The 142,338-nt window shown below is 44.2% G+C and overlaps 4 protein-coding genes and 1 pseudogene across 5 annotated transcripts; 1 reads left to right on the forward strand and 4 right to left on the reverse strand.

Annotated features, from left to right (window-relative positions):
- The first annotated feature begins 2,906 nt into the window (after window positions 1-2,906).
- Window positions 2,907-4,404, forward strand: BSX (brain specific homeobox). Its single transcript, XM_065652211.1, has 3 exons — window positions 2,907-3,171; window positions 3,827-4,023; window positions 4,165-4,404. Exons 1-3 carry the CDS (start codon window positions 2,907-2,909, stop codon window positions 4,402-4,404), a joined length of 702 nt encoding a protein of 233 aa, XP_065508283.1.
- A 6,400-nt stretch (window positions 4,405-10,804) lies between these two features.
- JHY (junctional cadherin complex regulator) lies at window positions 10,805-25,152 on the reverse strand. The gene is made up of 8 exons (XM_065652188.1): window positions 25,131-25,152; window positions 23,955-24,381; window positions 21,420-21,927; window positions 14,801-15,453; window positions 13,739-14,000; window positions 11,780-11,860; window positions 11,536-11,661; window positions 10,805-11,008 (listed from the first exon to the last, which is right to left on the reverse strand). The coding sequence occupies exons 1-8, from the start codon at window positions 25,150-25,152 to the stop codon at window positions 10,805-10,807; spliced, it is 2,283 nt and encodes a 760-aa protein (XP_065508260.1).
- A 1,273-nt stretch (window positions 25,153-26,425) lies between these two features.
- CRTAM (cytotoxic and regulatory T cell molecule) lies at window positions 26,426-37,751 on the reverse strand. The gene is made up of 12 exons (XM_065652192.1): window positions 37,703-37,751; window positions 34,820-34,966; window positions 33,319-33,471; window positions 32,977-33,108; window positions 30,056-30,226; window positions 29,422-29,493; window positions 29,174-29,239; window positions 28,831-28,938; window positions 28,228-28,329; window positions 27,707-27,853; window positions 27,259-27,342; window positions 26,426-26,556 (listed from the first exon to the last, which is right to left on the reverse strand). Exons 1-12 carry the CDS (start codon window positions 37,749-37,751, stop codon window positions 26,426-26,428), a joined length of 1,362 nt encoding a protein of 453 aa, XP_065508264.1.
- A 3,316-nt stretch (window positions 37,752-41,067) lies between these two features.
- Window positions 41,068-100,726, reverse strand: UBASH3B (ubiquitin associated and SH3 domain containing B). Of its 2 annotated transcripts, none has more exons than XM_065651973.1 (14): window positions 100,492-100,726; window positions 62,912-62,965; window positions 62,157-62,343; window positions 61,453-61,651; window positions 59,198-59,367; window positions 56,891-57,099; window positions 51,660-51,795; window positions 51,139-51,259; window positions 50,116-50,238; window positions 48,444-48,536; window positions 48,024-48,168; window positions 45,670-45,776; window positions 45,007-45,116; window positions 41,068-44,460 (listed from the first exon to the last, which is right to left on the reverse strand). In XM_065651973.1, the coding sequence occupies exons 1-14, from the start codon at window positions 100,650-100,652 to the stop codon at window positions 44,323-44,325; spliced, it is 1,953 nt and encodes a 650-aa protein (XP_065508045.1). In that variant the 5' UTR covers window positions 100,653-100,726; the 3' UTR covers window positions 41,068-44,322. The 2 variants fall into 2 exon arrangements, with proteins under 2 accessions (XP_065508045.1, XP_065508046.1); XM_065651974.1 differs by having other exon boundaries at window positions 62,908-62,965; window positions 100,492-100,626.
- Window positions 100,727-101,608: 882 nt separating this feature from the next.
- On the reverse strand, window positions 101,609-101,727 carry LOC135998912 (5S ribosomal RNA; annotated as a pseudogene).
- Window positions 101,728-142,338: the final 40,611 nt, after the last annotated feature.

Raw genomic sequence — 142,338 nt, forward strand, 5'->3', positions numbered from 1 at the left:
CACTCAGGGGGAGGCAAACACACAGTGAGTAAATCAGCCAAACCTGCTGCCTCTCTCTACCTTGCACTGACCTCACTCCATCTCATTTTCTCTCCCAGGTGTATCCCTAAGCCTGACAAGACCTCAGCTTCTCCCCAGGTTTGGGGCAATTTCTGCCAAATCTGGGGAAAAGCTGTGGGACCACCTCAACGGGACACCCCGCTCCATCGAGAGGAGGCCACAGAGGATCTCTGTGGAGACCTGACTCAGCTGTGAATTTAACAGTAAATAGAACTATGTGCTTATGCAAAAATACATAAGAATATCTGCTTGTGCGCATATGTCTAGCCAGAAAGAAAAAAAGTTTAATGTGTGATCTGGGGACTGGTCTTTGGGGAGAGTGAGGGTACAGCTGGGACTGGGTGTCTTTGGGGTGTCCCAGAGTGAGATTCATGCTGATGGGTCCCAAAACTGGAAAAAATAGGTAAGAGGTTTGTAGGGAAAAGAGACCACCCTGCCAACGCTGCCTGCCAAAGGCGGGAAGCACCTGGCACCCCTTCCTGTCACAAAAAGCCATGAACTGTTAAATTTAAAAAATCCCTGGGTGTGAGGACTGCGGTGCAGAGGTCCCCCTGGGGTCTACCTTCCTTCCAGGGGACCTCCACAAATAGGGGGTTACCACTTCTGGCTGTTGTTGCCCTTGAATTAGCACCAGGGAGAGGCTACTGTGCCTGAAGTGCCGCTGCCTGGTTCGGGGCCGAGTTTTGCTGCTGTTGCTGCCAGTTGACACCAAGACAGCAGCCCCATTCCCCCCTGTACCCTAAATAAAGAGGGACTCGGAAAAACAGCTGCCTTCGATAGGGCTGTCAGGCAAGCAAGCTCTCGCCTGAGTCCTAAAGCTGTGACCCAATCTGGCTGGAGTAACACGTCTTTAATCTTTCAAATCTGCTTTAAATACATATATCTACACACCCCACCGGTGAGTAAAACCCCAGCCCTCCCTGAGAAGCAATCTCAGCTGATGAAATGGCCAGTCAAGCGGCTTACACGCCCCTGGCTGCGCTCTCTCCTGTAACAAGTCGGGAATTAGACCCGTTTCATCACTGTTAATTCATTTGCTTACTCATTTGCTCCTCAGAGAAAGTTATTAGCCTGTTGTATTTTTAAACCCCCGGCCAAAATCCCGGGCTGATGCTGAAACGGGCGTTTCAGGAGGGGACGCTACGACAGATTTTTTTTTTTTTTTTTTTTTTTCTGGAGAAAAAGAGGCAGTTTTGCCGGCAGCGCCGCACCCCCCGGAGCGCTCCTGCCTCCAGCGCACCCGCATCCATACTGTCACATACATACATATGGATGGATGTCGCCGAAGTCCCACGCGTGAGCACTACACGTGTAAACCGGAGCGTGTGCGTGGCTGCAACACGCGCTGCCTGTACGTGGAGAGAAAGATGCTCCCGTGGGTTTTCCCGGCGAGACGGGGAGCTCGCTGGTCCCTCCCTGAGTTCTGGCCAAGCAGAACTGATGAAGGAGCCATATATTTATTTTAAAAGCTACCAGGCGTTATAATTGGGGGGGGTGGGGATGCCCGTTCCCTCGCCCACGCATGATCGTGCCCGGTGGCGAATAGACGGGACCTCTGGAAAACTCGGCTGCGCCGAGTTCCAGATTCATTAAAACCGGACGATTGCCATTTCTATTCTTTCAAAGGCTTTTCCTCGTCTATTTACCATTTACCAGCTCATCCATATGGAAGACATGGCTTACACTTCCCTGAGAACTGTACTTTTAGGACTAATTGATTCTGGTAATTAATTTGTTCTACCTGCTGGATCAGATGGAAATGCTGTCCGTGTGCCCAAGGATTAGCACTTGCCTTTCTAACATCTTTCTTAATTATCTAATAGCATGGGTTCTGCGAATTCTGGCTCTATTAGAACACTTTTACTATTAACGGTAGTGATTGGAATTGTGATGACAACTCGATTTCAACAAATTAGAGCTTAAAATCAGGAGATGAAGGAGAAGTGCCTTCTTTTAATTTCCCTGAGTTTAACGTCAATAATTAGAGCAATTTTCTGAGATGCGAACCGAAATTATCTCGGCTATGATGTGGTATATCACCCTCATTTTAGCAAATTGACTCCGGGGAAATGAATGTTACAGATTAGGGGAAGAAAAAAACAAAAAAGACAAACAGAGGAAAGACCAAAAAAAAAAAAAAAAGAGAAGAGTTAGCACAACACTGAGCGGGGAATGGATGGGAACAAAACCCCAACGGGGTGATAACCTGAGTGGAAAGGCACAAGTTGGGAGCGGAGCGTGGGACAGGTCGGGAAAGCGCCGCTAGTTTTTTTTTTCCCCTCAAGTTCTTCCCTTTTTTAAAAAAGAAAAGGAAAAACCGCTCATGTTTGGGAAAACGCCCCAACCCCAGCGCTGGGAGCGGGGCTGAGGCGTCCGCGCTGCGCGGGGGCGGCTGCGCGGCACCGGAGCCCCCCCAGCGCCCCCCCAGCGCCCCTCCGCAGCCTCTCCGCGCCCCCTCCGCACCGCGGCGGTGGTTTGGGGGGCCCGGCGGGCCCGTCCCCCCGCCCGCACGATCGCTATTGGCTCGCTGGAGAACCCCCTTCCCACCGCGCCTCAAAGGCGCGCATCTCCCCGCGCAGCTCAAGCCCACCCGCCTCGCATCCCCCCGGCTCCTTCAGTTTATTTCTTGCCTGGGGGAAATGTTTGTTTAATTATTATTGTTATTTATTTTTGCTCCGGAGATTGTTGGGGTTTTTTAGATTGTTATATATTTATTTATTATCATAATTATTTTTATTTATTACCTCCCGCCCCGGGAGGTGCAACGGGCCACCCTCTCTCCTCCATCAGCCAGCGCTCAGCCCGGCTCGCTGCTTTCCCCGCTGCCCGAGGTGGGGACAACAGAAATGAACCTCAACTTCACCTCGCCTGTGCACCCTGTCTCCGCACCCAGGCCCACCTCCTTCTTCATCGAGGATATTCTGCTGCACAAACCCAAGCCCTTGCGGGAGGTGCCCCCCGAGCACTTTCCCGGCTCCTTGGCCTCCCGCGTCCCCCTCTTGGACTATGGGTACCCCCTGATGCCAACGCCGACCCTCCTGGCGCCCCACCCGCACCCTGCCCTGCACAAGCCGGAGCATCACCACCATCCCTACTTTCTCACCACCTCGGGTAAGTGCAGCCCTTCGCAGGAGGAACCTGCGGAGTTTGTGGCCAGGTGACACCGAGGTGGGGACTCGGGTGGGGACAAGAGCCCGCAGCCGCGGACGGGACGTGCTGCGGAGGTGAAAGACAAGCCCTCCTGGAGCAGCGGGGCAGCTTTCCGCATCTTCCACCGGAATGGGGGCTGCACCCCTCGGCAGCCGCTCCCGGAGCTCCCTTCACCGCGGGGCTTCGTTCTCGGGAACAGGAGCCCACCGCGCTGCAGCTTGTCGTTCACTCCGTTGCATCTCGAGGGTTCCCCTCTCTTTGCGTTTATTTTTTTTCTTATTATTATTTTTGGCTTTGGACCGATAACATTTCTTGTTCCTTGCGTTGTCCCTCCAAACGGTGTCCTGTCTTTTTCCGCGTCCTTTTCGTTGTGGTTTAATTGCCAGGAGGGTGAAAGTTTTCCTGCCAGCCTCGGCGGCGGCGGAAAGGCTGCGGGCACTGCCCGGGCTGCCTTTGCCTCGCTGGGGCGGGTTCAGCTTTGCAAGCCCCGTGTTTCCGGAACAGCAAGACCCCCCCCTCCCAACCCCAAACCAATTAGAGTACCTCAAAAGCGAAATAAACGAAAAAAACAATAATAAAACCAAAAGAGCCGGGGTCTCTGCCTGTGTCCCCCCAGGAGTGCCGGTGCCAGCCCTGTTCCAGCACCACGCTCACGCCGAGCTGCCCGGGAAGCATTGTCGCCGCCGCAAAGCCCGCACCGTTTTCTCCGACTCGCAGCTCTCCGGCCTGGAGAAGAGGTTTGAGATCCAGCGCTACCTCTCCACGCCCGAACGGGTGGAGCTGGCCACGGCCCTCAGCCTCTCCGAGACACAGGTACCGGGGCGGCGGGGACCGGGACCGGCCCGCCTGGAAGGGGGGCTGGCACCTGTCCCCTCCCCTTATCCCGTGCAGCATCCCCACCTTCGCTTTTTAAATTTTTTATTATTTTTCTTTTTCCTTCCCTGCTCTCCCCAGGTGAAAACCTGGTTCCAGAACCGGCGGATGAAGCACAAAAAGCAGCTGCGGAAAACCCAGGACGACCCTAAGCACCCGGGCGGCGAGGAGAGCCGGGAGCAGAGCTCCCCCGAGCCCGAACTGGCCGAGGCGGCCGGTACCGAGCCCCGCAAGGGCCCCCCCGGCCCCTTCCTGCTCCAGGACCCCGAGGACGAGGTGGACATCCTGGAGGAGGGGGATCTCTGCCCCCACCGCCTCTAGAAGCACCGGGGCCCGCCCCGGCTCGCCTGCCCCTCCGGGGCGGCTTTGCCCCGGCCCCGCAAGTCGCCCCTACACCCCAGCCTTGAGTAACACCGGAGGCCAGAGGGAAGGGGGGCACGGTTTTGGAAGGAGTTGTTGATGTGGGGAGAGCCCCCTCCCCGGCGGCCGGGCCCAGGGCGAAGGCAGCGACGGGGTTTTCCCCCCAGCATCACCCCAAGCCTGAGCTTTGCCTGCAAATCTGATGAGGGAGAGCAAAACAAGGCGGGTTTCCTTTAAGTTTCCCCTTCCCTTCGAAATATCGGACTTCTCTCATTCCCCCGAACTTTCCTCGATTTTAAAATAAATGTTCGCCGGGTGCCAGCGTGTTGTGGTTACTGAGAGCGACGGGCAGGGCGCGCCGAGCCCCGCTAAACTCGCTGTTAAACTCGCTATCTCCCTCCGTAGTGCGGTAGGTCGGGTTTGATCCCGGGCTGAGCTTCCAGGACGCGCAGAAACGAAAAAAAAAAAATTGTAGAAACGCCCTCCAAAGAAACAGGTAAGAGCAAAGGTACCGTTTATTTAATTCCGTTATGGTGAAGGGAAGGGAGAGCATCATGAACAATTCGATCCTGCTCAGAGCAAAGGCAATCCCAGCTAGCAAAGAGATTTTCTACAGCGTGGAGAACCACCTGCGTCGGCAGCGTGATTCCTTCACGGCTTCCAGGTGTGAATCACCTTCCGGATACTTTTCTTTTCAAAGAACCCCAGAGCTGGTCCCACGTTTGTCTCCTGTTCCCCTCCGCCTGCATCTGCCCCAACGCCTCTCTGAGCTCCGTATTGCAGCCAGACGAGCAGTCACCGTCCGTGCTCGCTTTGCCTTTATCCTCCTGCCAGCGAAATGCTTTTAATTTCCAGGTAAACTGAGATTTAAAAAAAGATTTTTTTTTGTTTTTGCAAATGCACCGGGAGCGTGGCAGAGGCTCCGTATCTCCAGGGGAGGGCTGAGTTTTTCTCGGTACGAACCTGGAGGAGAGGCTGTGCTTGCTCAGCTGTTGCTTGTGCAGCCCCCGCTGCACCAGCAACCCACTGGCATGTCGGTGTTTCGTTACGTTATTTATGGGGTTTTTAATTTCTTTTTTTTTCTTTTTTAACAGAAAGTTCATTTGGTTGTCCAGCGTCGTTAGCACTTTCAGTGCATTTTGGATTATGGGACGTGATTTTGTGAGGGAAAATGTGTCCCCTGGTTAATATGTAAAATACAGATGATTGAAATGTGTGTTTGCTTCCTTTTTTGCGAATTTCTCTTTATGCTTTTTACACATAAAATAATAAAGATCACATGTCAGAGGGGGAAAACACCCAACACCCAACCATCTGTCGACAAAATGTCTAGTCTTTTACATAGTGTTTATAAATACTTCCAGGACAATCATTTTCATCAATAAATTGTGCTACAATGCCCCTCACCTCCCTAAAGATTGTAATTCAGAAGGTAAACTCAACCGGTGGTCTCCTGAAGCCTGGGTGTGATTTGAGGCACCAGCCGGTCATTTTTCGTTGCCACGTCGCTGGCTGGAAATGCTTCTCCCAGCCCCGTGACTCTTCCTTGCTCTCAACACCTCCTCAGCTGTAGGCAGGGAGGTGACGGAAACTGTCTTGAGAAACCTTTCAGTTCGATGCTGCCATTCGTCTGAAACACAAGAAAAATCCCTTTAGTTTAGTAAGAGAGTATATTAGTACCAACTATAAAGGTGTAATAAAAAAATTGGACCTGAATGAGAAGGGCTATTAAAAATCCTGTTTCTTTACATTTATGAGTGATTCCTTTTACTTGTGCAAAGCGTTATACGTTCTCTCTTATTACTGAAGACAAAGGTGTGTGAAAATACTTAAGGCTGGAAAGAACACAAAGAGGCAGGAGAAAGTAAAAGTAGAAGATTAAGATGTACAAGTGACGGAAGTTTTTGGGCACACGCATGCAAAAGCAACTTTTTCCTCCTCTGTGCGAGAAAATGGTGGTGTCAGCTCTCCCAGTGCAGACTGAGGGGTGCGATCGGATGCTGCGTAACCAAGTACATTCCCACTGCACCAAACACCCCAAAAGTTGGTGCTTGTCTCTGTTGCAGTGGCAGGGCCTGGGGCATTTGCACACCCGTGGGCTGGGGATATTTATAGTCTGATGGTGGTTCTGGAGGAAGGAAGGATCCTGGGGTTCCGGCGCAGGCTCTGCAGCGCAGCATCTTTGCTGTGCCACAACCCAGACAGTGCTGCAGGTGATGGCAAGTGGGTTGGGGGCAGCTCAAACCCACAGGTATCCTCACTCAGGATATGCCACGTCCATGAGGAAGGGTCAGAATATGAATCAAATAACACTTGAGTCTCTGCTGCCCCTCCCCTGCCACTACAGGAACTGTATTCTTCATGAAGTATTTATGCCAATCAATAAAATAAAACCCACAAACACCCACCTACCTTCACCTCTGTGCGGTGCCAGGCACCTTGGCTAACATTTAAAATGGCAATCATGTTTAAAACCAAAGGCACTGCTCATTAGCAGTCTCAGTACCAAGTACACACAGAGTGCGAAGCCCCCACCCCAGCCCTGACACTGCAGGGCTGCGCACCCAGGCTTGGCTAACAGGAGGAGGCTTTGGGAACAGGCTGCCTATCCCAGAAAATTTGGGGCAAACAAGGGCAAAAACGCCTGAGATTGAGACAGAGGAAGGAAATAATCACTGCCTGAGACATCCCCTCCTCCACCAGCCAGCTCCTTCCCGGCTGGATGCTTCTTCAGCATCTGCTCTATCCCGGTTTTTGGCTCGGTATCACTCCTGTTCGAAGCGGGCTGCTTTAACTCACCCTTGCCAGCTGTCACCAGTGGAGATTCACCACCTTTACCTGTCACCCTTTGTGCATCCAGAGCTCTTTCTCACTCCACAGAGGTGGTCACCAGCGCTGGCCCTTTCTTCACGCGCCTCCTTATTCCCCTGCAGAGAGCGTTTAGCTTTGGGCAACACCCAAAATAATTTTAAAAAGGCGTATTCTTTGTACGGTTATAATTTACTGTAGAATGGTAATGATCAAATGCTTGGCTGTTTGGACATTATAGCTTGTGACTGCAGGAGTTAGACATAATCTCGTCTGGTTTACAATCCTCATCTTTGACAGTTTGTCTTTAGAGATGTATTGATGGAACATGGCTTTTAAGCTTTGCCTTATTTCTTGTTTTCAAGTGATAAACCAGTGTGTTTTTGTCAGTCAGCAGCGTATGAGCCAGCTGTTCATACCTTTTGTGAGACAGTGGTGTGAAGCTGACTTCAGTTATCTTTGAGAGAAGTGTGACGGTGACGTTATTGCAGCAACATTGCTCTTCAGTAGAACTGACCCCTGGTCTTTGACCACTGAAGGTGGTCTCAGGTTCTACATCTCCTCAATCTAAAATATTAAGAAATGGTGGCACTAGAAGGGGCCTGCCGTGTAAATGTTGAGAAGTTCTGCTGGGTGGTGTGCACATTTCTGCCCCCGCAAAGGCAGCCTGTGCTCTGGGACAGCTGTGCGGGAGCCGTGGGACTGCAGCAGGCAGGTTCTACTCCAGCTCAATCTCCCCCTGAATACTTAATGCAAAATTCAAGGCCTACTTATTTAAATTCCTTGCCTTCCTAATTTGAAATACATTAAGTTTTGGCCTTTGCTTTTAAGCAGATGGATGCTCATCATTTAGTTGTATGGTCCCTTTTTGTGCCACCATATCTGTTAGGTACAGGAAAAATTTGCATTAGTATTGAGGTAGATCAAAAGATTTTCTTTCCACATATGCTGCGAAAAATGTCTTTTTTTTTCTGTGAGGAAAAAAAACCCCAAATGGTCCATTCCAAATGGTTTGTGAGATGATCATGATCAGTGCTTTAAAAAAAAAAAACCCACCCCCCTCCCAGATGCAGCATCATATAAGTATACATGGCTTTTAATTTAGCATGGGTTTAGTACTTGAATGTTTCCTAAAAGTTCATTGTTCTATTAAAAAAAGCCCAAACGCAACACACCACCCACCCAAAAAGATCACCTTAATTTATGGGAGCTCTAAAAGGTAGTAGGATGGCAGATAGGGAGGAAGGTGATCAATTAAGACATTAAGCATTTTGCACCACATGGACGCATCTGCATGTCAGCCAAATAATAAGGCCATCAGCTCATTTTCAGGGGGCTGTTGCCTACTTCAACTCAATCCTCAGATCAAAGAGAAAATGTCTGCTTGCATTTTCTAATCAGAAAAGGGATGCTAATTTAGGTTCCTTAATGTGTGGCGGTAAGAGACTTCTTCAATTAACTGAATTCTATAGCTCAAAAAATAAAAAAAGAGGGATACAAAGGGAGTCAGACTGGAAAGGCAGAAGTTCTCATTAAATCAAAGGTCCAATATTCATTACCTCCAGCATCTGGGGCTAAACACTGAACATGGAGATCATCAAAGGGGGTTTAATGGGTTAAATTGAGAATATAATCTAATTAAAATATTAGATACGAGTAAATACCTCTTTGATATTCATCTGAAGGTTTCATTAAAATAGGTACTTGAGGTTTGTATTAAGGGGGGATTATCACTTTTAAGCAGAAACAACAAGTTGAGGTTCCCTAATCAGAGATGCTTCAAAGTGTTACCATTCCATTTAAAAATGAAAGTAGAAAAGCAGTGACTGGCAGAGCATGGAAACACGTACCCAGCTGGATCATAGCACAGGCATGAACGTTCTGCAGCGGGGCCAAAGGCAGCCCCCAAAGGTGAGGAGAAGGGAGGCTGAGGCAGAGGACGGTCCCGTTCCAGAAGCTGCGGTGGACATTGCAAGATGTCCAGTGCTGCACTTTGACACGCAAAACATTTCCCCTGCAGCCTGACCCACATTCCCCACACTGGAAGGCACTTTTCTCACCAAGTTTCTCCCAAAGATCATGTACGTCACAAACTCCCGCCTGGGATGTCTAACAGTCTAATTCGTCCTTTCTCCACGAGGGAGGGATGCAGTACGGTGGTCAGTTTTTCTCTTATGAGGTTTGGAGCCTGACTGGAGATCCTGCAGGGTGTATGTCAGCAACTGACCTGCTTTCGGAAGCACTGAGGCATCCTGTGAACTGTAGGATCTGGGCCAAACTCACCCAGGATTCTGTAAAATGAAAGGTATAGGACTTTTCCAGCAATATATGTCATACCTTCTCTGCGCTGACTTCACTGTACAACTACTGGAAAATTATCTTTCCTGTGAGACATCAAGCCAATGGAATGTTACCCCAGAAATGTGTTAAGTCTTACACATCGCTAGCTTTACTTTTAACAAAAGGTGCATCTAGAAAAAGAGAAGGTCATTTCAAAGATACTCTGTTTTATTCCCCACCGTACCTGCCCACTGTTAGCCTCCTTCGAGGAGACTCAAACCCTTTCTTTTGCCCGAAGACCACTTGTCTCTCTCCACCCATACAAAAGGCGACCTAATAAATTGCATAAAGCAATTACACATAACCACAAACTAGTTTTATTTTTTCCTTGTAAGTAGCCTATTTTCTAAGATATTTTAGTGTGTTTTCTTCAAAATGCCCTTGCTGTGTGTTCTAATCACATTTCATATGTTGACTTAATTAATGATTTACTAAGTTAAAGAAATGGAACCATCATAAGAAACCCATCTGTTTGTTGTTATTTTTATAGATCTAATCTGTTAAAAGCTGTTTCCTCTCAAACATGTAGCCCTCAATTATCATTAGTTACTCAATAAGTTTTGCAACTGCTTCTGGCTAATAACAGATTGTCAGCATGATCAGCAAGTATTTGTTTGGAATTTTCTTGTCCCAGATGAAACTCCAAAACTTTGGTCTTGATGTGGCAACTATTCACTAACAGATAACAGAGTAACAGTTAAATAATTAGTATCGTATCATTACCAACTGCTATGTTTGGTGCACAGTTTTGTTCTTTTTCTTACCAGTAATGGATTATTTTTGGCTTTATTTCTGGACAGGCTGCCCAAGTCTCCTCTGCACTTCAAAAAGAGAAACATCGCTGGTATTAAGATCTTCCAATGAAACCGATGGGGTTTTTTTTAATGTTTTGTGTATGTGTCCATATGTTTGACATGTCTAAAAAAGGTCCAGCTGTGACAAGCCAACAGCTGATTAGTCTGAAAGATGCACCTGCTTGATCAGTTGATTTCACAGAAAAATAAAAACAGAGATGACTCTCTATTTAAAATGCTGTATATGCAACTGTTCACATTAAAAAAAATCAGGTATAGTAGAACTGATTCTAAAATTTAACAAACCTAACTCACTTCAATTTGAATGGAATGGCAAATCAAGATGTGATGGTCATAGCTCATAATTAAATAGTTCAGATATTTTTGCCTTGACGATATCCCTAATAATTTCAAAATACTTATAAGATATGAAGGGTTCTGAAAGCAGCTACAACTTGCTTCTCCTGCTCGTGTCTATTATGCAAAGTTTCCAAGGATGCAATTTGAGGTAAACTGTCTCCATTTAAAGTCTGTGGCAGAACTCTTTCCTCTTTCACCTCTTCATCTGATTGTCTTGCCGTGAAAGTCTTTGGTCTAGGAATCTTCTTAGCATATTCCAGTGCCTAAAACCATGAAAATCGGGGGAACTGATTAAGAGAAAGCTGACCAATATTTCCAAGATAATTTAAGTGTTTCTACGTGGAGTCAAATTAATAGTTCTCCTAAGTCCTGATCTTGTTTCTGACAGTGTTCAGTACTAGATGCTTCAGTGGTGACTGCGAGAAACCTCCGGCAGTGGGCTACATAACCCACCGCAAGACGATTTGCTTTCTGACACTTACTACTGGAGGCCGTGTTAGATAATGAAGCAATGTTTTTTCTTTAAAAAAGAAAAAGTAACACGCGGCTATTAAGTTTATAAACACTTTTTCCCTCAGTCTCATTAAGCTCTTGTCCTCAGTCGTAGCTTGTAGCAGGGAGTTTTGCAGGTTAATACTATAAGGATGTAAACTGTAGTCAGTTATTAAAAGGAAGATCAAAATAGAGAAACTATTTTAACCTACTGTGAGTTAAATTTACGCTTTTCCTTTTCTTTGTACAAAGTCCAGAATCTCTCCCTGAATGCATTGTAAAGGGACTCTGTTCTTACCTTCTGTCTTGACACTGAAGATATGACCTGGGGTTTTGTAGGTAAACTCTGAACTGAAGCAATGCTTTTCTTATTGTGTTCCTTAATTTGCTTTGCATATTCCTTTTGTTGCTTTAACTTCTCTTTCTGACAAAAGGAAAAGAGGATACACTTAATTAAATGTCTCAGCGGATCCACCTGTTCTCCTCTGCCCAAATTCACTTTGCACAACTGAAAAGCAGATCATATAAAAGGGACCACTTACTTTCTCTTTGATTGCTTCATAGTCAGGTCCAAGGCCTCCAAGCTTCACGTTTAGATTTATGTAGGCTTTCGAGCTACACGGCTGAAAAACAAACAGCAGTGATAGATTTTCCTTTATGTGATTTCACAGAGAGCGTAACTAAAGCAAGTCTTGTAGCGGACACCCAAGAGAAGAGCAGGATTCAACTTGCAGTCTCAGTCTCACCTCTGGAATGTCTCATTTTGAGGATGGTGACCAAAAAGATTGAGTTAATTGCACAAATCAAATTGCATTATATTTCCTTTGAATCTAAGCAGGTAATTGCCAATCATCCAAATCACAAAGCAATACTTTCTCAGTCAAAAATGATCTTTTGTGAGCTTTATTTTTAAACAGCTTAGAGTGAGCCATTTGAGTGCTATGACTCCAAAGAAACTGGTAAAGAGAAGCAGATAAAAGTACCTGAGTTTGGTGGTAAAAATATGAGGCAAACGTTATTAGCAATAGTAACCTTTCTTTGTTCTCAAAATTGCAATGGAAAATTGTTCACAGCCAGTTGAAGAATACATGCAAAGGCTTTGCAAGTGCATAGGGAAGACAGAAGATGAGTGACGGGTGATGCCACTGCAATACTTCATGACATTACTACAAAGACCCCAATACTTCCAGAATATTTGTAATCTCTTTCAAGAATATTAGATTAATTTTTACAAATGGACTATATTTTAAATACCTGTAAGTGGAAACTCATTATGATCAGCTCTATATTCATTTCAATCACAGAGTAACGCAGAAACACCAAGACATTTCTATATGCAAACCCCCCCTACATTTCTGCAAAGGACATGTTCAAGTTAAACTCAACTGCAAAGAAACTAGTTTGATACACTGAATTTTCCATTTGATGTTTCTTTGTGTCAGTTATCCCTTTCTTTTGTGAAATATTTACACTCAACTTTTAATTTAAGGTACTCTGAAGAGTTAACAATTTAGCCGTCTAAAACAGAATTAGTTGTATGACTGCATTTGTTTATTAGGAAAAGCTGGATTTTGCTGTGAAACATGAACAGTCTTATTCTCTGTGGCATTCCTCACATGAAGTGTGAGTAAGCTACTGAAAATACAGGATAGAAACAGCAGTTTGAACTCGGGGGAACGAAAGGGAAGGAAATCTGCCCTTCAGTTACTATCATAATCCAGCTAATTCTTCTTAGAGGCATTCAAGCAGCAACACACAAACTGCCTCCTAGATGAAACACATCAGTAATTATTCCAGCTTAGTTTGTCTGCCCTGAGACTCAGAGCTAACTTCTTAAACATTTAATTTGTCATGGACACACAGGGATATCTCTGTGCTGTTCCACTGCATCTGTGTTAACTGGTTACAGTATGAAACTGGACACACAGAAAAGACAAAAAGAACCAAGTTTTAATTAGGACCAAAATGGGATCATCAGGAGACTTGTAATAATGTTTATGCTGTTAGCTTTACAAATCCTCTAAGTTTGTCGTTGTTCAGTTCGATTCCCTTGGAAACCAAGAGATTTGAGTTGGATAGCAAATGAGCGTGACCAGGATAATGGTTTGCTCAGATCTGAGGCCTGGCTACCTGCTGCTTTCTACAAATAGCTTTATTCTAAATCATTTTATCACTGGATAACTTAAAGGACAAACACTGCTCTGTGTGTTCTTAGAGCTAATCAAGACTGGAAGTGACACAGGTGGTGGTGAACCGCCTTGCTCTTTAGACTAAAATGATTTTAGTGTCCATGTCCACTTTTGTTCCTTGGTTTTTAATACTCTGGGCAAGTCAGTGTGTATCAGTGCGCCCTCTGGAACAATGAAATATTCCCATTCTGTGTTGTGTTTTGCGTGTGTTTGTGTGTGTCTGAAGATCTTTGGATTATTAAGAAAAAGAAAATATTAATCAGAGGGGGAAATAGAAACGTAAAAACATGCAATCCACATCTATTTGCCTACCTTCGTGCTGACTTTAGGCTGGTTTTGCTTTTCCATTTGCATGATATATCCTTCTGAGTTGCTTCGGCTTATTTTCACTTGATTTCCTTCACCGCTTTCTGGAGCTACCTCTAAACCACTTTCGACCTGTGGGATTACAGGTGGAAGTAGGCTGAACAAGTGCCTGTCAGCTAGACGAGCTTCCGTCAAACGAGTGATTTCTTGGTGATGTCGCTCCATCGTTTGTGTAAACCGGGAGGTTGCACCAGGGGCTGTTGGTGAACTGTGAACAGAAGATTGAGAAAGCCTCAAAAAAGAAAGAGGGGGTAAAAAAAATATCATTTGTATACAGCAGAGAGCTCAACAAGCAATTTGTATGTGGCATGGTCCCTGCTCACAGAATATACGGGGAACTTGAAGATGGAAAGACGGGTATTTCACAATGACTGACTTTGCTCGCACCCAAGTGTGCGGAAACTGTTTAAATTAAATGGAAAAATTATATATGTGGAAACTTTCAGCCTGATTCAAAGCCAGCTTAAGATAACAAAAACTGCCTTTAAATGGCTTTGGATCAGGCTTGCTGAGGACTGAAAGAATTAATTGTCTATGTGAAATAAAACCTTCATTTTTAATAAGGCAGGTGAGATCCTACATAACTAAGGATTTTCATGCCTTTGCTCTGTGTAGTGAGCCCGAATTGGCACTGGAATGACTCTGGATGCTCAGCCTGCAAGGCAAGTTTTGATATAACTCTATGAAGCTCGCAGTAGATTTAGTTTATGTACAGTGGTCTTTGCCATCTATTTTTTAAACTTCACCTTTTAGCCTTTCAGAAGAAAACCTTCAGTTGTGGAAAATTCTATGTGCAGGAGAGCCTGGAGTTCAGAACTGTCCTTTTCCAATACCATATTTAAAAATCAATAGTTCTGATGAATCTTAAGTTAGTAGTAATCTCTAGTGGCAGGTTGGTAGCAAAATATTTTTATACTTAGGACTTTAAAACATTTTCTTGTCTTTTTCTATTTTTTTTCTGGGCATCATAGTGTTGTGATAATACCGTTTCAACACTTCTATCCTTACCATAAACTACTGATAGCGTAGTTTTGATATCTTTTATCCGCGTAAATTTGTCTTTTGCGGTCCTGAAGCGGTACTTGATTCTTCACCAATTCTTGAAAATTCGCATTAAAAGTAGATGAGATATTCCTCTGATTTGGATATGCTTGACCATTGGTACTGTCATCTCTTGCAAAAAGCTGCACAGGGGAAGGGCTGTATAAATGTCGCTGGTCATGTGGAAATCCATTTGGAGAATCACGCTGATATTTCTTGTTCTCCTTGCTGGTATATGCTGGATATATAACTTCTATGGGGTTAAATGTATGTAATGTTGGATGGAAAGGATAGGTAGATGTGGTGAAATCCCGATTAACAAAATGTCTTGAATTTGGGAAATTATTTAAGCAAGTATCTAAATCTGCTGCTGTATCAGTGTCAGGGCAAAGAGAAGGACTCGGACGCAGCCATTTCTGCAGTGCGCTGCTGTTGTCTTGCTCCATTCCCTGCATGGGACCAGGCCGAAATTCTGAGATATGGTGGTGACCGTGGTGCCGAGACTTAGGTTCTGCTGGTCTTCCTGGCGTTTTTTGGCTATCATTCCTTGGGAAAACTCTCCCTTTGAGACTCTGCTTGGATTTTATTTTATTTCTCTGGGACGACTTATTTTGCTGATCCTAAAACAAGTTATCAAAAGTGGGGTGAATTTCAGTAGTTGCTATTTTATATGTACATTAAAATCAACAATATACAAGTGTATGGGTAAGTTTGCACGTCACAATGTCTTTCATGTAGCTATTTCTTAGAATTCTACAAATTAACTGGTTAGCTGGTGTTTTAACTAGATTACGTTCTATGATTTTAATTCAGGACAACATTCTTATTTTAGACAGCCCTTAAATAGCTGTGCAGGTGACAGTGAAGTTGACTTCTGAGCATGTACTGAATTTTGAACAAGTGTTGATGTGGTGCCTTCAACAGGCCTGAACAGGTTGGCGTGCATAGTCATAGTCTCTTTAAAAATCAGGGACGTACGGAGCCAGCCACCCCTGCTTAATGTACACTCACGCCTAGAAGAGGTTTATACCAATGTTTTATTGGGCTGAATGAGTATTGCGATGGAAATCAGTTTTAAAAATGAGCTCTTAGCAGAGAGCGAAGTGTAAAAGGAAAAGCATCCATGTCCTGAAGTCTAAGAAATGACACTGTGGTAAATATGGAATGAGGTGCAAAAGTATGTGCCCTTAAATGACTACTTGTTTCTAATCCTGCAGACAAGTGGTAGCTCACTGTCAACCATCTGGGGAAAATGTTTCAACAATCAAATAGGCTCTTGGTTTTTATCTTCTCATGAAAGTAAACTGTACTAAATTTCAGGAAAAGATGGCTATGTACACTCAGTTAGATTGGTCCACAGTAGAAACAGTCTTATGTCAATGATTAAATGATTTAATTTCTAAACCAAGCATTCCTCTCTGTCGTATGTCCTGCAAAATATTATCCAAATGATAAGAAGCAATTTGAGAATTTAAGCACACCAGGACTACTGTCTTGAGCTAAATGACATACTCTAGAACTGGAGTTTATTTAAGATTTATTCCTTTCCAATTACAGCATCAGGTGCTGCCTGTTTTGAGGAAGGACATGGCTTTCCTTCTAGGGAATATACAAATCCATTCTCAGTCCATTTAATCTTTGTCAGTGCTAAAATCCTCCATTTCATCCTCCTGTCTCTCTAGGGTTCTTTTGTTAGCAACACTTGCAATCACTACGTAGCATATGCACTCAGAATAAATACTTAATGGTAGGTATTAAATCCACATATAGAGCAGAATGTTTTGGCAAAAGCTTTAGCATTGGGGAACCCTGACTCCTGGTGCCAAGAAGATGATTTGTTAGCTCGACCTCCGCTGTAACGATTAATGTTCTGGCACACTGTGCCACTGGTGGAAAGCACAAACTGCTGCCAAACTGGGACCAGGCCAATGTTTTCCCATTTAAATGGAATGAGCAGCCCTGTAAAGTACCTCCTTCATTGTGAAATTCTGTATATAAAGCACATCTCTCATAATGAATGGCAGCATAAAATCTTCTTTGTGTTTTACACAAGTGTACCTTCCAGTCTTAAGTGAACAGCGGGGAATTTAAACCGTATTCCTGAATTACTTCAAATACTTGTACTACAAAGATAGTAACTAAGTTTGCCAACAATAAATCCAGTAGGCTTGAAGTTCTGGTTCTGAAGTTCTTGGTTTTGCATCAGTGATGATAACCTGGTCTCTTTTATTGCTGCAAAGACTATCCCAGGTTTGACAGGCCAGCATAAAAGACATCTATAGTTTTACGTGTACAGAGAAGGTCAGTGCAACTTTTTCTAGTTTATGGTAACCCCTTGATGTTCATGGGGAATGCAGCAGTAGTTAAGTTCTAGCTCAGAATCCTCATGAACCATCAAACACGACCATGTACTAGTCTGTGCTTTTACATCAACCAAATCATGTTCTAAATAGATAAGATTCTTTGAGCTCAGAATTTCTTGAGATTTGGGATCTATTTTGACTTAAAATAATTCAGTATATAAAGCAGCATATGTGTTAAATTTTGGAGATTATCTACTGATATATATCTAAGGATTTATTGTCAGTAATTGATACTTTAAAAGTAAGGAGATTACAGCTTTAAATATTCTAACTTCAACGCTTTTACATATATTTCAATTATCATGTTATACTGAAAAAGAACCTTGAGCTGCTGTGATTTCAGGTACCATTTGTCTTCAGGCTCCATTTTCACAGTCTGGAATGGCAGGACACTCTGAACTGGTTCCTCATCAACAGTCTTAGGATCTGCAACCTAAAACCCAAGAATGTTTACGGTCACAGTCCAAACAGATGGAAGGATTTTAAAGTCTTGGGGAAAGACTGAGAAATAATTTGCCTCCTCTTAAAGCTAAAACACTAAAGTTAGGCATTGTATACTAGATAATAAGAAAATGAACGGCTAAAAGAGAAAATCAAAAAGGAAGCAAAAATGCAGTTAAGAGTGGTATGGTAGTATGGAGTATTCCTTCTACTTCTAAGAAGAAGAGAGGACAAGAAAATTGCAGGAAGTATGCAGCACAGAAATGTACTTGTAACTCTTCAATGTCTGACTTTCTCCATTTATATGAGAGCCAGTGGGTGCATCTAATGACAGAAAAGCAACTAGAGAATCATAATTGTCCAAGCAATCAGCCAGTGTACCAAGATATTGATAGATGACATACACCATAGCAAGGTTTTGAACAATAGAGTCATGCGGAAAAAGATGGCAAAATGCAGTAATGTTGGTAGAAAAGTACAAGGAGTAGTTGCAGAAATAAAACATCTAATACACACAGCCTGGGAACAATATCAAACAGCTTGTGCAAAATAGCAAGCCTGCAAACAAGAGGAACATCCTCATATGGCCACAGTTACGGTAGCATGATGGCTGGAAATCAAATTTGAGCAATTTTTTGAGAGTGGCTGCTGGCACTACAGATTTCAAAGCCAAGAGATACCCTTGTAAATATGGCAATAATGAAAATCTTTCTTGAAAGTGTGTATTTTTTTCCCAAGCTATAAAACTCCACAAAAAACAATGATGCTTTATTTATAGTAGTGTTGTCCCAAATTATCCTGCTAAGTACTATAGCAGGCGTGACACTGGCTAACTCAGGAGAACTTGCACTGAGAAGGTATTTGTGACCAGGAGAATTATTAACTGAAAATGGTGAAATCAGCATGAAGGAAGTGTTAAATCCTTCCGCAGAGCTGAGCCTCTCATCTTTGGGGGTGAGAGATTAGGGCAACTAGGGAAAGGTAGGCTTTCTGGTGATCTTATTGCTTCAAATGGCAATGCAGATGCTATTCGTTGTGAGTAGAAATGTTCCCAAATTAAAAGTTAGCACAGAGGTTTCCTGAACTGTGAATCGATACAGCTTTGCAGTCAGTAAGACGTTTTTGGTGGAGCCAACTGACTCACTGTATTGATAGTTTACTGGGCAGGTAAAGCATACTTCTACATTATCTCTTTGAAAGAGGAACAGGACACAACCTCTGCCAGCATTTTTTGTGAACTATTCTATTAATACCAATCAAATTGAGAAAATGATCAAATGAAATTGCATTTTGAGAATCATAAGCTGTGTAATGCCTATTCTGTTAAATTGAGGCCCATAATTGCTTCTCTACTGAAAAGATACAACAAAGACAGCAATCATGGCATGTCATTATCCCAGACTAGAAAACCGGCCTTTGCAGTGAGGACTTCAAAGGCTTGTGGTTCTCGAATTGCATTTGGCTGCTATTGTTGAAGCGCAGGCAATCTTGATTAGGTGTTTACACTGAGGTAAGGCGCAGTGCACAGAGAGTCTGAGTGCCTTGGTCTAGAGCCATTAAAAAATTGTACATTATGTTCCTTGCTTTGAAGTAAGGGGCTTGTAGGTAGGAAAGTAACTCATATTGAGTACAGCTGAGCTAGATTGGGCCACTACTCCTCTCTCTTCCTCTCTGTCTCTCTCTCTCAAAGAAACTCATCATCAGGTTCTTAAAGAATCAGGCAACACTGCAAAGAACTTTATGCTTTATAAAATGCTATATAAATTAGTAAATACACAGATCAACACACATTTGTGGTATGTTTTGGTACATCTAGCCTGCTGCCTGTATGCACACAGATAGCTGTAAATCTTGCAAGAATGAGGCTACAAATACTTTACCTAATGTTATGTCAGTTGAAAACAAGCTGTATGCAAAGTACTTCAATGTAAACGCTAGTTCATTACCACAGCACCTGTCAGCCAACAGCGATCATACTAATAAAAGCAGCTTCAACATCCTGCAAAGCTCAAAATCATCCCGTTTAGGAAGAACCAGCATTCAGAATGTGTTTGAGCACTCCAGCAGAAGACATGTGGCTTGTTTGCTTCTTCTCATACTTGGTGGTTTTGCACTTTTGATACAGTTTTCCAGGCGAGGTGACCAAAGCTGGCTCATGGACTGACTCTGGTCATCAAGATGTTTCCATTGGGCCATCTTTCACGCCCCTCCAACAAGATGGAGCAATGGATGTCTCAGTTAAGAACAAGAGAGGTAAGTACTTCTTCCTACACCTATTTGCAGAAAATACAAAGGTAGCTGACAGTGATGCTGCTGCAGCTGTGTCAACTTGTCGAGGAAAGAAACACACCTTTCTACATGCATGCTGCCTGGCTCCTGCTATCTCACAGCTCTGCTCTCCCCATGGCTACTTTAGCAATGTAATCTTAGTCCTGATTTTAACACATTTTTTAATTACATATCTTCGAATAGTGTCTACACAATGAAGTCCTGATCCCTGGCTCCAATACTTACATATGAAACATTTTCAGAATTCCCCAAATAGTAAACATAATCATATCAACACAGCTTTCATTAGCATCAATCTACACTAATTATTTTTACCATCAACCGAATTATAGCTGAAAAAAAATAAGTGCTCTTAATAGCTCTGCTAGAAAAAAGCTTGTCCACCGCCACACTCATTGTAATGTAGTCAGCAGATGCCCTCTAGTGTTGTGTCAACTGTTCATTAGCCTTGGAAAATGTGTCACTTGAAGCAGAAAGTCTCTGTAGTTTTGCAAGTTAAGAATTTTCTATGCTACAGCTCGTGGAATGATTCAATGACTCCCACCTTCCCATTATGCATAATAAGTAGCAAGTAAAAGCAACAAACTCATGTATAATCGTTCATTAGGAACTGTAATTACATTTCCACTTAATCCTTAATACAAGTTGGCTGACATTTTGCAGTCAATCACAAGAAAGCTGGGCCCTTCAAATCCGAGTACTCCGCATGACTGCTGCCTGCTGACTGATTTCAAATAAATCTTTGGGCTGGCTGTGAAAGCAAGCAGGGGGAAAGGGTTGTCTGACCACCCAAATCTAACACGTATTTCTTGGATATGCCTACATGTGTGACCCTAAATAACAGAGATAAGGAAGAGTGCGCATGGCCCTTGCAGGCAGCATGACCACAATGTGTTTTCTGGTTTTTAATCATACCTTCTGATGCACTTTTTTATTATGACTAATGTGAGTGGAAGAACACTAATACAGCTTTTTAAGCCAAACGGTGGCATCAAGGTTTCCTACTGCAGTTAAAAAAATGGTGAGTGTTCTGCTATTAGAAGCAATTTGCATTTGCTGCCTTGAACAAAACTTGGAATATGGTATTAGCAGAGATAATCATGTTGGCCAAGCAGAGAAAAACCAGAGGCAGCAAAAAAAGAACCACCGATACGGTGCAATGTAGATCCCATAGGAAGGGAGACAGTATTTGTTTAGCATAAAGATCAAAAACTAGTGAGAGAGTACATCTTTGACATGCTTCATGGCCAAAAATACAGGTAGCTTAACTAGGCTTGTGACAAGGCCATCACCAGGGTTGTGAGTAACCGAGCACTTGTCAATTATTCCATAAAGGGTGAACAAGATTCTCACTGGAAATCGTAAGTTATCAGTTGTGTGATAGACTGTGAATCTACTTACCTTCTCTGCAAACCTGACCATGCAGCTATTTAGTTTTAACACTAGACGGTCCTCAGTTTATATCAATTAGGAAACATGTAAAAATTACCTACCTGCTCTTGAAGAACAACTTCTTGCTTTTTAGCGTGTAATTGAAGATAGGAATTTGTCTTCCCTGAACGTAATCCTAAAGTCCGTTTATTCTGTTCCACAAAGTCTTTTTTTTGTCTTCCAGGTCGATCTTCTCGAATCTGAAGAGAAAACGCGCTGCCATATGTACTGGGACTATGTTTGAAATGACAGCCATCTGCAGATTCCTTCCCTTTGGTATGTAGCCTAAGAGATTCACTGCTGATCACAGCATTTAGTTCATGAAAGCTTCGTAATTCTGTACCTGTACCAAAATCTGAGAAGGAATCTCGTGACCTTGCCTCCTGTTGATACATTTCTTCTGGGGAGCCATTGGAATGGAGGTAAAATGAATCTTGTGAGAAGTCCACACTGCTTCCTCCAGCAACTTGACATGATTTTTCTGCCTCCGAAAATTCTGCTGCCTTTTTTATGTTCTTCCAGTTAGGATTGTATCTCAGGCTGAGATATTTGTCCACAGACTGTTGTTTCCTATTTAAGAAAGAAACACAAAATTATTTATGTAAAAAATCAGTTATTCCAGTGTGCAATTTCAGCCAACAAATGTCCTGCAAATATGGTCAACGGAATTATTTCAGTGCATAAAGTATGGCAATTTGTGGGATTGGGATCAGAGAACAGTTTTATCAAACATTTTTTAGCAGAAAATTTAGGCAGGACCTCATCTTCATTTTTAAATGTAATTACCTCCAACAGGAGAAAACCAACTGCAGGAAGGAGCCAAATACATACAAATTGGCTTCCAGGAGATATGTGGGCAGTGGCAGGAGTAAGGACAGTGGGAGGAAAAGCTTTTCACACTGTTTTTTCTTAACTGGACCTGCAGTATGGTTCTGGTTTCTTGGGCACTGACAAATGGTCAAGCCTTTCAGAGTGACATTTATAGGCACTGAAACCCGGTTGACTCTTCAGCCCCTACTAGAAGAAATGTACTGATCCGCTGGACTCTCCAAACTGTGGCATAGTGCATGATGTTAACATTTCCATAAATCATGTATTCTTCCTTTCTAAATTAGTTACATGCCTATGCCTATATTTTAAGTGGCTCCTAATAAGAAAAATAATGTGTTTCTCTGGCAATGCTTTTCATTTCAGGTAAGCATTGGTGCCACAGTATTCTGTACACCAGAGATCAGATGATTTACACTGGTGAAAACATTATTATTCCTAGTTGCCATACACCACAGGTAAACAGAAATAGGTGACCATATTTTGAAGTGAGTACAGAAATATGTGATATAATTGCAATGATTCAAACGATGGAGTATAATGCTAAAGAGTTCTATTGTGCGGAAACGTGTGCACAGCAGCCCGATTGTATTATGCAGGCCAGGTCACCGCACAGGAACAAAATGAGTGTGAAGAGCCCCTTCACCTCTAATCATCTGCAGACAAAAAGTGCATCTTTTATTCCTCCCCCCGACTTGATATAAAGGTTAGATGGACTCCGTACTCATCAACAAAAGTGTTGTATGCAGACAACAGATGCAGCGTTTCCTCTTCAAATTCCGAGGTTAGTAATGGATGTAGAGAGGGGGTTTCATATGTATATGCTGTGATATTTGCTCTGGTTAATGGACTGTGTTTGAGTACTTACTAGGCTAAGTTCAAACAAAATAAAATCAAATTTCCATTTAATGAAGAGCCTCACATTCAACACAGTATTCAGTCAAAAAAATTACTAAAAATTAGAGCATGTTTCTAGTACAATTAACATCATTTGCACTCACAATAAAATATTCAATAACTGGCCATTTTGCCTGTTGAGGAGGTGAATAAAAGCATGCTATTAATCATTTAGCCTTCATTTGTTTGTAATTTTATTTTAAGTAGACAATTAAATTGAAACTGCACATTATTATTACTTCAGCTTTAATTTAATCCCTTTAAACTTGAGAATTATTCCCAATTTATACAGTGTTAAACCTTTTACGCATATGACAGCAAATCAGATTTCGTTTTACGTACCAAGTGAACACTTTCTAAAGAATGTTTAAAGGTGACAGTAACCCTGAAATTTTTAATTTTAGTTTTATACAGCTATAAGGACAAAACTGCATTTATTCAACCCACCAATTTTTGCCTCTAAAGAAGTGGCCTTGTTTGTTCAGCACAGGTCTTTCTGTTAGGAATGAAAAGAGGATGTGTTGGCACTGGTTCTGCTTTTCTTTCTGGTCCTTTCTCATAGCCCAGCTCCAGAAACCCTCTAGTCCATGATCTTAGTGCTGCTGCACCACCCCAAGGTCTGACAGTTCCATCTCATCCTCCTACACTGGTGGTTTAGCCAGTAAAACAGTTGCGGCAGTGTTGGAGAAATGCGTGTAATGAGTGTGGCTAAGATGAAACAGCACATCTTTGTGTGTAACTAAGTCCGTAGGTGCTCTTAATAGCACTTTGGCAATATAAACTGGTCTTGAATATGTCATATATATTCTGAGGAGCATAAAATTTGAAGTGTCAGAACCATTCTACTCATCTACTAAAATCCTATGCCTTACCTTCCACTGCCAACATTCTTTTGTGTTTCATTTGTATATTGATTTGTGTCACACTCAGCCCCTTCTTGTTCTTTTAAACTCTCTTCCTCCAAACTGTCTTCTTCTAAGCTGTCATTCTCTAGCTCATCGGAACACAGTCCTACCAGCTCTTCATTTTCACGAATCCGCTGCTGGAGTTCTATCTGATACTGTCTCTCCTGCACAAGGCTTTCGAAATCAGAGTCTTGGGAGTCACGCAGGCTGGAGGTGAAGCCCCCTTTGCTTGCAGATGGCCTTTTCCGATTTGCAGGGTGGAAATCTGGTTGCGTGAGTATGCCCTGAGGAAAATCTTTTTTACTCATGTTGCAAGTGTGTGGAGAAGAAACTGAAGTATACTTCGTATCTGAAGAATTAACTCCATGTTTTGCACCAATGGTGTACACCAGCCCTGTATTTGGAAAACATCAGAGTAAAAATAAAAAGGTTGTTCACTCTATGATAATGATTATTTTTGTTAAAAGCTGGAATAGTGGGTAGTATCAATGGCTTAGGTTTGGAATTTGATCTTTTATATTAAAACAATTATTTTTCTCATCAGTTACACTGATTTTCCTTTAAGCAGTTAATATCAAGGTCCCGATGCAGCAAATACATGACTTATTACTATGAAGAGTATCTAGTACTAGTATCTAGTACTATCTAACTACAATTTGAGTAGTAACAAAGCTAATAATATATAAACAGCTTATGAAAAAGAAAATTAAGCTAAGACAAAGCAACAAAACTTTATCTGTTAATTTTTGAGACGTAAAAGAAATCTTATGCGTTCTTTTCATTCAACTTTATATCATCTTGACATGTAAGCTATCAGCAAGAAAGTGTGTGACAGAACACCGTGAAAAGAACTGGAACACTTAAATTAGAGAAAGAGTTTCTTTTCATTTGATTGCATTTAAATGTTCATAAGTCATTTGCACCACCAGATACTTCCAAGAGGAATTGTCTGGAAGGACAGAGGCAGCAGAAATGCACATTAGTCAGTCACATCCCGACCCAGCCCTTTAAGGGTACTTGGTGAGTTTCACTTTAGCACGCGGGCAACTGTTGAGATACGGAAATGCAAAATATAACTTCTAATTTTTCAGGGTTGCCACTGCTTGTCGCACGCGAGTTTACCCTCTGGGAGGCCTTTGTCACTTGGGCGGCCGCCGGTGTCCATCGCTCCGGTCACATCACCCCACCGAGGCGTGGTCCGTGGCCCGGGAGCCCCTCAACCCGCCTGAGGGAAGCCTCGCCCCCAAATCCCCTCGCCCTGTCCCCTCGCCCCCCCAAATCCCCTCGCCCTGTCCCCTCACTGGTCCCAGTTCTGCCCCAAGGCCTCCTCCCCAGCCCCCGTTGCCATGGCTACAGCGGCGGACGCCGCGCCGCACCTACCAAGGGTGAGGGCGGCGGGGGGAGCGCGTCCCCCCCCGCCCGCGGGGAGCGTGGTAGCGCCCGGGCTGGGCGGAGCCACTTTCCACCTGAAAATGGAATTATTTCCAGGAGTCGCCTCACGGGCTTTTGTTTAATTCGGTATTCGAAACCAGTTTTGAGCATTTTTCTTAATTCTGGTGGGAAATGATAATCTCCAATGAGGAAAATAAATACAGCTTTCTATTGTGTATTTCCTTTATTTTAGGAATTCAGTTTTATCTTTCTGCAACAGCAAAGGTTCCTGGTGATAGCATCGCGGGGCTCTGCAGATGTAATGCTTTGGTGACTCTCCTAGCGAGCAGGTGACTTTGTCCCTGTATTTGGGGAGTCCCATGGGTAACACTGCCCTTCCTCTTGATCTCTGGCAGCCCCTTGCCTGAAGACTCCCATCTTCTCAGCGACCCCCCTGGAAGCCCATGCGATGTGGGAGACTGTGCAATTGTAGCACCCAAATGTTTTGGTTCCAGAGCCCCTTGCAGACTGGTGCTGATGCAGAGAGCGATGTTATCGTGCGGGTGAGAAACACAGGCTGAAGCCCTAGCAAGGGGGACAACCTTTGTTTTTAACACCTTGGACATCAGGGTGTTTTCCTGCTTTGTTAAATCCAGGTTTGCTCGTCAGAATGAGGTCCCAGTTGCTCTGCAGCTCCCAGGGCTTCCTGCTCAGTCCCACCCTCTATTACAGAGGAGGTGGCCGAAGCATCACACAAATATTTTCATGTCCTGCAGCTCTTGGGGCTAATTGCATCTTCCTCTGCTGGTAGGACCTGAGTTGGGGTCGATGAGCTCTGTTTCTGGCAGCGGCTAATTAAATCCTCTGAGGATTACAGGTAAACCAGTGTGTTCATTGCTAAGAGGTTTGGAGGAGCGCTGGTCCCACTGTTTGAGGAAAAGCAGCCCAAGCTGTGCTTTGGATTGAGGGCAGCTGTTTGTACTTGTGCTCCTTGCAATCATATTGATGTCTGAATGCTGTAATACAAATATCAGGAAACAGTGGTGTTTCTGCACATCTTGCCATCGCTATACATTTGTTTCCCTTCCACATCCAAACAGTTTCTCACTTATTGCAATGTTTGTGTCTCTTGGATTCTTCTGCATTGTTTCTGCATATCCATCTGTTACATATTGCATGTTGGACTTCTGACTGGCAACTGAAAGATAAACACACATTTATTACTGGTTTTGTAAAGGGAGGGGTACCTGCATGGTTTAAATATTTTTTATTTTAAAATATTTGAAAAACAAGGAAAGTTTTTAAAATATTTTTACATTAATTACAAGCCCCTTTCTCTTTTAATGCAGTTTAGGTGCTGCAATAAACTGATGTTGAGATATGTTGGCAAAGTTCCCTCATTTTTTGCCATTCGGGCTTATTCACTTGCCAAAAGCTGCCTTTGTTTGGACAAAAGTCCAGGTTTGGAGCAGAAATACCCCAGCTGAGGAGGCTGACAGTCCTGCCTCTGTCTGTAATTGCTGGCTGAGGACAGAGCTGATGAAGCACTGTTGGTGGTAAAATGGGACAAGAGCCATTCAGGACAGTTTAACAATAGTAGCATTCCTGGTATATACCATGCATACTGTTTTTAATAATGTTTCAGCAGATTATATTTAGAAACTAGATAAACCCATTGTGATTATCCAGTCTAACCTATCAAATAAAAAGCTATAATATCTGAAGCTATAATATCTATGGTGGACCTTTGGTTATGAAAGGTTTGGGTTTAGAATATTCAGGTTTAAAACATGCAATTTGCAAATATCTCTGCAGCGTAAGATTGACTGCAATCTGCTCTGGCTGTGCTCAGCAGCGATGGTCTAACAGGAGTCAGTTTATGTTGGTTAAAGCTTTTTACCGTGTCCATTCTTCTCGTTGCCTGGACTGTCTTCATTAGATTTGGATTTATAACTCTCCACTGTCTGGTCTGAAACTTCATTTTCTGCGCAGAAAACAAATGTAATTAAGATGATGAGATTTTGCCATGACTCTGCCCCATAAAAGTCCTGAGAGACCAGTCATAAAATGGGGGTTCAATCATCCTCATAATCCAAGAGGGTTGCTTAAGATAATAATTTTATTGGCTTTCGTGGCACCTCGTGTCAGCTGAAGCGTGACCCAAGGCTCAGTTACAGGGACTCTGCACCAGTTGTTTGCAACAAGTCACAGCTACTTGTCTATGGGAGAAGGACATTTAATCGGTGGTTGCAGGAGCCGTGTCTTGTCTCCGCTCAACAGGCTCCTCACTTCTCCAGCCCCTCCGAATAAAGCAGCATCAGCAGTTGCTGGACGCGGCCACCACTCACCTCTCTTCCACACTCCGTGAGCTTTCTTCAGCTTCCTCATAAAAAGCAGGACAATGACGAGCAGCACGAAAATCAGAGCAGCCACCAGGATCGGCAGCAGGAGATTATTCTCCTTCTTTTCGATGCCTTCAGGCTGCTCATTTTGCTCTGTAAAAAAGGCAGGTGTATGTTTGTGGTGTTAAATAGCTTCCTGTGTGTCTCTGGTAATTAGGACAAAATGACAGATCCTGGACCAGGCCAGATGAACATGGTGGGAGTGCAGAAGTCACCTTATTGGACTTAATTTTAGGATGAGGTAAAATTTCTTCTACTCATATGAACAAGAAAAGGTGTTGGAAATTGGTAGACTTGTGCCACAAACATCTAGCATTTTTTTTCTAGATGCTAAAAATGGTCTCTCACCAAGATTGCAAGCATTACCCACGTAATTACCATTACGTGGTCAGAGAGAACCAGCTTGCTGTAAGAAAGCTTGTTGCATGTTTGGAAACTGTCATTGAACAGTACTCATGAGTTCATACCGAAGGTGATGATGGAAATCACAGTTACATTTTCACTTGGTGGTGTGTCTGGCGTGGAAATCTCCTCTTCTGTGACGTTGCCATTGAATGATGTTTCAGCCCCTGGAGGAATGGAAATGAGAATGTAGCACTTCTGAACAAATATAAACAAAGAGCTCCTGTATTTCTGAACCAGCCGATTGATTTTTTTTCCCCGCAGGGCTTGTCACACTAAGCAGGCACCTTTGGCCACCTCGGTAGGTTTTGGCCAACCCATTTGGGCAGCGGAGCTCTTCGTTCTTCTGCTGGAAACAATTCCTCAGCTCAGAACCTGCAGCCTGCTCCACGCACAGATAACTGTTGTTGCACAGTGCCATCTAGTGCAACCGTCCAGAGAAACCTAGCCTGGCACACACCGAGCTGCTGCTGCTATTGCTGATGTTCTTCTGCATCTAACGGGAGGGTTTTGTCTGCTTTCATGGTTGTAAAACTGAAGGCTCCCCGCACAAGAAAGAAGTGCTGTTTCTTATGTTACACGCCGGTTTGTGATGCAGAATGTAATGCTGTTCTTGGTAGCATTCCTGTCCTGGTTTGGTAAATTCATGTAACTAAGACCGAACTTACAAATAGATGTGACATCGGGTTGGAGGTTTTGCTGGGTTGGTGTTGATGCGGAGCTGCTAACTACTGGATCCTCTGGTACTGTAGAAGGGACGGTTAGTTGTTCAGATCCTAAAGGAAAACCCCCCCAAACCCAAGATAAATATCGGAAGAGACACTTTGCCATTGAACTGATCCATGAAAAATGAAACCTGCTCTGGTATGCTCCATGCTCCAGGCTGTTTGGGTTGCTCTACCTGATCTGTGGTTAGACTTACAGTCCCACCCTCCCACCTTCAGCTTTCCTGTCCTCTGAACATATTTAATGCTATAAAAAGAGGAAAAAAAATAAAAGTGAAACCCTTACCAGCATGTTGTGGGTAGCTTGGAGCGGAGGCTGTGCTGCTGTTCAGATCTGACTCTGCTGCAGTCACTGGGGGAAAAAAAACCAAAGCGGTTCTGAAGCCTGAGCAAAATGTCCCTCGGTGTTGATGGCAACTGCTCTTTTGCAGCCCTAGCTCTAGCTAAAGGTGCTGTACGATATTTTCTGTGATAGATACTGTGTTTATCTGCCTTTCGCATTAATTAAGAAAAGGCCAAGCAGTTAATGCCTACCTGGAGACTGCTCATTCTCAGTGACATGTGTATTCACCTCTAGCGCAGCTGGTGCAGGATCTGTATTTGTCGCTGAAAAAAAAAACCAACAACAGTACAACTTTCAGAGCACTTTATATGCATTTCTTGAATCAAGCAATCTAAGAAAGAACAAGGTAAGAAGAATTAGATCAATCCTAAAGATGAGTAGATGGGCAGAAGGCAAACTCTAAGAATTATTAGAAAAGCAGCTTCAGTGTTAATTTACAACATTTACACCCTGCTAGCTTTCCAGGTAGATGTGTCTAATACACAGAAGACGTGGAAAGCTCACAGCTTTTTAAGAACATAAACTCTGAATTATCTTTAAAGCTTTAGGCCAAACATACCTGAATTCTAGCAGCAGCACTGGGGAACTGACCAGCCTGGGCTGCTGTGACTTAGTATTTAATGGATTTTAAGGTAGTTAAGAAGCAGAAAAAAAGCCCCCAAATCTTAGTTTGGAGTTCTTCTTTTGCCCCAGGTAGCCCTCTCATTTAAAAACAGATCCTACACACACAGCAGTAGACTATGGGCTTTGCATGTGTGTCTGCATAACTTCCACCGCTTCAGAGAGGTAAAATGGGATAGTCTCTGCTCAAGGAGCCTGCAGTACCCGTCCTAGGGATGTCCTCAAAGCGGAAAGATGCCATCAGCTTCTCTTCTCTCAGTGCTTGGTGGCGAACGATGCAGCTGGCAGTTGAACTGGGCCCATAGGCGAGGACTGTCAGCGTGCTGGTTGTGGTCCATTTCTTCCCATCAGCTTCTAACTTGTGCTTAGTGTCACCTATACACCCGTTGGAAGAAAACATTTAAGTGCTTTCTAGTCAAGAGCAATTTAATGAAAAACCTTCCAGGCGCTATCTGCATTACTGGGCTCTGCTAAAGCAGCGCATGATTACTGTGCACAAGTGGTTCATTGTGTAAATGGATTACACGGGAGCCCAAAGGCAGCAAGGTCATGTTTTCTTCCTCGGCAGTTGTTTAAGTGCAGACCTCGCCGCACCTCCTGCGCTCACCCTAAAGCCTCCGCTCGGTTTCACGACTCGTGTGGGGAAATTGCCCTGCGGGACTGCAGCGAAATGTCCAAACTCCCCTTGGCACTTTTGGTCCTTACTGAACAGAATCAATTGCTTTGCTGTGTGCCACAGCCATGCAAGGACCTGATGTTTACAGCACGACCGAGATCTAGAAAAGTTCCGATTCTGCTATGCGGTAATCCAAGGGCATTGATTTTGTGTCTTAATAGCTGTGGATTTGTTACCCAGAATGTAAAAAGAAGTTGTTAAATTTGTATTGATGTGCAATATTTATGATTGTAATAAATAAGCATTGGTATAACTCTATTAAATTTTGTACAAGTCAGTGCAGGTTTGACTCTTCCCCTTTTGCAGTGGGCTGAAGTTAAACAAAGATTAACTGCCTTGCCATAATGAATTAGAGAGAGCCACGTAACTTGTCTGATGTAGTTCCTAGTCCTCTAGGTAATACTGACTTCTATTCATTTATACGAAATGGAAAAATAAAGGTGTATTTCATGTGACAGAGACATCTTTGAATAGCTCTGGTGGAGAGGAAGTTTTTTTCAGATGTTTACCTTAAATGCCCAAGGTGGCACAATAATCTCTACTGTCTGTCTGTAATGCAGAGGCTCTCTGGAAACAAACTGTTTTCTCTTGATCTGTTACCCTTTGTAACACCTTTATTTCTTAAATGAAAGAAATTCCTCGTTTCCAAATTAGCCTTTACAGGTAACTTGCCACATCACAGAGACCACTTTCTCAACCCTCTTTCCCATCCCCATCAGGGTCACATAAGAGCTCAAAAGGATTTCCAAGTGTTTTTGCTAGGAATGAAATCATCTTTGCCAGCAACAGCTCAGTAATTAACAGCTATTTTGCCCCTGCTGAGCCCTGGTGGAACCGAGGTGCTGCCAGTAATTACGATGTACTAGCTATTTTCTGATTAGTATAAATATTTGCGGTATTTGATTAAAGCTGAGAATGGAAGGGGGGGAAAAATGAGTGTTGCTCAAAGGCAGCCACCTTCAAAAAAGGAAAGGCACATGCAGAAAGTTTGAGAAACACTGAATTAGGACAGTTCTTTTTTTCCTTTCAAACATTTAAAGTTGTGTCTGCCACTAGAAGGCCACCTGGTGTAATTAGCACCTCTTGATGAGAGCTGGGCACAGGTGAAACTAATCAAGGGGCCTAATTGCATTCCCAGGTGCCTGCGGGGCAGGGTTGGGGCCTGGTGAGGCCTTGCTGTGTGGTGGTTACTGCTACAAAGGCAAGCAGGAGGTAAAGGTAAGTTATAGTTTTTTTTGTTGAAATAAGTGGAGAAGTGCACAGTTGGCTTTGTGTCTTGTGCGAGGATTTAGTGTTTTGAGTTGTGTGTTGTGAGGTTTCAAGTCATATATTTTATCAGGCCAGAACTGAGGTGGTTTAAAGTTGAAGGAAAACCCTGTTTTTAGAAGAGCACGAGGAAAACCATGTATATATATCAGGGCAGAACTGAGGTGGGTTAAGTTGAAGGAAACCCCTCGTTTTTAGAAGAACACTAGGGAAACCATGTATATATATCAGGGCAGAACTGAGGTGGGTTAAGTTGAAGGAAAACCCTTGTTTTTAGAAGAACACTAGGAAAACCACGTATAAAAGCTCGGGGGTGGCATATTGCCTCCCTGAACTCTGCATATCTGTACAGCTGGTATTCCCCCAGGCCCTTACACACAGCCCAGCTCTTCCCAAACACTATATTCAGGCCAGCACACTTCTCTGTTGTTTTCTCAAGCTTTAGTTAAAAAAAAGCTATCTTGGGGGGGTGGCCTGTGGGGAGGATTACAGGCTAAGCTTTGAATATGTTTCTTGATGATACAAAATACAAATAAGAGCTTGTTAATCTGTGAAAGAAAATACATTTGCATCTCTGGGTACTTTTCTCAGACTTTGATATGGGTGTACATTTCCTGTGTGATGTGCTACAGCTAATAAACTAGTTATTATTAGAACATGGTCTTCAAAGGAGCTATTTATATAGTACACAAATTAAGCTGAGCTATGTGGTGGCTCTGACCAGGTTAATGAGAGAGAAAGGCTGCTGGTGTGTGCCTGAGCTGCTCAGCAAAGCTGAGGAAAATCTACCATGTACAACATGGAAATAGATATAACGGATTTGTTAACTGACTTTATACTTGGGCTTTGAAAATTGTGCCTCTGGTTTTGGTTTCATTTTATTTCAGTGGAATTTTGCTCCAGACTCTTCAAGAGATTCTGGTGCCAAGTGGTGGTATTCTGCACTGAACATAAGCAAAGCAGATCAGCCTTTTCCTTTATGCTGCATAAACACTGGAATTCAATGCTGACTTTTCTCCAAACTGGCACCACCAGGGGCTGAGCTGTACTGAATGAGCGGAGGATGAGTGGTAGTCCCAGCAGATGTGTTACAGAAGGTGTTTCACCCTCCAGTATTTTAAACATACCCAAGGCTGATAAGAAGAAATTGTTAGTAATCAGTCCCTGATCCTTTAACACTTACCAGGGAGCTCTATGCCATTGTCCAACAGCCAGGTAATCTGGGGCTGTGGTTTACACCCATGGGTATAGCAAGACAGTGTAATGCTTCTTTCTGCGTCTCGGGATACTTCCAGTACTGGATTAGAAGGAGCAGCTGCAGCAAGAAGATTTAGAATCAGTTACAGTACATCTTTCCACTCATTTTTATGAATGGCTGCATACATAGCATTATTCTGGGGGACTGAGCTAAGACCAGGATTATGGTGTGTTAAGCACCATGCAGTTGCATGCAAAAATGCATCCCTGGAGTTGAGAGGCTGGCTTTGTTCTGCTCCTCTGGAGCAAAGCAGGTGAGGGAACGTACCTAATATCTCAACAGTCTTGTTCTTGCTTTTGAATGGGATGCCGTAGTAGAAGCACTTATAGACGCCTTCGTCGTGCACGGTTACATTAGACAGTTGGATGGATAATTCATCCTTTGAATAATGGATAACTTTGTACCTCTGATCTCTTAAAGCTGTAAGGAAAATAAAACCCAGCATGCTACGTGTCTTGGTACATAAAAAGAAGACAGATAATCAAAGCAGTAATGAATGAGGATAGTTTTCTTTATTGCATTTTTTAAATTCATCAGCAGTTGATGTAAGGGAGCAGTTCCAGCACAAAGCATTGCTAGCTGGTGCTGTGCTAGCACAGAGGCAGCAGTAAACAGAAGAAAAGGGAGTGCATGCTGCCAGTGGGGAAAATTACATGTTTTTTCTCACTTTTATTTTCACGGGGTCTTATTCCTATGTGAGGATTTGATATGTGGTCAGAAAAGTAATATGACCTGTGAATACCGAGCATAGATGCATGAACTGAGGAGCTTTCCCTTCCCCATTCCCCTCGAAAAAATAACTTCCCCTCTTTGGCTGTATTTTGTGATATATAAATGAACACTGTGGTCAGCCCACACCTCTTTATTAACTGCTTATTAATTGGCTGTTTTGCTTCCCCTATCCTTGCCTAATTACCTTGGTTTTAATGGGTCTACCTCCTAGGATATCTGTACTCTGCTGCACAGTCCCCTTTCTCTCTGTAGACTTTTAATCTTTGCTTCATTCCTCCTGCTGGGTGACCCATCAGAGTCTTTGGGGTCAGGCCAGCAAGTCACACAGACTTTTCCCACAGTCGCAGCACAGAAAGTGTAACTTTTCTGCCCTTAAGTTGAACTGAAACTGGGGACGTGTATCAGTCATGAGAGAGAAAAAGACCTCCAGAACTGTTGGGTTTTTTTTAGGTACCCAATATTATTGGGATAAATCCCAGTCAGTATTATCATTAAAGCCTGAAGGCTTTAACAAGAAGGGATGCTGACTAGGTACTGTACAAATGGGGAGTCCTCATCTTGCAGAGCTGTTGAATTCGGACCAAAAAGAGAAGAGATAAGGACAGATAGATATGAGGTATAGGGAGTGGAAGGGAATATAATAATTGTAACTTTGGCTTTGTCAGCAAGTATTAGAAACCATTGCTTGTTTTCTAAAAATTTCCTCTTGATGCACTACGTCGAATTCCCTGATGAGCAGAAGAGTACCCAGGGCTTTCAGGCTTGTCCTCTCCTGTCTCTCTTGTAAGGCAGGAGTGGGTTTTTGTGCTAATCTCTTGGTGCTGGTGGTAACTACGGTTTATTGCTAAAAGCTCTAGTGCCAGATGACTCTTGGGAGGGGGTTTCCATTTCATCAGCTTCCTGCCAGAAAGGGGCTGAGTGTGAAACCACCTCGAGCAGTTGGGTAGCAGGTGAGTCAGCCTGGCCATGGAAAGCCCACCCCGGAGTGACCCTCCAGCCCCCCGTGGAAAGTGCTGCCCTCAGTTTTCACACTTACCCCGCTGGGTGTTCAGAAAAATGCCAAAATCGTGAGGGTTTAACCACTGCCGGGCAGAACTGCCATCACTGCCGAGGGTGCAGCGGAGATTTAGGTCTTCTCCTTCCTTCAGAGTTACGGTTTCACTGCCAGCTCCTGGAAAATCCCCTGCCAGAGATGAGGGGGAAAAAACAAGTATTAAAATGTGACATTAAGTAAAGCAAAAATGTTTCACACAGAGTAATATGTCAGCTTTCCTTTTTTTTCAAGAGTGTAAAGGTTTTCTTACATTGGGAAACTTGCCAGTACAATTGTACTGCTATAAATAAATCGCAGTCATTAGATGGGTCATCACAGTTGTTGGGTAAGACTTGTACCAGAGGTCTGTGATCTTCATCTGCCAGCACAACCAGATTTAGTTATTGAATGTTATTCCACGCAAGTCATTGAATAATCGATAGAAGACCCTTTTAGTGCACATTCTCCCTGTATGTTAATACAAACATGAATTTTCATTATTCCATGTTCCATTCTGGAGCTGTTGGAACTGATTGAGCAGTGAATGATTAGCTCCTTGCAAAATGAGGCTTTTTTACTCAGAAAGCGTAATGCTGCGACTGCTTTGAACTGGCTTTGAAACTTCTTTTGCAGGCAAGATCTGCAAACCTGGCCTGGCACAGGTTACTAAACTGAAATTTCATTCTCTGTCCTCCCAGCTCATTTTACAGGCAGGCAGTAAAGTGTGAGTTTTTTTCTCTCCGGACATTCTAAGATATGTAATACACTTTGTGAAAATATTTGATGACCTGGAATGAATTGTCTTCTCCAGAAAAAGCATGCCCTGCAGAAATTACTAAGAGCAGTGCCTGGGTCAGAGTTAAGTAAATAGGCAGTAAGAGGGGTTTATTTTTCATTTCTGTTTTGTGTGGTTTGATTTTATTTTCTAGGTAGCTGTGTGCTGCAAGTTCCTGCTACATACATGAGCGTTTCAGTTTGGGGAAAGGAATCTTCCTGGGCTTCAGGAAAGTTTTTCATTTTCATCAAAAATATTTCAAAATATACCAGAAATGAAGCTTGTGCCACGTGGGGGTTGTTTGCCGAGGAGCGGTAGCAAAAGGAAAACCTTGCACAGATTCCACTTGTGAAGCCCTGTGTCAGGAGGTGCAAGTTTTTAAGGTGGCAGAGAGGGCCTTGTCTGTGGTTTTCCACAGGGCCCTTCTGCATTTTTTTGTAGTGACGGTTTCCTGTCGCTAACAGCAGCGCGGGGTCTTTCAAGTCACTCCTTTTGAGGTGAGAGCAGCAAGACCAAACCAGAAAAGGGGGAGGTGTTGCTTGCTTTTCTAAAACAGAAAGCAGCAGCCCCCAGAACAGAGCATAAACATAATTTCCATAAGCGACCATGGCTTAATTCAGACCATGACTTAGAGGGCAAATTTCCTTCCATGTACAGGGGCAGGTTGACGGGGCTGTGGTCTTCAAGCCACTGTAGCCCACCACAGTACAGTCATGGTGACATGGGACATGCTCTAGTCCCAGCTCTAGAGGACAGTAATTCTTGTACCCTGCGGATCCCAGGTGCCCTGGGTACCTGGAAAAATAAGTCCAGCATCAAGTACAGCGATATATCCACCTTCTTGGCAAGACAGGGCAGCAATTTCATGCTAGAAATTGCAGGATGCAACTGAGCAGAATAGCTCATGCTTCTGGTTACTATAATTTGAGCCATTAGAAAGCACACAGAAGCTTATTGCAGTGGTATGCACTCAATACATAATTTCGGAGTTATCTTTAAAACTGTAGCATATAGAGAAATTGTATTTAATGGGCTAGTTTTGACCTGTGGCTGCTGAACCTGTGAGTGGGAGTCTTAATTAATTCTGATGGCCGAGAGCAGGTAGCAGTTGTCAGCAGGCACAAATTCATCATGCAGAAGTCTGGCAATATTGGGGGTAGAAGGGTTGTACACTGAAACGTAGTGGAAGCTGCTGATTTGGAGCACGTCTGAAGTGTGCTGCAAGCCTGCTGTTCAGCTAGGATATAACTGACAGCTTCTTCTGTTAAACACAAACAATGGTAATAAAATATCCTAAGCATGCAGTATTACAGAGTGCTTTGTTGCTGTTTAGACGCTGAGATTTGATGGGTCCTATGTTAACAATACCTTCGTGTGCAAGAGTATTACCAAAGCGTCAGCAATAGCACTGCTGTGTTTTCTGCTCCAGCATTTAAGAAAGGAGAGGGACTGTTCCTTCAATGAGAACCAGATTCGTGCCTACGTTCTTCCTGCAAAGGTCAGGAGTGAAGCCTGCAAGAATCCCAAACTGCGGATCGCTGGCTCGCTGCTTTCCTTGCTTAAGTCTTTCCCTATTTGAAATGGTCAAACGTGAACCTCATACACTCTCCTGTGTATGAAGGAGAGGGGATTAGCAAAGTAGATATAAGCTGCATCCTCTAGTAGGAGTAAGGAGGTTGAGCATTTAAAGTGGTTTTCATTTTCAAACTCCTTTGCAAGAGATTTCTAAATTACTCTGGCTTCTTATATCAGCCTCTTTTTACATAATACGTGAACAGAGGCATATACAGACATCCGAGCCATGAAAGTAAGCAGCGATCTGCTGTCCAGATTTAAGGGAGAATCTTTCCATTTGCCAATGCTTTGCCATCTTGAGCATGCTGCCGGCTGCTAGGAGGTGAATTGATCTCCTGGATGCTGGGTTTAGGAGTCAGCCAGAATTCAGCAGCAGCGTGCTTTGGAACTTTGATGACAATATAGCATTGTCAACAAGACAACAACATCAGCAAAGCTGCTTTGTACGCTGTGTGCACCAAAGCTCTGGAAATCGAGTTCTCCAAGCTGGACTGCTTGCAAAGGGGACATCATATAAAGCAACGCGTGCTGCTTACCTTGCATCAGGAACAGAGCCACGACATGTAGCACCCTGGTGAAAGTCATGCTGCGGTGTGGTCTGTGCTGGTTTCCTCTGTCTGCCGGGGCCGCTATGCAGCGGGTCCCTTTTCAGCACCGGGGGAGCAGATTTACCATGACTTCATCACTGCGGGGTCTCTGCCTCCTTTCCTTCTCCCTGCCATTCCACTCTCTCGTTGGTGGCTGCTGAGAAATCTGTGACCTCACAGGTCCCTAAAATGAAACTGCTGGGTGACAGGAGTGGTGGCACTTCACCTCGCACCCCCTCCAGCTCTGTCTCGCTCAGCATCTGTGTGGGGGTGATGTATATAGAGGGGAAAGCACCTAAAGGTTAAGAGAAATGTGGACTCTGGGCTAACCCCATTGGGGACCCCTGCTGCAGTGATCCTACAGGTGCGCTGCACAGGATTTAATTCCCTGAGATGGGGGGGCACCCTGGAAGGCAGAGCTTATTAGGTGAACACCACTGTCGTGCAGTAATTGAAGGTTGCTTGAAAACCCAGCCGAACGGTTTAAATCCCTGGAAAAAATAGTCTTGCGTCACTCTGCATCTTGTACCTCTGCGTGCATGGGAGGTTTGCATTGCTCTGCTTGCAAGGATCCCGCAAAACAAATAACCAGAGCAAGGTAATTTGCTGCATGTGGTTTGTGGCTCTCCGGGGAATTAAGAGTATTGGTGAGGTGGTTGTGAAAGGTTCGCTGAGCACCAAAGCATCGAGGAGGTCCCAGGGGACCGGGGGCACAATCTGGGTTTCCCGTGCCCTGATTATTTCAGGAGCAGTCTGGGGCACGGCAAAGCTTTTTGCGTCTCCTGGGTGTGTGATGTCCAGCAACATTGCAGGATTTATCCAAGCCTCTTTTGATGACGTAGCCATGCATGCTGATTTCCAAAAAGGCTTCGGCAAATTCTCTTCTGGCAGTTTTCTGCAACTGCCGAACATTTACTGCGAATGACTAATACTGTCAAAATGAGCTGACTATAATAAGATAAGAAGTATGGTTTAAAAGCCATGTGCGTTTACAGGACATGCATTTGAATGAATGGGATAAAATGGTTAGTTATAAATACATGATGCATTTCAGTTCCAATTTACTAGAACCTGTTTCCATTAAACTTTCAGGTGCATGCAAGTGTATCACTCAGTGTGTATTTGACTGGAAAAAGCTCTGGCTTTTGTGTTAATCATATGATGGGTTTTACTGGAAAACAGTTATAGGCCATGAAGTTTAGCATCGTTAGTTGGCTGATAAAACTACTGCTGGATTAAAAAACCCAGATTATGAAAGAAGATATGTGTTGAGAAGGTAAGAAGTGCTTTGGTGTAAAAGTTGTGCTTCCAGTTCCACACATCTAAACTTGACAGTAAAATAGTTCTGGGGGAAAAAGCCATCAAGCAATAGAGACACTGAAATCACCTGCCTCCAACCCAGAGGGAAAACTCCATTCCCGTGCAGCAGAAGGAAAACCAGACTTGAGATAGTTTTGTGCCATCTGCTGTCAAATAGATGAACTTCATCTTTTGGTGGAGGGAAGAAAAATGCAACTCAAATTCCCCGTTCTCCTTGACGCTTCTGAGGCTGACACCCCATCCAGGTTCATTGGAGGTCTGTGTCAGAATATTCACTCCACCAAAGTCTGAGACGCTTGAGAGGAAAATTTAAATAGGCATGGCAAGGTGTGGGTGCGCGGCATCTTTATTAAATCACCTCAGAGACATTTTTGTCTGACTTCCGAGAAATCCATTTAATGTAATAAGCAAATTAAAATGCAGTGGTTGTTTTAACAGTTGTTAGCACTTGAAACTGAGATTAAAAACAACCAACAAATCCCCCCAAAATAAAAAAATACAGATGTCACAGGTAATTACAGCTATTTTTGGCAATACAGTTATTGGTTTTTTTTAAACGGCAAACATTTTTCTCAAATAAATACAATCTGTTCACACTAAAAAACATAATAAACAGAACGATACGACATGTTTAAAATGAAAAATAAAAAGTATCCATTGATAACATCAAGTTTTAAGAGATGTCCACAGAGAGAAACTTCAGAAAATACATTTTAATGGGAAGTAATAGAAAGGAACTGGCTGTGTATTTTCTGTTATGTATCACATATGGTACATGAATAGTCCCCAGGGAACAAGTATTTGAGGAAGTGGTGAGAAGTAAGTAGCGGTTTAGAGTGTACGCAGCCAATCACACTTACTGCTTCATTTTTTTTTTCATTCATTCACCATTTTAAGCATGTCTGCTCCCACCATCGTTTCACATGTATTTTAAAGTTCAAATAATAGCCCCTATGTTTAGGCTCTTAAAAAAAAAATCAAACCCCACAGACCAAACCTATTAAGGCTTCCCCTCTAAACAATAGTTTGCATATAGAATTTCCATACGTTTTAAGTTGTGCAGCGTTGCAAATTAATTTGGAGCTCTGGGTTTAAACGAGGGTTAGTTGACTACAGCCTAACTCGGCTACCTAGCGTCCTGCTTTTTGAAATGAATATAATCAGACGCTAAATCTCGTTCTACTTCTGCGTGCGTTTCTCAAATCAGGACTGGGAGGGCTCAACCCTGCACTGATACGAGTCCTCCAAATTCCTCATTAAGCCAGCGACAAGTTGGGGGAGAAGCCTGTGGCAGGACCAGGCGTTGTGCATCTTCATCCCAAGCCTGAGGAAATAATGAGAAATCTCCCTCTTTGTTCCCTTGGGCCCTGGATCAGGATCCAGAAGGTGAAGCAGGAGCTGAGTTTGTCACAGTGCTGTAAAAACCCCCTCCCCATCCTCTGCCTTTTCATCCACGGTCAGGGATGGCAGAACCCGTGTCCCTGAGATTGCTACCTGGGGGGCTCAGGGCTGCAGACACAAAACAATACGCTGGGAAATAGCGCTTTAGCATCCTTTCTGCCCTCTTTGTTTTGGAGAATTACCACGTGCGTTGTGTTCACTAATGGTAATTCCTGCAGAATTCTTGTAAACAACCACTTATTTGGTGATGTAAATTATCACTTTCATAATAACGTAGACACTAGAAGTGAACACCGGAGAAGGAGGGTTCTACCATCAGCTGACTTCTTTCTGAAACCGTTTAGACTGAGTGAAAAGGGAAATAATTTTTTTTTTCTGAAGTTACAGCCTGGATCCTCAGTTTGCATAAACAAGCAAAGCTCTGGTGACTTGAGATTTACACTCACAGAGAACCTGGCTCCGTGCTCAGAGGATTGAAGTATTTGGCTGTAGCTGCTACTGCACTAAATGCATGAAACTTTAGACCTGGCACCTGTACTAATCTGGAAATCGAGCCCCTGCAGCCCCCTCCCACCCACTTCAGCAAAGGGAGATACAGAGTCTAGTGACAGGGGTAAATGCTTGATCAAATCTGAACTTTTTCCAGTATCCTGGTTTTCAGCTTCTGGTGCTGAGTGTCATTCCGTCGGCTGCTGCTGTGCTGGAATCTAATTCTGCACTTGGATGCTTGTATTTTTCTAGCCCAGCCCTTTAAGTTGCAGTTTATGAAAATACCGGACAAACAACTTATTTGTGGCAGATTTCCAGCTTTATTCCTCAACTGGGAAGAGAGGGGAAGATCTAGGAACTGCTATTTTCCTTCTGTACCCTAACTAAACTGTTGGGATCTGATGCAGCTCACAGTGAAGGCAAGGAAGAGGCTTGCATGCACTTTAGATAGATCAAGTCTAATGTTCTTCTGGGACAAAACACTGAGGTGATATTAAATACACATTAATGAGCAGCAATGGAGTGAAAGTGAAGCAGCAATTGATTGGTATTCTTAACATATCAACTAAAAACTTAAAAGGTACACTTTTTTTCCCTCCGAATGAGCCTTATCAACATGAGACTACTTAACACAAAACCCCTATGAGAAATCAAAATGCTTGAAGAAAATAAGATTTTCCTTTCTGACATTCCTGACACTTGAAAAATCTAATTTGAGATAAGATTACAATTGTCAAAATACTTTCCCAAACATCAAAAAAATATATATATTTTTTAAGAAGAGCATATTTTAATATCTACCTTCTCAAACAGAACACTCTTTTCTGTATTACTGTATGCAAAGATCAGCTAGTCCAATATTCAAATTGTGCATTCAGGTTTTGTTCCTTCTCTGCTTCATGCTTCTGTCTAAATAAGCTCCTTGTAATGTCACTTAACTGCAGTAGGACCTGAGCAGCCTCCACGGTTTTGTATAGGCAATATTTGTTGCCCCAAATTACATCTTGCAGGCCCATAGCATGAAACTAAAAGCAGTTCGGAGAGTTACACATGCATTAATAACCAAATTAGTTTTGGTGTGATTGTCATTTATTTAAACTCTTTGAGAATTTGCAGTGAGTAAGCGTGGAGGAAAACAAGGCAGAAATGCCCTTCAGAATGTCTGTACACAGCCAAAAATAGTTTAAATTACAGTTAAAAACTAAAGTGACAGCAGTATAGCTGCATGGGAGCAGTTTCTTCTGTCATCTCATAAGTTATCTCCCTGACTTTTCAGTATACATCCCTGGTATCATAAAGCACTTATGAATGGCCTACTGTGTATTACATAGTCATAAATGCATAAATAATGGACTATCGGTATGGATCGTGACAATGTACATATTGAACAGGATGAGTTCTCTGCTGACTCACAATCTGCACAGAATCTAATGTACCCTACTTGGCAAGCTCAATAAAACTCAAAGATGAGCTGAACCCCCCTAAGATTTGTTACATGGCAGCTGCAGAGTGTTTTGCCCCGTTGAGGAGGACGGGATTGCAGTTTATCGCTCCTCCTTTGCTCTGACTGCTGGAAGTGCAGCTCAGTCCTTTCCTGCTGAAGGTGAGACCAGTCCTGCTGAAGGCTTGATAGGTTAAAAGAAACCAGCACAAAAATCCAGCTTTGATCTTGCTATGAATAATAAGCCTTTGTCAAAGTCAGCAGGCATAAACTTCTGTGCCATACAAACGTTTCCAGTGAGGACATTAACACTTTCTGCAGAGGAAAACTGGACAGAAGAGGGGTACCTAGGATACCAGAATTTCTTTCCTGGTACTTCTGAACTTGCCTTTGATGGTTTTTATGTGAATACTCAGACTTACGGCCCAAACGAAGAAAGGAGTATGCCTAAATCTCTTTCATTCCATTTAAGCACATTTTTAAGTACCTTCTGAAAGCCAGCCTATACTGATAAGACCCGTACAAATGTCTGCAGGAACTTTTTGACCCAACGTAGATGACTTAAGATAAAATTAATCTTAAAGAAACCTGCTCTGAAGCCATTTTATACTGTAAACTACTCACTGGGACGTATTTTGCGTTCTCCTGTGAAGCAGCTGGTATTGGCATCTTGCAGGTTGTTGCACTAAGAGGACACTTCTTGTGATTTCAAAGATTTTAGCTACAGATGGAAACCCTTCTCTTCCCCTTCTCTAACCCTTCCTCCACCAGATAAATAGCATCTTAACAGGCCAAAGCACGTTGCTCCTAAATTTAACTGCACTGTTTTTCCAGCTCTGCTTTGTCTTTATGACAGATGGCACTTAGGAATTAAGCAAAAAGAAGCAAAGCGTGCAGCGGAGACTGAATTTCAGCATCTTCTTGATTTCATCATTACCTCCTGAAGAAAGCTGCTTACTGCAGAACCTCATCAGAGCTGACAGAAAAGCTCGCAGGGACAGAAAGCCACCACTGTGTAAATGACCAGCACAAAATTGCAGTATAAAAGACTTTTTCAAGGTCTTCTGAAGGGAATTTAAATGACACAAACACTTTAGGCTGGGTCCGTGCACAAGGGTGGATTTCAATAATCTAAATAAAGGAAAGAAACAATGCCGAACTTTCTAAATCCATCAGGTTTGGTTGGAAAAGGCTTACTTCATATCCACTCAAAAGAAACTGCTCTCAGGCTTGGTTCACGATGGCGCTGTCTTTTGATGTGCAAACTTCTTCTGTAACTGATGAGAAGTTCAGAATTTTCTTCTGACGTATCAGTCTTTGCATCCGCGGTGTGCCCAACACAACCCCTGACACAGTGCTGAAATAAAGGAGAGGAATAATCTGCTGCTGCCTGCAGAGGCAACGCTGGACTCTCATTTCCAGCTGGTGGTGGTTTGCTTTATAGAAGCTGCTGAGAATTTGGGGGTTGTGAGAGATGGGGGTGTCAACACGTGGTCCTGAATAAGCCTGCTGATGCTTTGCAAAAATAGTAGTGGAAAAAAATACCCCAGCATCCTGAATGCTTGACTTTTACACAGTGCTAGTTGTTTCTAATGTGGTGCAAAAGGCAGTGAAAGTTACTGGTGTTATCAGAGCTCCATTCAAGGTGGGAAAAATCTACCCGAGCTACTGACTAAACAGAGCTGCAATCTGTATTTTAATATTTTTTTCCTTCAAATCACTCCCTTTTGTATTGGCCTAGTTGTACATGAAACGTTTTGCATGACTGTGGCTGTGTGAGAGATATGCTAGAACAGCTGTTTGTGTGATCCACTGAACATCTTATGACTATTTTTCCACTGTGAATAAACACAAGAAAGAAAGGACATTCTCCGAAGCTTGGAAAGGCCATGGGTTTTCCTTGCTCCTGTAGCTTTGCCTATTCTTGTAGTAAGGTTTCTCTCCAGTTAAAGCCTCCAGTTGGTCCGTGTGTGAGAGGGAGGATGGGGGGGTCTGTGAGCTGCCAAACACCCGTGTCTCCCAGTTCTTCGCACGAGCAAAATCCCAAGTATGGAATCTGTGTGAAGAGAGATGGAAATAAAGGCAATGAGCAGTGTGCAAGGAGGGAGCTCCTCAAGTCCTGCTGTGCTACTGCAGCATTTCACTCTTCGCTCTCTCCCCCTCTTCCCCAAAGCCCGTTTTCAGAAATGATTGTAGGAGTAAAGCAACGAAGGCGGAAGACTCCATGATAATTTTCAGGCCTTTTCCCTGACTCTTTAGAGTGAAACGAGGAGGGGAAGTGTTGTGGCGCCCTGTTAACTGCGGTTAGGATGGTTTCGGCACTGGAGGGCACTGTGGGAGTCTCGGTACAGCCCCAGTATCTACAAGCAGAAAGCAGAGTTCGTAGGTGGGCACCTGATCCCATGCTATCCGTGACAGAAGTGACACGCTAACATAAGCCTCTTAAACCAATCTGCTTCACTCTCACGCCTTCGAAAATGGATGAAGCTCAATAACGGGCGAAACAATCAGACAGGAGGAACAAAGTGTCCTCTGCCTGGTTAAGCAGATTGCAGATTTCTTTTGGTAAAGGCAGCGAGCCTTACTCCTTGCTGGTAATTACCTTTCGGACCATCTGTACAAAGTCCTTGGAGTTCTGCGGCGAGAGCCCTTGGAGCTGGCAGGTACAGGCCTCCAGGGAGGACGCGTGTGCCACTATCAGGATGTTATTTCCTGAAATAAAATAAAGTGAGAAATGCAGGCTGAGGAGGGAGATGAAGCCAGCTTTAGGGACTGCTGCCCAAGATCAAGCAGAGCATTTAAAACGGGTTCAATTTGTCATCTAACAACACGTTAAACTGTGTATATGGGGGAAAAAGCATGGTTTAGCAACATATTTAGAGCATTTCTCAATTTTCAGGATAACGGTTAACCCAGCGCTACTTAGCTTTAAAATGGCTTTCTGAAGAAAACATGAATTCCAGCGAGATTTCAGCTGTCTTGTGAAGCAACTACTTTTCTTCCATCCCCAAATTAATTCTGATTAAAACGAGCACTTTAATTTCAGTTGCTGGTTTCCCACACCAATAGCTTTAGATTTCCATTTCCAGGATGCTTTACAGCCAATGTCACACTATGCTATTGAGGTTTGTGGGAAAAATATTAAAATAAATAGAATATAGAGACAGATCAGTGAAATTACATCAGTGAAATGACCAGAACTTAGAGCTTCCAATGTCTTTGGGAGAGGGGCTGGCTAGTTTTTCACCCCCTCTGTAGCACTTACCTTTGCCTTTACATTCACTGATGATTTCTTTTGTTACTTGGTAGCTTCTACTTATGTATGTATCATAAGATTCGGAAACCACCAGCTTGCTGACAGGAATGTGAGGTCTGCAAGCAGAAAAACAAGGCTGGTAAACTAGGAGAAGTGATGAAGTTTTAAGTGCAAGTTATGATTCATCTGAAAGTATCTGTTCCTTTAACTCTTCCAATTCCCCAAATCCCCAGATCTGCGTCTTGTGTCAGAACCGCTATGATTTTTAATCTTCAAGACCATGATGTTTACTGTTGCTGCATTAAGATATTTCAGTTAGCTGGGAAAAAATGATAAGTGGACCAGTTAGTGGAGGCAGCATAGGACATGCTGATTACACTTGTGTTAGTTTTGCCACGGCATGTGGCAATAACGATACCGCTTCGTGTTTATTTAGTTATGTCTCCTTTGATTAATGCATTTCAGGGCTCACCCACCCATGTAAAGTTGGTGGCTCTATCAGCTGGAGCAGGTTGATGTGCACAGAGAAGCAGGGGGTGGGAAGCAGAAGGTTGTATCTTCACGCCACGGTGCAAGGAAAGGACCTAACTTTTCCTCTCCATCTGGTGATCTGATACATGCACAGGAATTGCACTTGTGATGGGTGACACAGAGCACCAGGAGGGCTGTGTCCCAGCCCCCCACCTCACCAGCTGACCACACAAAAGCAGGTTTGGTCTTGTGCTGAGAATATTTGTCACAATCTTCCCAGAAGGCATGTGTTTTCTGAAGCAGAGACTCTCCTGTGGTCCAGCTGCTCTGCTGAGCGTTAGCCATATGATACCTTTTCAGGGATAAATATAGTGTAGGGACTTCTATTTAGATACCCTCAGAGTGTTGAAATTTCAGCTGCAGACCAAAAGGATGCAACACAAGGGGTTTATGGCACTTACTCCACTTGAGGGTTCTTTAACACATGGGTGCAGCGTGACACCGGCAAACGCCGGTGTTTCTGGTGATACCATAAACTGCAAAAACCCAGCCACAAAATATTTGTCACCATGCCCACATAGGTGGAACTCCTGCGTTTGTGTACTCTGTGTGTATCATAAATGTTTTGGTTTTATCTGAGATTGCTCAGCCAGTGCTCAGGCTCACACTAAGACAGAAAGGGCTGGTCTCTGCAAGGAGTCACAGCGATACAGATATTTCCGCAGTCAAATGTGGTGGAGGACTGGAACTGCGTGACCTTTCTGGAGTTTCCTTCTTTGTGGGAGCTCTTTGAGTCTGGCTTGTATAAATGAATCATAAATTTGAGGGTAGGAAGCCCAAACAGATGATCTTGTCTATTCTTTGCCACATGGCTATTTCTGCTGGGTTTTATTTAGCCTTTCTCTCTACAGCTTACAGTCAAAAAAAGCATTTGTGTGTTAGGCTGGAGGGCACCAGGGCTGCGAAGCTTCACTGGGGAGTCAGAGAGTCTTGAGTTTCCCTCCAGACTCCGGCTGCAGCCTCATGGTGTTTTTTGGCGATGATATTGGGAATGCAGAGGGAGCAGCTCTGTCAGGGTCCCTGAAAGCCGAGCGAATAATCGTCGTGTTTCCCTTTTCTGCAAAGTGGGAGGAAGGATCGGTGGTGCTTATCCATTTGCCATTCAAATGGGTTTTCACCAGATGTTTGCTTTGTTTGCTTTCACCAACCGTTTTTTGTGTTGAATACCATGAAAAACTCAGAGAGAAACCTGCAATTTCTTCCACTAGAAATGTTTCAAATGTAACTGCTGAGATGTGATAAATGCTCAGGGTTTAGCTCTTTGATAGAAAAACCTCTGAATTTTGACATCACAGGAGACCTTGAATTCCTGGCAGATGTAAACATGTTCCTCAGGATGTTGCAAAATCTACAATTAAGATCCATCACCTTGCTAATCCTAATAGAGAGACAGACAAGCATTTTCCTCTGGGGAAGGGAAAGGCAGGTGTGAATGAGCCCACAATCTGGTTCAGTCTATGAATGCGATGATCAGGGAACTGAGTCAGCAAAACTAGTTCTGTGAGCTGAGCCCAAACTCCTCAGTTTTAGGAAAAGGGTTAAACCAAACATAAAAACTTTGAGGGTTTCCCGGACACCTGACAGGTAATGGAAAGAGGACCTCCCTGATCAGCAATATAGCTGAACCTTGCCAGTCATCGGGGAGATTTGGTTTATAATAACCCATTGTCAGGTCACGTTCAATACAGCAGCCTCAAGCCTTCTCCAAATTTATTCTGGGAGCCTCAGCAACTCTTCCAGTCACTGCTTCAATTTAAAAACTCAGCAGAGTGTTACTCTTGAAAAAACAAGCCAAAAAGCAATCCAAGATGCTCTGTCCCCCTTCCTGCTACCTGTAGGTTGTATCGACGCTTAGAGTAGCTGCAGCTAAATCCAGGGGGGGTATCCAGGCAGGTAGTGTGTTCCCAGAGACCCACTTGGTCCATTCAAACAAGCCCGGCTCTATTCGAATTTTCAGGTTGTTCTCTTGTTGCATACCTGGAAAAGGGAGAGAGAAAACCAGATATCAGTGGAAGTATCTGGTGAGAAAAGCAGCAAGACTTTGCAGCTTTAATACTTCAGTTTGACTGTAAATCAGGTTTTAAATTCTCTCCAGTAGTCAGTTGATTAACAGTATGTATGGAAGATGAAGTGGTTGATATATGTATGTACTTGGCATATGATAATGCAAGGAATGTAAACCTCTGGCTGGCAGCTACATGTTTCCCAGAAAGTGAGGAAAATGCAGCTCTTCCTGCCCATTCGGTTCTTACCTTTCAGGATATTGTGTGCTGTCTGTACACACCGTAGGGACGGGGAGCTGTAGATGTAGTCTACAATGGTATTCGTTTCTAGCAAGGCTTCACCTGCAAGCAAGTTTCAACACCCGTGAATAAAAGCAGACAAGTGGCATTTTAACAGCAATGCAGGGCATCTGCCACCCAGCAAGGAGCGAACGCAATTTGTGTTTTGGGAAATGTGTGTATTTTACTTCATCAGTGTGTTGGGCACTGTGATATGTGCAGCTGTGGAACATTTTTCTCTGTGCGTTGCTCTACATCTATCTACATACTTAACCAGTATGCAAAGAAATGGCAGCAGCTTTTGCTCCGTTTCTGTTTCTCTTAGATTTAGCCAAAAAGCAAACAGTGTGCGGAGAAAAATTGTAGAGAGCTTGAATTTAATTTCATTTTCATTGGTAAGCTGTAAATCAGAATGATTCAACTTAGCTCAAACCCAACTTAATTCAATTGGCTTGGTTTTTCGCTAGTATAAATTACCATTTCATTACACAGGTGGAAGATCACTGAAAATGAGATAAGAATCAACTCCATTATTAGGGTTATTAATATTCTTGCAATGCCTAAGGGAACCAAATGAGAACAGGAATCTGCTCAGCATTGCACAGACTTGTAGTAAGAAAGAGTTGGTTTTTGTTATGTTTGAAGAGGCAGGACAAAGAAGTGGGAGCAAGGAGGGGTTATTAACCTCGACTTCGTTGTGTTTAATGATGGCCGTAACCGTGTCAAAGCAAATCTATAAATCTCTTGAGAGAAGTGGGGTAATTTAGAAGGAGCGGCACATCCAACAACCCTCCGTCACGGGTTCGCTTTAGTCGTTCTCGGACCCATTTAATGACACTAGCAAAGTGTGCTGTGATTGCTCCCGGATTCGCCTTCTGTCGTGTGCATATTGCCAACCCTGATGCCGTGTGGCCGGGAGTTCTGAGCATCCTGCTGTTGTACAGTGATTTATTTTTGTTTAAAAAGCAAGTATAATTTTAGCTGCCCTAGTTTGAATGTGACCAACGCAAAGTACTCTGCAGGATTTGAATTTGAGAAAATGCAAAGTACTGCTCTCTGAAGCTCATGTCTTTGAGGGGCTGGGCTCTCCTAATCACAATGCTCAATATGTGCTGCTTGACGATCCAATAATTTTCTCTCTATACACAAACGAACAGGCTCAGAAGTCAGCGACAAGGATGGGGGGAACATGGGAAATAACGTGGACTGTGTTTTTGCCAGATAAACATAAAGCCAGGCGGTCTGATAAAAGTATGTTAACTGCAGATCAAGATGTAACATTGCCAAAATCAAGGAAAAAGCGTATTTTGCATGTGGTGACAGTAACACTGCTGCGTTTCTCGACAACATTGGTAATAACAGTATCTTCCAGGGTGATAACGAATGCCCTGCATTCACAGTGCTAATGGCTCTGATTTCATACCATGGCCTAGATTTTGTGCTTTGTCTTTAATTCCGCTGCAGCAGCTGAAGGAGACCAAGTTTGCTCTGAAACAGAGGGCTTGCCAGTGAAGGGACTTTGCAAAGGTTCTCGAAACATCTAAATCCTATTAATTCAGGGCACGCGACTCCATTTTTTCCCTGCTTTGCACTTTCCGTTGCTCAGGCTGTTGCTTCCTCGGCAAACCTGAGCACAACTTACCCACGAGCCTTGCCTGGGTACAGCCCAGCACGGTGATGGGCGCATCCTTTTCATAATCCCTGAAACCGCCGCTTCTTTGAGGTAAGCTGTGAGGCATATTCAGGTTACTACGCATATACCTTCCTGTAAGAGAAAGGTTGGAAGCAGTTGCTGGAATAATTTGATCGGAGAGCATCATGCCTCTTCTTTCTTTCTACCCTCTTTCATCACAACGTCTGTACCACGCAGGCTCTGCCTAGACCTGTTCGTAGAGGAGTTTTTCCCATGTAAAACTATCAGGAATCTGAGCAAATTAAGTATCAGTTCAGAACGCTGCTAATTTAATGCCTCAAAGGGAACAAATTTGCATCCCACAACAAATGAAACCTGAAATGTTACACTTCTACAGGAGGCTAAAATGTCAGAGCTCTTCAAATGTGATTTAGAGAGAAGGTAGTTGTAAAATCATCCTTTTTTCCAACCATTTTGGCTACAAGATTTTGGCATTTTTTAACAGAAAAAAGACTTTTCATAAATTTTCTATCAGCTCTAATGCTAACAGAGCCTGAAATTATAGTCTGTTAACTACAGTCTGAAACTCAAGCATATTACTGGGTTGCAAACTCTATTTTATGCCTCAAAAGGCACCCCGAACTGCACCTATAGGGGTGTTACTTTCCTTTAGGACTGAAAGCCAGCTGTGCCAAAAACATAGTAGATGTTTGCACTGGACACTGACTACCAGCATCTTGACTTCATTTCCAAATGAAAATGCTCTTTGGCAGTGTTACTTTAATGGAAGTTTTTCTTGCAATACTCTCCCAAATATTGTAGCATTTACTTCGTGGCTGGTGTTTCTGCTTCTGCCTGCAGCCCTGGCATCGCCACACTTTGCACCCGGGGGGTTTTCCACTCGTAACTGCTCAAAGCAACGTTTTGTGTTAGAAAACCACAGCTTCCATCCAAGCTTTGCCCCAGGCAGTTGCCGCTCTCTTTCCTTCATCTAAACCTGGAGCCTGAGAGACCCAGGGGGAGCCGACTCACCTTTGGCATCAAAACACTGTGACAGCCAGTACTTCCCAAAAACCACATCCATCCTTTCCCCGTGTCTGCAGACAAACAGGCAGCGTTTCTGAGGCCCGGGCTGGCTGGTAATTCTCAGGGGCTGGAAGGAAAATTACAGGATGATTGACCTTCACAAAAGCGCAAGGGTTTTTCTGAGGTCTGATTTGCTTATGGGAATCAGGACCAGGCACCTCTTGCTTTACCGTTGTGCAAATGTGGGTGCAGGAAACTCTTCTGAAGTTGGTAAATTTACACTGGTATAAAATGGCTAAAGCGAGCAGAGGATGGGGCGCTGCCGCCCCGTGCTAAGAGCGGGTTTGAGGACAGTGATGTCTTCTGTGCCTGTGGTTAATCACGCCTTTCAAAAGCTTGTAGAGAACTGCAAACGAAACTTCCGGTGCACACGGTGAAAAGAGACCAGCAGATAACTCGACGGGGAAAACCAGCTGGTGGAAACTTGCCACCAAAATTCTGCGTGATTCGTGTGTATGGGTCCCTACCTGCACATTCTGGCAGATGATGGTGAGTGGCCCTGCGTCCCCAGGTCCTTGGTCTTCCTGCTGTCTCCTTTCCAGAGCTCCATCAGTGAAGGCTTGAAAGGATGGGGAAGATGTAGTATTCAGAATTGAGTAGGACCTGCCAAAAATAGAAAGGTGTTGGCTTTGGGAATGCTTTGGACTTCATGTGCTTGTGCTGCAGTGAGGACATTTCTGTAGTCTTCAGGAACTGATGATAATTACTATTGTCATGTTATTACATTATTACTTGTATTTTAGTGCTGCCTAGAGGGCACATTGCTAGGTGATGTTGAGACAGATCCCATCTCAACAGGCTCTCTGTTTCCTTCGAAACAGTTTCACAGAACAACAGTTCCCAAACTTTGGTCTGCCAGACTCTGTCAGCCCTCAAATATTCTCATGGAAAATGCCAAGACCTTCCTCAGAGCCACAGGATGCTCGCTAACATCATCTGGGGACCAGCTGCACATCTCTTACCGCGGTCTCGTGGACCAAAGTGTGGAAGCTAATGAGTTTTCACTCACCTTTGTGGCATCAGCTATTGCTTCAGTAGAAGGTTAGAGCAGAGCTGGGCAGGTTTCAGGGTTCCCGTGCACGAGTATCCCCTGGTAGGGACACGGCACACTCGGTCTGGCTTGTTGCTTCTACATTTTTCAGTGCTGTCTATTCCCTTTCCTGTCTACGAGTGGGAATTTATTCTCACCAGTGCCTCCTGTTAAGTGTAGCCAAAGGGATATAATAGATCCTATTCTCCCTCAAGGGTTTATCTAATGATGGTCGCCCTGAATAAAGCTCTCATGCCCAGACATTCAAGGACTTTGACCAGGACCCTCGGGAGTAAACTCTGACAGGCAATTACAGAAGCTGCAGTGACCCTCTGCTGATGAGGTTACACTGTATGGGTTACGTTTGCTTAGTCATTAAAAAAAAAACCATTGTCAGATAATGTACTCAGTCATTTATTTTGACAGAAATAGTTGCTGTTGCTTGCACTTTTCAGTGCCTTAAATATGTCAGAAGTTGCTTCCTGACTAGCAGCTAGTTAGGATAAAATCTCAGAGGGGTCCCATAGCTGCTAAAATAACACCAAGTGCTCTCTAACAATGGCACGAAAATAGGTCATCTGCATTTTTTGTAAAATGATCTTCTGCGAGATCATAAGATTTGCACCAGTTTAAAGAAGAAAAGAATACCACACTGTTGGTCCTGATGCTGGTCCCTTACCTGGTGGAATGAGGGTGCAAGGATGAGGGAAATATTACCAGGTGCTGGGGTGAGAAATCATGTATAACCTTCCTCCTCAGAATATCTGCATGTGCTGTATTGCAGGCAGAAATACACACTTCCAGCTGGCGGGATAAGGCCAATTCTGATCCAAAAGCTGCCCGAGTGCATTGGCGTGTGCAGGGAGCACGGACAGACATTTATCACGTTTATTATGTGGTCAGCTTGGAGTGCGGGTGCAGCTAGCACAGATACATCTTCACTGATCCGAAAACTCGAATATCTCAATGTGAGAAGAATCTGAATTTCTTAGCTGAGCCCCATCACCATTGCTGTGCTGCAGCTTCCAAACCCTCATCCCATCTCAGCCCTTTCCTGCTTTGCCCGTATGACAGTCTTTTAAGGATGCTGGCCTGGAGAATACTAAGGATTTTTTCGGTTACCCCTCTTCCCTTCATCCCCAGGAGCTGCTGCACAATTTCTGAGACTTTCGTCCTCTCTAATCCCTTATTAAAAGGCCACAGACGCTGTGACATCTATTTATAGATGCTAGGATTTGCTGCGAATGATGATGAGGCAAAGGCTTCCTATCTTGCTGTGTCTGGAGGAGAGCCACCGGTCTGACTTCAGTGCTATCTCCTTGATGTTGCTGGAAAACAGAAACCGCTGAAGCTGTTTCAGCTTAGTCATCTTCTAAGCATAGGTCATTGTTTGGAAGCTTTTCCCAAAGGCTTGTAGTTCCTCTGCGTGGCAAATAGAGACTGAAAGCAGACAACGACATTTACTCTGTGCAGCGCTCTATCAGCGATGCTGCTGTGTCCCTGGAGGCAACGTCAGGAAAGGCCCCTTGAAGAATGGAGATGCTTGGAGCAAAGGATGGAGAAAAGGTCTCTGTCACGACAGAACAACGTTAGTTCTCGGCTCTGTGTAGGAAAACACTCCTCTGCCACATCACTCATCATTATCTAAAGGAGAGGGATTCCCAAGGAAAAGGAACCAGCCATTGCTGCAGAACGGGAGGAAAAGAGAGTGGGAAAAAAACCTACCGAGCCCCAAATACAGCTTGAAAAATTAGGGCTGATTTTCTTCCCCCTGGTACTTGTTCCAAGTCTGATTTCTCAGGCTCATTAAAGGGGCAGAGAATAGCTTTGGCATCTCACGAGGAGCTGAAATAGACTGGTGTGTAATATCTGCAGCGCTTCTGTCCATTTTGGGGCAGAGGAGGTGACTATTTCTGGCTTGGCTGGTAATGGAAAAGCAGTGCAGGGAACCATCACAAATTTTAGCTTTTGGGTGGTGCTGGCTCCACAGATACAAAGATAGCACACTTACTTCTGCCATATGCCTTTACGTGTATATGTGGAGAGCTCCATGGTTTTGAACGCTTGGTTTTTGTGGCTTCTGCCACAAAGTATTTTGTTTTTAACATAGCTATGGTCAGGTCCTTTCCTAGGCTCGGTCAGAACAGATCTCCTTCTCTCTTTCTCCCCTAAGATGAGTCCAGTGCTTGTTTCTGAAAGGTTATTTTTCACTCACATACACTTACCAAAGGGATGGCAAGAATGGGTCACACAGACTTAGGATCTGGGTTGCGCTGTGTGGGATGCTGAAGCAATTTATCTTCAGTTATTTTCCAAGCTACAGCACTGATCAGAGATTGAATGTTTCCTGTCACTGTTACCAGCAGGTCCGGTCCTTGGCATGAGTAGAAATCATGCAGGGATATGCCACAGCCAGAGAAGAAATGTAGTTTAGGTGTACAGAAAATCCTTGGGGTTTGCAGAATAGAAGTGGTACCATCCCTATTTTTAGTAGACAGGGAAAGGATTCAGACCTGGCGTCTCTCAAGGCACAACCTGGTTTCATGGGCAGTAACTCTGCCTTGAAGGCAAACCCTCTTCTCCCCTATTAAACAGATAATCAGGTTTGTCTTCTTAGTGTGGCAGCCTGTTGGTCTGCGGTTGAGGTACAGACCTTACTGCAGTGCAGGGACATCTTTTTTTATATGTTTGTACAGCCGGGCAGAGATCTTGAGGTGCTATTCGGGTATTAGCCATAAAAACCATGTCCACAAAACCAGGCCACTGTTCAGCTTCTGCCTCACTTGAGCCCAGAGCGAGCTGTATTTTCATGACGATCTCAATAATGCATGATTTCAACTTGAAGAATGCAGTCTTTTGTGATTAGGAGAGAAAGCTCCATGGCTGTTATTTCTTTCTTCTTCATCCTCTGCAGGGATGGAACAGGACGTGGCCGCGTACACAGAGGCAGCACAAAGCAGCCCCAAGGATGGCAGCATCGCTCGCCGACAGCGGCCTCGTCCCAACCCCGCGAGCGGGGTCCCACCTCCTGCACCGCAGCAGTTCTGCAGTCCCGCTGAGTTCTGCCATGATTACTTTTTTTGTGTACGAATTGAAGATATCTGTGCGCTGTTCTTCTCTTACCACAAGGATCCTACTGTGAATACCGTGGCCCGGAGGTTGTCCTTAGCTTGCTATATTGTTTTGTCCACATGACATTCTGTAACATAATATTCCCTGCGGGAAGCTGTTGTGTAAAATGAGACTGTTTCCGGGTATGTAATAATGTTTTTGATAAATGTTCCATATTGCATGCTCCAGTAGTCTTTAGCGGTAATCAGGGAAAGGGCATTTCCTTTCTTTGCTTATCTGGAGGCAGAGGTGCTGGAGTTACAAAACATTTGGCTTTCCTTTTAGTTGCTGCTGCGATAGTAATTCTTTCCCATGCTACTCCCTAGGCCTCAGAACTCTTCCAGGCACTCTAAGAAAACAAAGCAGAATCCACTTGAGCAGGCTGTGGCAGTGTATGTGGACCTGAGACCATTTTGGCTAGCAAACTTTGGGCGAAGAAAGGATGTTGTTGCTGGATTTGGAGACTGGAGGGTCTGGATTAAGTTCTGTCTTCATAGAAACTCTCTGATTGACTTTGCCCATGTGTCTTCCATTTTCATTTCCTTAAGCTCTGGTTACTGGAGGTCTTTTCTCATAATGAAAGATGAGTTGGAGTTTGATAGCAACAGACTCGCTATAGATACGTTTGTTCTGTTTGGGAAACATGTTGGATCGGTTTCTACTAAGTGTTGAGTGCCGCGCTTACATGGGTTACCGAATGCTTTCCCTTTCTGCTCGGACTGTCTCCACAGGTCACGTTTGCCCACTGAAATTTGGAATACGAACTGCCTGTGTTTTGCTCTGTGTGTCCATCCCTTCCCCTTGTGACTAACCTGCGTGCTGGCGTGACCGTCACCAAACTTCGGTACCTGCACGGTGCTTATCGGGGGGCAGCAGGCAGGAATGTGCCTCTCCTCATCTCGTGCTCTTACATGCAAACTACTCCCTGTGCTCCAGATTTGTCAAAGGTGTTTGGGCGCTTAGAGATGCAGACAGCCATGCAGGAACGCCCAGACCCACCCCTCAAGTACTAGTTTTCTATTGCTGTTTAACTAATTCCCATCAAAATCAAGAGGCATAAGGCATATCCTTATTCAAAAAGGTGAGGTCTGTATTCTCATTCAAGCCAACGGCAGGCAGGCAACAAACCGCTTTTGAACATCTTGCTAAGTATCTTAAGAAACACTGCTGATCCCAAGTCCTTTTCCCCGAGGAACTATACCCAGCAGATCTTGCTTCCCAAAGTAATGCTCAAATTTAAACCTTCCTGATCCTTGTCCCAGCACAGAGGTGTCTACACAGCAGTGGCTCTACAGCAGCCATCTGCTCCAGCTCCGTTAAACAGCAGCAGCGATCCTATGAGTAATTGTTGCTGAAACAGCTAAACAAATCACGTCGTCCTCTAAACCCGTGCACAGGGAGAGCATCTGCTCTTCCTTTCCTTTGTGTGCCAGTACGTTTTCCCCGAGGGACCCTCTCAGCAGCCCTGGGAGACTCTTCACTGACCCAGGTAAAACATCACAGCTGCTGAGCCCCCTTTTTACAACGATGGAAACTAGACTGAGCAGCTTTACCTACCCGTGAAACACCCAGGTCCCACATTCATCCGCCTTCGTGATGTAATTTTCGGGCAGTAGCCCAGAACAGCCAGTTGCGAGGGAAATGCCGTAAATCCAGCCCTCACTTGTACTGGTTTGTTCCACTGGGGACATGAAAATAAAATCCCCTGGGACCAGCTCCAGTTCATCATCGTTCTGAGGGGTGTAAGGATAGATCACTTGCAGAGTCTGGGGGAGAAACAGAAGCACAAATGAATGATCGTTAATGGAAGGGAACCTTTAGCAGAGTGGGGCAGGAGCACTTGCATACCGGATCTTTAACCTTAGCAAGGTGTGAACCGTTCTCCTTGTAATGCATCACTTTGTGCGTTATCCAGGAAAGCTTTACCTTCAGGGAATTCCTGACACTTCTCCCTCTTTCCTGTTGGAAAGATTTTCTAGTTATTTACTCCTTCTCTCTATGATTCCAGTCGTGTCTTTGATAACCAGGAGGGAAAGGGGGGGATGGATTTTAGAGCGAGCAAAACCATGACTGTGTGCTTAATTCTTGTGCTTAATCCTAAGTGCCCTATTAAAAATGGAACCGAATTCTTACTGGGAGCTGCAATTACACAGTTCTAGCGGTCAGTGACCATTTTTGATGTACCTCAATCTGAAAGAGCAGTTCTTTTTGCTATTGAAGATGAGGCAGAGACACTGTTGGGGCGCTAACAGGTTTGACTCTGTGACACCCTGTTCTCAAAACTGTTCACAATAACACACAGGAAAAAACACAGGTGATGAGAAATACTGGGATGTGGCCACACAGTTTTCTTTGTAATTCCTAACGTGAACAGGATTAAGTTAAAAGGTGGGGGAAAGATCAGTGAGTATAATCTTCACTGGTGCATGAGGAATCCACACGTATTAAATGTCTGTCAGTAACTTTGTGTGGCAGTAGCTACAGCAGTCCCCCATTTAACAGGAGAACAAATGTGTTGTTGTCCCTGGCCAAGCCTTATTTCTGCGATGGCATCATGCAAAGAAAAACCATAATCTGCCAAGCAGCTCAGATCTGATGGTGTCAGCCCATTTTCTCACTAATCCTCCTAGACTATTTGTGGTATCTTCAAAGGCAGATGGAAACTAGTCACTGTCACCTGATACCACAAGGCCAAAACTTTCACAGATGGCTGCCTGAAGTTAGATATGCAAAGATGCGAGCTGGTTTTCATCAGCAACTCCCTTGGCGATCAGTGATAGTGTTGACCACGTGCAGCTTCTAAAGGGCAAGATGACACTGGATAGGAAAGGAGGTGGGCATGGCCTGGGCTGGGGCAGAGCGCTGTGCATGAGGGATTTCAGCTCTCCAGAAGCTTGGACATCGGATTGCTCTGTGTTGTATCATATGCTGGACTAAAATCACTTTTTCCCGCTCCGCCACAGGTTTTGTGTGTGTGATTCTGGACAATGTACTTCGGTGGGATGAATCACCCCAACCTTAGGGGTCTAGCTGGCCACCTAAGCAGGTTCCCTCCTCCAGAAGCTGATTCATCTGGTCCTGAGATAGATGATTCACCTTCTGGAGGTGTCTGTTTCTCCCCACCGAGCCCCGGTGCAAAGGCAGACTCAGACTTAGAGGTCTAACCTGGGGACATGTACAGGGAGGTGAGATGAATCTCACTTGTGGTTTCTCTGTCCCCAAGATCCCAATCTACAAAGTGGAAAAAAATATTTTTTTTCTGTATATTGTGTTGGAAAACAAAATTACTAAGAAAACTAAGTTAAGACACCGAGATACTGCAGTAATAGAATCCATATGAGTAACTGAAGTATAAAGGCCATGAGTGTAATAATTTCTTACATGATGAAACTAAATGCTGTGGTTAATAATAATGTCAAGTCTGTATGGAAGAAGTGGATAGCAGTCAGGCTAATATACTGGCCTGGTTCTTGAGAGATCGGATCAGCTTACTTTGAGCTAACAGGAGAGTCATTCTTAGAATTAATTAATCCAGCAGGACACAGTTCCTGCAAGAAGCAAGAAACGAGGTGGATGAAATAGCAAGTCTAGACAGTATGAGTAAAAAGAAAAAAAAAAAAAAAGGCAAGATAGCCTGTTTGTTAAGATGACTGGTGTGATGTGGGAGATCTATGTTCTGGGTGTCCTTGTGGGACCTGAGGCAAATTCCTTAATGTCTGTATAGTCTGTGCTGCGCATCAGGGAGTTCTCATTGAGCTGGCAGCTTGCGAGCACTCTCAACTGCAAATGCAGCTAAAACCGACTCCACTAGGTCCTCTTTTTTTTGTTTTAATTTTTGGACTGAAACAGGCTCCGAAAATTTACCTCGTGATTAACGAAGCGTATGTCTCGGGAGAATATCGCGGCGACCCAGTCGCAGCCCAGCTTGACATCGATGTTCTGCGCCAGCTTCTCCAGCGTGGGCAGGTGGTTGGTCTGGAAGTGATAGGCCAGCGTCACGTGGAGCTGCTTCTTGTGGGGCTCCACGTGAACATCTGCAACGGGAAGACGGCAGTTAACAAACAACTATCGAGATTAGCAGCTTTTTGAAGGTGTAAGAGTGTCTATCGCCTCCGAACAGGAGCTGGGAGCAGAACCTTTAAAGATAGCTTACGTGGAACAAATTGTGGGCTAGTTTCTGGGGAAGTCGAACGCTAGTTCCCTATATATGTGGCACTTTGGATCAAATAATTAAAGATTTGTGGCCTGATTTGGTCCTGAGTCACACCAGGGTGGCAGACAAGGCATCCTTGCCAAACTGCCAAAACTCGCTTGCATTCAGAAAACAACGGCTTTCTGGATGGTGTGATAACAATTATTGTAATTTCGAACCCACTGGGTCTTCTGCCAAAACAGACATTTTCCGGGAAAGGGGTGGCCTTCCTTTCATTAGCAGATGAGCAAGTTAAAAATAATATTTTTTAATCTCCTCTGTTCCCTCTCCTACAGTAGCAATTACAAATCCATGGAATTTACACATTCATGAGAGCTGATGAAATCTTTTCCCTGGACATTAGTTGGATTACCAGTTTGCCCACTGAGCGTGAGGTATTCCAGAATTGTAGCAATGGACATAGAGATGATAATGATTCAAAATGATCCTGCAGAAAAAGAACCTTTATTAGGAAAAGATTCCAGGAAGCAGAAAGGTGAAAGTATGTGAAATATTTGGACTCTTCCAGTAGATGTGGAAATCATAGGATACATTGTTTGAGTGTAATTTATTCTTGCTTATTCAACCAAAAATTGCAATTAAATTTGACTGATTATTCAGTCAAAATTGCAGCTATTCAGAGACTTAGCTCCAAGTGCCAGCCAGGGGTAGCTCTGCAAGCTCATCCATCTTTTTTTTGATAAGCAAGAAAAAATATGCTCTGGATCTCTGAAAAAGCCCCAGAGGCTTTAATGTAATAACCTGCCCAAGCTGTGGACTGCAATGCAGCAGTCGGCTTCCCCTGAGAAAGAGCTGGTCTGAATGGGAGCAATCACAGGGGCAGCAGCTCGCTGGAAGCCCATTGATGCTTCCTTCTCCTGGGGCAGCATTTTTGGGGTAAAAACTGCCCCTTTTGACTGTGTTGATGTGGATGTTAGGTCTATCCTGTGCAGGGGAGCACTTGTACCATTGTCACACGCTGCAGAAGTCCTTGAACCTGCCAAATGTGCATTTGTAAAGATAACAGCCATTTCCTCCCTCTTCTAAAGGGAGAAAAGTTCTAGGTCACTGTCAGGTGAAAACAATGTGATGAACCTATGGCACATCTGTATCTTTTCCTCTGAGCCAGGGGCAGAGACTTGTAGCTGTTCTGTTTGGCGTTATGAGGAGCCTGTCTAGCACAGAAACACCCCAGGAACTCAGAAGTTGCTGTATCTTGATGCACTTAAACTCCAGGATAAGCCTGTGATAATGAAGGACTAAACCAGTTGTGTTGTGACTAGTTCAGGCTGAGCACTACAGCGATGGAGCGTGGGAGGATTAGTCAGGGAGCTATTATAATGCTCTGATGCTGTTCTGGTTTCCAAGTTTGGAGGTAACTGGAGGACACGTGGAGAGCACGGGGTGCTCTGGTTATCTCCCCACTCCTGGCTCCTGACAGGTTCCCCCCTCCAGAAGCAGCAGAGGACCAGGCGATGGAGCCGCCGTGTTGGGAGACAGCGCTATTTGAAAATGTTCCCTCCTAGGATGCCAGGGTACTTGGGGTCTTCTGACAGAGCCCTGTTTGCATCTCAGAAATGCAGTGCAAAATCAAACACAGCCTTTACGTGGCTGAGGAAAGTTCCGTGGCAGTGGCTTGAGGTAGCGAGTGGAGCAGGAAACGCTCAGCCTTGCAGACAGAGCGTCTATCTGAAAGGTTAAGGAACCACCAAATGTCAACTTCCCTTTCAGGAGATAACACTTGAGACTAAGTGTGAGATGATCTTACAACCGTTCCTCTCGGGCTCTTAGCCTCATGCCACTTTTAAAAATCAAGTATTGGCCTAATGAGCTTCGTTTCTTGATGCCATCAAAGTTTTGGGTTCCCAAAATGCCCAAGTCTTGATGAAGACGTGAGCTCTTTGTAGCTGCCAGCAGAGTCACTCACCTGCTTTAGAAGCAGCCTCTGCAGCGAAGTCCGCAGCAAACTTCTTGAGCACCTCAGCACTTTCTTCCTTGACAAAAAGCCCGATGAAGTTTGAGGACGTGTAGAGCTCCAAAGGCAGAGGGGCTGGGAATTTGCATTTCCACCGCATCACGGTGGCCTGCAGAGCTTCAGTGAGAGCATCCACCTTGCCGTCCTCACACTGCCAAAGGAAAAGGGACAAGCATTTCTCAGGTGGAGAATCGCTCCTGCCGCCTGCGCTTAGCTCTGTAGTGCAGAGAAAGGAAAGGCTTGGCTGGGTGGGCATGAATTATCTATCTTTGCAATAATGCAGTCCAAAAAAGCACATGGTGGTAGGAAAAAAGCAATTTAGAAATCGTCTGCCCCTCCCTTGTCCTCAAAGCAGGATCAGCTGTCCCCACGTAACCTTCCTAACCTCACCCCACTGCCCCCCCCGGCTATTCTCATGTTAACGATCCCTTGAGATTATGAGAATTTGGTCTTGTGCTGCTGCTCATCAAAACAACCCGCTTAAAAACCAGGTAGCTCCTCGACAAGCCCAGGCATCAGGCAGTTCTGGCAACAGCCCCCCCAGCTCCTGACCAGAAACCCTTCTGATGGAGCGTGTAATGTCTCCAGCCTGGCCCTGGCAAGGGCTGCTCATGAATGCGTGCATAAAGGCAACGGAAAGAGGAGCTCTGGTTTACCATGAAGAACTGGCAAAGGGTGATATGTGGGAAAATGTTGTGAGCTTTGTTTTTCCCACAGATCTGCTTCGACTGCTGCCAGAACTCCGACAGCTTCTGAGCCAGGGGGCCGGTGGGGCGCAGGTAGAGGACGTACTCCCGGGGCAGGGTGTCATCGAGGAACGGGTCACCCACATGGGAGAACAGCCTGAGAGGGAGAAAGAAGTGTTAGATTGACAGATTTTTCCACCAAAACCAGCTTCCCCTGTCCTCGCTCGTGTTCATTCTCCCTTTATGGAAAAAATCAGCTCTGGCAGGTCAGGCAGAGAGGCGCACTGTCTCATTTGCAGGCTGTTACCACTGCTAAGTAATACAGAAAATAGGTTTTTAGTTTCAGACTGAGGCTCTGAAGGTCTAACCCGAGTCACTGCTTCTGCCTTTCTGACTTTCCGTGTACAAAACACAGGGAGGAGAGCACTAGAAATTGCTCAACATCTTTGAAAAGGCAGCACTCAGTTTTCTGTTTAGGCGCTAGGGTGGAGAAGAGTAGTGGTTTCTTTCTCTCACCTTTTTCCGCTATCACTCAAGATCACAAGCTCTCTCAGACAAGGTTTCTTTTTGGATTGCTTATTTACAGCACTTACGTAATGGCTCAATAATTTTGCTATTGTATTTCAGATAATGCCCCTCTTTAAACATTCCACATGGCTAAAATCTTAGATGTTCAATTCAGTAATTTCTTTTACTCTTTTTAACATTTATTACTTCATACCAACCAGTCGCATGCTGCTTGTACGCTTCTTCCACCTGTCGATGCCAGTGCTTTTTGTCTGAAGAGAGAACAAAACCAAAAGGAACATTTCAGCGATGCTGGGTTATATGGCTACGGTCACATCTATTGCTCGAACCTAGTGTCCTTGCTGGGGAAGGGCTCTAACAGTGTGTTTAGAACCTGCGGGATACACTTTCCAGACTGACTCCCTCAACCCTGGGGCCTTCTCTTAGATGTGCCGCCTGTCAAATTGCTGTACACAGTTTGAGGGACCAAGTCATGCAACCTGTTTGAAGTACGAGATACGGACCTCTGGGTTTTCCCTCCCTGGCCTGGTGTTTTTCTGGATAGCGATGCGTCGGCTGTTGGCATTTAATGACCTCTTTGCTGGTCATTTGCTCAGCATGAAAAGCAAAAGGTTGGGGTCTGGAAGTGCAGACATTGCAATTGCACTGAGGATAAGAGAAATTCAGCTGCCAGCAGGGGGCAAAAACCAGAGATTTTTTCAGGTTACAATAACCTGCCAGAATTTGCTAGCTCCCTTCAGTCGTCACTATATTGAAAGTGCTCTTTGGTTATTTCCCTTTGGGACGCCTTTACATCCCTTTTCACTCCAGTTAGGAAAACCCAAGTCTTCTGTTCAGCAAGTTTTCTGGTTGCAGAAGAAACTAGAGCAGTTCTGTTTAACTTGTAGACATGTAACAGTGCCAGTTGTGTTCTCCTGTTGTTAATCTGGCCAAAGCAGCCACCCCCTTTTGCTCTGTGGGTTGTACGCTGTGTCTCAGAGCTGTCAGCGACATAAAATCTGACTGAGGGCAGGAAAACTTCTAGTTTACACTGGCTGACCTCAAGCCATAACCAAATCTTACTAGATATGCTACCTTACAGCTTGATAATAGTGCTAAAGGCTTGCTGACATCTTTAAGCGAGAAGGAATGTGTCTGACCAAAGGGACAAGATCAATGTACTGTGCAGCCTGTGTTATCTGCTGCGAGAAGATGTGGCTGGTTGGGTATGGGAAGCGGGTCCAAGTGAGGGGAAAGGGTCATGGATTAGGGCGGCTGGGACCCTCCAGCATTGCTTGTTTCTGCCCGTAGTGCTGTGTGGGATGTTCACTGCGCTGCTGTCGCCCTTTCTGTCTGCAGTGATGACTTTTGAAAGCGCTCTGATAACCATGCGGGAATATGCAATGTTAGCCACCAGCACATGTGCTGTTGACTCAGCTGTGTTTCAGCTCTGCCCTTGGCTTCCCCACCCCTTGAATATACATATTTTTGTTAATTTTGAGAGTAAGAGGAAGGCAGAAAGATAATGCTGCAAAAAAGGGCTGTGTTGCAAATGTGCGATTATGAAAATACTTCCTCCTGAAGCGTTTTGCTGCCCTTGTCTGCCAGCATTCATTTGAGATCAGCAGAGTGCTGGTCCAAGCACCTGCCTTCTGGAAGGATGTATCTTGTGTGGTCAGCGTCGGAGTTGGGTCTGTTCTATCTTGCTGACCTTTCCCTAGTCTGGCTCAGATACACTATGCAAAACAGCCCCTGCTTTGCTATGAAAAGTAGTTCAGACAAGAGCAAAGAGCAAGAACTCTTTGCTCTGCCCTTGCACAGGCTGGGAACCTTTGGGGGGATGTTGCTCCTTGAGCAGAGCAATGGCCGGCTGTGGATTTTCCTTACCCTGGTTTCATCATCCATTTCTGTTAGGTCGCCTTTGCTCAGTTCACCTCCCCTCTTGCCTGGGTTGCTTATGCTCTTTAAAGCACGACTAAAATGTGACTCTCCTCACCATACATCTTGCCACTGAAGCGTGTCTGTCTGTGTTGCATCCGAGACAGTGAATTAAAAGCACCCTGGCTTTGAAATGAGCAGTTTCTCCTGTTGCAAACAAGCTGGCTCTCACTCCTTATTTACTCTTTGCAGACCCCAGAGCAGATCTCTGAAGGAGTCATGCACAATCTAGCAGGACAGACGGCTCTGCCACCCACCCTTGTTGACTTGCTCGCTAAATGAATTGATGTTTCCTTGGAACAAATCACACAGTAGAGCTCTGCTGGAAATAACTGCAGCTCCTTCTCCGCTGCCTTTGTGCTCCTGGGACCCCAAAGGGCATTATAAAATATTAGGCTGGGCCCCACACACTTTTGTTCATGCATGATTTCAAAAGGTGCCTATCTCTTCCATGGGGACAATAAACTCCCTTTTCAATTTAACTTTCAGTGAGAGGAGGAAGTACTGCATAAAGCAAGCAAAAGCCAAGGTATATTTTTATCGCGGGACCTGAAGCTGTGAGATTATTATTATTTTTTTTTTAATTTAGTGCTGGGAATGGTGACGATGACTGTCACAAACCAGGGCATGCGCTGCATCCCTCCCAAACACCCTTCCCTGCAGCCAGGACCTGGAAAGGACCCATCCTCTGGGTGCTCCAGCTCCCAGACCCTGTCAAGATGAACTTTTTAAAAGCCGAGTACTCAAACTAGTCATAGTTATGCTGGGCACTTACAAAAGTGGCCTGATTTTCACTACTGCTGAGTGCAGTGGGAGCTGGAAGACACATTTTGCTCCTGAGGAAATCAGGTCACTTAATTAGGTGACGAGCTGTGGCTTAGGTGCTCAGGTTTACTCACGCTGGGTAGTAAGTCTTGGCTGTAGTGTTAAGAAATGGTTTTGTGACGCAGATGCGCCAGAAAAGAAGGAAAGCCAGGAAATAACTTATTTTTCAGAATCTACCAAACCGTTTCTCGACATGCAAAAATGGCAGCTGGATTCGGATAGGAGGCGAAAAGCTTTGTGCAGCATTAACGGTCCCTTGAGCCACCCAGTTCCTTCACCTCTTAACTTGGCCTGCCTTGGAGATGAAGTACAGGGAAATCATTTAACAAAGCACAGCAACACGTAATAGCAATTTCGAACAGAGAGCAAGGGAGATGCCATGTCCAGCTGCAGGTCTGGAGGTGGAGGATTTAGGGAAGGGGAAAAGAAAATCCTAATAGTAGTGTCTTCCAAAAGCACTGCAAGTGTTTTAACCACCACAAAGAACCGGATTTTTTGATTCTTCAATCTCAAAGGCCTCCCTGTGACACTCTTCCATGTCAAGTCACAAGGAAAGTCTTCCTCCACTCAATCGCTGGTTAAACAGTATCAAAATATTGTTAGGAAGCGTCCCAGCTAAACGGTTGACCCCTTAGCCTGAAACCGTACAGCAGAACTCGTGTTGCTGCCCTGGAATACATATTAATGTGTAAACGGTGCCCATTTTAACCCCAGTCCACTTAACAGGAGAGCACGCAGCTCTGCATGCTACAGAACTGAACTCATCACTGCTGAAGGATTTTTGGCTTCCTGCAAGTTCAGGGTAAGAAAAAAAAAAAGGCAGCAGGGGAATGTCAATATAGGAAATATGTATCAATAAAGTGTAATGGCAAAATCCCATTTACTTCAGAGGAAATGACTGTAATGGGAAATGATGCATTAACCATCAAGAGAACCTTCAGTCTCACAAGTCCTTCCCCTCCAAGCGCTCAGCTTATTCTAGCCCAGTTTAAAAAAGGAGCATGTGTGCGGCTGCCACTGGCGCCATAGTGCACGGGGTAATGAAAGTTAATGCAAACAGCACAAGAGCAAGAGACGGAGGTGAACTATTTTGAGATATCTGCACCTGCATTATATTTTATCGCTAAAAACGTATGCAGGCTTTGGGGCGTTGATCAGCCAACGTGCAAAGCGCTGTGCTGGGGCAAGGAAGATTTGTGAATGAGCAATGGAAGGATGGAGGCAGCCTGTAAAAGAAAGGGAACAACTAAATCTTCTCTTTCATGTGCCTCAAGCCTAGACAAACTTCTTATCTGTGAACAAAACCCCTCGGAGGGATGAATTCATCATTTCAAGTAGCCCTGCCTCTTTGGCCCATAAAATATTTAGGTGGGTAAATAAAGATTTTTTGGAAACCACATTAAACATGATGGAAGGACTTGGTTCTCCTCATCATTAGGTTCAGTTCAAAGGACTGCCTGACATGATAAGATGGGAATTATGGACCATAACTTACGCCAAATGAGCTTGAAAGGAGAATACTGTCAAATAGAACATTTTTTCTTGGGAGTACAAAATAGGCACATTTATTTTTGCTTTTGTGTGTATAAAATATGTATTTATGTAAACATATCTTTAAATAGGTATATGTATCTATTTAAAGCTTGACTTTTTTCAGTCTCTGTTGGTTTATGGTTTTTGTGTGCGTTTGTTTCCAAATTGCCCATCAACTGACCTTTAAAAATTCCTTAACTTTTGCAGTTTTCATCAATTGTTTTCACCAATAACAGTACAACAGTGGAAATGTGTCTATTTTAGGCTTTCAATAAACAATTGCACATTGAAGAACAATTTTGCGAGTGAATTTTCTGTCCATCTAATGACTTGGTCATTTGATGCAGGGAGAGATATCCACATTCCAAATAACTGACCGTGTGTCTCAGGAATTGCTCAGTTGTTCTATGCACAAAAACAGCCTCTGTGAGGTGTTGTTTCCAAGTGGACTTTGCTGAGAGTTACTCAAATGTAAATTCTTAATACGCAGAATTCAGTTGGTCACCCAAAATCATATGATATTGTTTCTGTTTTGATTTGGGTGACCTTGCTTCTATATATAGGGGCAGGACAGGAAGATATCACTAGGAATCAAGTTCCTGTTTAGCGTAGGGGGTTGGGTAGGTTCCTTTTCTGCAGTTTGTTAAGAAAAAAAAAACCCAAAACCTCAGGTGTTTTCGCAAGACAGAAACCACTCTTACATAAGTGCATGGCAGCAGGATCACTTTTTCTTCCAGCAACACCTTAGCATATCCTTCTGTTCCTTTCTGCACATGATGGAGGACATAAAGTCCTCATCACGTTTATCGAGCGCCTCTAATTGCAGCCGCATCCTCCACAAAGCGTGAGTTCGTTGCTCCACACCAAGCTCCCTTTAGGAACGCGCCGTTCGGTACGACATCCCCAATTTAGGTCAGCGAACGCTCGAAGCAGCTCACAGCTATGGAAAGGTTCAGGTCTCGCCTGGAATACAGGAACTTCCAGAGGAGCGCAGGGAACTGCACGGTGGCTACCGAGGCTGCAAGATTTCAAACTGTGCTATATCCTGTAGGTCACATAAATATTTATAGAAGGTGCCTGACAGCATGATAAGGCTCCGTAGCTCTCTTTGCAAGGGGTGGCTGCTTGCTCCCAGCTATTGAATACCAAGCTCTGGTAATAGGAAAGACAGAGAAAGGGGAAACGCCATCAGAAAGAAATCTGGGAAACGTGGTGCTATGTATTTCTAGTTTCCATAACTTAAAATGTTCATTTTTTTCAGAGGATAGTCCAGCTGGCAAGCTGCAGTCCGGCCACATGATGATGATGATTTTTAAGTGCAAGGAGTGAGGGCCTGGGTGTGTGTCTCTGTTTTATGTGTTTTGGGTTTTTTTTTTTTAAGTTATGTAAGATTTTTGAAAGTGGATTTTTTTCTGCCTTGGTTAGCACATGTGCAGTAAGTCATTCCCCTAATCCTCTGCTTAGCCAGCTTGTTAAAGCAAAAGAAGAGGGAAGTACGGACTCATAAAAAGTGTCTGGGATAAAGACAGGAGTGGAGCAGCCGTTTAACATTTTTAAAGAGATACACAGTTCAAAAAGGAAGCAGGATATTATTTTCTTTAGAACAATAACAGTGCAGCTTTTTACGAGTCCTGGGCTTAGATGTCCAAGCCCTGAGCTCACAGTTGCCAGCGACTCCCCCAGGAACGCTGCACGACGGAGGAGAAACGAGGTGCAGGTATTTTGCCCCATTTGAATTGGTTCCGCACCAGCAAAACTTCTCTGCCCTTTTATTCCGTGCTTCAGGTGCAAAAACTTGTCATTAGTTTTGCTTACGATCATGATATTGTTTTTCTTTTCAGTTTTTGTTCTGGATTGCATTTGTTGCGTGGCTTCCTAATTCACTTCCTTAAGCTTTTCTTCCTGTGAGCAAATCTAGAAATGTCCTGCTGCTCAAACGCAGTCTCTGAAAATAACAGGAGTCCTGAAGCTGGAGATTTAAGAAAATGATGTCTCACAATTCCCTAATAAAACCATAAGAGTTGGCAGCACCTCAACTGGCTGATTCACAAAGGTTCCGAATTTTGACACAGAGCAATCACTGGAAAAGAGTGTCAGGGTTAAGGAACACACGAAAAATAACTGCTGCTGTTAAAGGGTTTGAAGAATTCTGAATATTAGCAAAATAGTAAAAGATAGATAATACAAATCAATTCAAATAGAAAGTGGTTATAACTGGAGCACATTCAGCAGAGGCTTGGCCCCTTCAAACATCTAATTTTAATAGTAGCCAGAATGCAGCAGAATGACCAAGATTTTGTGATTCAAATAGCGCAGTGCAGGAGAGCAGGAGCTTTCATCCCAATACTATTAATAAATTTTCGGCTAACCAGGAAGACAATGTCTTTGCAAGGAGCCAAGTTAGAGGTTTAAGCACGCTCAAATGTACCATCTGGAGTTCCAGTGATAGCCAGAAAAGGAAGCAGTTGTCATGCTGATTGGAAAGAAATAAATTCCCTTGCAGCGTTCAAGATAAACACGATGCTTTCTTCTTTCTAATTGCTCTTCTTCCTACAAATTAACGAGCTGGGACGAAACAGAGATTCACCGTGTCTTTGTTTGCGGTACCAAGGTCCTCCAGTCGCTGTGGTCTCTTTTTATGGGAGATGGAGAGACAGGGAGTGACCAAATGTCACTCAGGTCCTGGGACAGGGGGTGGCTTTGCTGAGGATGCTCTGCCTGGCGTGGGGCTCCCTGGAGAGACATGCCCTTGTTTTTCTGCCTCCAGTTCCTTAAGGCAGCCCCACTTCACTCCTTTGTATGTAGAATTTTTTTAGCATCATCTAGATCTTTAGGAAGAAGAAAAAAAAGCCACAAGTAGCACTTTAAAGTGCCGGTGTTAACATTTTCCAGCTTCTTGGGGTTTCAAAACAGGAAGTTTGGGGGCGGCGCAGTTGCACAATTTGCCAGAAAGCTGCTGTTCCGTGAAGTCGGTGACACTGGGCTGTACTGGGAACTTGAGCCCTGCAGGCCACCAAGGCCCTCATTTTCTTGGACTATTTCTCAGCGCGGCGCGAGGAGGTTTTGATGGGCTGCTCCTATTAGTAGGAGCCTTGTGATCTTAGCTCCTCTTGGCTGCCAGCGGAGGGTTGACTTGTTCTCCAGAGACCGAGCAAACCCCAGAGCTAAGGGGAAGTTTTCCCAGCCTGACAGAGAGGAAGCGCGTAGAGATAACATAGACCCACATCAACATGGTGTAGCTGAAAACAAAGCATTGAGCTGTTTGGTTTGGAGCTTGTGATGAAATTCGTGGTGCAAACTCGCTTCTAGGTTAGAGTCCAGGTCTTTGTATCGTGCACATCCTCAGAGTTTGGATGTTTGTCTGAACTTGCTCTGGCTTGACAGCAGTGAGATTGGGACTATACTGTCACTTATGTACAAACAACAGGCACCGCTGAAGTTCTGTTCAAAGACGGTGAAGCATCAGGTTGGGGCCCGCACAGCCAAATCCGTTCACCGTTTCAGTCTAGCAGAGGGAAGGGAATATACCACAACTATATCCCTCTACAGTAAGGCTTCATGGGTCTATCTGGGATTTAATATTCAAGTTGGTCAGTGCGTGAGATGGAATAACTAAGAGGAAAAGCCATGGTTAATATCAAAGCAATGATATTTTGTGGTTAGTCTGAATATCTGTTTGCCAGAGATGGAAGAGTTAAGACACCCATGTCCTAACAGCTGCACTCAGCAAGCTTAATTTGGTATTTTTTGCACTAGTCAGTTTGGGCATTATTTCCTGCGTTTGGAAGAGCCTAGCTGTGTTCATTCTGACACCTTATTTTCTTCTGAAGTAGTCATTTTCTCGTATTAATGGGCAACGTCGGAGGAATCTTACATGTTGTATGTACTGATGGACTCACAACTTTGCTGAAATGGCAAAGCCCAGAGACAGAAAGTGGGAAGTAGATGCCTAGTGAGAAGCTGACCATGATCTCCTACCTAAAACAGGCTCATGCAAAGCAACAAGAAGGAAGTCTAAGAAATTAAGGAAGGTGGAAGGAAGAAGGGTGGGGTGCTGAGATAGTTGGGTTAAAGGCAACAAATATACTCAAAATAGCTTCCTGCTCTAGACAGCTCTGTTCAGGAAATTTTTTTAAGCCTTGTTGTTTTCCATAATACAACTATTTCAAAAAAGCATTCCTCGCTTACTGTTTCTTGCCATCTAGATAGGAGTTATGTCGATATTCGTATGAGATACCTGGGCAAGAACCCCAAAGTGCTGTAGGAAATGGGGGAGAGGAGGGTGAATGCAGCAGATTGCAACAGACTCAGGGCTAAACCCCCCCGAACAGCCTTGGGGTGGGGAGCACCGTGGTCCATCTTGGGGCGAGAAGTCACACACGGGTCTCAGCCTCTCGCCTCGGAGATCTTGAAGTGTGTGGTTAAACCAGCAACCTAAAGCTAATGTCAAAGTTTCCATTGGGGGGTGGGGGGAAGTTAGTTAGCAAGCTCTGCTCTGAATTTCAATTTGGGGAACTATTCGGTCTCCTTGAGATCGCTCCGTAGTCCTCAGCTCATACAAGTCTTTGCTAGTTGTGGTGAGCTCTCTAAAGTAATCCTGCAGACCAGGACGGCAGGAAAACTGCAGTGAAATGACGCCATAACAAAAGATTTTCAAGTTAGCGCAGCTTTGGCTTGCCTCTTCTACTTTTTGTTGCAACAGGAGGAAATTTAGGCAAATGTGGATGCTTTTGAGAGTCCTGTACACTAAGTTAAGGTGGGATATCCAAACTGGAATGAAGTATCTGTTCTTTCCCAGTCCCAAGTGACAGAAGCTATAAAATGCCCAGTACAATTATTTTGCTATTATAACATTAATAACAATGAGAAGTCAGAAACACTTGGCCAGACTTTAAACTCTAATACCAGATTATATATTAAAAATGCCCTTGTGGTGTCCGGTTAAGTTATCTGGAATTAGTAGATGAGGTCTATACAAGAGCCTCTGAAAGATTTAAATACTAACTATGGAAGGGTTAAAAAAAAGTCACATTAAAAATATGCATGTTTGAAGTCTAAAAGGGAACAGGAAATGAAGAATTGTGATAAACTGAGAAACAATGAGATAAAGAAGGATCTGAGAATGTAATGAGAAAACTTTACCACAGGCGGGGAATATTTCCCTGCATACTTTTCTGCTTTTCTTCTGACCTGTCAGTTCTAACTGTATAGTCTTTATTCCTGTATCTGATCATATTCTTGCAGTATGAATAGTGAATTACAAAAAAGAAAATAGGAGGACCTTAATGAGACCTGGATTTACTAATTATCCCTACACCAAAGAGTACTTATTCATATTTTTAACTTCAAGCATGTACTTACAGACTTCAGTGAGGCATAAGCACACACCAACCGCTCTTCGGCAAAGCATATGCTGAAGGGTTATTGCAAATCAAGGGTTTGGGTCTATTCTTTCTTCCAGCAGAATTTCTAAGGATTTTAGAACAAGTGTTTGCCATGATAAAAGTAACTTTTTTTCAGTTCACCGAAAGCCTGGGGATTTGATGCTATCAAATAGCACATGGATGTGTATTTGCTGGAGACGGTCCTCACTCCTTTTGCCTGAAGAAAGCTCGTCGTGCGTGAGGATTGAGCCGTAACCCAGCCCGTCCTCTCCCTCCTCTGTTCATCTGCTTGGCCAGTGTGACTACTGATGTTTTGTGATTGCTCGGGTACCTAAACGCTGAGAGATTTGGTGCTTCCCTTTAGTTAAGAGTTCTGACCACAAGGATTCTCAGGTGAGACGTGTTGTCTGAGTACGAAGTGTATTTTCTCGTGACTTCTCCTTTGCCAGTCACCGAAGGCAGGTAGCGCTTTGCCTTAGCCCTTCACCCACGTGGAAGCACATTTCAGCCTAGTGCCAGGGCTGTGTAGGAAGCCACGTCTCGGCTGCTCGCCTTGAAGACCTTGTTATCCCGACTGATCTTTCCGGGCAGGTATTGTTAGGCAGATACACACTAGCATCACCTCATTTCCACAGCGTAGCTCTCCCCCGCGCCACAGTACAAGCACTGGTGTGGGGGTGTGTTTCTAAAATTATTCACGACACAAATCTTTTACAACCGGTCCCCATCTTATCTATTTCGTGTGTGTGTCTGATACCGTGAAAGCTTATGAAGAAGTGCAGTTTTTTTCTTAAACGCAGAAGGATAGAGGCCTCCCAGCTGCAGATCCGCAGGCTCCTGTGCTCCCCGCGCTGGCGGCTGCCGTTCCACGCGCGATAACGCGACCTTTCCTCAGTCCTTCCCTGTTCTCTGAACACACCTGCTGCTGCTCCCACCTCTCAACAATTTCAGTAAACACCCTTGGGAAGCACTGATGAGGAGATTCTGTGCAATATGAATTATTGTGTGTGCGCAGGGATCTTCTCTCTCTCCCTTTCACGTGTGGCAACAGATGATTTCAGGCTGCAGCTGAAAACAGATCTTCCTCAGTGCATTCTTCGCCTCTTCTGCAGCTTTCTTTGCCTCTTCTGCAGGTTAACATTTAATGCTTTATCTCTGCAAAGCATGTTGGCAGATGTGTGTTGATACAGGGTGAAAATAAACCGCATGGAGTGAGGCTAAAGTGAATATCAGGGCAAATTCGACTGGTAGGAGACAGACCCTGGTACTATTTTCTGCTGCTCAACACTTAGTCTTTCCCGCATGAAGGTTTTGGGATGTTTGTGGATGCTGAGCCCATTTCTGCATGGATTCCTGTGTGGACAGACTGAGCTGCATAGAAATTACACCATCCCGCACGACAGATATACACGCAGTGTGCTAAACTGCGTCAAGACCACGAGGTTTTCAGAAGAGCTCAGCATTAGCCTAATTTCGCTCCCAGTGGTATTGAATGAGGCAGAATTAGGCTAGAGCTGAGCTGCTGAAAGCTGTACCCTATCTTCTTCTTGCTGTAGCTCTCTAAAAATAAGGAGTCCAATTAAATCAACAGCAGTACAAAGTATGAGGGAATGTATAATTAATTAAAAAAATCAAAGGCTGTCTTAAAGCACTGATCAGCATTTAGCAATCCTGCCACCAGCTCTTACCCTTTTCATTCTTCCTTTTTAATCAGTGATTATTGTTGTATCTCCTTACATTACGATCACATATTCTGGTAGTATTTCAATGTGACTGTTCCCTGGGAGCAGTAAACCTGGTCATAGGAGGAAAATGAGAAACTCCATTAAAAGAGGAAGGGAAAAATCCGTTACCAGCTCCAGCCCTGGTCCTGACACCTCACTGGAGCCCTGATATCAGTGAAGGATAAAAATTTGCTCACTGTGATAGTCAAGGATTTCATTTGCAACAAAGCCCTGACGAGAAACTGAAGCCTGAGAGAGAAGAAATTGCACGTCCAAAGTAATCTCTCAGAGCTATTGCTCTCTTTATTGCTCTTGTTCTGTATCTAGCGCTCCCAAATAAATATATATTTTTCAATCTACCAAGAGACTGTAAGCAGCCACCGGTGAGCACAGGGCTCTGTCACCTCCCAAACAAGCGTTTCACACTTCAGCTCTCGCGGTGCAGAGTGAAGGGAGCTGGCGAGGATGGGCTCTTCTCAGTTATCCTGGCAGGAATCCCCAGAAACTCTGCTGGATTCACAGCAAATCTGGAGTGACTCCGGCTGGGTCGCTGGGAACAGAATCCGGCTTATATCTTGAGTGCCAGCTGTTAGTGGGAAACAGTAAGACAACGCGGAAGAAGAATCCGCATTGTCCCATTCTGGTGGCTCTTCATCGGTTTATACCTGGATTTCTCCATCTTCCCTTTGTCCAGTTCAATTTCGGGTTGAATCTGTTTCTTCGTGGCAGTAAATGTGGGCAGTTTGACATGGCCAGAGCATAAGGACGGACCTTTGCCTCAGGGAAAGGTCGAGGGGGATTCGCTCCATGAAACCAACGGGGTTGGCACCAGTTGCTCACTTTGTGGGTGGTTTCAGCGCGGTGAATGAATCTTGTGATGGTGGCATCTTTCCTTTTAGATACGGTTATTCATACTGTAGATAACCGCGTCTCGACTCATCTTTGCAGTCAGCAGAGGCACTTGTAGGGCACATTTACTTTTGGTGAGGGGAGGCATTTAAAACAGGTCGGATGACTCATGTTTCTCCCCGTTGCCTGGAAAAAGAGCGAGATGACTGGTCCAGACATGGGCATCACCTTCTGATGTGTAAGGTTATGTGAAAGTAACTCCTGCCCTCTGTTCTTCTGTGCCTATTCTGTGTCTCTATCCTTTTTTTCCTGTATATTTAGATCATAAATTCCCCTCGGCGCTGTAAACTCCTGTAATGTGTGATGTCAGCGTGACGGTATCTCAGGATCTTTCAGCAATACCGTCACAAAAATAACAGTACGATACTTTCCAATTAGTACATACAGACAGAAAAAAAAAAAGCTGTGAGACACAAACTATTCATAGTGTGGTCCCTACGCTATCAAAAGAGCTGAGGGGGAAGATCTTTTACCTCCAGCCACGAAAGCAGCTTTTATGTGTGACTCACACTTTCTTTATCCTCAACTAAATACCCCTTGTAAGAAGCCTGATAGAAATTATTAGTAAAAGATCACCCATCTCTAGGTTTCAGTGAAATTTAGTAGAATTGCTGTAGGTTGGTGTAGAGCTGCTCGAAGAGGACTAAAAGGGATCATATTCTTGCCCAGTTCTCTGAGATTTCAAAGTGACGGCTTTAGGACTCGTGTTTGCACGAACGTCTGCCCTGGTCCTTCAGATAGATTCAGGATCCCAGGACATCGCCCTGTTGCTGCGAGATTTACAAAATAAGAGCTCTACCAGGCTGTGGTGGTTTGGGTGTTTGTTGGGTGGGTTGGGTGGTTGGTTTTTAATGTAGGGAAGAGTCATTTTTACTCCTTTGCTGACTGGGCACTCGTTCCCAGCTAAAGGCTGCTGCTCTGAACTACGCATTTGAAGTTATTTTTGAAATGCGTTATTACCCTCAAGTTGCATCTCTCCCTTTTTGATGCATAATTTAGATTTTAGCCTCTTAGATGCCTAAGGAACTGCTGATGCTTCTGGGAAAAAACAACAATAATAAAACAGTACAAAGCATTCTTTGTGAAGACTGTTCTGGATGTAAACACATTTATACTTCTCTGAATTTCCCCTATTTTTGTCTCTGGGGTGTTTACATGAATACAGAACCTCTGCTGTTTGGTAATTCGCCAATACGGATGAGATCTCACGAATTCCTGCCGCACATCATGACGTGCCAGTTCTTGTGGTACCCAGATGGATGGATGGAAGGACGGACAATGGGTGGAAGAGAAATTAGAAGTAGCTTTTTATTCTAATGGAGGAGCTTCCTCATTGCCGAAAATGAAGGCCAAGCAAAACTCAGGGAGAAACATGACTCTTAAATTCATGAGGGGGCTCGAGCAGCTCGATCGAGTGCTAGATTTGGTTCTCTTTTGCTGGTTGATGTTGACAAATCTATTCACTTCTGGGTGCATTTTATACCGTGCCCAAAATAGAGATAGTGAGGTCTCTGGCTGCTGCTGCTAGTCTTTAGGCTACCATAGATTTCTTCCAAAATCTGCTGGAACCCACAGAAGAAAATCCACAAAAGCCTTTGGGACATCTCTATAAATTGGTCTGACTCCTTGAGGATGGGTGAAAGGATTTTTTACGTGTGTGCTCCAGTTATCAGGGATCTGCTTCTCTGCATTTGGGTTCAGCATCCCTAAGACGGAGGAGGGTTTTCTAAGCTGCACGAGGCAATGTGAATTTTGATTATTTGAGCTAAACATGGCGAACGGCAGTCACTAAGGTCTTAAATAGGAACCTAAGCAAAATTCCCTTGATTTTGCGATGCGTTGTTAAAATCTGTGGCTCTGAGGATCAGTATTTTTGTCCAACAGGCTTGCTTTTATTTTGCTCTATACGGATGTTGCTGCTTAACTTAATAAAACCCAACTCTGAATGTCTTTGGCTTTAATATATCTAATTAAAGGTGTAGGCATTTTGGATAAGAACCGACAGTGTATGAAATGCCACTGCTCCCTACTGAACCCAGCCTTAAATTAGTAATACCAAGTCCAAAGTTAATTAAAATCACGGAAAATAAACCTTCTGTTGAAAAACAACTCGAAGGACTGAAGATGTAAGGTGATTCTGCATTGTGTGTGATGGCGAAGTGTAACTGAGTTAATCTGTGCTGCTGCTGAGGTGAAAGAAAAAATGCCTGAAAGTATCTATTGAAGTAAGATTGAGATACAGTGGGGGATGGAAATAAAGTCTAAAATGGGATGTTTTTCTAAGCATTGGAGGCAACATCAGCAGGTTTTTAAGTATGTAATTTATAGGGGAAGTGACTCAAATGAAATTATGCACTTTAAAAAATCAGCAAGTGTTGAGGGTATAATAACCTTTGAAGAATTTTGAAAGCCCTTTCGTATTTGTATTATTAGAGTTCCTCAATCCTGTAATTGTACTTCCTTTTTTTCTTTTTTTTTAACGGCACAGCTCCTAATAGCAAGTGATTATTTCAGAATCAATGAGCTTCATTAGAAAAAGCAAAGTCAATCCGTATCCTTTCTGGCTGGACAGAAAAGCTGAAGAAACTCGAGTGTATCTTAAAACCTTAGAGACTATGAAGAAAAAAAAAAATATTTGAGTTTTAATGTTCTGGTTATTAAATGTCACTGTCTCTAAGGTAATTTAATGATCTTCTGTCCTTAGTCGTAAGGTCTAAGTTTTGCAGTCCTCTATTGGAGTAGGTACAAGATGGACAGAAAAAGAGGCCAGAAACTCCAGTTTCATCCCTCGAACTTGGTGGCCGTTCCCGACAGGAATTTAAAATTTATGGCAATTGATGGTGAGGAGGCGGGTGATGCAGGAGCCCTTTTTGGGGCGATCCGCTACCATTTAAAAATCTACTCGCTATATTATAGTCACCATCATTTTCCTCCTCTCTTCTCTCAAAGCAAGGTGGCTTGACTTAATTCAGACTTTACTCGTACAGAAAAGGTAAAAAAGTCCGTACTTGCTGAAAAACCCTCCTCCGTGAACATTCTGTGAACATTCACCCTGGGTAAAAGCCAAAGAAATGGCAGCCTCACGCCTTGGCCATTTCCATGAGGATTAAGCATTTTATGTAGCTTGAAAATCAACTTTTTTTTTTTTCTTTCTCCCCTCTGAGAACTATATGTTTGCAAACAAAACGTGCATTTTTTTTTGGTCATCGTTGAAAAAAGCTGAAAAACGTTCTGCTTTCCAGTTTGGATTTATTTTTAGGGAGTGGGTTTTGTGACGAGATATAAAATTCTGATACATCTACTGAGCATTTCAGCCTTTCCTTGCCCTTGTAAAGAGGAATTAGGGTTAGGTGGGGGTTTCTGAGGGTCACCTGGAGGCAGGTTGATTTTATTATCCTCTATCTGTCTCAGAAAGGCAACAGCACTGACCCAGAGATTGCAAACAGCCTTCACGAAGGGGCTGGAATTTGCTTCCAAAGGAGTCAAACAAAACCCTTTCAATGGATTCCATCACTTCCGCCATAAACAAAACGTGATTCCCTTTCAAGCTTATCTGTGTGCCACGTTCTGTGGTTACAATACAATGGCCGCATTGTTCTTGTATGCTGCAGGCTAAAATGTATTTTGGTAACTGCTGCTCTTTCTAACACAATTGTCTGATGACAGTTATTCTAGCAAATCATTAACTCCTTCAGCCCCACAGCACCATGGCCAAGCCGGATGAGCCTTAAAAAAATCAGTTTATCCCACTGAGCATTGAGGAGAACAGAAAGTAACATAAGCTTGGGACTCTCAATGTTAGATAACATGTAAATTATGGTGACTCATAGTGGAAAATCATAGATAAAGATTACACAAAGGCTTATTTAACCACCGTCTTATGATTTTTTCCCAGCGCACGAGCGTGTGAGATACGCTCACACATACTTCAGAATAATGCGACTATTTGTCCATCCCCCCCTCCCTGCAGCTGTCTCGGAAGATATGAGATACAGAATAAAAATGTACATGCATATTCATATTCACCTCACATTCCCCACTGAGGCATGAATGAAACAGTTTTAATCATTGCTACATTTGTGACAAATACGCTAATTCCCACAGTCACACTCCCATGAAAGCGCTTGCTGATTTCTGCTAGAGTGCCTGGGTTACTAATGGGATATTCCCATCTTACAGTTTGGAAAACAGGCATAAGGAAAAAAAAAAAAATAAAGTTAGTGGGTGGTCCTAAGCAGTGGGAAGACGGGATAGTTTCAAGGTGATGGTTCCCCAGCCTTCCCTCTTTGAACTAAACTACAAAACCTACAAGAGGTGCTGGGAAAAGAGGCCAGAATAGGCAGAATATCTGGCTCTCCACGTCAGGAAACATCGAGAAGAGGGTCGGGTTTTTTCCTACTGTGTGCATATGATGTTTTTGTAATTGAAGCTCAAGTCACAGTGAAACTCTGCAAACAAATGCAAAAGAGGAGCGAAATGTTAACATGAGGTGGAGACCAATTCCAGTGGTGAGTTTAAGGATAAGAGATATTTCTTCCTCCTCAATCAGTAAAGCCCGTGCTAATATCCTAAACTATGCGAAAGAAATATGCCAGGGAGGAGAGAGAAAACAGCTTGGAAAGCACAACAGAGAGAAAGGTTTTCATTTCTGAAGGACATAGGTTCATAAGGAAGTGCCAGAAACTCTGGCTGCATTTCTAGAGGAAGGCTGAGAAAGTGCATTATATTGTAGAGAAGGTGTTTTCATATTGCTCATCCTTCCCATCTCCCAGACAGCACAGAATTGTTCCTGGTGGGATCATCTCATTTGCTCTCTTCAACTCGATATTCGGAGGCTCAAGGAATGAGGCCAGCCGACCTTACAATTAGAAATGTTCTTCCCAGCATTCCACCGTAATTTGTCTCTGCTCATTTTCATGCATTAGCCTTTATGAACCTTAATTGCATTCCCTTCTGGCTGCTTAGAGAAGGACTTTTTTTGCAGGGATCGAAAGCAGAGTTTGAAGCCAGGGTCCTCGGAGCCGGAGTTTTGGGGATTGTGGCCACTAAGTGGTCCCAGCACTGGGCTGTTGGTCCCACGTACCAACCGCTGCCCCAGAGCATGATGCCACAGCAAGGCCATGAGATTCACATCCCCGTCACTCCGCCAAAGTACGTTTTATTCCTTCCATTCATTCACTGCAGCCTTTCTCCGAATTTCCTTGCTTTGTCAATCGCTCTCTGCTGTAGCTACTTCGGTCTTTGATTTTTTTTTTTCCTGTGCATACCATGTCCCCATCTCTCTTTGCATTTTCCCTGTCTGGATTCACGTGATGTTTCCTCTCCATCACTTGGGTGGAGCTTTTTGTAGTTAAGGGCATTAATATATGTATGAACAGTGCTCACTAGCTTGTGACCTTGATGTCAGAAGGAGGCTTTTTGGTTTTACCAGCATATGCATTATTAATACAAATATCATAACAACTAGTTGTGAGGAACCGGAATTTTCTTCCCTTGTACTATGGTATATAAAGCTCTATGAGGATAGATCAAGCAGCTTAATTTGTATTTACTGTGTCTAAGCTAGGGCTCCTTAAAAACGTTGGCATTTTCCAAACCTCAATACATTTTCTCATTAACTTGATAAATAGTTTTTAAAATGGTGAGCATTTTTTTATACCTAGTCAACAAAATCTGATTGTGTTCATGCCGTACAGAGACGAGCAGATTGCGGAGAAAGGCGAAACTGTATGCTAGGCTCATTTTAGGTTTGGGGGAGGCAACTCATAAACAAATACACATGAAGAGCCATTTACAGGAGCGATATCTTCAGCTTTTGAGTATCTATCAGTGATGTGTCTGTTCTCAGTGCATGACTCCAGGTAGCTCCTTCTCAATCCAGATCTCGGTCAACTGCAACTATACTTTTTGATACTGTAGGAACCTTTCTGATCAGTTTTTTCCAAGAGTATCATGGCTTTTCATCTTCTGGCATTGCCATTTGCCTGATTCTCTCTGAAATTAAATCCTGTTCGTACTAAAGCCAGTGGCAAAACTCAAATCTTTCGTTTGTTTGTTTAAAAGAAAAACGCCAAATGGTCTGCTAAGAATTTTTCCTAACAATTCTAATTTTTGTAAGAGGAAAGAGAAGGGAAAAGCGTGGCAAAACGGAGAAGTCAGCATTGAGGTTTGTGCAATTTACTCCATCTCCTGCAGCGGGAACATTTGTACCTGGGTACATTAGATGCATGATAGATGGGGAGAGAAATTGGCCTTGAAATTTGGGTTCGTTAAGGAACATTCGCAGGGCTGTCATTCAGGCTTAGGAATGATTTTTGAGTTTTGGCTGTAGACAGATGAAGTTTCATGAAAAGAGGCACTAAGATGCCACGGAAATGATGTGTTTTAGTCCGTAAATGAGAAGTATAGAAGCCTGACAAGCCTTCTGAAGCGCGAGGAGTCCGTCCTGGGCTCTCGTTGTGTCACCAAAGCTGCTTTCGTATTGTTGCAAGCCAACGTTTTCAAGGTGCATACATAGGCCCCAGAAAACTGCGGGATTAGAATAAACTCTCACAACCCCCCAAAAAGTTGGATCAAAGGCAGCTCAATTGTCTGCATCAGACAGAGGAGTTAAAAAGCCAAAAAAAGACACCAAAAACTTGTGCGAAAGCAGGGAAAATGTAAAGGCTAAAGGCTGCTCTAACCACTAAGTATCAACTTCATCGCCCACCCACCTCCCACACACAACCAGAAATAACTTTAAATAATTTATTTAAGCGTGTCTGTATTGCAGTTACATATTTAATGACTTAAAGGGACAGTGTTTCATTCAGGAATAAATTTGAGTTTTCCATAATTTGCAGTAAGCAATACTCGTGCGTGCTGTTTTAGGAGAATTTCAGAACGCTTTACGGCACGCAGTGGGTTCAGCTCCATGCTGCCATCTCAGGCTGTCATTACCCTTATTAACAGAGAGAAAACCATGGCATGGATGGGTTTGGTAGCTAAACTTAGAACACGGTAATTCAGTGAGAGAACAAGGAACAAGCTCATTCCCCTGTCCTGCTCGCGGAATGTTAGAAGAAAAAAAAAAAAATCTCGTCTTTCTTCATTTGTTGCCTCAAGTATTTTCTCTTCATAGATAATAACGTATTCAGGGACTCAAGGGCAAAACGTTAAGCAGGTACGTTAGTGGCAGAATGATGAGGACATCATTTATTATACAAAGGAAGAAAAAAGGAGGTATATACAGTAAAATTTCATGTTGGAATTATCTAAGCTCGTTAGAGATGAAAACATCTGACTGATTCATGTTAAGAATTTTTTTAATAATGGTGAGTAGTTCGTGTCTCTGGAATTGTCTGTCCTTTTCTGTAGAGACCATCGCCTTGATAATGGTCACAGTTTGGTCTAGTTACTTCCAGGAAATAATGATTTTCATGTGCCGAGCATATCAGTACATCTGTAGAAATTAATGGAACAGCCGCTGCCCTTGTCTATAGGCTGGGATAAATTGTGGGTGTCCCCATACGAATATAATTCCCCTCGGCCTTTTCGTCTGGAGCCAGATTGCGACATTCGGGGGGTCTTGCCTTGGTGGCTACATCTCATAGTTGTCAAGAAATACTCAGAGAACCATTTCCTGTGCTATCGATAGGGCGAGGTGAACGGTACTGATAGTTTTGCTTTCATCCGAGCCCTGGAAGACCCAGCAAAGAGCAACCAGCATGTGGTAAAACCATTTTTTTCACGGAGAGAAAATAATGATCTTTAAAGCACAGTTTCCCCCTGTATAAATACACGGTACAGAAAAGCTAATTATAGCCCCAAGGCTGACAATTATCAATGACAAACACAAAACCCTCAAACAAACCAAACGGTTTCTCATTTTGCTTTAATTTCCCTTTCTTGGTGGCAGATGGTAGCTTTGCAGGGGTGTTAAATCTGCTCATAGCTAATAGGGTGTTGTTTCTTCGAATGCTCCATCTATTTCCAAAGGAACGAACCATCCATTCTTACTATAACATGGCACAGCCCAATAGTCAAGAAGCTGACAGGGGGGAAAAAAAAAAATAAATCACACCACCTACATCCCCCAAACCTCTACCAAATAGACAGTAATAACCCAGAGTTGTTTACTATACTTTTTCCCTTCTCGCGTATTCTGTTAAGGAGCTGAGCCCGGCGTGCCGTGCCGTTCCATTCCGCAGAGCTTTCACAGCCAGGCCCCTCCGGCATCCCATAATATGCAGGCTGAGAGAGATGCTCCAACTTCCTTCAGGCCCTTTGTTCAAAGGATAAAGCACAATCCTTGCCCCGAAGTACTCAGAGCTCAAACAGAGAAGGCACAGACTGGAGTAAACAGTATTTCAGCCTTGGGACCTCCTGGCGTCGAAGGGGGAGCGGGTCAGATCTGTTGCGTGCGTCTCAGCCCTTGTTTTACTAAGCTTTTCTTTCCCAGATTTCCGCAGTAGCGCTATCATTTCGGTTATTCCCCTTCCACATCAACTAGCACGGCCCTTGGCCGTATCTGGGAGCGTTCGGCTGCCCAACAAGCCGCCAAGTAGGTAAATCCGTAATGGCTCAAGGAACGGAAAGCAAAGCTTGCAAAGGGAGCCCGCAGCACTCGCGTGGCTTCTGGGGGGCAGCTCCTCTGCCTGCAAAGCAGCTTTTGCACAGGACACCCCACTCTGCGTGCACAGGATGGCCCCTGACGCCCCCGACATGCACTACTGCAAAATGCTCTGAGGCTCTTGCGTAAAAGACTATTTATTGTGTCGGTGGAATCACTCTTAACACTAGGTAGAGGGGCTTTATACGGCAAATATTGAAATTTATCATCTCTAAGCACAAACTGCCAAGAAAGCAGATGCTGTAAGCTATAGTTTTAGCTGCAGGCTGGAACAAAAGCCAATGGAGTAATTCTCTCCTTTCAGTATTTCTCTAAATTGTAATTCTGTAGACATTAGCACCCCCCCTCAGTCTAAGATGTGTGCAGGATGTGTGATAGTGGGGAAGGGAGGGTGTGGTGATAAAACTGCCCAATCCTTGGTCATTCACATGACTTGCAGCTTTGTTCCAAAACTGAAAAGTGACCTGTTTGTGTGAAGCTTTTTCCATAGCATCAGCAACTGAATCTCCTGTCAACTACAACCGCTGCACCTGCTAAGGGCAGAACCACCAGAGATCACAGCAAAGTCGCTCGCAAATGCTGCTGAGCTTTGAAGCGACCCATGTTCAGTTTTTATTCTGCCTTCCTAGGACTGTAGGGAAAAGTTTCAGTTTTAATCCCAGCATCTGGTGTGCATTTGGTTGCAGAAGAAAGGTTCATTCATACTACACACGCAGATTTCAGTGGTCATTGTCCAAGTGCTTCCACCCAAACTCTTCTGGGTAGAGTCCTTACCCTGGTAGCCCTGCCACTGTCCCTCAGCCTTTTGGCCTCTCCTGTTTTGCCAAGGATCATCTATTTCTTGCAAACCCTACTCGGGAAAAGTCCTCTTGCAGTTGAAGTGACCTGTTCTGAAGGACACCACATAGAAATAAAGAGTTTTCCCACCCACACAGCAGACACAATGACACCTTCTTCTGCTACCCAAAGACAGCCCAGCTGTTCATTAGTCTCAGTCACTTTTAAAATGTAGAGGCTGTGACCTTCCCATTCAGGTCGAAGGAAATCGAATGGCAGGGATCCCAGTGATTTCACTCTTTGGCTCTTGTTCACATTGTAGGCTATGTTAACTGCAGGACAAATTCTGAGGTCCTTCCAGTTGCTTGGTTGTGCGGCCGTAAGCGCACATGGGGGTACTTTCTTCTGGATAAACTGCACAGACCAAAGTGACAGACTTTGCTTCCCACTATTCTTGTATCATTTCCCCCCCCACGTTCAGTTAACCATTACCATCCATCCAATAATAAGCTCAGCTGAGAATCAAAGGAATTAGGCACTGGGATTTGCTTATATCATACTTTTACACGATTCTGTAAACTGGCTCATAATTCCGTTCATCCCAGAGCTGGCTCAGAGGAAAACCACGACTGCTTTGCCTGATAATGGCTTGGTCCTGTTCTTGCTGACCGATTTCTGGGATGTTCAACCTAGTCTGAATTCCGAATACTTTAATACTGAAGTTTTACACAGCCCTGGTTGCAGTCTGGAGAACAGGGGAATACCGAGCAGCAAGTGGGAGACAGGGTTCTCACACTGAAACTTTATGCTCATTTTTTTATCTAAAAGGGAAAAGGGGGATTTCCCATTTGTACTGAATGCCTTTTTGCTTCCCATTAATAATAGCCACTGATCTCTGTTTGTCTGGATCCTTGCAGTAACTTGCAACCTCGGTTCTCTCAATTTCCTTCAAAAATCAGTGAGATCAGACTCGTCTAAACTGTATTTGCTATGGTTTGGTTGCAAGTCAGAACTGTGCTCCCGTTGATTGCCATGTGGCTTCATCGGAGCTTGAAAGAGTCAAGATAAGGAAACAAACTCAAGTACTTTTAAGATAATGCATTAGTGAGTGGTGGAAATTACTGGCACATAGTGCTGTGAAGGTTAAAGTATAAATACATTAAGAAAAGGAAATATAAATTAGGATTGGCTTAATGGTAGCTTTCAAGCATTTGGAGCCAAATGCAAAGTTTGGCTCAGGAAATTTCCAAGTGGCTGAGTGGCATAGACGAAGAACAGAAGAACTGCTTAGTGGTGTATTAAGCTAAATGAACCTTTAATCTAACAGGCTGTGCAAGTCTTATATTTTTATGCGTGCACGTTAGAGGAAGAGCAAGCCGTTATTCTTTATAGCCTGGACAAATGGTTTCTGACATCTCTTGTATAGCAGCAGGCCAGGACTGCTCACCGAGCTCAGTGTGATAACCCCACTGGCAGCAGGGGACTTGGACTGCTCATTTATCGCTGTGCAAACATGAGCAGAATTTAGCCCATTCATTTCCTGAAACCACCGGCTCACATCCTGTACACGTTCAGCCACGCAATGGTGTGCATCTCGTAGATGAAACCACAGAAAAATGGGGCCTTGCAAGACAATATATACACAGCACTTTCCCTAAAGCACCGTTCATCTCAATAAGTGTCTGAGGGCGATTTGCTTGTTCTTTCTAAGCCCTGTCCTACATATTGCTTGAGAATATCCCGCTGTTAATCCAGGCCACAATTTGCAAAGCGTGGGTGAAGCAGTAGCGTAACATGTTGTGCAAACCTATGATTTTATTAATCAGACATCGAGTTCCTACGAAAGTGGTCAAGAAGACGTACCTCTTCAGAATAAGTATGTTGTAGGACAAGTTTGTATTTCTAGTTCCAGCCCTTCCTCATTGTTTTCTTGTGGTCTCAATCGCTTAACACTGCAGAGCCACTGGCTGGTTGGGTTGTGTTGTTCAGCCCTTCTCAGTGGTGTTCGCCAGGTCAGTCTCCAGGTTCTCTTTTGAACCAAGAAGCTCTCCTGGCTTCTACTGCTCATTCTGATGGTTTGGTTTGTATTGTAGAGAAAGGAAAAAAAAAACCCAACAAACCAAACAGAAAGAAAACCACACATTGGCCACAAATTGCTTCCTAACTTCAGCTGTACTTACCCTGCATACTCCATTGTATATATTGTAGGAACATATGCCTGTGTGTATATATAAATGTGTGCATATGCCTGTTATATATATAGTAAATGTACGTGCAAGTAGGTATATTGCTGTATATTTTTACAGCTACTAGCTCTAAGTAGTGTTGGGGATTTCCAGCATTATAGCTGTTTGTTGTATTTTAATAGTGATGCCATTGCCTTAAGATGTTTTGGGTGAGCCAGGTGGTTGCAGAGATGGAAGAAGCCCTTTCTTTCCTTCCCAGATAAACTGCCCCTGTGTTGCGTCATGACAAGTTCCCCGGGATGGCAGGGGAGGCAGAACAAGCCTGAGTGTTCGCGTGGAGAAGGGGCCTCTTCTTATCTTCTAGATATTCTCTGCTTCTCTTCTGGTTTGTAAAGATCACGGAAACAGGGGTCAAAGTCAGAAGTGCTCCAGGGGCTGCGCTGGCTTTGGCAAGAAACCAGAAGAGTATGACTTATAAAAAGTTGTAAAGCTTGCAGAGTTCAGGGGGGAGAATTATTGTTCGTGTCTTTTGTATGCGTCATGAATAGGGAGGGAGAGGAAGATACAAAAATCCTGTATTTCAACATTTCACCTGAGGTGGGCTAGTGAAACCACCTGTCACCAGAACGTATTTCTGTAACCAGAGCTAGAACCAGGAATGGCCACTGGTGGCAGATGTACAGCTCCAGATTTCTGGCCGTTGTTTCCTGCCCAGAGCAAGGCCAGTTGGGTGCTGCGCTCCGTCCGACGTGCTCCCGGCAGAGGGAAGGGGCGCAAAGGAACCAGGGACTGTGTTCCTGGGACGCGTTCAATGCTCGTTTGCCGAGAGCTATTACACCATGGCAATATGAGATTCTGCAAAAGCGGAGACCCTGAGAAAGGGAAAAAATACAATAGCCCCAGCACAAGCTGTTGGTCGAGCATGCCTGGAAGGCGTTAGCACATCCTCAGAGTCCAACCCGCTAGTTACTTCAAGTGCTTTCTGAAAACTCGAACCCGCACTGGTAAAGGGTTGGGTTTCCTACTGCCATTTGCTTTATGCAGCCGTTTTGAACCCGTGCAAGGTGGGGTGACGACTCCTATTCTGTGCTTGGCTTGCATGGGGATGGAGAGAGCGAATTATTTCTCTACCTCGGTCCATCCCATTCACTGAAATCAATGGGATGTAAACATGTTTAGGGCTCTCCTGAATGGGAACCTAAATGTCCTTCTCTGTGTGTTTTAATAGATCCCATTCAGCCATCGGCATAGAAGATTCATTGTCACCAATTATTGCAAACATTTACATGTTCTCTTCTCAGCCTGGTCTTCTGACCGGCTGAAGCCGTGCCAATCGCGCTAATCACATTTCCTGGCTGAAGCTGGTTTATAGATGGCTTGGATATCACTAGCACACAAGTGAGGGAGGAAAATCAATGCTTACAACTCGATTCAAACGCTGCTGAATCCAAGGGAATGATTACTCTTCAAGCCGGCGTGCCCTGAATGAGGCTAGACAAAAGAAAGCTTTGATAGCGATTGATTTTTGAGGAAAAAGGAGCTGCATCTTTTGCTAGGTTTGAAAAGGAGTTGTTTAAAAGTAAAGGCAAAATCCGTGCTGGCCTGGGGAAGATGAGTGTGGTTGTGCGGAGGTTGCGATAATGAGAGGCAGGCGGGCTCCAGTCTCTAATGAAGAGAATTGAGAGGGGCTGTGCTGGGTGTACTCTGCTCGGAGAAACGAGACGCTGAGAACTGATAATGAGAATGAAGAACTTCCTTTGCTTATTGCTTCTCATTTCCTATAATGCAATCTACATCTTTAAAGCAAGCTCTTGTGTTAGATGTTAGATCCCCTTGCCTCTTCTGTGTGGTTAGATCTTAGGCAGTAGTATTGAAAAAGAAAGGTTAACCTGAATAAGGTAGAATATAAGCCCCTTTTTCTTCCGCATTAATGCAGAGTAAGACCACAGGTACGAGCGGAGCCATTTCAGACGTACAGCAAAATCTGGCAGACAGGAAAGCGCAGAACGGTACGTGGTAGCAGCCAGGACAGTGCTGAGAGAATTGCTGAGAACAAAAGGGAGGTGATGGCTGAACCCATCCTGGCTTGGTCCTGGATTTCACATGGGGACCAGGGCAGGGCTGTGCCTACAGCTTCTTTTAAAAGAGATAGCTGGAAACAGATGGAATTGTTGTGTGTCTAGATGCCTAAATACTTTTGAAAATCTAGCCTCGAATCGCATTTGAAAATAGCTATTGAATTCGTAATTATGTTAGACATGTCATACCAGGTTGTATATGCAAATTGGACTGGTAGTTGGGCTTTGTACAAATTACACAGACTCGGTTTGTCAAAAGCAGGTGCTGATTCTGAGTGCTTGCATTGCAGTTATGCAAAGATTTGCAAAGACGGTGAGCGCGATGCATCTGGGATTGGATGTGCGAGCACTCACACATGGCTGTTTTTACATGTTCAAAACCGAAAAATTGAAAGCTGGTTTTGAAAACAGAATCTTAATCCTTCTGTACTTCCCGTATCTGTGAAATGGGGATGGAGATAACACTTATCACTCTGCTGATGGCAAAGAAAGCTGCTGGAAATTTCTCTGCCTTCCTTCTATGGCAGTGGCTGGCAGAACATTCACAGTTATTGTGGGGCAATGTCTGCTCTTCAAACCCTGTTGCTTTATCAGGGACATGGGCAATGGCATGGGTAGCGGGTACAGCAATAATTAGAGCCGAATCATGGAATTGCACATTTCAGAACAAACAGGATGCACATATACACATGAAGAGAAAAAACCTTCTTGATTAACGTGCAAGAGGAAATGAAATTAGAGAGACGCTAATCCAGATAACCAAAAGGAGCAGTTCTGATGTGGGGTGGCAGTTAGCTAATGGTAACAACAGCAAAGGACTATCAGCAAAGCTCCCCCCTGCGCCACAGTATTTAAACCCAAAGTTATTTCAAAGGCCACAAGCTAGCCGTGCATTTATGCGCCTGAGTAATCTCAATTAAAACCAATGGAACTACTCATGTGTTTGAGCTTGAGCAACACGTTTGAATCCTTTGCCAGATTGGCACCTGAATTCATCCTGGTTTTCTCCTTGAACGCGGGGCAGCCTGTGCAAACCTGTGCGGTTCCTGCGTTCAACGGCTGACGTTCCCTCTGCCTGGCGTGCTGCTGCAAAGCTCAGCTTTGCCTTAAGCTGCGAAAGCCACAGGGTATGGATGGGCTGCTTTTAGGATTCACCAATTGGTTTTGCACAAAAAACCCCCGTATTTTCCAGGAATTTTCATTCCAACCCAAAAGTCGTCTCTGATTTGACGCATGCCTTGATTCAAAGGGACAATTATCTAGTCACAGCATTCAATCCCATTTGCATAATCTTATCTAAATTGTTCAACTGCTTCAAATACTTTTATATTAGAAGTATACTCCACAAATAAACTGAGTGCATGTTCCCGACACTCAAAACCAACGTGCTGCAAGTAAGAGAAACATAAAGCAGCATGGAAAAAGGATTCCTTCCTTACCATTACTTACACCCAACCTAAGAAACCACTAAATTTCATGTCTATTACTCAAATGAAATTCTACATCAAAGGTCCTGTAAGACTTGGGGATATGCTGCTGCAAAATTGAAATAATATTTGGTAGGTGGAAAGTTGAGCGAGGTGCCTGGAACACTGTCTGACTGCCACATAAGAGTACGTTTTGGTGTTATTTATGGCCTGATGGCTAATCCAAATTACCGAGATCTGAACCCAGTGCTGGAAGAAACTCTCTCCGTGTCCTCAGGCAAATACCTTGTAACACTTTCATGCTTGTCGAGAGGTGTTCAATTTGCAGAGACACTGAGCATCGTTTAGTTGCTCACTTCAGGTGATCCATTTCTGACCTCTGAAAAGGGCTTGGTTTCCAGACACAGTAAAACCATCAGGAAGGACTGAAATGACGTCTCTGCCATCCTTCTCCCCTAGAACAAGCTGGTGACAGCAGGTATGTAAAATTCTTAAGCTGTTGTCCAGGGAAATCCTCTGCAAGCTCCTAGTCCTATAGTTGAAAAGAGGCAGTGGCAGCAAGAAGAGCGGGAGAATTTTATCTCCATTTGTCGTGCAGGTTGGGGGGCGAATAGAGGGCAGAATGACCATTAAGCCACGACAATCCTTTTTCAATGCTTGGGGACTTCTAAGCATGAAGGATCCCAGTACCCGCTTCCAAATGCAGTTCTGCCAGTCTGGCCTCAGGCTCTTGCGGCCCATTTCTGCACCATCCTAAAGGCCCTATTCATTTTTTCCTGCCCTGTTGTCACGTTTTAGCTAGGCGGCCGTGGCTCTACCCTTTTAAAGTTCACTTTGCAGCAGATGGGCCTATCTAAACGTCAAGCGCAAGCAAAGAAATCAGCAGCTGGTCCCAGGAGTTTCCTAGGAGAAGATGAAAAGGATCGCAGCAGGCCCAGCGCCCTTGGTTAGGCTGACTCACACAAGGAGCCTGGCAAGAGACGTTTTTGCGAGCTCGAGTCGCTAAGATACAGCCTAAAATCACAGGGGCAGTGCACTAGAAGAAGTTTCTCTCCGTGTGATGCACTTCCAGAGCCGTTAAAGGTTGTGCCCATGTCAAATGTGGGACTCGAACAAAACCCTAGTGACACCATGCACTTCTGACACCCCATTCTGTCCCTTAGAATTCCCAAGGGCTTCAAGTCCTCGGATCCTGACGAGGATCAGCAGCTTTGGGGCAGGAACTGGTGGAAGCTGGAAAGATACGTTGACCCCCAAACTATGGGTCTTCATAGGGAGTTAATTCCCCTCTCAGAGATGACATCTGATGGGCTTCTTTGGGAAGCTGGGATCTAATTATTCCTGTACCCGCTACCCATGCCATTGCCCACGTCCCTGATCTGCTACTTGTAAAGCAACAGGGTTTGAAGAGCAGACATTGGCCCACAATAACTGTGAATGCCTCTTATAAAGGCTGAGTTTCCCATTTGCAAGTGGAAAATTTTACCTTAGTGAGAAAAGGTGAAATACCACAGGGGAGTGGGTCAGGGAGACTTAAAATACCCTCCCCAGCTGGTTTCAGGTTGGTGTAAGGGGCCCCAGTTTTGCAACTCACCCCACACAGGAAACCTCTTGTACACATCAGAGCTGACTCTGCGGGCCCAACAATCTACATGGGCTGTGAATAGGCAAGAAGCACCTGAGGTTTCTATTTTGCTCCCAGAGGCTATGGCAGTGATTCTTATTTACACACAGGCTCTTTGTATTACCTGAATGGTGTAAAAACCCCTATTTCTCTAAAGGAAGCTTTCGCAGCAATGAAAGTCAGGTTATTTCTGGGTAAGATCCTCAGCTGGTATGTATTAGTATCGCTCCAACAAAGTAAGTGGTGCTGGGCTGATTTACACTACTGGAGGCTATAGAACATGAAGGTATTTATGGTACAGCTACGCTATGGGAAGGGGTCAAAGAGACTGTAAAGGCACTATAAATGTGTCTTGTAAGGTGCAGGTGTAACTTACATTTATTCCAAGGCTCATTTCTGTTGCCCATGGAGTAGTGTGAATATGAACCAGATACAATTCTTGTTTAGTTTGAGATTTCTTTGAATGGTGCTTGGGAGAACTGACTACAACTTATCCGTGGGTAATATATTGTGACTTGGCACTTGGTAGGACTTGGCAGCTGCTCTCGAGTAGAATATTGATTGTGAAGAATAAATTCAATATAATAGCAGAACAAGGGAGCAGGACATCATTGACACCATTTACAGCCCGCAATTCTGGAGCACCCTTTGTTTTGAGTGGATGGCAAATGTTAATTAAGGTGCCCTCTCTGGCATCAAGCCACTCGATATATTGCCTCATTTTAAATTTTTCTGTCTGTAAAACAGGAGTGATCCTTATTTCAAAGTCGCTGTTCCTAACAGTGCCGTTCTCGTGCAGCTGTGAATTTCACCCGTCCATCTAACTCGCTGTAACTACGGGTAACAACCGGGAGTAAAAGATTTTGGAGGGGTTGGATGATGTTTTCCTTTTCTGTTTGCACAGCCCCCAGCACAACAGGGTTGCGGTGCATAAAAATCAGGCTTCTACTCACTGGTGCCATACAAGGGAAAAACAATTGTAGCATTTCATGTCAGCACCGAGTCAGGGCTTGAAATTTGCGTCGTGGAACTGATTCAATCCTTCGCAAGAAAATGAGGAACAGCTTAGAAGAAAACCGGTACCACCTTACTATTTCAGGTATTTCCAATGCTATTTAAGGCGTCCCCCTTCTTGCTCGGTAGAAACGTATCGAGCATCATGATCTCAGCTGTTCACGAGAAGCACGTGCTCAAGGGCTTTGCTGCATCAGGCCATTAATGAGACCTTGCTGTATTTCATTAGGTAGAGGAGAAAGAAAATACTCGTTTTTACAGATCAGGAGATGAAAAATCTCTCTGAAACACACCGCCCTCCACACTGGCAATTATTTCATAGTCGCCAACCACGAGTGATTAATTCTGCACTATCATGAACTGCAGAGCCTCGTTAATACTACATGAAAGGGGAAAAAGTGGCACTTGCCTTGCGTTTGATAACAACAGGGGGGTGATGGGTGTGAGTGAAACACAGTTCGAGCCTCTTTCAGTGCCAGGCTGTGAAAGGCCAGGGTGTTTGTCAGCATTACATGTCCCAACGTGTGCTCAGGGTTGCTGTTTGCTCAGCCATGTGCAGAACCTGCCGCGAGCATTTTCCTGCTAATCTCCTGCTGACAGGGACTGGCCTGCAAGGTGTTTGTGCTGGCAACGACAGGAGGCTTCAGTCCCAAGGGCTCGAATTTGGTGTCTGGGGAAAGCAAACACATCAAACGCATCTCCTGTCACTCATCCCAGGTTCAAGTTTACAATGCCTTGCTTTCTGTTTGAATTTCATGCTGCTGCTTGGTGGGTGACAAAGCACTCAGGTCCTGACAGTAGCTGTCGGGATGTTGTCATATCTGCACATCCCTAAAAAAAAAAAGGGGGAGGCTTCCTGGGGAACGGAGGAGCAATGGCTCCTGCTCCCTAGGCGTGCGAGATGGACATCTCTTAGCTGCGTGTCGTGGGGATTTGGGAGTACCTTAAAAAGCACCTTTTGCTGCTGGGACTTGTCAAAGATTCAGGAGAAATATTGGGAGAGTGGACTTGAAAGGGCAGCACCTGTGCCTCATGAACATAGACAAGAGTTTAAAAGATGTCTAAAGCACTGTTTGTGTAGGTTGTCAGCAACCTTTAGCAATTCCCACAACCCATCCTATTATTTCTTGCTGTTGTTTTATTTCCCCTCCGCTTTATGCTGCTTTCTAGATTCAGTCTTTGTGCACGACCGGGCAGCGTAGGATACGGTGGGGACAGAATAATGCAGAGCAAAGCCGAGCCCTATTCTCTTCAGGTCTGTTTATATAGGGGGTGAGTAAGACACAGGCGCCTGGCGCACCCCATTGTAATGCACAAAGCCTGCAGCGAGTCTTGGGGATGGAATCCAAAACGCTGTCAGCTGCTAAACTACAGCTCTTTTGATGACTCTGCTTGTTGAGGATAATTAGACTGGTGCAGTACAGACACACACACGGATGTCTCTATTCTTTTTTGCAATTGCAGAGCGCATGCTGTGAATCCACTATGAGCGCCAGTTAAAACCCAGGGCAGCGTTTTCAAGTGTGAGCAAGACTCGGGAGTCTAAGATCCACTTTCGAAAGCACAAGTGTCATCAGGGGCCAGCAGGCTTACACCTGACATTTAAAAGCACCACCTTTTTTAAAAAAACCCTTCTACTCATGATCTTTCTAAGAGCAGGATTCCCCCCTGATTTCTCTGCTGTACTTATTCAGGAGGTCCCGAATAACCTGCAAACATGGGCTCTTGCATAGCAAAGTGGCAGAAGTAATCTAGGGGTAAACTGTGCTGCAGAATTCTGCAGAAATGGGCCAGCATGCTGCCACTGTCACCAGGTCTCCAAGGGGGAAGAATAATCAGCATTTTCTGCAAACAAGGCTCCATTCAAATAGCCCATGCTGGATATCTGAAATCATTAGTTTCTCTAGCGAGCCTTTGTCTTGAAAATCTCGTCAGTGAATTTATACCGGCTCTTGACAGTAGTATCAGGTCTGTGAAATGAGAGAGAAAAACGGACAGAAAAGGAAAAGATAACACTGGTATCTCTATCACTTGAAAGTGATATGTAGCTTGAAAGGGAATTGCACACTTAGTACTAGTTATTAATTCCATGAGGTTTTGACACAGAAGGCACAAAGTAATTTTTCGGTCTCTGTCAGTGACATGTGGGGTCTGGGTTGCACTTTCTGAAGCTCCTTCTAATTGCAGAGGGTAGGACCAAGTTGAGCACCTTTGCTCCAAGCCAAAAAAATCATCGGAGAGACAGAAGCACCAGCCAGCACTTCTGCAGCAAGTATTGCAGGGACTCACTGACCTTGGCTCTCCCGTGAGCAATCTTTGTACAGGGATGCTCTGTCCTTAAATAGTTTTCCCAAGGTTTGTGGCAAAAGCATTTTCTTTGTCCATAGCGGACCTTGACTATATGATCGTTCCACTTCTCCCAACTATCAGATATGATTCATGGCAGTTATATATACAGTATCCTGAATCACTGAGGTACTATGGAGTGCTACTGCTGCGATTATCATTTTAGAGTGTGATCTTATCACAGCAATGACATCTTCAGCCTCTGATATGAGAAGGTCTCTCTCCATTTGAAAATTTTATACAATGTCATGGAAATAGATGTTCTACTTAGACCAGATATCTAAGTCTTGCCATTAAGCTAATAGATTGAAACTCTACAGATTTAGGTGCAAGTGGCAGCCTAACTACAGATTTGACGTATATATCTAAGCTTCTCTGTGCCTCAGTTTCCAGACCGTACAGTGGAAATAGAAAGCCCTCTATGTTTTATCACTTCAGATCTGTCTGATAGAGATCTCCCCCACACCAAAAGCAATTAAGCCGCTGGCACATAACAGTCTGAATACTGCAGTAATCATCTCTCAGTCCCACAGCAGAAATCTGCAATAAAGCCAATGAAAAAAAAAAGAAAAAATCCATATGCAGAGCAGCCAGGGGACTCAGTCCCAAATGTGTGTTTGCTCAAGCCCTTCTCCAGTGCACCTTCCCGGCAGCTGCGGACTCCATTGCAGGCTCCGTGTTCCACCGCGCCGCGCAGACCTGTTGGATCCTTTCCAGCCCAGATGTACAAAATTGTTCAGAGGCCCCAGCGCTGAACCCAGGGACTGCAATACGTGAACTAGCCCAGTTAATTGCTCAAACTCTTCCTCAAGTTACAAGGCAGAAACTCATCCGTTAACCCCCGGCGTGAGCGAGGAGCCGCCTGCCTCACAAGTTCTCGCAAAAGCTGAAACAGGCACGGAGATGGGGAAGGTCACGCTAGGGAAAGCAAATTCTTCCTCTTGCACTATGTGTAGAGTGTAAACGGGTCACAAATCCTTCCTACAAAGCTCCTACTTACAAACGTCCATCGGTCTGATGGCTGACACGCAGTACTGGAAATGGAAGTATTATATTTTGGTTAGATGGGTTCTCTACTGCATGGTCCAGTGGTTCTATCCAAGCCCGAAACCCACTGGCTTGAATAATGGGCACAGACAGAGCATTAGGGGAAGCTTTTGCCTAAGCCCTTGTGGCTACACCACCTGGGTTTTCCGTTCAGTGGCTGAAGATTTCCTGCAGTGCCGTTAACAAACTTTGAAATCCACTTTCGGTGTAGCCTTCTGAACTGTTACTTCTCCAAACGTTTTTATCTATCAGCTTCTTCACTTGGGATGGGGTTTTCTTCCACATCCCCTGGGCCAACACAAGTCACTGTGAATCACAAAAACCCCTCTAAAGCTCAGGCTTAAGTGGGACTTAAGGGATGCCTGTGCTTTGGGCTGGTCCTTTGGAGTAGGATGTATTTCAGCCAAGACTATTTGCAGAAAACTAATACCCTGAAAGCAGGGCCATGAAGGAACAGAAACCACTTCAAAATCGAAAGATTATCTGCAGCACTTCTTTTTCCATGCCATATTTTCCCAAATCCAGCTCAAACCCTTGAGGAATAAGAGACTTCGCAGCCTTTCTGTGCTGAAATACTGCTATGTTGCTAAATCCGTTACTAGGCAAAACATGTTTGAGTAGCCTAGAAAACATTTTCAAAACACAAGAGAAGATTTTACTGTTTGTAAACTGGATCTGAGCTGCTTTTCTTTGAGAATAATGAAACTCTTAATACTTCTAAATTCTCCTAGTTACTGAGAAAGCACATCTAAATCGCACGGGCTGGGTTCTGTTCAGGACCAGGGAAAATGTGGTGGCAAATTAACTCCTCTTCATGGCCATGAACACAGAGTTAAACCCAGGTGGTCTTTTGTGGGAGGGAGGAAGGAGGAAATGTGTAGCGCAGGGGAAACAGTGAAGTTGATTCACGGTAAACTGTACAATATTCCTGTCAATCCCATTTTTACGAAGGGGAAGTGTTTGCAGTTACGTCTGGTGTCAGCAGATCACTCAGGAGCACAGCATTACACGTTGAATCAACATTACGGACCAATCTGTAGATGACCATCTCCCTTTTTCAGGCTGAGATAATGAGAAGTTGAGTTTTGGAAAGCTTTGGCACCTGTGTCAAGAACAGTGCTCATCTCTCACCCTTATAGCACAGGGCACGGCATCCAGAAAACCACAATGCCTGTAATTTAAGTGTTCTGTTTATGGACAGTGATTTCTCCGGTCTTGAGTAATGACAGAGGGCAGAGAATTATCTTCATTTGTCTAGGTCTGGATCTCTTCTGAAACGGTACTGCAGGGCTGTGGCTTGAATTCAAAGTTGTATGCAGAAGCTCAAGTAATGTTTAAAATTTTATGTATTTATATATTCGTGCACATATACACACCCAGAATTTAAAAACAAAACAAACCAAAAAAACCCAGGATTTTTCTCACACTAGAATTTTAACTTTCTGGTTTCGAGGATGTTTTGGAGGAGTTTAAATTCTGACATGAAACTTTTAAAACTGAATCACTGAACTTGCAGATTCTGGAGCCACACTGATTCCTGCACCCTGCAGGCTAGAGGATTTCAACTGCTTATCCCTATATTAGTTCCAATAACTTTAGTTAAAGGCCTTCTTCCATCCTGAAAAAAACAGTAGTCTAGCACTACATTTTCCTATGTTTAGTGTGAGATACACGTTACACATAGGTTTTTTAAAAATTGCTTGTACACGCATAGTAGTTTAAAGTGATCCCCCGTGGAAGCCTGTTCTTGTGTTTAGGGCTTTGTGACACTGGGGATCTGGTTAGAATTTTGAGTGGCCCCAGGTAAAATGTTTGTCTCAGTGCTCAGGTTGCTAAATGGCAATCACAACATCACCTTTGCCTTCCTTCCTCATTTAAATCCGAAACCACTTTGGACAGGGACAGCCTCCTCCTGCATGACTAGGCAGTACGTAATATAATGGGCTAATTGCAAAATAAAAAAATAACTAGTGCTGAAAAAAAAAAAAATGGAACAGCTCTTCACAGTCATAGTCCAAAGCGATGACATACTACAGTGGTTTGAGCAATTTCCATCCAGCCAGGATCATCCTGGCGTCTGAGCTCTTGTTGCTGTGATGAACTGTAAGCATGGGGAAGAATTCTTGAATAATTTGAAGAGACAAAATCCGAGCTGTCCATTGGTAGGAGTGTGAGGTACCGAGGTTACAGGAGCTGGATTAGAAGCTGAAAGTTGGGCAATGTGAGTACTCCCCAGGACTGTCTCAATACATGTCAAAACAGCATTCTTGTGATCTCCAGGTAGCTCTTGTGTGTGTAACCCCGGCTTCAACAGTCCTCTCTGTCCCAATCAATCCCCCAGCTCTAACAAGAAGCCAGGAGGCCACTGATGCCAACAGCGATGGCATTTTGTGACACGCCTGACAGACTCGTCTGACAACCTGGAGCTTTGTTTCGCATGAGCCATCCAAACAGATGGTCACCACTTCTAAGTATCAGCCTGGCTTGTATTTGTACGCAGGACCTACAGGCACAGATCTGAAATGCGCTGCATTCTCTGCCTCCTGTTGTAACTGTGGCTTTGGGGTAGAAAACAGAGGTTTGGGAGAAGACCCAAAGGGCTTTAAGGCTACTTCTCCATACTGTCTTTGGGAGCCAGGGTGTTTGTATCTCCTTGGTAACTCTGGGATCTCTTTCATTCACACTTGCACAGTAACATGCCGTGAGTTAAAAAGCAGCTTCTGGGAAGCAATGACCTTTAGGGAATGTCCTTTTGCCATGTGGCATCTCTCCCGCTTCCGAACCTGTGTGCCGTTCCACACTGTGCCCTTGGCGGCAGTACTTAGTTGCTTGGTTTTATTTCTGTTTTGCTTCTTATCTGCATTTTAATGTTGAGTTATTTGTAGTATTTCCAGCAGGCTGGAATAGGGGCACTAACTGCTACCTCACATTGGGAAAGTGTTCCCCTCCCCACAGAGTTGTCCAACAGGATTATATCACAGTGTCTTGAATTTAGCATCAAGACAGTTTTGCCCGTCTGGCTGTTCATATTTGCCATAAGTATTCGTTGCAGTTGGGGATATTTCACCCCTTTCTCTGGCTTGCTCTCTGTGTTTAACCTTCCTTATCTTGTATGGTGAAGCTTGGGGTCCATTTTTGTCAAATGTTAGTGTTTATTGGGCAAGAATATGAACCATAGACATAGTTCCTCAACTAACGGTTAAGATCGGGAATGACTGTCAGCCTTGATGGCACTGTTGTAGAGGTAATAACTAGTTTCTTTCACAGTATCAAGCTGTTTTTTCTCTAGCTACACTGAAAGATACATGTCTGCTTTTCCAAACGAGCAGAGCATTGAAGTCACTGCTCTCCTACTATCTCCATTCGCAGGCGTTGTACGTATAGAAATGCTCTATGTTGATTTCAATAGGTAACTATAGATCACTGACAGATATAAGGAGCGTAAGTAGGACAATGGACACATTAGATTTTCTGTATGTGCTAGTGGATCCGTGGCAATCTCATGGATCCACAGATGACATATGTCCTTAAAACTCCATGTATCTCTATATTTATAAAAACAAACTGCATAAAGACAGGCTATAAAACCACTGAGTTCTGATTGGTATCAGCAACAAAAGGAAAACTTAAGCAGCTCAAGGAATCATCCAAATCCCCGCTGGTTTCATTTGCATCCTAAAGCACACAGTCCAGGAGTTGCTATGTTTAAAACTGGGAGAATCATTATTAAGTTATCATTAGGTTGCTGCCTAATTAATTTAAAGCATAAGCACATGCAAGGAGATTACACCAGGGCATTGCTAACTCGGGCACGAATAACCCACCACTTTGGACTATGGAAATTTTATTCTATCGCTCCGTTCCTTTTTGGTTGACTCGTGCGCGGATTAAAGAAAATCTCCCGGGCGACCAAAAGCAATTGCGCCAAGGGCTTCCTATTTTCAAGGCATAGGAACCACGGGCTCTGATCTCAACTGGGGGTGCAAAAAAATTGCCTCCCCGCCGCTCCCCGAACTTTGCAGCGGTGCGGAGGCCCCTTCAGCACCGCGGCTCCCGCGGGCGGCGGGGACGGGACGCGGCGCTCCCCGGGACGGCACCTGCCGCCCCCCCGGCACCTCCCTCGCTCCCCCAGCAGCCGGGGCAGCGACCATGCGCATCCCTCGGCCCGTCCAGCATCCCCGGAGCGCTCCGGGAGCGCAGCCCCCGCTGGCCAGGCCGCTCCGGGCGCGCATCCCCGGGGCGCCCCGGGAGCGCATCCCCCCGCTGCCCGGCATCTCCCGCCGGCCGGAGCTCCCCCCTCCCCGCTCGAAAGGCGCCCGTCGCTTCTCGCCGCCGTAAAACGAAAGGGGGAAGAAGGGGCCGTGCGCCGACTTACGCCCGGGCTTTGGGGAAGCCCATTGACAGCAGAATCTCCAGCGACGAGCCATGTTTGATGGTCCCCGCGCGGTGCTGCCGGTTCCGCCGGGGGATGACTTTGCTGTACAGCTCGTCTTTGGCAGCCATGGCGTGCGGTGCGGGCTGCCCGCGCTGGGCCATCACGCAGCCATCGCCGGCCGCGCAGGGCCATGCACACCCGCAGCGCCCCGCCGGGGGCCGGGGCCGGGCCCTCCTCCGCCCCCAGCCCAGCCCACCCCGCCGCTCAGCGCCCACCCGCCGCCCCGGCCACGCGTGTGCGCCCCGCGGAGCCCGCGCAGCCACCGGCGGCTTCGCAAAGGAGAAGCCGCGGCCCCGGCGCAGCCCGCCCCCCCCTCCGCTCTTAAAGCCGCCTCCGGGCGGGCGGGGGGACGGGGGGGGGCAGCCCCACGCGGTCCCCGGGGCGCCCACCGGCCGGGGGCGATGCGCGGGGGCTGACCCACGGGGGGATCACAGAACCCCGGAACGCCAGGGGTTGGAAGGGACCTCGGAAGCTCATCCAGCGCAATCCCCCCGCCGGAGCAGGAACACCCAGCTGAGGTTACACAGGAAGGTGTCCAGGCGGGTTGGAATGTCTGCAGAGAAGGAGACTCCACAACCTCCCTGGGCAGCCTGGGCCAGGCTCTGGCACCCTCACCATCAAGAAGTTTCTTCTCCTCTTTCACTGGAACCTCCTGTGTTCCAGTTTGCACCCCTTGCCCCTTGTCCTGTCACTGGCTGTCACCCAGAAGAGCCTGGCTCCATCCTCCTGACACTCCCCCTTTCCATATTGATCCCCATGAATGAGCTCAGCCCTCAGTCTCCTCTACTCCAGCTCCAGAGCCCCAGCTCCTCAGCCTTTCCTCACACGGGAGATGCTCCACTCCCTTCAGCATCTTGGTGGCTGCGCTGGACTCTCTCCAGCAGTTCCCTGTCCTGCTGGACCTGAGGGGCCCAGCACTGGACACAATATTCCAGATGCGGCCTCCCCAGGGCAGAGCAGAGGGGCAGGAGAACCTCTCTGACCTACTGACCATCCCCCTTCTAATCCCCCCCAGGTCCCATTGCCCTCCCTGGCCACAAGGGCCCAGTGCTGGCTCAGCCTACGGCACCTGGTACTGCCAGGTGGTCTCCCATCCAAGTACTAACCAGGCCCGACCCTGCTTAGCTTCCAAGATCAGATGAGCTCTTGCGTTCTCAGGGTGGTATGGCTATATATATATATCTTATATATATATCTGTTCCCCAAGTATATCCTGATAGTATCTGAACGAAACCCTTTTTTCAAGGGCAGAGTAGAGGGGGAGGAGAACCTCTCTTGACCTACTAACCACCTCCCTTATAAACCACCGCAGGTGCCATTGGCCTTCCTGGCCACAAGGGCCGATGCGCTGAGTGAGGGGTGGGGGGATGCACTGAGCAGGGCCACTGCTGGAGCAGATGGGAGAAATGAAGGCTTACTCTAAAAAACCAATACCATGTGCCCAAAGAATTATTTTGGGGTTGTTTTTGGTGGAAAAGAGTGTGATATTGACCTAACACTGTGGGAGAGAGCAGAGGGGAGGTGGGGTGCTCTGCACGATAACGCTGGGACTTCGGGGGCTCTGGCTGCCACTTGATGTGGTAGCACTAGTGGTCGAAGTCGATGTAGTGAGAGGCAGAAGAATTGCGCTCCAAAATTTCCGTCTCAGTCTTGTGCTTCTGCATCCCTCTCAGGCTGTCACTTGGAATGTACGGGACTGCCCTTCCCGTCCATGCAAAAGCCGTGTGTTCCTATGGGCTGGGTGGGACACATATCGCTGCTTTCTTCCTAGTTGTATTTCAGTTCAGGCTTCAGTTTGGGGTGTAAATCAAGGGGTTTATCTGGCATCCTCCTTCTCCTTTGTCTCTTTCTCTTCCCTCCTCCACCACACACCTCCGAGCCTCCCTGCTTTCTCCTTCTCTTCTAAAGACAAGCAGAAACCACTTCTGATCTTCCCAGAGCAGGCCCAGCTCGTGGGACTGTAGAGAACGGCATGAAATTGCAACCCTGCAAATAAATAAAAGCCACTAAGAGGCATTTTTAAAAAGGTACAATAGTTTACGTTGGGGAAGGAAAGCAATGTTGGCAATGACAAAACTATCACTACAGTTATTATGACTATTAAGGAAAACAAACAGCCCATTTCCATTTTGTTGTATCAATGAAGCCAGAGATGGGGGAAAAAAACCCTCCCTGGTATCTGCTCGTTCCCCTCCCGTGCCAGTTTATTTGCTGCCGCTTTATCCACAGGCGTGATGAGGAACTCCCGTGCTGCACTGGGCTTTGTGTTCCCATCCTCACGCTGCCTGAACCAACAAGTGCCGTGAAAATTAAAGCTCCAGAAGGACAGCGCACAAAGCGCTGCTTGTTCGTTTCTTGAAGTCACTTTTCGCTTCTTTGATGTTGCCGATGCGCCGGTTCTTTCGTTTACCCTCGCTATTAATTGGCGAGAGCTTCGTTAGAGTCAGTGGGTGAAAGCAAGAAGTGTTTTGTCATGGATTTCAGCCGTGTTAGACGTTTTGCAACCATGAAATCGGGATCAGGCACCCAGTCTATTCCACTTTAACAGAGGAGGAGAGTTAAGGATTATTAATAACGATATTTGCGCTGAACCATAAGAAGCGTTTGTCACCGACAAACTCAGCCCCAGCCACACTAGGAGCGCCACAGAGACACAGCTCGTTCTGGATCTGTGAAAGGGGAAGATGAAAATCCCAAATTAACGCTGACCCCACCTCCCCACCTCCCGAACAAGCAGTGCAGGCAAGAATCTGATCAATGTACAGGGACCGGCAGCCAACAATCTGCGGGGTTTGTTGTGCTTTGACTTAACTTGATCTGCTTCATTCGTGCATGTTTTCTGTATTACTCCATCAGGAAATAACAATAAAAATGTCATTTGCTATGGAAGTAGCTTCCAGGGACTCTGCCCAGATGAGAATCTCTTTCCTCTAACTGTGAAAGATTCAATTAAAAAAATCCACATTATAGAAGTTGCAATCCAGAAGTTCTGTTGGTTGGATGATTTGCTACAACTGACTCCACTGGAAGCATCAAAGAACAAGCAAGAAGGAACAGAAATAGGGTGTTTACACATCCAGTCTAGCTGAGTAACCCATCAGTGAAACTGCCTGCATACTGGCTTGAAATGGTTTTTCAAGCCTGCCTTGTGTCCTTGTAACTTTAGTGCATTTGATCTGGCTGTGCTTCTTTACATTAAATTCCCTTCATTGGGAAGTAGTCTTTTTAATTTTACCACCAATTAAATGTATGCCTTGAAATAATGCTTCCTCCCACCTTTATTTTTTTGGAAATGAAAGCTTTCTTACTGATCAAATAGGAAAGAAAGGAAACAAAAGTAGAAAGCAAATTCCAAGAAAAGCAAACACCCAGAAAATTGTGCTTCAGCCTCTCAAATTAACAATAATTTCAGGGAAAAAATTATTTTCCTGACTTTAGTGCAACAGCGTCCAGGTGCTCAAAGTGTGCAAGTGTGCAAGTTCTGCAGCAACAGGCTTGTGTGTGTTCTCTGTGCTCTGCTACTGTTTTCCTGACTGAAATTCAGATATTATCCTTTTACCTCCAGGAAAATGCGTTCTTAGGAGATTATTTATACCACTTCCTTCAGTGATGGAAAACATGCAACGCAGAATTAGTTGGGGGGGAAGTGGACAGTGAGTGGGAGTGTTGCTATATACTTCAATGAGAAGGGGTCAGGCTCCTAACGAATTTGAGCCAAATTTATCTGTCTTCCCAGCCTGATGCTGCCTCCTGGCATTCACATGCAAAGGGTTTACTCTCTAACAATAGAAATATTCTGAAATAAACAGCACAACAGCAGGAAACGGAGCAGAGGTTTTGCTTTCCTCCTTCCTAACTTCCCTCCCTTCAAAAAGGGGTCAGATGCTTTCAGAAAGTTCTCGTTTGCGCCTCTGTTTTTGAATTATTACCAGCTGAATTGCTTTTTTTGCCCCAGGGGGAGGGACAGGGACAGGATGTGGAGCTTTTCCTGGGCCAGCACCTCCTGTGTAGGAGCAGCAAGGAAAAAACTGTCCCTTCTCCCTCCCAGAGAAAGAGAAAAGAAATCTGCCGTAAAGCAAACATTGAGTAAAAGCTGAACAGGGAAGGACACAGCAAGGTTGCTGTTTCCTAGACTTTGAGCCTGGTCTTGCAATAATTGGCATGCTTAAGCGATTTTACATACACAGATATTCCACATGGCAACTTTGGGCCCGTGCTACAGCCTTCCCCCTTCTCTTGCTTTGGCGAGTCCGTCTTTCAGTTATTTGAACTGGTGTCAACACTGGGCCTGAGCATCTGAATGTGCTAAATAATAAAAAATAAAATTGAGTCCACTCTCAGCACTTTTTTCCCTATTTTTTTTTTCTCCCAAGTTTCCGAAGGTCAAGAAACAGTGATTTATCACTGAGAAAAATGAACAGCTGCCTCACGCTTGATTCAAAACAGCATGAAAATTGAGTCAAAATTATTAGGCAGAGTTTTTGCAAAGCCAAGACCAAAGAAACTTCAGCAAACTTCAGCCCATGTCCTATGTAGCTGGTAACTGCTCTGTGGGCAGTGTTTTGTGACGGTTTTGTGTTATAACATCTGAGCATGTTTGGAACAACCGCTGAGCCTTGGTGGAAGTGGAAGAACAACATTCCTGAGAGCAGCTCAGTCTTAAAGCCTAAAACACCTTTGTCCAGATATTTTACCTGTTTGGGCTTCGATAACTGGCCTGGAATGAGCATTTATTGTGGTTCTGTCCCGCAGGGGTAGTTTCCTTCTTTGCTCAGCATCCATCTGCCTAGGTACTTACATGAGCCTCCTCTTCTCTCATCACCACAATATTTGAGCCCCCCCAGAGTATTTAAAAATAGAAAGAGCAGCTGGGTTAGAGAAGCACAGGATTCTGTATTTTGTCCAGAAGGCTTTCTCACCTTTCACTGTATCTACCTCACCTCAAACCTCTGCCATGGGATGTGGGCCCTGGGAGGTTCATTAGGCCTGCAGAGCACTCCCTAAGGGCCAGGGATTTTTGCTCCATCTCCAGCTTTTATTGCCTGGAGGCTGTAACTCCAAACTCCGCTGCAGCCGTGGGGGTGGATTGGGGTCCAGGGCTGGTCCCAGCACTGTTGGCTTCATTAGAGAGCAGCTGGGGCTTAGACCTGCAGGATGCAAGCTGGCCACAGACACAGGAGAATTCACTCTTCTAGCTTGGATTTCCGTCACATTTGGAGTGTATTTTCCTCACTACAAACAAAATCCACTTGAATTTCACCATCATCCGAGCAGGACTGTCAGGTATGAGCCAAGAGGCGAAGTGTCCTTCAGATACCACACTTGGAGAGCAGAGGGCAGGAGGCGACATCCAGTGCAGCTTACCTAACCTTCAAGCCCAGTTCTCGGTGTGAAAGAAAAATAAAGCAACAGACGTATTTTAAGATGCTTATTTTTGGTTAGAAGGCAACAGGGGATTCTGTGTGGGGAAGGACTCCTGGTTTTCTCGCTGGATGTGCCTGGGAAATGATTTATTGCACCAGCTCTCCTCCTCTGCAGCCCCTTCTCTCGGTTCAGCGGCCCCGTGCAGTGCAGGTACTCGGGGTACGTTAGAGCAGATTTTGCCTGCTGGGAAGGTTGGCAGCTTCATTTGGCATTCTTAGCAGAATGGCCTTTCATGGGTCATTAAAAAATGAACAACCCACAGACGTCGGAGGAGTGAATAGCCGCGGCTTTGCAAAGATGGAGTTTACCCTCTCCTAACCCGCGCAGCACTGCGTATTCTTTCATAGATGCAGCAAACGGTTGCATGCAGCAAACCTTTTGAATTTCTCCTTGCAGACTTGCTGCAGCAGCGCAGGTGACCGGGGGACGTGCTGTGACAAACGCTTGCAGTCTCTGTTCGGTAACATAGGTCGCATTTTCAAGGGGAATTAAAGCCACGGGTAAATTTGCTTATCGGTATGAAATCCACTTAGGCTGGGCTTGAGAAGCATGGTTAGCTGTCCAATCCTGGTCTCTGTTAGGGGAAGAACAGTTGAGCAAACAAAAAGATTAATAGGCTCCCAACTTCTAACCCATGTGCAAGAAACATCTTGAGCATTGGCTATCTTATCTACTGGATTTCATGTCTGTTTCTGCTACACTTGTATGAATCTAGTTTATTACAGTGATTATTTATTTGCCTGGGAACGAGCCAAGAAATAAGGAGATACAATAGAAAGCTGCTGGGATTTCCCCAACTCCCACACACAGTAAAATATGCTGTTTGCAGGAGGCTGTACAAAGTCTACAGCATTTCTGCAAAGGGCCTTTCTTTTTGACTTTTGCTTTTGTTGTAATTATGATTTTTGTTGTGATTTGTTTAGCTGCATTCCTGTATTGTTAATGAGGCCTTTGTCAGATTGCTTCAAGAAAAATGCATTTGTTTGATATAATATTGAAAAGGAAGGGAAGGGGGTGTTTACAGTCACTTGAAATCTTCCTAATTCTTTTGTAGAATTGTTTGGAAAGATATGAAGATTGGTCATTTGGTTTAATTTCAAAGACAGGCAATAAGAGACTAAAATCAGTGGAGTGACACTAAGGATTGCTTTGGTTCCTTTTCTCATTTTTCACTAGTTATATTTGTGTTTTGACTTTCTTTGGATATGGCAACAGCCTCTGAATGGAGAAGAGAAGGAAAGTGCTTACAAGCAAAAGTGAAAATGGTTAATCAGGTTTCACAAAGTTTGTTGGAATAGAAGTAAAACAACAGCAATAAAGCTGGAATGGTAGAGGTAAGAAAAAATTGAAAAATACTTCTAATGCCGTCATCAAACATGCTCAGGAACATCAGAGACTAATTTTTAATGTTAAGAATTTTATCTGGAACACAGCACTTTAATAATGCACATCCTTTTATTACAGAAAAAGATTGTTTTACATGTACGTGTATGTCCATTATAGATACATTTACGTAGCTTGAGAGGAACTTAAAGATATAATTTCAATATGAATGAATATCATCCAACATCCTGCTTCAGCTGCAAGTGTTTGCAATTTATTTCATATTTAAATCTTCATTATATGAATGACTAAAAGAGGCTGTTCTCTGTAAATCAAATTCCACCGTATGTGTAACTCTTTGCAATCATTTACTAAAATGTTACATTCATACTTTAGAGCATAAATTTACATGGTGCTTTGATTTCAGCTGCTACCGTCTTTATCTGACTGAATGATGCAGCAAATTAAATACACCCAGCCAAAACTCTAACTCTCTACTAATAATACTTAGCATAAACCTTGCTCTTGTCATCTTGTCATAATTAAGATTTACTGGTTAAGGCCACAGTCCTAAAACTATACACACATGTTTAACTTTACTCCTCAGCGTAGCCTCATCGTGCTCCCAGCAATGAATTGAAGTCCTTGCATCAGCATCTACTGGGCTGGGGCCCAAGGTAAGGCTTGATGCCTTACTCAAGACATCACATAAAAATAAATGTGTTCCTCTGTCATTGCTTTGTAGTTTTGCTTATCCAGCTCTGCTAGGATGAAGTAGCTTGCAGTCGCATTATCCTACTTGTGTTTCTTGTTAGGACTTTGAGGGGTAAACAAAACAAGGCGAGCAAACAGGGAAAGAAAAGAGTTCCTGTTTGCAAATAATTTCCCATCTGTTTCTCATTCTGTTTGACTCCGGGGAAAATTTCCACTCTGTATACATCTCATTTTAAAGAACACAAAGTCTGGATGAACACTTTGAGCTTCCTACTTCGGAACTGGATTCCTGTTTCACTTGGATGTGTGTAAACGGCCCACGGAATTCCCTGCGGGATCCTTGGTGTTACGCCGGGCTAAAAGCAACCCCAGAGTAATTACAACCGAGCTCTAAGTTGCTGCTAAATAGAGGAGAAAGGGTCTTCAGAGAACTGCTAGAGTTCCTAGAGAACAGTCCTTTGGGTTGTCTGGAAATGCAAAGGGATCCTGCATTAATTCTCTTTACAATCTGAACATAACAAAAGTATATAAACTAAAACGTTTTGTTTGACAAAACGTTTTTGAATAATTCTGCAGCATCATTAAGATGGAGAATTGTCGTGGTTGTGTTCAAAGTACAGTCTGAAAGCTCATTATCTCCATTAAACCTGGTAGGATTTCCCGCATCAACCTCTGGAATTCCAAAGACAAAGTCCTAAGTGGCTGGATTCAGATTCCTGCTCTAGGGTCTAGTGACATTGTCTTTTTAGAGGCATTCCATTGAAGTGTAGCTGATGAAATAGTTGCATTTAGACAAGCAAAAATATGGACAATTACAAATGTGCTTTTATGCAGTCCAACAGAGTTTAAGCTTGGGCTCGGATGACAGGATTCGCTTCAGTGGTGGGAGACTGTGGCTACAAAGCATCTTGTGCTCAGCCTGAGCTTGCAATGTTGTTCAGTAAAATGGCCTCCTTGAAGCCACGTAAAGTACATGAGATTCTCCACGGGCCCAGGTGTCAGTACAAGGGGACAGGGAAAAAGCTCTGCCATGGAACGACCCATATTTTCTATCATTGCGCCACAGTACGTGATCACAAACCCTTAAGCCGAGACTGGAAGCCTGTTGCTCTTTCCCTGCAACGAGCTGGATTTTGGTGCTGCACTTCCCTCTTGTGTTTGCTGGTAATACTGTATTTCCTCTGCTTGCAGAGCTGTGTGCTTGCAAGACACACACTGAGCCTCACACTCCTCAGGAGTGTCCCCCAGCTTTTGTTTGTCCTTCCTTGATGATGTTCTTTCCTAAGAGTTGCTGGAATCACTGAGTAATTCCCCATGTTATTTTTCTTTTCTTTTCCTGTTTTACGCACTGAATATAGCATGAGAGAATTCTGGCCAGCTTGTGTACCGTAAGGCTGAGGTCACAAGAAGAGGAGTTGCCCTGGGGCAGTGACATTTTGACTTTTTTATGAAAGAAAAGTCCATGTAAGGTCTCATAAGAGAGAAGGGTCCTGCCTATCCTTTCACACTCCAGCCCATGGAGTTTAAACCAGCCTGTGAACAATGACAAAATCAGGGTCTGGTCCTAGAGCTGTTAGGTTGGGAATATGATTGTGTACCCTGTCTTTTTTTAGGCAAGAGATGAACCAATGAGGTTTTCTATTAGCAGTTGTGTTCCAGCACGTTTCTAATTTTTGCTTTAAAGAAAAATCATGTAGTAGTGAAAACCCCAGAACTACAGTAACTCCAGTAAATTACTTCTCACCAGGATGAATAAGGAGCTTGCATCTCCTTAATTACAGTGTGACTAATAGTGTCGTGTTGTTTATTTGTTTGTTTTCCTGGTTCTGCTATTCCTGAGCTACTTGCCAGAGGTTAAAGCCTCAGACCACCAGTACTCCCACAGAGGTATTTCAAAGAGGGGAGCTGTCTTGGCATATATGGAAATTCTGCTTTATTTCTGAAACATTTCATTGCATTCTGCACAATATTTAGGTACTCTTTTGACAAATCAAAAGCCCTCAAGAAATCAAAACACGTAGTTTTATAGCAGATGGGGCTCACAAGTTCAGGCATCCTTATAGTATATACAGACAGATGCTTGTCTTCCTCCCTCAGCTCTGGATTTGACACCATAAGGATGGCAGACATATGAGTTGAGATCAGCTTCCCTTATTTAACTATGCTGAAAGGGGCTTCTAACACTGAATATTGTATAGAAATATTTTTCAGTCATATCTTCAAAAGACTGGGAGTTGCTCTGCTGAAATTTAACTGTCTCTGTGGTGAGTTGCAGTTACCTGTTTGGCAAAAGTTCCCCATGGGCGTTAAAGTATGGACTTTCTTTCTATTCTTCCCACACAAAGCAGGTTTGCTTGATGTTATTTAGCATGCCCCATGCTGCTGTCAGCTATTGATTTGGAGTGGGGCCGGAGGGGAAGTTTCCAGCAGGTCAGGTAAAGAGAGATGAGAGCACTTGATTTTAATGCAGGCCTCAAATGACTTGTTTCCATTTATCCTCCTCCTTGAAAGCCTGGCAATTATTTATTACAAAACAAGGAGGGGGAGAAAAAAAATGAATCGAGGTACAGTATCTGCAGGCCAAGTGTGTGATTGAAGCTGAGGTTTTGAGACGTGACGTGAGACCTTTAATGGGACCGCATTAGCGTGTTCAGCTAGAACGGGATCGCAGGCCGCCTGCTGCCTCTCAGCGCATCGCGAGGTGCTTTGGTGGTGGTGGAGAAAGGGTCGCGGCTTGTTAGCGATGAATTGCCGTCCTTGGAGGTACACGAGAGCTTTCAGTGTAGAAATAAGAAACCTAAGGCAGCCTGAGCCACAGGCACGGCAAACTAAATTAACTGGCTTCGTTCATACGGGCTCTGATTCAGCCTGGGAGCCAGTGCTCGGCCTGTGCGTCAGGCCCGCTGAGTTTGGCCTGAAGATTTCTTATTCTCTGCCTTAAACTTACCTCAAAACTCAAGCGTACATCCAACCAGGAGCAGCTGCGTTTTGCTAGCGAGGCGTCCAGGATTACAGTAAGTCGACTCGTTCCGCTTTGAGTGCTGAATCGGGCGTTTTTGTGCGAACGGGTCGTTTTCAAGAAGCCTGCTGGAAGCTGGGAGTCGCTGCAGGAGGGGGCCGAAGGCATGAAGTAAGCAAAAAGTTCACTTTTGTGCCAGGTTTTGCACAGGTGTTCAGTGTTACAAGAAACAGGCAATTGGGAACCCAGCAGAGACCAGAGCTGTGCTATAAAAAGAGCTACAGGGACACGGCAACTGTTTTGGTGAATCAGATCTTCCTGGCTTCAGAGAGTGGGAGTTCACAGTAACCCAGACTGAGGTTTTGTTTGGTTTTGTTCGTGGAGTTTCGCCAAGTTTTATTGCATTTCTTGCAACCCATTAAAGCATAAAGGAGAAAAGGACCCTTTTGAGGTCGGAAAATTTCATTAATCAGCTGGTAATTCTGGGGGTGCGTTGATGGCCTTTCCATCAGAGACTGTGGTGATTAGAAAGCTCATTTGTGGTGTGTGATTATAGCAAATGCTGATATGAGTTTGTTACGTTTGCCACTGGCCTGGGATGGTGGGGTCTGGAATTATGATGCAATTGCTAACAGCATTTCAGCCTGCAAAACGCGCCCGCAAAACCTTCCTGCGTCCTGGATGTATAAAAACTGGAGGAAGTTGCATTGGCATGTTGTTAGTGCAGTGTTAGTAAATGTATGTCATTCCTTTTGTGCACCTGAAATAGCCCTGAATAGAATATCATGCCCATCCTGTGAAAAGCAGATACTGCACATAGTTGTGATGCTGAAGGGAGAGAATCGCAGATTCCAGAGCAATTGCTTATGAAGCAGATGTCCTGATTCCCCCCCAGGGACATTGGTTTCAAGCTGGTAGAATTCCACAGGGCTGAACAGAGTTACTCCATACACAGTGCAGCTGAGCGCAGAGCCTGGCCTAAAACACTTCCTAACCACCAACACTGTCTAGACAAAAGGCTGTCCTATGACCAAAGCAACAGGGCCTTAAAATGAAGGCAACGGTCCAAGTTCAGCAAATGGTTTGGCACGTTAAGATGTGTAAAACGTTTGTGTGAGAGGGAAATTTTTGGCAGGGGAAGAGTTAAGGTGCTTTCGTTTCCTCTGGCTACCTTCAGCTTCTTTGAGGCTGAGAGTCTGTGTGGGGTTCATGGCTTGGGCAGCTCTGTGTCATGGACACACATTTCGGCAGAGGATCGTGTCCTTCCTTCCTCTGCAAAGTCACGGCAGCGCGAAGAAGCCCCTGCACACCGGCCTCATCAGAGGAGCCCTTTCCTAAGTGACATCTTGGATGTGGAGGCTGGGTTTGGCTGGGTTATTTAATTCCCGGCTGTAGTAATTCAGGCCTGGCAGGTCATTGTGTGTGTGGGGAATACGGGAGCGCAGCCAAGCAGCCGGGCTGCTCCAGCCTGGAGCAGTTTTAGAAGTGCAGAAAAGCAGTTTAGCACCCAGAGCTCTTTCTGCACTGGCCTTCTCCCTAGTCATATGGGCCAGGTGAAACTGTAGTGAAAGGAGCACCCGGAGAGCTTTATTTTAAACAGAATATAGCTTTTTGCCCCATCTAGTGGGTATATTATGTATTGAGCCTGGAGTTTGTTGTAGTATTTTAATTCCAGCATGCAATTTATCTAATACAGCTCTTAATCCCTGATCTTAGTTTTGCCTTCTGGCTGTTTGAACAATACTTGTACATGTTAAATAAACAGAGAGAGTTAGTTCTCACACAGAGAAATAGCTGAAGCATCAGTTATTGAAAGGAACTGGTGAGTGAATCTGCACATCTTTTGGCAGAATGAGATTACAAAAAGAACATTCTGGAAAATGTCGAGATTATCTAGGTGAGCTGAGAAGGATGGGTACCCAGAACTGGGAAAGGACAAAACAAAAGAAACTATAAAACGTGTTCCTCTGAAACCTGATACGTTCCAGAGGAAGAGTTCTCTCAGTGGAGGGACAGAAAGGGGAGAGGACAAGTCGGTCACATCCACCATACATGGGGTAGAATGGGGAAGCTGTTCGTGGGCTGATGCTTTTGTAGGCTGGTTTTTGTATCAGTGCTGCATGTTGTTCTCCCTCATGTGATGGGTTGGGGAGTTCTTTCCCCTTCCTCATCCCTTTTCCAGAGTAGCTATTTCTCACGTGAAGAAGGTCCCTCCTTTAAAAAGCTACGGCTTATTCATGTTGCAGTTTTAAATGGTGCAAGACGGCTCTTCAGTGTGCAATAAGGCTATTCTTGGCATCTATGAGAATAAATAAGAATAAAAGTTTTTCTTAATTGTTAAGTAAATTCACTTGAATCCAGGATAAAGTATTAAAATACTGGCACAAAATTAACCTTGCTTTCTTGGGGATGCTGTAAGTGTGCTTAGTGTCTGAAATACCCTATCTGAGCACCACATTGTATGATATTTTGCAATACCGTTATGGAGCTGACATCCAAGTCCTGAAGGCTGCTCTGCATCGCTGACTCCCTCCAGACATCTCTCTGAAGCTCGTAATCATCTTGTGCTCCAGAAAACCTCTGGCAGAGCCAGCCTGTACCTGTGCCAGGATGTGAATTGTGTGGCAGCTCTGCTATCTGCCAGGAGGGAGAAATCATTCTCAGACCTCAGTAGCAAAAAGGATATTTCTTGCAATAAATTTTGTTAATGCGTTTAGCTCCTGGGCCGAAGAGGTCGGTTTGTGCTAAAGGGCCATCTGGCTTGAGGATCAGTAGTGGATTTTAGATAGAAGAAACTGCATAATCAGTGTGGTGCGAGGGTTTAGGGTAGGACTGTCCTAAGGGTGGCTGTGGGTTAGGAGTACAACTTCACTTCCAAAAGCATGTTGACGACCCTGCTATCATTGGGAAGTAACAAGAGACACTTCTGAAAACAGAACTGAAGCTCCTAGTTCAGTTATGTGCTTTCTAAAGCTTTTTTGCTCCACTAATGACTCAGTAACACTTGCCAATCGGGCATATTTCCTAGCCAGCAGAGTGCGTAGAGGCTGTAGTATTATGTACAGTGGCTGATTCTTTGTCTCTTGATTCCACCAAGTGGGAATATTTCCTGCCTGACAGAGATTTGAGTTTTAATTTAAAACATGTAAAATATTATTACAGTTCTCGGACAAAAAATCAGAGTGGTAAGGGAACAATTATTACTTCATTTACTCTAATATGGTAAAGCAGGCATACTTTTAATCTGGTTAAGTATTGGACACAATACACCATAAGGGTAATAACAGCATTTCACGTAGGAAAGAGCTAGAGGACTGAGGGCTTACCATTATAAAGTCTAGTAGCTCTGAATTTGTTCTGGTTGTGTTAATCTTTCCTTGCCACTTAAGTCACTGCCTCCTCGTCTTTAGAAAGCAGCAATTCGCTGACAATGCCCTGTGCTAAGGTAGTATTTTCAATTGTTGCCTAAAGGAATAGGAACCAAAAAACCAACATTAGGTCTATAGAGGATGAGACAAATTTATCCATAGACCCTGGATGTGTCCTGTCTTTCGCTTCTCAGATCCTCTGCTCAATTTTCAGTTGCCCAAAGCTGATTGTTGAGAAGACATGCTGAACATGTAGCCAGAGCGTCCCCATTCATTGCAAAAGTGACATAAAACTCGCACAACATCTATTCCATGGAGTGGAGAGCAAGATAAGGATGGAAAAAGAGATGAGCAGCACAGAGAGAACTGTTGTGTTCTACAAGAACCTGAGGAGCATCCTTGGAAAACCATTCTCATGGAATGTTTCCATTTAACTGGGAATAGTTCATTGCTTGGTGAGAGAGACTCTGTCGTATTTCCCATACGCTCATTTGTGAATGTGCCACATGTTTTCTGCGCGTTCCCAGGCAGGTACAAAGTACCTGTACTTTGTACTTTGGTTACGTACCTTCCAGGGCTGAGAGCAATCATTAATAAGTGATTGCAAAGTGCTCGGAGATCTCTGGATGGAAGGAGCTATAGAAATGCAAACTATTATTATTTTCTAGGTCATGGGAAGAAAGCAATTACTTGTAGACTAGTAATTGTCTTTTTCTATTTTATCATTGCAAATGAATGTGAATAGAAGACAGCAGCCATTACACTGATGGACTACAAAAAGGCTTTCCAACTTCTCTTGGACTATCTATTATTTTTATTTTTTATTCACTTTGAATTCTCTTTGAGGTGGCAAGTTCAGTTTTCACCTAGTGTAACGTGTGTGTGAGAAAATCCCTAAAGTCCCTACATCCAAACCTGGAAAGACAAAGCTTGGAAGGATCTCTCTGTACGTATCCCATTCCTATATTCTTCCCTGGCACCATGGTCATGCAGGATACTTGGACTAGAGGTGCTATTGATCTTCCACACATGAAGCATCCATAACTCTTCCGTGGGATATCTTCCATGCAAACGCAAAATATCTGAACCTAAGCATGACATTTTCCAAACGAGAGTCAATCACAAGGGTGTTTGGCTGGATAGGGCTCATGAGATGTCTCTGATCCATCCTGAGCTTTGGTCCCAACAGAGAATATTTGACCCAGCATCCTTCACAACTTTTTTTTTTTGTTCTGACAAACTACTATTTCTCAATGAAAGTTGTAATAAAAAATTCAGACCAGATGCAATACCTGCTGCCAACCACTAATTTCCTTGCTAGTTGTGATGATCGGGACACAGCTGCTACCAGAAAAAAAAAATCCAGCAAGGGAAGACAGGCTTGAGTGTTAATTTGCATTTAGCTGGAGTCTGGAACAGTCGTTCTGGATTTGAACCAGTTCTGATATGTTGGTGGATATAGGTCACTAAAGATATCTGTTGGGATTTACCAAGTATTTGCCGTGTCTTTTTGTCCTTAGACATCCTTGTGAATCTGGGCCATTGCTTGCAGAAATTGCATGAAAACAGATAGCAGAGAAGGTCATAATAATAACAGCAAAACCCTCTCTATTTCACGATGTGATAAAACATACAAAACTCAAGGGATCTCCTCGGTCAAAGTTCAGTTCCTCACACTTACAGTCAGTTCCAGGATAGAGTTGTAGTTTAGGGGGCTCCACAGAGTATCTGGTTTGTTCCTTGTGTGTCACAAAATATCCAGTAACAAACCGAACAGCTGCAGTAAACATATGAAGAGTTGCAATTCTAAAGCACTGCACAAAAAGAGAAAAAAAAAAGGAAGAAGTAAGGAAATCAATGCTATTGCCACTGTCCTAAGGTCTTCCCACTGGCAGTATGTGCATTAAATAAAGTTCCCAGATTATTATTATGTCATTAACATAGTACTGGAGTAGTATACCTCTTGTCTGTACAAGCAGCTATATCAAAAGCCTGCAGACTTGAAGAAAACACCAGAAACAGTGAAAAGGAAATTAGTTTTCTGCCTCAGAGCACAACAGATGGGTCACCTCTGTTGTAGGTAATTTATTTCTCATATTTGTGGCCAGCATAAGGCAAACTTAGAAATATCAGGGTGAGGTAACTGTAAAACTGTCGCATGTAACCACAAATTCTTTTGTCACAAATGTTAGAGGTTTTCATTCTGGCTGTCATCTGAGCTTGGAGATGCATTGTAACGGGTTTTCTTGCAGGGTGTAACAAGAGACGCTGTCTGTCCTTAGGAAGTTGAATGCAAATAGCTCGGAGAGCGGCAGGCACAGCAGAAGCAACGGCCTTCAGTTACCGGTGGAGGGACAAGGGACACACAGGTGGCTATGAGTTGCCACTTGAAAGATCCAGCTGTAGATCCCTTTAAAGCGTGGTCCTCTGGGATTTATTCAAGGTCACGCAAGGAGTTTGTAGCCTGCATCCAGGCTTGCTGACTCTCAGTGTGATGCCTTAAGAATAAAGGCTATCTTTCATCTAAATTAAAACCCCACAATTTTCTAGAAGCTTCGGGGCCTCTGTCTAATCTTTTCACGCAGCATTCATCACCATGGCATCTAGGTGCCACTCTTAACCTTGCCAGAGTCTATCGTGAATATTCCAACCATCTAGATAGGTTTCCAAATGAGATGAACACGCTTTTCCACTCTTTTGACTTTCACTTTACACAGCCAGGCTGTATGTCTGATAAACAACCCCATCCGTTATAGCCTAAAAATACAAAAAGAGAGAAATGCAAAACACCGAGAGGATGGCCAATTAGCAGATTATCTCACTTTGCCATATTTTGGAGCATCTCTTTTCCTTCCCCATTAGAACTTGTGCACTATAACAACATGGCCTGTCATTGTGCAGCCTGCCAGCTGCAGAAAATCAAGGCATTGGGCTTTTTTAATTGAATGCATAATGAGTTGAGTGGCAGGTTTAATTAACAAAACTCATCCTGTGTATGCACCTGGAGGTGAAAATAAGTTTAATCAAGAGGAGTTGGCAAGTGCAAACAGCTTTGTTGTGTTTTGTTTGGTTTTTTGTGTTGTGGTTTTTTTTTCATCCCCCCCCCCCCCCCCCTAATTTTAGTTTGTTTCAACCAAGTTTTGTATTTGCAAAAATTGCTCTGAGTGCTGATTAATTCTATTTTGATGAGTTATTGCAGCCTTCTTTGTAATGAGAACTGCTCCTGGAAAAACTGCACCGAAAGCTTTAATAATCAGTATGCCTTAAATAAACTACTTATGGCAAACATTCGGGGTGCCCTATCGCTGTAACCCTTAAGGACTTTGTCTACACAAGGAAAATGTGTTTTTTAAATGACATATTATTGGTAAGAGAAGGTGGGTTCCTGGTGAAAACAGTGAAAACTTCCTCAGAAATTACAGGGTTGAGGCAGAAACCCTAAGAAATCTACTTACTTCGGTCGAATTACTTCTGTTTCGAAATGGCAACTATGGTGGGACCTCTATGTTGGTTAACAGTCATATAGTCATAATATAGTCATATATTCTCATGCGGAAGGTCAACCTGTGCTATCGTTCTGTCCGTCGACAAGCCAGGCCACCCGCGTTATTGCAGATCTCCGCTTTGGCCCTTGTGAAGCCGAGCTCCCAGTGCCGTGCTGGGAGGGCGGAGGTGGGGACCTGCACCCCAGAGGTGGCTCTGGGCACGTCCCTGCCCACCGGAACGGCCGAGCCCCTGGTGTGCCGCGATGTTGCTGCTGGAGCCTCTCGCTCCGCGCCCGGCGCAGGGAAGGGATCTGCCAAAGCCAAGCTCTAGAAAAGGTTGTGGGCGTTCGACGGGGAGGTTAATGCATTCAAGCTGTCAAAATATTCTTCCTGCTATTCACCCAGTTAACATGCCCTCTCTTTATTTTGCCTGAAAAGGCATTTGCTGTGGTATTCTAATACATGGTCTGTGTTCAAGATGTTAGTGACAGCTGTTGTATGACTACAGGAAGGAAATTATGACTCCCTAATGATAACATGTCACGGCATGTCTCTTTGCTTTTCTTTTCCTTTAGACGTACATTTCTTCTGCCGATGTCTCAGTCATTGCACACAAGCAGTTAATTGTGTATCAATGACATGTATACCATGTGTTGAGAAGAGGGCTTTAAAAATAATCTTCTGAATGCTTCTACCTTGTCTTTAAATGATGTGGGAGTTGGCTGAGAAGATGCCCCGTGTGGTAACCTGATCTTTTGTACTTTGGGATGCTTCATATCCGACATCAGTATTGCCATCCGGCTTTCCTTAGGGGCGATAGAGCGGCAATATGCTCAGTTAAGGATCAAGCATTCGGGGCTAGGAATGTGTGCATTTAGGTATACCGTCAGTTTAATCTCTTACGTGACTTTTATGACTTTACTCTGCTAAATTCTGGAAGGGCAGATAGACGTTGGAGAACAAGGCTGTTAAACACATGGAGGTGACTGTCTGGTTGGGCCACCCCAAGCCCCTCTCTGTTGTGTTTCAGCTGTGATCTGACACCTGCAGGGAATCTTGTCACAAAACTCTAATGAGAAGTGATGAAAAAAAGTCTTTTGCATCTGCTTTAAGGAACTTGCTGGAGTGACAAGTATGTTTAACCTAGTTTTCAATTCCCTCGGTGTGGGAAAGTTTCTGTGCCCAGGCAGAAGGCCCAGAAGGGTTATGCATCATTTACAACCCAACGTTCAAAATGAGGGGCAGACTGGGGGCGAGTGCGAGTGGAAATGTAGGTTTATAATTCTCAGCTCAGCAGGAGCCACTGCTCTGTACAGGGGCAAAACCCAACTGATAAACAGCTTCTGGCAAGCGCAGTGGTTCTTGGTTCGCTCTCACGTCTTACTAGGACAGCACAGACGGTGTCCTTTCACTGTGGCAAGCTGAGTGTACCCCCTGCACACCTTCCAAACCACATCTGCAGGACCTTGACGGGTTTTGGGTCACCTAGAGCAACCCAACAGGTACAATTTCGCTCCATGAGACGCAGTGGTCCCTGCTGATTTCCCATTGCGTCTAGGAGGCAGCTGTTTGAGTAGTGTGTTGCTGCTGTTCAGTATGGAAGTCTTCTAACACCAGGCTGGTTTAAAGATGAACCTAAAATATTTGAAAGGAGGCAGGAACCTTTGAAAACATGGCTGGGGGATTTGCTGTCACCTTCCTCCAGCACGGTGATCCCAGAGCCCTTTTGATCTTGGGCTATTGGAGAGCCCGTGGTAAAAGAGCACAAGCTTGCAGGAAAGGAAGACACACTATGGAAGTTGTTTCAACACCTGGTAGCTCTGACAACCATAAAAACGTGCACAAGCTGCCTTCCCACTGTGTTGCTCAGAAGTGCGCTATCTACGGGAATGACTGTACATCCCAGCATCCCCGAGACTCCCTTCTCATACAGGCAAGATGCCATTTCTGTTTCAATTTAGGAGGAAAAACAGAAATCACTTCAGTAGTGCCACTGAAATATGGGTGGAATTAATCTGTTTATAGATGGCTTCACAAGGGTGAAGTGCAAGTACAGTGCAAGCCTGATTTTATAGAAATACACGGCTCTGTCCCTCTGTCGGGGATCAGTTTTATGTCCTAAAGGTGGGGTTTTTTTTGGGACTGATGCCAGGCAAGCTTTCCTTCGTCCCCTCTGTGCTGAAAGACACATGGAAGACAAGTAGAGGGATGTGCAGAGAGGGAGTTTTCAGCCCATTTTGCCCAGATAGTCTAAATAATAGGGAAGAAGGGAGGAGCTCACTGCTCTGGGTCGGGTCTGAGGAGCAGCAGCCACAGGAGGTCAGTGTTGTATCGTGGATGTGACTCCAAAGAGCCAGCACGGCCTTGGAGGAAAACTTGACCCAGAAGGGAGGGTTAACTCGTCTTGGGCACTTCTGGGTAGTTCGCCACCCAGGTTTCCTTCTGTGTTCTGCAAAACCCGGTGCTTGCGAGAGGCATAGCCCTGGGAGGAACAGGGATTTGTCACAAGCGCAAAAGGAAAACCGCAAAATGAGCGCGGCCGGGATTTCACGCCTTGGCGGAGGCAGCGGGCTGGGAACCGACACTAGATGGCTCAGGCCTGAATCGGTCCTGGGAGCTGCAGACTTTCACCTCCAAATCCTCGCCTCGTTTTTGGCCCAAGCATTTCCTTGCAGGCTCAGCCAGCTGTTTGGTGGAGGTGAGGCGGTTTGGCAGGCGCGGGCCAGCTGGAGCCGAGGGTGTCCAACATCCCCGCTGCGCAGGTGGCCTGCTTGTTGGCAGCTTCGCTCCAGTTATCAAGGCTGAAAAGCCCCCCTATACGAGTGATCTCAATTCCTCTGCTTGCAATTTATCCTTCCAGGGTGGTCCGGGGCAGGTTGGTGCAGGAGGGATGCTTGTGCGGCTACTGTCGGGGTCGTGTCTGGTTGCTGAAAGAAGATTTGCATTCCAGGAGCTTCCCCCAGGGCTCCGTGCTCTGAAACGTGTTTTAAGGCCCATTCCTAGGGAGCTCTGGCAGCTATTTGATGTGGTCTCAGTGCTTTTAGAGAATGGCTGGGACAGTGACAGAAGTGAAACTCAAATATTCTCCAGTAGACTCTGTGGTTCCTTCATTAAAACCAGACAGATAAACAAACAAATTACAGCCCATTATGAGCATGTCCTTCAGTTCCTCTTCAAACAGCTTTTTGCTGTTTTAAAAGCCTTACATAAGGACAGAGCCTCCTGAGTCTTGGCCGTAAACCGTTGGATTTAGGCTTTCCTTGTGCCTCTAGGTCCATTGCCTTTGCTGGCTTCTAACTGTCTGATGTGAGCTTTCCATTCATTTGGCTTTTCCTGGTGTGAGGCTTCAGAACAAGATTCCTTGTGTGCAGTCTTTGATGTTGCACCACAAAGAATCTCCACTTTTTCCTAATGCTCTGCTGAACCCCCATTAAAAAAAAAGAAAAAAAAAAAAGTTTTATGTAACTAGGTTGAGAGGAAGTGGGGTGACCCATGCAAATAGTTTTTGTGTCACTTACAAAGGCTCAGATGCTATGGTGATGGGTTCAGCGAAAGGATCTGAACTCATTTAGACAGGCTTGAGCTGGGATGTCTTTGCTGAAAGGCAGAGGAGACACCGGTAGGGATGTGAAGGTGTCCTTAGGTTAATACAGTCCATCCTCCCGAGACCAGCACGCAGACCTGGCCAGTTTGCTGTCTCTCCTCTGCATACTCATGGGTAACATTTATTTTAAGAATGCAAAGAACCTGTAGCCCCCAGTCTTGAAAACATGAGGTGGAATACACTGCAGAAATTCAGCCGGAATTTTTCTTCCTTCAAAAGTAGATGAATAGCTGCCTTGCTTAATTTGACACGTAGTGGCTTCTGCTTTATTGCTTTGTTGGCACCAGGCTCCTGATATTAGGACCCTGTCCTTGTTCTCTGTGTCTCATGTCTTCTAATGCGTTTGCGTATCTCAGATTCTTCCCGTGCATAGCATTCTTAAAGCTGAGAGAGAGGGAAAACAATCGTCTTCATCGTAGATTAAAATAAAGCTCTTGATTTTTATTGTCAGTGTCTTCGCCTTTGAAATCTGGATCACTGGCTAAAAGCTTGGTGCTGCGGGAGTATTTTGTTGGGGCCCCTGCTTGGAGTTTAGAAACAAAACAGGTGCCATCGGTGAAGCATGTGAATCTTCAGCTTCATGAAAAGGCTTTGTTATAAGTGTGTTTTTCGAGAGGAGAAACCTATGCACTGACCCTTTTCAGTATCATCTGATGCATGCACCATGATTAGAAAGAGTAGGGGAAGTTAAAAATAACCTGTGGAGGAGGCATTCTAATGAGCAATTATCATTCCTTTCCATTGACTTTTGCAGCAAGACTCTCCATGTGTTTAGTCTTCTCGAAAGAACATGCCAGATGTTAGAGTGAGTGACTTGTTAAGTCCCTGAATACAATTCTCACTGCCGTGCTGAACCATTGTCGGGGGTTTTTTTTTTATAACTATTAAAATAATTGGGCCCTGAACATTCTGACCTGATAACGCGAAAGAATCTTGGCTGGCTTTCCTAGGGGTCACGTTTGTGAATAGAAAACTCGGGGAGTGTTTGCCAGAACAAAGAAATGTTTCTGCATGCAAAGATCTTCAATAACCTAATCTGAGGTGGAATCATCTGGCTTCAGAAATCGTGCCTCCTGGCAAAATCTGACTTTTGCATTTCAACATCCCGAACTTTAGTCTTCAAGGAAGCTTTTGTGCTTGTGGGGCTCTGCTATTCTCCCAAAAGAGAGTTCTTTAGAAATGATTGATGACAAGGCCAATTTTACCTTTGCAAAATTTTAATATGGGGAAAGCAATGAGCAAAGCAGACGAATCTTTACAAAGTGACTAAAGCCCTTTGCCATCCCTGCTTGCGCATAGGAATCTTAATTGGATTAAAATACAAATCTGTATATTGTGATTTTGCGTGCTATGGATCCCACTCTCTTGTTTTTAGCCACATTGGCCAAACTCAATGAAGTGCACGGTCAATGTTTTAGCTTTGCCTTTGGTGTCCCTCGGTTGGAGCTCATTAAGCATTCGGGGAATAATAATTCTGGGACTTGAACTTTGATCTGAGGAATCCGGGAAAGAAAGGGCCGGAAATTGCAGCAGCCTGATTAGCTACCCCAAGTTGATCAACTTTTCTGCCAGATGCAGCTCCCAGAGGCTGCAAGACAATAGCGCGAGCGAGGGAGAGCTCCATCACATCCCATTACTGCCGCTAATGCAGATGGCAGTCTGAACCGCTTTGCACACACCCACAGCCAGCCAGAATTTGTCCAAAATATCTATTTGGCAAGGGGAAAAAAAAAAATAATATATATATATATATTTAACCCTAAGTATTTGTTTGCTAATTTTCACACGTCTGGGAGTTGTGTGGAAACACTGAAATATCCTGAGAGTAGCTCAGCCAAAGCTCTGAGGGAAAAGGGGGTCTTGAGTCTGAACTTGTGAGAATTTCAGAGGGACAATGTGAATTATAGTGTGGCAAGACCAGGACAGACTCTTTGTGCCAGAGTTTTGCACAAGCGGTACTTCACTCCTCAGAAGGAAGTTTAGCTTGGAGGATAAACCCCGAAATGCTTATATATGGAGCAAGGCTGAGTTTGTAATAGATTTTCATTTTCTCAAAAATATAATGAGAATTTCAGCTCAAATTCATGTTGTGACAACCTAAATTTGATGATGGAGCAGCTTTAGCAGTCAGCTCCGTCTGACTGGAAATTTTCCGACATTGACGATTGAAAAATCTCAGCTGAAATTGAGAAGTGAAATAAAGTTGTTTCTCACGAAGCAGTTTGAGACCTTTCTTCTCAGAAAGCAGATGGAAGATGAACCTGCCACCATCAGAATACCTTGAAAATATTGAACCCTCCATCTTTGGAAAGCTTTCCTTAACGTCGTCGCTTTTTCCTTAAAACTTTTCACACCTTCGATTTCTGTCAAGAGGCGCATCAAGTGTCTACCTCAATATCGAAGGGAAATAAATACCCACGAGCAACCCTCGTGCCATGTTTCTGAGTGCTCGGCCAGCTGGCAAAGGACGACTGGGATGTGGAGCTTCTCCAGAAGAGCTTCCGAGGAAGGAAAATTTTTTTGGTCCCTGCTAGAAATCAAACACTAAATATTGTAGTTGAAATCCCAAATGATTTAAGTTCCAGAAATGGTGTCTTATGAACTGTGATTGCAAAACTTCTTGGTCCCTCTTCATATGGGAGACACTTTGCTCTTTGGAGCAAAGATGCACTTTGCAGTGGTCTATCAAACTGAAATGTACTCAGGATGTTTTTCAGGAGGAAAATCATTGTCATCGCACATAACGTTGTTTGAAAGAAAGTTTCCTTTCCAAACGAAAAATGTAATATAATTTTGGCAAACTCCTCTCAGCCTTCCATTCCAGATACTTCACGTTACGGTTGCGTGTAGTATCTTGAATACGATTTTGGAAGTTCTATGTCAAGTGACTGGGTCTCAGTTTTCAGGATGTGTCCCTTCGTCAAAGAGCCAAATGTTCTGTCAGATTTAAAGTTTTCTTTCCCTCTAGAAAGCCGAGTTTTAGTTGGAGGCAGGAGAAACAGCGACTGAGGAAGTCAACACTATTTCACATCCTGAAGTCTTTTCATTTCCCCTGGCTGCTGTTGCAATAGCGCCGTTTCACTGAATAAATTAATCAGAACATAAGATTTGTTGAATACGAAGACTCAAACAACAGGTTACACTTTGATAAACCCGCTATAGTTGGTGGTTAGCCATTATTTTTCCCTCTATGGGTGAAACGGTTACAAGAACCTCCGCTATTGTTGCTAGAAAAAGTGGCTTCCTGTGATATAAAGTATTTTTTTTTAAATAGGAAACATATGGCTGGTCCCTAACAACAAAGTAATATTCAGGTGCTGATGGCATATGCCTCCAGTCGTATTACAGGAAGCTGTCTTGGAAATCTGGTGGCAGAGGCTTATACACTAATTTTCAGGAAGCGGGGTGAGGGGACGGAATCTGCAACTGCTATCAGAAATACATTTACATTTTTAATTTCACTAGACGTTCCTTGCTATTCCTACTTCAAAAGTCTCTGATATTCATTCCGTGTTAGCTATCATAAACAAATACTGTGTGAGGTCTGTGTTCCGTTTAATATCCATCTAAGGAAAAAAAAAGCCAGTAATTTCATAATGAGAGCGCCTCTCAGGACTCGGTGTCTCGCATGTTTTCACTTGTCTGGACCTAAGTCGGCCACTTCTGCAGAATGGAGGAGTTAAAAATTGCTTTCTAATCATAAGGTTAGAGGGGATGCTCTGTAGTCCATCCCCACTCTCCAGTTCAGGATCACAAGGTTCAGTTTGTCCCTTGGCAGATGTTTTCCTACTTGGAATTTGTTGGAGGTTCTCCTGAACCCTTGGTAAGCAAATTCAGTGCGCTTCATACCAAGAATAAGAAACCTCTTGTTCTAAATGATCATTATTCTGTTGCTTTTTGTGCCAGCCTTCTAGCTATTTGTAATCGTGGTCCCCACCAACCCCCAACTCCCCTTTTTTAAAACCAGTAAGTAACTCTCCTTGACTTCAGTGGGAATTTGGTGTGGGGCCATGTCAAGCCACTAAACTTCATTGTTGTTTTATCTTCATTCACAGAAACTTGCACTTGCAATTGTTCAGTCTGCTGCAAAAACCCCTTTTCCACCATCCCCCGTTCTTGCTTTCATTATTGCTCAGTTCTCCAATTAGTGCACTCACACCTGCAGCGTCATCTTCATCTACAAACTGTGCCGTGGCTTTAACCCTTTGGCAGGCCACAGCTGGAGAAATGTCAATATGTGAGGCATAGATCTCTGGATTTGAGTGACTTTTGTGTAGAGAAGGGACAGTTGAATCTGTTTTCTCCCTCTATTTGGGGAGCTGGCACCAAGGCAAAGCAGGGAGTGATTGTTGTTTGTCAGTGAGCCCTTCTTAGGGGCAAATGGCACCACGAAACATCTTTCAGCACTAGAAAATACATAGACAAGCAAGAGTTTTCTAGTGAAGACTCTGAATCAGTAGGAATCTTCTTCAGAGTTGCAGCAAGTTGCAAAGAGACAGAACAGCTCCACAAGATTGATGAAGTGTCTACAACTATGCGTATAAGATAGTGCTATAATAAAAGTGACAAATGAGGAAGAATAGCGTGTCTGCTAGAAACGTAGCATGACTGAATGAAAAAAATGCACAGTGTAATTTATTGGTGATGAAGAACCATCAGCAGGAGAGAGTGAACCTAATTCATCCGGATTAATTAGGTATGGGACTTCAACCTTGGTCTTCCACAGCTCTAGCCACGGCCACTTGGTATCTCAGAGGACTTTAGACTCTGCCTACAAAATCTTAAAACGGATTTTAAGTGTTTGGTTCAAATGTCTGCCAGAACAATAAGCAAGCAAAGCTCTTTGAATACACTTTGTATGCGGATGTCACCATGAGCAGCAGTTACCAGAGGCTTCACCTGGGCGTTCTTCTGCATGCCCAGAGCTATTTTAGCACTACGGATTTCAACAGCTTGTGCTGCTCAAAGCAGCCGTGCTTTTCCTTGCCGTCCCCACCGCTGCCTGTGTGTCACCCCCTGGCTCGCCTGTTGTCCCCCCAGCCTCTCAGCACCCCCCCAAAACCCACAGGTAGTTTAACAACTCTCCTCCCCAACCCTATAAACACAGCAACAAAGAAAACTGTCCTCATTCCCCAGGTAATTTTCCCTTCTCCCCAGCCTTAGGGAGCACTAAATCTGTGCGGGGAGGGGGCAAAGAGCAGCACCTTTTGCTTGTGCAGCCAGAAAACCCATTATTGGGCATAAAGCACAAAAGAAGATGGTTTTCTGAGGCTGAGTGAGGCTGCTGCGCACTGATAAAAGGATAATTTTATGTGATGTAATTCCCAACATGGTCTGCCCTCCACTGAAGCTTCAGGCAAAATCAGTGTGGTCAGCTTGAGGCTGGAGTGGCTGGCGGGGGGAGCAGTGAGAACAGGAATGTTTTTACAAATAAAGGAGCAAAAAAAAAAAATGCACTAAAGCTCTTCCTCCCCTGACGGTTTGGGTTATGTGTGCAATCTCCGCATGAGCCAGTCGCTTGTCCTACAAAAATGATTTGTTAGACAAGTAGAGGCAGAGTTGAGAGCAGGGGGAGGTGGAAGGAGTCGGGGAACCTTGGAATGGATTCAGGAATGACTGATGGGCTCGACTGCAAATTTCAGCCGACTCCGGCTCGATGGAGGGGGGGCCGAGAAGTGGAAGGGGGAGAAGTGAGAAAAGGCAAATGGAGAAAGGCTGGGCTGTCTGCTCTAGCATCATGATATTTTATTTTTCGCCGCTAAATGCAAAATTGATTTTTTTTTTTTTAGATGCATGAAAACTGAAAAAAAAAGAGCTTCTACCTCTTTCTTATAATTCCCAGACAAAGGAGGCTGAAGCAGACACCCCAGACAATGGATAGTCCTTTCTCCCTTAAGCATTTGCCTTTCTCAGCAGTTAAGGTTAAAAAAAAAAGGAAAAAAAACCCAAACCAGAAAAGCCTAATTGAAGGAATGCATTAAAAAGATGACCCCAGAAAACGTGGCAGCCTTTTTATTTGATGAGGAATCAAGTTCACAGAGTGTGTCACCAGAGGTGCTGTGATTTGGTCTTTTATTTGTTTCCTGGCAATAAGGACATTCCTTTTTAGTCTGATATCATCCTCTCATCTCCTCCCTCCCTCTTTCTACCCTTCTTTTCCTCTTCTCGCATCGTTTTTCCTTCCTCCCTTTTTTCTCTCTCACCCCCTCACCCTTTTTTCTCCTTTCTTGCCAGTCCAGGCATTCTCACATACATTACCCCTTCCTTTCATCTCCGGAATGACCTGAAATGACCTTTTGCCTGGCACTAGACGTGACTTAACTGATAATAGCAGATACTTGGGGGCCTCAAGCGGTGGCTTGTCTGAGCACGTAGAGGGAGGGGGAAAAAAAAATCCCTTTTTTTTTTTCCATAGGAAAAGCATGGGCTTCTCTTTGTAGCAGCATTTCCTGCAAGGTAGCAATTAATGACACTTTGTGCTGCTTATTGCCTGTTGGATAAAATCCTTCAAAAGCTTGTGGTGTCTATCCCCAAGCTGTTATGTGAGTGAGGGAGGGGGAGAGAAATGTGTCTGCAAGTGGTTAAAAACTCCACACCGTCATTTTTATGCCACTGGCTACCAGCGCTCTGCATTGCGTCTTCTCTTTGTGCTCCCCTTTCAGCCAAATACTTGTTGGAACAGCACGAATGTCCTTCTGGCTTAAATAATCGACACTTTTAGGTGCCTAATCTGGGCAAAAGGTTCTTATTTTCCTTCTTAGTGTCCCTCAAAGCCATGGCGGTAAAGAGAAGATTGCAGACGGACCCGCTGGCTTTCTCGTTTTATTTTTTAATTTTAACTCTTTATTTGGATACTCGGTGAGGTTGGGTGAGTTACCACAGCAACGACTCTGAGTCTTGAACATGAAAGGGCTCTTATTGTGCCATGTGGTGCCTCAGAGATACAGAGAAAGAAGGAGGCGGGGAGGAGAATTCCTCTTTAAAGAAACAATAGCGAGACATTATGTGAACTTTTGGGGCTTTATAATAAAGTTTGAAGGCCAAAAAAAAAAAGGGGCTGCAACAGTCTGCGGTGAAAAAATGTGCTGACTTACAGAACTTTGGAAAAAGAGGTGTATATGTTTATAGGAATATTAATTAATTAACTGTTAAATAAAAGCTTAATATATATACGTGTATTTAGTTCTTTTCTCTGACAGACCGTTTAGGTAGCCGGGCTGTCGGACTGCCCAAGCAGATCAGAGCGCAGGGTCAGAACCCGAGATATGGCTTTTACTTAATTTTATTTTTTGAACTTGGTTCTGCCCCTTTCTTTCAAGAGAAGGGAAAAGGGGCGGGTGTTAAAATGTCAAGAAAGGTACCGTAGCGAAGTCTGTCTTGCACTGTCCAAAATAATGAGGCAACCGAAACTCCAGGCAATGGGAAAATGTGGATAATAGGGTTACTAAAAGATGCTGAGCAGCAATACGTGAATGGCTGCATGAGGTGCAGGGGAGCTTCTTAGTTGAGATTTTCCACTACCTGGACCAGATCTAGTCTGGGACCAACCGTGGTGCCACTCGAGTGTCCCCGTGTTGGGCTCCCTGTGTTCCAGAGGGCTTTATTTGCTCCATCCCTGCGCTGAGCCCTGTGTTTGGTTGGTTCGGGGCTAGCTCGAGGTGTCTCTGCTCGTGGCACACTGGGATGACCACCCAGTTCTACTGGGAGCGCCTGTGTGCAAATGTATCCCTAAACATTTAGGTATCAATTGAAGTTCTTGGGCCAAGAAGGACTTTCTCCCAAAGACCCCCCATACAGCTCTACCTAGAAATGGCTGCTGCTCTGAAAAGCTCCCCATCACCACGCCTTTGGCCATTGACCTAACCCTTCCCAGATGTGCTGCATTTAGAAAATACATTTAATGATTTGTTGTCTTCCATCGAAGAGTCCTTGTAGCGGTAGCCCCAGGGTGGCAGCACTTTGCTTGGGTTAATATATTCTGGTTTCTCTTCCCCAGCTGGTTTGAGTATGAGCTGCAGAACTCATGAGCACCTTGTCACCTGCTGTAACTGCGCGATAATGCATTTCCTTTTCAAAAACCCATTTGCAAGTTAATTCAGATTTTTCTCCCAAGTATTCACGTCATTGTCAAGCTTTGGGGTGAGGGCAGAGTGGTAGGAATCTGTAATGGGGGAGCAGGGATGGACCTGCTCAAGATAACATCTCAGCAGCTTTCTCCACTGTTCTGGCTTGGCTTTGTTTAATGGTGGTTTTTTTGGTGGTGAAATATTGACCATAGGTACTGGACAAACCTCAAAACTCCATGTGAAACTTGTCCGTATCTCCCAGGCTTTGGTATAATCTATCTGGAGTGATCATGCAGCCTGCCCTCAAATCCATGCGGTTTCCATGCTTTGGTCATTACAACTGAACAAAGTTCTTGGAGTTCCCCTGAAATTTCAGAGAAATACCACCTTTTGGCAAAGGAAAAAAGGGAGTCAAGGACTTCACTGAAAGTCAGCATTGCTCTAGCAATTTTAAATCAACCATGTGTCATTTGTACAACGCTTCCCATTCCTCTTTGCCTTGTGAAATGCAAATCTTGGTGTATTAATTGTCAGTAGTGTTAACATCAGACATAAAGGTATAAAAAGATGGTTGAATTAATATTGTGGGAGCAGCCATCTTTTTGTGAAGTCTTTGACTCTCGAGTGCTTAATCTCACAATCTTGTTATACATTTGTAAGTGTATTGTGTATACAAACCATGTTTGCTGTCCTGGAACGTTTTTCTATCAAGACTCTATTTTCACCAGCATTGTAGTGCGTGTAGTTTAGGAACTTTAAATTTTGAATAATATTGTATAACTAGTTAGGATTACTTTCCCTCTACTGTACAAGTTCAAACTCTATTCTTAATTAATTACCTGGGTTTCCAGCTCTCCTTTTTAGAGGACCGTCAGTAAATTGAGTGAAGTGGATTAAATTACTGTTGGAGGAGAAGGACAAGGCAAATCATGGTTTATTGCCTGAAAAGCATGACTGCCTGAAGTGATGATGATTGTACATTCCTAAGGATGTTGAAGTGCCAGCTGTCTAAATGTCTCCAGTGGTGGTATCATCAAAGATTTCTGGTTTCTTTCATATATAGGCTGAGATGTGTCAGGATAATATTGGCACTAAACCTTCCTCTAATTCTCAAAATACACGTGAGTGTGAGATTAAGCAAAACAGGTTAAATCTCTAATCTCTTTATCAATAAGAAAAGCCACGCAGTGAAAAAGTAAAGTGTAATTGCTTTTGGTGGCTGGTCAGGTTAAGGAAGAACGGCATATTATGGGTTAGCAGCCAAGGGAGTTACGCCTGTAACTCAAGTGGCAGTGGCCTCTGCTGAGTGTTTCGGGTTCAAAGGCTTTTAATGGGAAGGTCACAGCCTGTGTTTCCCTGCAAAAATATAGTTCCCTGTGCCAGTTACACCTTGTTAAATATCTTGTCATCATCTTCGTCTTCCCTGCTCTTCTTTGGTGAGACTAAAGGCCACATCGAGTCACCGGAGCCCCTGAGGTTGGTGTCTTCTATGGGCACAGGTTCCTCTGAACGCCTGAACCCAGCCAAGAGGTGACATTCAACAGAAAGGGGGTTCGAGGCCATGTGAATATGACCACACAAAACCTGCCTCTCCTTTTCTGATATGGACAGGAACTCGCTCGATACTCCAAGGCTTGGAAGGTCGTTTCATATCAGACACCAAACAGTTGTTTCCTCTTTAATCAATTGCTTCACTTCTGCGTGTTAACAGCACCAACAATAAGTGATTTAGATAAGCTTGGATTATTAGGAAATCTTTTCAGAAACTGTGCAGTACATCAAGCATGTGGAAATAGCTGTTAAAAGCATTTGTATTACTTAGTAATTTGAAAATAGAGAAACATAAAAAGGAAATTATGTCCACAGTGAGTTGGATGGTATTTGCGCATCTCAGGAGACAGGAGCTGGAAACTGGAGCGTTACTTAAGAGTTTTGACCCCTGAAACTTGTGCCTCCTTCCAACTGGCAAGCAAACAGTGCTAACCATATAACTGGGCTGGATCTGTCCTGCTGAGTTTTGGGAATAGTTTCTTAACTCAGGCTTATGGAGCAGGCTGAGATGTGCAAATTGCAGGCAGGAGCAAAACTTGCGTTGTACCGGAGAGCTCTGCGACACTCTCGGCTGCATTAAGTATGTGGGCACTGATCTTGTCAAACAGGCATTTGGATTGAAGGAGGCTCCTTCAAATGGAAGTTTCAAACAAATATGGAAGTTTCAAACAGAAGGAAAATAAGCTGCTAATAAAGAAAAGCTAATAAAGAAAGAAGTCCCTATAGCCTTGGGTTTGTCCCACGGCTGTTTAATGCAAAGTAAAAAGAAGTATTGTTGAACTAAGCCTACTGTGCTTTCAAATACATGTGTGCGTTAAATATCTATCCTAAAAGGCACTGCGTTTCAACTGCATTTTCACTCTTTATCGACAAGTGTGAATTTATGCTTAAGTTCGTAATAGAAATCTGTTTTAAGCCATGCAGGTGTGTAATACTGTGTACTTTGTAAGATGTTCTTTCTTTCACATGGTTGCTGCTCCTGAGGTACCTTAAGTGTTTTTGACGGGTCAGCAGACAGGTAAACAAGAAAGTGTGCTAGAGCATCTCCTGGACCATGGAACTATCTGTTGCTTTTGCTTTGTTAGGTTAAAATTGCATCTGAAGTAGCTGGGCTTTTTCTTCTGATGTTTAGGTTATATTTGTAGGCGAGTTTCATTAATTATTATAATTTAATTGCATACATTTCTTGCATGCTGATAGAAGAACAGGCCCCCTGCATAAGCATCTGAAGCATTCTAGAGTGTTTTTTCACCTCCTGCTCCTGGTATTATGGCTTGTTTCTCTAAACTTTCTTTTTTTTTAATGTAATTGTTTGTTTAAACGTCAAAAAAGCTACAAATCCTGCAAACACTTACCACTAGGTGTAGCACTCAATACCAAGAGTTTTAGTCCTGCTGACTTTTTTACAATTATGTATTTATGGCAGAAGTACATTTTAAAGCGGTTTCCAAGTAAACACAAGACAAAATTCTGCCTGCATGAAAGCTTTACTAAGATGTGTATGTATTTATTGCATTTACGTCTGCACCAAATGAAAGGCTTTCACTCCCCTAGCAGTTACCAAGGTAGTTACTTCAAGATCTGTAGTGATCTGAGATATGTGAATTCACCCAGACACATTAAAACTGCTAAATCACTAAAGGAGCTCATCAAAAGTGTTATATGAAGTGGTGTAGTGCACGGTTAAAGCGGTGGTGATGGCCACATAAATGGGCAACAGCATTTGCAGGACAAGGTACTTTTAAATTGAGGGGACATCAGACAAACACACCGTGACACTCGCTTTGACCCTGCGAACTACTTAAACAGGATAAGCTAAGACAAGTTACCAACAGCCAAAGAAAGGATGAGGGAGATATTAAGAAGAAAGGAGAGTTCTTAGAATAAATCAGCTATCAGGCTTGAAGAGGGAAGGTATGTGTATTTGATGGGAGAAGCAAAGCCAGCAGATGTTTTCAGGTGCAAGTTGAAAGTCAGTTGGTGCAAACGAAAGCTGTTTGGATTTCTGGATAAAGAAATTTAGATAGCAAAGTGTCAATATATCCAAAATTGAAGTTTTCATAGTGTCTGTTTTAATGACATTTTGCACGAGCTCTTTCAGATAGGATGAGAAAGAACCATGTTTTCTCCTTCTTAGTCAAATAAAATAATGTTCCTCAAATCAAGGTGGTCACACTTGAAATACCCGCTCTGGGACCATCTTGCTCATGGGGATGCTTCAGAGCTCCAAGACTTAGGGACCCCCTAAATCACAGATGCTCCTTGGGGGAAACCTTTTGACTTTCCCATTGTTCCATTGCCTTTGCAAAGTGCTTGGGGAATCCTTAGCAAAGCAACGACATCCCCAGAGGCAAGCTGTTATGATCCTAGATGTGTGAAAGCTTCAGCAAGATCTCACAAAAAATCAAACATTGATACGGTTCTGTTATTGTAAATCTCGACGATGAAGTGAGAAAATTAAGCTGTCACCTTTCTCCCCCTTTCTGCCACAGACTGTTATGAGTTAAACACAATGTTACGTAAAGAAATGCAATATAAACTCCAGAGGTAAAGCTTAGCAAGTCTCTCAGTGCTGTAAAATTTGCTTTATAAATGACTTTCCACTCCTCTCACCCCACTCTGATTCCGGAGCACTGTGCATGCTGGCAATGAAGCCTTTTTTTGTTGCAGTGCCAAAGTTGAACTCACCAGCGACTTGAAGTGGAAAAAATGAAATGGATCCATTTGTTTCATAGGGATGATGCGTATCCTGTGAAAAGCACTTGGAGCTGAAATTTAAGGCAGACCGTACTGGCTTTTCGCTGAGGGAGATGATTAAGGAGCTGGATAATATTGCCTTGTTTTTTAATGTCTTGGCTCTGTTGTTGTGCATATAGACAGTTGTTGTGTTTCTCTGAGATGTTTATGGACAAAGTATGGGATTTGCTTTTGCTGCTGGCTCCTGGAAAACGCCTGGGAAGTGCTAAATCTGGAGGTTTGCATGTGGGAGCTGGTAGACTGAGGATCTCATTCTGGTTTGCCACACAGTAAGGTGTTTAATTTCTGTTGGAAGAGCCCAGCAGAGGAATGGAGCAGCTGCCCTTCAAAGAAATCTTCCATCTTTGCTAAGGTTGTATGATCAAGGAGGCCAGAAACGCAAACACCTGACCTTGTCTGGGCTTTGTGGGAGCTACAGTTAAATTTAGAGTCCAGTCTCGTTCCTGTTGACCTGGCCCTCGCAGTGCTGCTCCTGCTGGTTATGACCTGCTCTTAACTTCCTCGTGTTCAGAAGCTGACATTCGCTGCGCTACGTTCTGCTTACCTGAGACATCTTTACCAGACTGATGGTTTTGCTGGGGTTGTGTACCAGCAAAGTCATTAATCTCATAGGGATCAATAGATGGTGAGTCCTTTTATGCTGGCAAAAACACATGCAACCTATTCAGTAAGGTATAAGTGCTTTTCGTTATACTTGATCAGAAGCAAACCTCTAAAAATTACTAACAAATCTTGATTTTTTAATTAAATTTTTAAAGTATCACGTCTTATTGGAATTTAGCTCTATTGACATTAGAGACATAGCACAAAGGATGTAGCTCAAGTCCTTCAGAAGAATTGCACTTCACCAGCATCTCTTTACAAGTATTTATCATATGTATCTATGCACACAAAACATTTAGCCTTGAGACAGCTCTCTCCTGTGAGAAGGGAAAAATTAAATTCCCTGAGCTCAATGCTGTTGCTCATGCAGTTTGTCTTTTTTTCTCCCTCAATCAGCTTTGTTTTGCCTGGAATGTAAAACCGTAGGTTGTCACAGGAAATGCTGGATGTCATTTATTATCCTACAAGAAGACTCGGAAAAATCATAGTTAATCTAATTCATGAAACTGAAAAGTGTTATAGGTCAGGAGGAAACAAACAGCCCAAATTTTGGGGAAATGCAAGGGCCAAAATGCAATGACTGCTTTGCCTCTAGTACCAGCTCTGAAGCTTCCTCCTTCAGCATCCTTTGCTCCGTTATCTGGTACCTCTAGTTCAGTGACACACTGGAGAGGGTTTATCCAGCCTCTGAGAACCCATGAGCTTTTTCATCTGATTTTCTCCCCCTGTCCCGCTGAGGACGAGGAGTGAGAGAGCGGCCGGGTGGGCTGGTCAAGGTTGACCCGCCACGACGAGCTCTACAAGTCAGCCCTGAGTTACACCTCATCAGCCAGATCCCCCTCGGATGCCCACAGCTTCTCTCGGGGCTGTTAAACGAGGAATGGGAAGGACTGGATGTTTCTCCAGACGCTCACAGGCAGAACAAGATTTTCTGCACTTTCAGCAGGAGCCTGGGAGCCCAGCTCCCACTGAAAACCAATAGATTTGAGGCTTCTGGGTTACTGAAGTCCTTTTGAAAAGCTTCTCTGTAGCCAAAAGCTAACATTACAGTTAAGAGGACCAGAAATGGAGCCCCACCCTTTACAGTCTTTCTTTAATTTGTCCTTTCCCAGTAGGAATTGAAGGATAGATGCATCCGTGCACCAAGAACAATGAAGATGAAAGCCAGTAGACAGCACCCCTTGGCAAATCCTGCTCTCACTGTAGTGCTTCGAGTGTCTATGAAGAAGCATCGACAGGTAGGACCGAGCTCGCCATATAGTAGCGCTGGCACATGCGGCAGTGCCTGCTGCTTGCATATGGTGGAAAAATCATGATGCGTCTCCAATTCCTCCGGGCAAAGAAGATGCTGTAAATAGCATGGCCAAGTTTCAAGCTCTCACAGTACAGTGGGAAGCAATCCAGGCTTTTCTGGTGTCAGGAAGGAGAGCAAAAACGCATTTTATGCATCCTAGGGGGAAAAGAGAAGCAAAGCTGCCCCAGCTGGAGTCGTTAGCTCTGGGAGGGGCAGCCATTTGGCTCTCATTAAGAGTGGCAGGATCTGAAGTAACAATAGTTCCCCATTGGATCTTGGTGAATGTGTGTTGGTGGGCTCTGTCGTTCACCCCGGGAAGGACTGGTGCCATGCCAAAGTCTGCTTCAGGTCTGGGCCTTGGGCACGGCTTCCTGCTAAACAGAATATGCGGGCAGCATCCCAAAACCCAAGTAGTTTATCTGTGCAAAGCTTGTACCGTTCCCTATAGGCTTTTCACTTATCCAGGCTTTCCCCAGCTCTTGTCCCAGCTCGTGGATGCCTGAAGGAGACTGTGTTCTCCTCTCTCTTTTGCTGTGGTCCATCTGGGAGTCACCTAATAGCTCCCAGGCATAGGACGCGTCTCTGTTTTTCTCCTTGTCCAACTCTTTGCTCTTCAAAGCCCTTAAATGCAGAGCCCAAAGGGGGTTTAAGCACCTTATCCCAACTTAAATTCAATTTGGACTGTTACTTGGTGTGTCATCCTGCGGTTTCATCTAAAAGGCAGCTGAATAGTTACAGGTAGGACTGATCTCAGTTTCCCTCGAAGAAACCAGTCATCCTGTGTCATACAGAACATACATAGCTGTGCGTGTCTTGAGGTACAGGCATTGGAGCTTGGCATACAGTGGTCCATGTAGTTTTCAAGTAATTCACAGAACAGCATAGTTTTTTCTTTGGTCTCAAATGCCCTGCGTGATTTTTCTTTCAAGAAGAAAACTGGATGTGGAGTGCTTTCCATTTGGACACAGGACGTGTCTGAAAGCTGGGCCAATGCTGTGCTAAATAAATCATCGTGCCAACCGCTTATGGGTAATTAGGCATGAAGGGAATCAGCAGTCTGCTCCCTCCGTTGTGACTCATAGACGGCACATTTGCAACGTGCCTTTAGCTTCCAGGGCTTCAGCGCTGTGATACGCGCAAGGAAAATGGACCCTGAGCATGGAGCAGCCTTGGGGAGCTCAGTGGCGTTGTGGGGAGGAGATCTGTGTGGTTACAGCTTGGATATCTGCAGCAGTTCATGCAGCAGTTCTCTTGCAAGTGCTGGGGTGGCTGAAACACTTGTTCATTTTGTGGACATCTGTGGTGTTTGTGTGTTGCTGTCTCTGTAGCAAGTTATCATCCCAGATATGATGAAGCATACGGTCCTAAGGCGCTTCAGCGCTGCGTCCCTTGGTTTGGCTCCTAATTCAGGTGGCATCGGCTCCAGGATGCTGTGTCAAAACACACATGTGCCTCTTCATCCAGCTGGGCTGCAGAAGTGGTAATGAACTACTGAGGGAGACAAGGATGTCTAAAATCTCCACAGCTGTTAAGCAAACATGTTTTTAAGCCTTGGGTTCGTTTGTTCAGAGCTTTAGGGTGATTCCTTCTAGTCATGAATAAGACGCACTGTCCACCTGCTTTCAGTGTCTCAGGATCCATGAGCACCTGACAGGTTTAGTTCTTGGCACAGCCAAGAAAAATGTCTGAAAGGTGGTCCAGAGATAAAATTCCAATTTAGCTGCTTGTTAGGCAAGTCGCCTGTTAGGAAAGTCCCATGTTAGGGACTTTCTGGACTTTGGGATATGAAGTGGGAACATACCAAAAGGAAAAAGACTTTTGGTTAGTGCATTCGGGTATAATTATCCTAACAAGGCTGCTTCTGCAAATCCGCAGGAAACTTTCGCTGAGGATTTCCAAAATCTCTTCCAGTTCGGTACACTGGAAATACAGCATAGCTTGTTTTTGTCAAGCAGTTTTGGGACTATTTCCTCTTACGTGCTCGAATGAAAGCAGGAAGAGCAGGGATGTGTGGACAGACTTAAAACGAAACAACTTTGTTGCACTTAGCAAAGGACTCACAGTGGTTCTGAAACATATCCCTGTGAATACAGTTCCCACTATTCAAATTTGCAATCTAAATTTGGTGTGTATTCTGAAGGTCCGTGGAATCCAGAGATTTAATCTCTGTTGTGGTCTGTCCCGTTCAAATCAGGATCCTCAGCCTTGTGAAGTCTGGAATTACTCAGACCTCAGGGTCCTGATCAAGTTCTAACCTATTTTAAAACGCAGAGCGATATCCATTATCTTAGAAGTCTTAGAGTAATAATGGCCCGTCCAGTTGTAATTCTGATTAGTGCTCCTTAATCTGGCAATATTACAGTTTTTGTTATTTCTTTATAATTCTATCAACGGCTGGTGTTTTGAGGAAGGCTGTGACATGGCAATCGGGGCCAGCAGACTTCAGTACAAAAAGGCTACATTTCTAGTCCTATTGTGGAGGAGAATTGAGATGTGAGAGCTAAGTGTAACCTCAAGGAAAAATAGAAAAGCAACTGAAAAGCTTGAAATATAATGAAAAGCTGTAAAAATAACACACGCAATTTTGTAGAATTGCTTTTCTTCGGTGACTCGTGTGAATTTTGTGAGGAGGGAGATTTCTGCTGCACGGCGTTTGGACACTCAGACGCAGAAATACTGGAAATTGCAAAGTGAAGTGCCAAAACCAGTCTGTCCTGTACAGGTCACTGAAGTAGACGCAGCTCTTGCCTGAAAGCATTTGTAATCTAAAACCACAGCGCTATTCCCATTGAAGGTAATGACAAAACTCCATGTGATTGCAAACGGAACAGGATTAGGCCCTAACTAAATAAAAGGGCCCCCCCCTGCAATCCCCCCCCCTATTTTTTTTCTTTTTTGGTCACCAGATACTCCTTAACTATGACAAATTCAAATAACTTTTGTTCAGGAACTTAATGACTTAATTTTGTCTGAAAAACTTCTTTACGCACTGTTCCTTCCTCACTTTAAAGCAGGTTTGGAAAGACAAGATTTGAAAGAGAATTCCCATCTGTTATTGAAGCATTTAATCATTCTTTAAAAGCTGGTGCAGTTTGATTTTCTCTGGGGAGCGAGTAGCATTAGCTGAAGCATAAAGCAAACTATACCAAGTGTAGAAAAAACTCACCCTGATGTCCTGTTTGACAAACTGACCTGCGGGTCACAACCTGAGTTTATTGATCTGTGGGGCCTTGTCTGGGTGTCGGGCATGTTTTCTGGACTTTGGTTTCAGCTGCATTCCTGACTTCTGAAAGAGTAGGGGGTGTGGATTTCTACTAGGAGTAACCACTGGGAAGGAAGTAATGTTCATTAAGTGTGCAGGCAGTGCAGGACTAAGCATGCTCAGTGAAAAAAAAGCTTTTCTCCTTTGCCTGTCAAGCCCTATGTTTGAACTCATTCCAGAATGCCGGATTTACTTTTCACGAAGAAACTGTACCTGGCTGGGCTGCATTTTTCTTTCCCTCCTTAGTCAGCGGAAGATTGGAAACAATAATCTTTTGGTGAGCAGTGCCCTCTCAGTAATGCAGTGTTGCCTGCATGCAAGTGTGAATCTTGCAGTGGAGGAGGAAGAAAAACTTTGCTACCTGTGAAACGAAGACTTCTTAGGTCAGTAAGAGGGGTGCAGAGCAACTAACTTTTCGACTTTTAACTAATGCTTTTGTTTCCTGCTCTCCTGTAGCCCTTCCCATCTTTAGCAGAGCTGAACTTTTAGAAAAGTTCAGCAGCTTTCTGATTGTTCAGCCTCTCTGATAAGGTGTTTTAAGTGAAAACGGTCGATTTGTGGGAGCTGCGCTTGGTTTTTGAAAACTCGAGTTGCTGGTAACATTGAGCTTTGTTTTCTTTACTTTTTCTTCCTTCTTTTAAGTGGTTGCTATAAATGCGATCCTTTGCTTCCAGCGTGTGTGTTTTAAGAGACTGTTCCCCCTTCTCTCCCCGCCCTCTCCGTTAGAGCTGAAAATGAGACTCGTTCTTGAATAATAACTCTGTATGTTATCAAGCAAATCTTGTGGCTTGTTCATGTGATCATTTCCAGCCTGGCCATAGATGTTTTTGCCTTTTAATACATTCACGGTTCGTTCTGGAAAATGAATTGCAAAACTGCTAGCAGAGGGGCGAGAGAAAGCAATTTTACTTGATAACGTGTTTTAAAGTAACAGACTATTGTGCTTTTGAATATATAAGTGCTGTCTACGTTTTGGTTTTAAAGCATATTTGGAACTCCCTTCTCATGAGGTTTTGAAATATTCCCAACCTTGGAAAGGAGAGTAATTTTTTTTGAGACTGTGTGCTGCCTAATGGAGATTTTTCTGAACACAGGCCAAATGGTCAAGAAACAAGATGACCACTGAATAAGAAGTGAAATGGACTCAAATAATTAGAAACTTTGTGTGGTTAATGATTGTTTGAAGTAAGTCAGAAACATTTGGCAGTTCTCTGGTGTTAAATTTTGTCCTCTGATGTTCCTCAGAGTGGTTATATTGCTTATTGAAAGTTAGCATTTTTTTTTCGAAGTGAGAAGAGTATATACAGACTTCAATATTTAAATTAGATTAATTTTATAAACTTGAGATACTTGCAGAAATAACTGTGCATGGAAATGTTAAATATTTGTGTTTAAAAGCTTTGCATTTATTATTTGTTTATTGATTTCCCCTGCAAAGGGTCTCAGGAAGAAAAAAGTGCAGCAGGTTAGTTGTGATGCATAGTCCTGGTTACAGGATTAGAAGTGCATAATATCTTTGCAAACTCCAAGCGGTTCTGCTGCTGCTCCCCACCCTCAGCTGAAAACTCTGCAGAAGAAAACCTCAGCATCTCTTTTTTTGCAAAGGGCGGGAGTAGAGCAGAAGTGACTGGGTTACACTGGGTGTCTGGGCTGCTTCCCACTGGGATTACTGGGAGGGGACAGGGAGCCACTAGGCCAAGCAGAAGGAATCTGCCGATGGCCAAAGCTGAGGCTCCCTGATCTTTCCTTACATTTATCCCTTGAGATCCAAGGGAGTTTTTGAGGCTGGGAAAATGTCTTGGCGTCTTTGCTTTGATTTTGCAACCTGCAGGGGATGACGGAGGCTCGCTGGAGGGTTGTGCTGCGGATGGACACAGCCTAGTCTGAACCCTCTGCGTGCAATACCTCCATTTCCTCAGCTGTGAAGTGGGGAGGGTCTTTTGTAAGGTACTTTGCATATTTATAGAAGAAAAATGCCTCGGACTTGCAGAGAAGTGATAAGCCCCGACTGCAAAGCTGCACGTTCAGATCTGGGTTTTGAACACCAACGTTTGGACCTCAGGTCCACAGATTTAGCTCAGATCCTTTTAGTGACCGCAGAAAGGCAAGTTATTGTCCTTATCCAGACGAACAGCATGCCCCTCCCATGCTATTGTTCATTTTCAGGTATACAAATCCATCAGCTTTGTATGAATCCACATGCGAAATATACTTAGGGACAGGAAATGATTTTGTATTATTTCATTTCCCATCCTAGGGTTGAGATTTTGCAATTTATAGGCTTGCAGAGTTGTAAGTGGAAAACAACTCACACCGTGGAGCCCTGTTCTTAACAACCCTACCTTTGATTTATAATAAAGCCCATTAAATGAGTATCAGCCGGATTTTGGCCGATGAACCGTTTCGCCTCTTGGATCTGTATTTTCATCCTTTATGTTCTCAGGTGTTCCCAAGGCAAGTCCACTGCTGTTCATTGGTTGCATTTAAATCCTGGATTTCTAAAACAAGGGAGGGGAATTCCATAGTTCTTGGAAGGGCCCAGGTCTTTCTGAGGTTTCATTTACCTCCAGAGTGGAGCAAGCTGTATGTAGCATAGTTTTCTGTCTGTCTTTCATTCGTGTACTGAATCCTGGATTTTTGAACAACTTAAACGGGAAAAAACTTAGAACGCGTCTCTCCTCTCTTGCGTTCTGTCTGTGATCTTTGAAATGGAGGCGTATCTTCTGAAACCAGCCATAATCAACAGGCAGAGGTGGCATTTGAATAGAGAAAGCAGGAGGTGCAGGAATGGGATTTATTGTATTGCCTGGAGCGAGGTTGCGTTTGCTGTGAATCCTGTCCTGGGATGCACACAGCAGAAGCACAATGGTCTGGGGTTCCTGGAGCGGTTAATTGGGACGGTCTCCTTGTTTCAAGACATCCTGCTAAGGCCTTTTTTGAAGATGGTGTTTGCTCAGAGCATTTTGAGTATCAGGATGTCAAGACCTGTCTGAAACACCCTGGTTAAGTCACTGAGAAGAGTGAGCCAGCTGCTATCTGTAAAAAACAGACCCCAAATGGGTGTATCTCTAATGGGTCATTCTTGACCTCCAGATGTTAAATGTGATCTGTTCAGATAATGTGCCCTTGTGATTATTGGAATGTTCTCCAAAACTGGGCAGGACTTTCCATATCGCTAAGTATAAAACAAATAGGGGATGATTTATTTTAGAGAAAGCCGCACTAGATGACTTTTGAGGAAGCACAGAGTTTGCACTACACGTCAGAATGAGCAACTGTATTTTTTCATGGCTAGCATAGCAGCGCAAGGTGAAGGCTGATAATGGTACCCCAGGCAGGATTTCAGAGTATTGCAGGCAGTAATGTGGATTATCGCC

The sequence above is a fragment of the Caloenas nicobarica genome, chromosome 26 (assembly GCF_036013445.1).
Source record: "Caloenas nicobarica isolate bCalNic1 chromosome 26, bCalNic1.hap1, whole genome shotgun sequence".
NCBI classification, from domain to species: domain Eukaryota; kingdom Metazoa; phylum Chordata; class Aves; order Columbiformes; family Columbidae; genus Caloenas; species Caloenas nicobarica.

Excerpts from the sequence above, each read along its gene's own strand:
- BSX (XM_065652211.1), top strand. The coding sequence starts at position 2,907 with ATGAACCTCAACTTCACCTCGCCTGTGCACCCTGTCTCCGCACCCAGG. Across the intron at positions 3,172-3,826 it reads CTACTTTCTCACCACCTCGG|GAGTGCCGGTGCCAGCCCTG; the intron begins GTAAGTGCAGCC and ends GTGTCCCCCCAG. Across the intron at positions 4,024-4,164 it reads TCAGCCTCTCCGAGACACAG|GTGAAAACCTGGTTCCAGAA; the intron begins GTACCGGGGCGG and ends TGCTCTCCCCAG.
- UBASH3B (XM_065651973.1), bottom strand. The coding sequence starts at position 100,652 with ATGGCCCAGCGCGGGCAGCCCGCACCGCACGCCATGGCTGCCAAAGAC. Across the intron at positions 45,777-48,023 it reads AGCGTCGATACAACCTACAG|ACCTCACATTCCTGTCAGCA; the intron begins GTAGCAGGAAGG and ends TTCTGCTTGCAG. Across the intron at positions 44,461-45,006 it reads TTGTACAGATGGTCCGAAAG|ATTCCATACTTGGGATTTTG; the intron begins GTAATTACCAGC and ends CTCTTCACACAG.
- CRTAM (XM_065652192.1), bottom strand. The coding sequence starts at position 37,751 with ATGACTTTCACCAGGGTGCTACATGTCGTGGCTCTGTTCCTGATGCAA. Across the intron at positions 28,939-29,173 it reads AAGCTACCCACAACATGCTG|GATCTGAACAACTAACCGTC; the intron begins GTAAGGGTTTCA and ends GTTTTCCTTTAG. Across the intron at positions 27,854-28,227 it reads GATTTCCATCATCACCTTCG|AGCAAAATGAGCAGCCTGAA; the intron begins GTATGAACTCAT and ends CCTTTTTTACAG.
- JHY (XM_065652188.1), bottom strand. The coding sequence starts at position 25,152 with ATGGACACCGGCGGCCGCCCAA. Across the intron at positions 24,382-25,130 it reads GGACACCGGCGGCCGCCCAA|GGCTGGTGTACACCATTGGT; the intron begins GTGACAAAGGCC and ends TTCCAAATACAG. Across the intron at positions 21,928-23,954 it reads AAGAATGTTGGCAGTGGAAG|GAAACAACAGTCTGTGGACA; the intron begins GTAAGGCATAGG and ends TTTCTTAAATAG.